This window comes from Amblyomma mixtum, chromosome 9 (assembly GCF_055824585.1).
Source record: "Amblyomma mixtum isolate Tamu chromosome 9, ASM5582458v1, whole genome shotgun sequence".
Taxonomy (NCBI): Eukaryota; Metazoa; Arthropoda; class Arachnida; order Ixodida; family Ixodidae; genus Amblyomma; species Amblyomma mixtum.
In genome coordinates, this window is record NC_143020.1 from 78,034,032 (window position 1) to 78,178,210 (window position 144,179).

The 144,179-nt window shown below is 45.2% G+C and overlaps 3 protein-coding genes and 1 long non-coding RNA gene across 18 annotated transcripts in view; all 4 read left to right on the forward strand.

The window, feature by feature from the left end:
* Positions 1-1,202: 1,202 nt before the first annotated feature.
* On the forward strand, positions 1,203-11,710 carry LOC149329806 (uncharacterized). Its single transcript, XR_016285469.1, has 4 exons — positions 1,203-1,622; positions 4,898-4,957; positions 5,035-5,079; positions 11,549-11,710. It is a non-coding gene; the product is annotated as an uncharacterized LOC149329806 (long non-coding RNA).
* Positions 11,711-19,364: 7,654 nt separating this feature from the next.
* On the forward strand, positions 19,365-78,213 carry LOC149329807 (uncharacterized). Of its 4 annotated transcripts, none has more exons than XM_089559638.1 (16): positions 19,365-19,671; positions 22,856-23,126; positions 25,917-26,021; positions 29,672-29,833; positions 31,788-31,862; positions 33,866-33,943; positions 38,464-38,556; positions 41,012-41,095; positions 41,609-41,704; positions 42,341-42,439; positions 47,188-47,283; positions 54,033-54,128; positions 58,188-58,283; positions 65,791-65,949; positions 69,469-69,505; positions 77,975-78,213. In XM_089559638.1, exons 2-16 carry the CDS (start codon positions 22,887-22,889, stop codon positions 77,992-77,994), a joined length of 1,536 nt encoding a protein of 511 aa, XP_089415764.1. In that variant the 5' UTR covers positions 19,365-19,671; positions 22,856-22,886; the 3' UTR covers positions 77,995-78,213. The 4 variants fall into 4 exon arrangements, with proteins under 4 accessions (XP_089415764.1, XP_089415766.1, XP_089415767.1 ...); XM_089559640.1 differs by having other exon boundaries at positions 42,344-42,439; XM_089559639.1 differs by lacking the exon at positions 19,365-19,671 and adding an exon at positions 19,862-20,073.
* A 7,114-nt stretch (positions 78,214-85,327) lies between these two features.
* Positions 85,328-116,775, forward strand: LOC149329808 (uncharacterized). Of its 9 annotated transcripts, XM_089560476.1 has the most exons (11): positions 85,330-85,633; positions 91,459-91,645; positions 92,579-92,838; positions 95,442-95,543; positions 96,173-96,298; positions 101,419-101,643; positions 103,458-103,619; positions 105,683-105,727; positions 109,547-109,624; positions 115,637-115,684; positions 116,055-116,775. In XM_089560476.1, the coding sequence occupies exons 3-11, from the start codon at positions 92,608-92,610 to the stop codon at positions 116,442-116,444; spliced, it is 1,407 nt and encodes a 468-aa protein (XP_089416602.1). In that variant the 5' UTR covers positions 85,330-85,633; positions 91,459-91,645; positions 92,579-92,607; the 3' UTR covers positions 116,445-116,775. The 9 variants fall into 9 exon arrangements, with proteins under 9 accessions (XP_089416606.1, XP_089416605.1, XP_089416602.1 ...); XM_089560479.1 differs by lacking the exon at positions 91,459-91,645 and having other exon boundaries at positions 85,329-85,633; positions 101,512-101,643; XM_089560475.1 differs by lacking the exon at positions 91,459-91,645.
* A 9,891-nt stretch (positions 116,776-126,666) lies between these two features.
* LOC149329809 (uncharacterized) overlaps positions 126,667-144,179 on the forward strand; it is a 28,749-nt gene continuing 11,236 nt past the window's right edge. Inside the window, exons 1-6 of one of the 4 annotated variants that reach the window (XM_089560486.1) lie at positions 127,021-127,881; positions 130,361-130,571; positions 133,747-134,055; positions 136,142-136,240; positions 139,188-139,376; positions 141,965-142,150. In XM_089560486.1, coding sequence (XP_089416612.1) covers positions 133,822-134,055; positions 136,142-136,240; positions 139,188-139,376; positions 141,965-142,150 — 708 coding nt within the window. In that variant the 5' untranslated portion in view covers positions 127,021-127,881; positions 130,361-130,571; positions 133,747-133,821. Of the gene's footprint in view, positions 130,572-133,746; positions 134,056-136,141; positions 136,241-139,187; positions 139,377-141,964; positions 142,151-144,179 lie in introns of all 4 variants that reach the window. The other 3 variants (XM_089560485.1, XM_089560487.1, XM_089560484.1) reach the window with 3 other exon arrangements.

Consider the following 144,179-nt stretch of genomic DNA (forward strand, 5'->3'; position numbering starts at 1 on the left):
TGCTTTTCACTTGGTGTGGGCATGCGAATTCAATCCTGCCATAGACAGACTTCTCAATTCTGCCCCCGCGGTGGCTCAGCGGTTATGGTGCTCGGCTGCTGACCCGAAAGACGCGGGTTCGATCCCGGCCGCGGTGGCTGGAATTTCTTTGGAGGAGAAATTCTAGAGGCCCGTGTACTGTGCGATGTCAGTGCACGTTAAAGAACCCCAGGTGGTCGAAATTTCCGGAGCCCTCCACTACGGCGTCTCTCATAGCCTTAGTTGCTTTGGGACGTTAAACCCCATAAACCAAGCCAAACTTCTCAATTCTAATTTGGAGCAGTGGGAGGCCATTCTGCACAGCGAGGACCCCGACCAGCAACGAGGACTGGTGCGAAGGGCCCACGCTGCGGCTGCCGTAACAGGCGGACCACCCAAGGCTCCGGTAATTGCCATTCTTTAAATGAATAAAGTTTTAGATCAATCGACTTGAATGGCGATGACTCTCTCCGACTCTTCCGAGAACGGTTGCCAGGTTCAGGAGGCGTGGCATGATAGGCAGCTGAACGCCTGGGGGAAGTTTCGGCTTTCGCGCGTGGACGATTAGGCATCCGGGCTGCGAAGCACCGCGCTTATCTTTGTGGCAGCCTTATCTGATAATAGCGTATTTACTCGTGCAAAACAGGCATCTTTTTCTTCGAATTTTGGCCGGAGTCTGGCTTTACATCAGTCAGGCCCTTAGGCGTCAGGTCTTTGTGCAGTGCCGTCTTTGGCATCTTTATTATTTGGACTGCTCTGCTTTGGAAGCCGGGTATGCGCCTCGGATTGGCTGTGATTCGCCTTTTGTTAAACTGGCGGTTTTGCAAAGCTCACTGACAAAAAAAAAGGAGGCTATGTAACACTGCAGAAAAAAAAATTGCATAAGGCTTAATTTCTCTTCGTCACTGCCTGCAGGACCGGCACAAGAAACGACGGTAGCTAAAGTTGAAACCAACATGCAATAACTAAACTGATCTGCACATGGAAAGTCCACACGATAATGAGTATCCCATCGCTGCAATTTTGAAATAAAATTTATTACTGTATCACGTGCCGCTTGCGAGATTTTTTTTTGTATCGAATATTCTTCAGCGACCTCCATAAAAAGTGTTTCTCATTAAAATATTTCTTAATTTTTTAAATGTAAATAATTCTTTTCTTTGCCAAGAGTGACCTGCAGGCGTAGCTTTTGGTCCTCCAGTGCTGTCTGCGGTCCAGGAAAGAACAATTCCCAATTTTATCTTATCACTGAGGCTCATTCATCGATGCGCATATGTCTACACGGATTGCGCCTCCACTGTTTAGGCATTATTCTGTTTTGGCATTCCTTTCGTTGCACAAACAGTGAAGATAGTGGCAAAGAGCTGGCGGTCATACTGACAGACAATTGTGAATCTGCTTCATCGGAAAGCCAATAATCAAATTACTCGATAATTCCGGAAGTGCGTCAGCAGAACAAAAGAAACTGATTAGTTTGATATATTGATTATACAGAGGCTGACTGAGGCACTACATAGGGTGAAGCCGTGAGCAACTGACGCACCTGTGAGTCGCTTGGAGAAGGTGCCTTGTCACTGGCGTATACCTCCGCTTCGGTTCTAATGGTAAGTCCGACTGCTTCACGGTAAACTCCTGGCTTGAGTGGAGTCCTGAAAAGTAGCAGTTACTGATTACCAACCATCTGAGCACAGCCAGGCTGCTACAAAGAACATCTAACCACTTTTTTTGGAAACTTCGCTTTTGAAGAGCACCATTCTGCCAACTAAGTTAAGCAGGGACCGGTTACACCAAATATTTGGCTTGGGGTTAAGCTTGTTCTAGGCGGTGATATTATGAAAAGGTGACAGAACTTTCAACAGTGGGAGCGGTGTTGGTCCAACGATAAGGGGAATCCCCATAAGTAGAGTTGCATAATTCGCTCTCGCCCGACCATATGCTATCTATAACTGCTATGTGAGTTGTTAGAGAGCGGGTTTGAACACCGGAGCACGACAAAGTTTTGTTTGGCTTGGAGGGATTAACGTCCCAAAGCGGCTCTGGCTATGTGGCACGCGGCAGTGGAGAACATGCATTCGAATCGCACAGCACAAAGGGCCTCTAAGATTTCGCCTCCATCGATAGCCGGGATTCGAACCCGCGTCTTCCGGGTGAGCACCCGAGCTTCCGCGGCGAAAATTTTTCGTTTACCTCGGAGTTTGTGCTGGGAGCCTTCGTTTCTTAACGTATGACTGCGCTTGGGTACATGGCGATGAGTAGGCACTCAGTAAGGAAAAGTCTTACGCTAGCCTAGCAAAATGTTGCCCACGTGCTCTAAAGTCTGTTTTTCGCTACGCAGAACGAGGCAACGCGCGTTGAAGATGGCGGCTGGCGCTTTACCGGTTGCTCTATTCGCGTTCCATGCGTGGGATAGGAGCAAAATAACAGATGATGCCTAACGCCTCTCCGTATCTGATACTGTTCATGGCGCGAAGTTTTTTCGGCCAAATGTTTTCATTTGAATATTGGATACGGGGAAGCCTTATTGTTGTCGGTAGATAGACGCCAGGTGCAGTCGCCAATGAAACGCCATATAAAAACAAGCGTAAAATGCTATACATTTTATGCAGTGCTTGATACAAACGGCAACTACACACTTGTTTTACATTCCTTTCTTGTAAACCGAATTTGCCAGTAAGAGTCAAGAATTTTAAAGGAGTGATGCATGGATGTTCTGATAAACTTACGCAGATGATCCGAAATTTTTTTTCAATGCATTCCTCTAATGTATCAATTATCATCCCTTGAAAGAGTTAACTGGCGTGGTATGGTGTGATATAATATGGTTGCATTGTCGGGAAGATACATGCGGGCAACGAGAGAAGGCGTTGAATAGGTACGCAAAATTTTTGATACTGCAGAATTCTTAAAATTGAAGTGAAATCACACAACCCTCGAAATTATGATATTTAATCTCTATCAAAGTGCGGCCAGCATGCACAGGATCACCCAGCAGACCAACCTGTTTATACCGGGTGTTTCACGTAACTTGAAACCAAAGATTAAAAACATATGGGGCACTGGAGCTTTGTGAAACCGAAGACATATTGTTTCTTGTCAGAGTATTCTTAAAATTTTCTCTTAATTACTTATTTACTTAGAATATTTATGCAGAACCACATATAAGAAGTCACACTAAAGGCAGTCCATGTAAGTACAAGATGACTTCAACGATTCCGAAATGATGTGTTTTGCCCACTAAAGATTTATCAATGCCTTCGATCGCGGGTTCACGGCGGATTCGATCTCGGCCGCGGCGGTCGAATTTCGATGCAGGCGAAATTCTAGAGGCCCGTGTGCTGTGCGATGTCAGTGCACGTTAAGGAACCCCAGGTGGTGGAAATTTCCAGAACGCTTCACTGCGGCGTCCCTCATAGCCTGAGTTGCTTTGAGACGTTACATCCCAATAACAGAACCACACTAAACCAAGCCTTCTTTTCCATGAAGAGAAAACGGTCCGCCTCCTGTTTACTGCCATATCATCAAAATATTTTAGCTCATGGTTCTTGTCTTTTGTTATTCGGTAGCTAGGCGCCTCGTTGCAGTGAAAACACGGCGACCAGGCCAGAGCTGTCACCTAATACGCCTGATAGCCATCCTCCTCTTCCGCCGCAACTTCTTCCCCCTAGCTCCCTCAAAAGGGGCACAGAATTGGATTTGAAATATTTTGGAACGGATTGGCGAGTGAAAAAGTGCAGTCACATTTCCCCTGCAAGAATCCATTTGATCGCTCCTGAAATTCGTTTCTGTTTGACCGACAAAGTTAGATGTAATTTTATTGGCTGTGCCAAGAAAGTGCTGAACACCTCGTAAGTGCAATTTCTGCTTGTACAGTCGGGGACAAAAGTCTCCGGACCACTTGTTCCTCAAACGAGGCTTATAGCTCTACTATCAGACAGCGGATGGAGACCGCACTAGTGGAGATGAAAGAAAAAATATTAACTTTTACTTCCACAAGTTTGGTCTCCAGCCGCCGACTAATACCAGAGCTATCGGCTTCGCTAGAGGAACACGTGTTCCGGGGACCTTTGTCCCTGACTGTACGCTAAGACAAACGGTATGGACACAGCCGATAATATACATTTGTCTGAAGTCACTATACTACAAATTGTATACGGTGTTTGAAACAATGACATCATTGTTTTTCTGCAGTACTATACTGCATACACACAGCCTCATCAGAAAGCTTAGTTATGCGAATTCAAATTAGGAAAATTAAGTATGTGTCCCTTATGGGCCACCGCGGTGGTTCATTGGATATGGCGTTCGGCTGTTGGCCCATAAGACATAAGATGCCGTTTCGAACCCAGCCGAGGGGGTGCAATTTCGATGGAGGCGAAATTCTTTAGGCCCGTGTACTGCGCGATGCCAGCGCACGTTAAATAACCCAAATTGGTCCAAATTCGGGGAGCCCGTCACTACAATGTCCCTCATAGCCTGAGTCACTTTGGGAGTTTAAACCCCATAAAAATTTAAAAATAAAACTTTTAAAAGTGCCGCTTATATGTTCTCGTTCTTAACCGCCGAATTTCAGGTAGCCGTACTTATGCTCAGCAGAACGATTTCGGCATTCTGCTTTCCGCTAGATGTCTTCTGTCTGGAACCCTTCAGTTATTTACGAGTGCTGTGGCAGTAGAAGAAAAGTGTTTTGAGCTCAAATTGTTTACTGTTTAACAGCACGACATGCCACGAATTCATTTTTCCATATATATTTGAGATGATTAAGCCCTTGTAAATGTAAAGTGTTTAACACAGTTCGATATATGGGCATTTCTTTTTCCTGCCTTCATTTTTCTACGCCACTTATTCTTGCTGCGGCGCATTCTCATTGTTTTCTGCGCAGGCTGATAAGAAGGATCTGGAAGAAATGGAGAGGCGGATTGAAGACTTGGAATATGAGATGGTAACGTTTTTCCATAACCAATGCGTGTGCTTCTGTTTTCAATGGAAAGTATGGTGAGCATTCCTTTGTTTTTGCAGGATGCGCTGAAAAAAAGAATCCAAGCACTGGAAAGTCGCCTGGCGGTGAGTCATAATATGCACCAACCGTTCGTTGTTGATGACACAAGGATTAAAACAATGCAATGCCTTCCATCTGGTTCAGTGCAACCACTTTTTTTGCAACATATCAGGCTGTGTCGCACTGCCTCCATAATTTCGGTTCGATTTGAATTGCGGTGATGTATCTTCGTATTTTATGAAATACTTGTGCAGCAATAATCCATTACAAGAAGTCACAAGGGCCTTGTCAAAATCCTATCACGCATAAAATGAATCTGCAGAAATGCTGAGCCATTAGAAAAAACAAAGGCACTTTATACCAAAGCCTAAATGAAAACCTCCAATACTTGCAGCGCTAAGGCAGAGCATGGTTTAAAGATCACTATGATGCAAAGGCCTTTGCCCTACAGAGGCGCAGTCAGGCAGATGGTTATGGTGGTCACTGCAGAAACTGCGTGTATAATGCAAAACATTTGGCACCTAGCGAAACACCGGACCTGTTGAACTAAGCACAGTCAAGGCACGGACCCAGCATTGCCTCGATGCTTTCATTTACGTTGAGAGTTTTCATTGCACAAAATTCCTCAGTTTTCATTGTGAAAGTATTTTGCTGGCTTGAATCACTTGCGGGGTAACCGAGCGCACTTTTCAGCAAAGCCGACAGGAGAAATTGGCTGCGTTTCAGACATCACATATCGCAAGGAACATGTTAAAGAATGCAATGAAACATCTGACCGACCAGCTGCGGAAACATGTACAACATTCTAGGGCAGAAATTTTGAAAATTAGAAGAGTGTCAGAGAATTTTATGGGAATATTGAAAGTAGTGATTCATTCTTCTGATATGTAGAAAAAAACCTTTATTCTAAAGTGTTTCCAGCGATTTTATCTAACACTTAAGACAGCCATAGAAAACCAAAGAACGCTTCTGACGTCAACAAAAACGTTAATAAAAAGAATATGAGACTACGTCGCTTGATCTGTGAATATATTGATTGTTATAGCGAAATATGGAGACAGAAGAAGGTGCGTCATCAGAAAAGCAAACTGATTAAATTGATATATCGGTAACATAGACGCTAATTGAATCGATATATAGGGCGAAGCCGTGAGCAACTGCTGCAGATTCGAGTCGCTTGCAGAAGGTTTATTGTCACTGGCCTCTACCTCCGCTTCCTTTATCCGGCTGTTTCAGGACAACCTCCAAGCTGGAGTGTACTGCAGAAAAGTAGCAGTTACTGATTACAAATCATCTGAGCATAGCCAGACGGCTGTCAAAAAAATCTAACCACTCTTTTCAGAAAATTTTTTTTTGAAGAACACTTTGCCGTGTCTAAAGCAGTCGCCATGACAACTAAGTTAAGCAGGGATAAGGTACACCAAAAGGTTTGGTTTCGGGTATGTTTATTCTGGCAGTAATATCATGAAAAAGTGACAGAGCTTTCACCAGTGGGAACGGTGTTGGTCCAACTTTTAGGCGAATGCCCTTAAGTGAAGTTACATAATTCGCTATCGCCACACAATATACTACCTGTACCGCTTAGCTGAGCTTATAGAGCACTACTGTACGGAGGCAGTAGTCTCGGTTGTAAACACCAGATCATGGCTAATTCATCTTTGGTTTGGTTTGTGAGGTTTAAGGTCCCGTTGCGGCTCGAGCTATGTGGGACGCCGTGGTGGATAGCTCGGGAGAATTTGAGCGCCTGGGCTTCTTTAACATGCACTGGCATCGCACAGTACATGGGCGTCTAGCATTTCGCCCCCGTCGAAATACGACCGGTGCAGCCGCGACTCGAACCCGTGTCTTCCGTGTCAGCAGCCGGGCTTTATATCAATTGAGCCACTCCAGCGAAGAATTTGTTTTTAACTATGAAGTTCGTGTGGAGGCTTTCCTTATTAAACATATGACTGCGCTTTGGTACAAGCCTGTGAGTAATAACTGCCTAATGAAAAGCCTTACGCTAGCCTAGCTAAATTTTGCCCAAGTGCTCATATTTATATGAATGAGATGTCTGCATGGATGTAAAAGTTCACACCCGAAAAAATACTGCAATGAAATGAATGCAAGCTATGATGGGGTAACATTTGCCCGAGAACTAAAGCACCTGGGTGCCTACAAACAGCAAACATGCTCGGCGACCCGGTGGACCCCGGCATAGTTCAATTGAAATAAAGCAGCTATCTTTAGAAATAAGTAGCAGTAAACATTCGCCGTGTTTTCAAATGGCGTAGAAATAATTTCGCATCAGTACACTAATTTGAAAGCAGTCTGTTCGCTCTTGACAAAGTTAGAAGGCCGCGTCTCGCTAGCGATAAAGATTGAGCATAACGTGCAAACAAAGGGAATGGGCAACAGATTCAGGCAATACGCTTGAGAAGGCTGTTCCAATCCTTAGGTACACGTGAAAGGGAGGACGCTGAAAAGTAACAGTTCGAGAACGTAGGCGAGGAACTTGAAGCGCGTGGTTGGAGCTGTGAGAGCTCTGCGATGCTGGAATATTATTATGTTCAGCATTACGAGAAGGGTGTCCGAATTAGCGTAACAGCGAACGTGCGGCGATGCTGCGACGATTAAAAGGACGTATAAACAACGCATCGTTTAAAACTCAAGCGCTGCCATGATATGAACATCTGAAATTTCTAAATATGACAGCATGAGTTTGAACGAGAACGTTATTTGCCTTAACCATGGTGGAAGATATATCTTGCACCGTGGCCTTAACTTTGTACGGATTCGTTGGTGAGGAACGTATTCTAGTTTCCGTGGAATACATCACTTGAAAGCAAGCAGTTTTCGGTAACGAGAGGGGATGCGAACAAGTAGTTTAAATAGTCACTCTACTGCCGAAGGACCATAAATATCGGCATATTCTTGAATATCTTTCCCTATGATCAGAATATCACGGGCAGAACTCCACGGCGATGTTTTGGCAGAAATTTTTATTTTAAATTTCCAAATAAATCAGGACACAGCCGATGGTTGAAGAACGCTGTGTTTAAACTTCGCGGCTCTCCATTTTTCTCTTGTGTATTACCGTTTCTGTCGGGGCTTCAACGTGATCTGTGTTTACAGAAAGGCAGACTGCCGCTATGTTGACAGTGGCGTTGCCATCGCCAGCATTCCTGGTGACAAAAAGCTACAGCTGGTACCTGGACATTACTAGTTGATATCATTTTTGTACTCGCCAGAGTGTTCTGAACTGTAGTTTGAGTAAATAATATGCGCATCGCAGGACTGGCGCGGAAGTCCTCTAGTGTTCATACACTTGCATAGAGGAACTATACTAACTTTGCACAGTTTTCCCGATGTCAGTGTTTGTAGACGCCGTCTACCATTGAGAAAAAAAAAGAATACCAAACGAAAAAAAACAGGTTTTCATTTTTTCACCTGTGTTGTAAAGCGCCAGTGCCGGATACTCGCTTATTTTAGGCTATGAGCGTTTGATTGACGTAAAAATATAGTCGATAAAATTCAGCTGACTGTGCCTTTATAAAATATCAGTATTTCGCTACCTGATATGATATAACTTCAGCAACGAAAGTATTTATTTTAGGTCATTAGATAATGGTACGCCTGGGAATTCAAGTGATGACACGTTTTATATGGAGTCATCATCGTTTTTTGATTGGGACCACGAGTAATGTGAATACGTCCGCCCTCACTTTGGTTAAGGGCCATGAGGCAGTTTTCGCGCCCCTGTTCGATATTGTTAAGGCCTTATAGCACGGTGTCTCGCCTAGTAGCTGCAGTCACTGGCCGATCGATTACACTGTCAGTAGCAAACCTGCGAATTCCACAATATACTTGCAGCGGTAGGTCCTATATGTACAGTCCGGAGCACTTATACCAGGTGCAGTTATAACGAACGCTCGCTTATTGCGAAAGAGGAGAGAGCTACCATAGCAATATGCGCAGCGGAATGAGACTGCAACTCTGATTCAACGCGAAAATGTGGCCTTACAGGTGATCAGAGAGGAAGTTTCAGCTAGTTTATTTTTTATTAATAAAAGAATAGCGCTTTACACGAAGAAAAAGAAACAACGAGACAGGACATGTAGTACCTGGGACAGACCGAACTTGGGCCCCAGTGTCGAAAACCCCCCTTTTTTGCAGGAGCGAATAGCCACGAATATCTCAAAGCCTCTGTTGATGCACCTTCCGCATTTTTGGGGCACTGTACGCAACGAAAGCGCCAACCCCCTCCGTCCTCCCTTCCCCCCTCTCCCGGTTAAAAAAAACAACTAAGGAAATGAAAATGATACGAGATGTCTGCAAGGCTAACGAAACTTTTTATCAGATGTGACCGCCAAAAAAAAGCATATTTTGAAGGGTGACGCTGAGGGCAGGTGGACTGTACAGCAAGCTACGCATTGCCCTTCTACTGTGTTTGAACATGAATGACAGGTAGAATTGTCTGCCGTTTGTCATCGGGAAGACTAGCAGGTTGGAGTGATCTGTAACCTATCTTCTCGAGCGCTACAGGCACAACTCAAAGAACTGGATGGTGCTCGAATCTTGCTTGGCGAGGGTGCAACTAGGCTGATGTAAAGACGAGATGCAGCAATGACAGGCGACTTGTTCAAGTGGCTTGTTGAGCTTGGATACAACATAGCGCAAATACGAATATTATGCTGGAGCTCAACAAAAACTGCGCTGCACAATGTGCTGCCTTGTGTGAGTGCGGTGGCCACGATGTTCTACCACCGAATGGTCCCACCGACTTGAGAGGGCATAGTTCACAAGATCGAGGTGTCATTTTGGGAGCGCGTCACCAGTGCGTGCTACTAGCAATCTGCAAAGAAGCTGCCGACGTAGAAGCTTGGATATCAATGTTTCCCGCCGTGTGAGGACGAATTCCCCATCTTAGTTTAGCACGTCATTAGCCTACCTTCGCGATCGCCATCAGTTTGTGGTATTCAATAATTACCACTCTAAAGCCCTTTCTGTTCACTCTGGCGTTCCCCAAGGCTCCATACTTGGACCCTTTTTGTTTCTATTAGATATTAATGATATCGTGCAAGACACCCCTGTTAACATTAAATTGTATGCTGATGACTGCGTCCTTTATGCTGAAGTTAAAAGTGTAGTGACGAAACAGTTCTAAATGATACATTCATTACAGTTATCACTTCGTATGACACTTGGCAAATGCCTGTGAGTTTCGAGAAAACGGCCCATATGAAAATAACTCGAAAAAAACTGCCCATAGAGTTCCACCATTCCTTCAACCAATATGCATTAGATGAGGTCACCCAAAATAAGTACTTAGGACTTTGGATTACAAATAATCTTAACCTGTATAAACATTTATATTATGTGAAATCTAATACCAACACAAAATTATTCTTTCTTCGAAGGGCTCTTAAGCTTTCCACTCCTGGCGTTCGTTTACTTGCATATATGTCCATCGTACTGCCAATACTAGATTATGCTGCCGTCATTTTGGAGGCGTAACAAAAACTAATATCACTAAAACTTAAAGTGTGCAAAAAATGTCTGTTTGATTCATATGCAACACTTTCCGGAGAACATCTGTAAGCGCATTATTAACCAAAGCAAATTTAGTTTCATTAGCTCAAAGAAATCAAGTCTTAAATTCTTGTATCACATAGTGACCGGTTATTAGAAGATTGATTCTGCTATCATTTTTTTCATCTGGGTATGCAACAATACAGCGTCGTATTCGAACAAAAACCCCTTTTCGTAGAAATAATAACCGATGTAAATACTCATTTTTTCTAACAACTGTAAGTGTTTGGAGTGCACTCACAAATGATGAAGCCGTACAGCCCTCCATGAAATTATTTGAATGCCGTTTGTAGTTTTCTCTCTTTAATTATGTCATAATATGCTTAGTGTGATTGTTGCTTCTGCTGACTGGTTGCCATGCTGCTGGTTGCATTGTTCAAACATGTCGCTCTTTCCATTTAGTACTCCCTTCGCGTTCTTCTCTTCTTATCTTTTTCTATGTGCTCCCACCCTGCTAAAATCCCTCAATGGGATTGCAGAATGTATAAATAATTATATAAAAGTAAATAAATAAATAAATAAATAAATAATCAAGAATAGCTCCCGTAAGAAAGGGGTTGTGAGCTCAGGCAAGTGGTACACACTATCCAACCCCCCGTTATCCGACAAACAGGGATTTTAGGCAACGCGTCACTAATGCGCCGCTGGCCTCACATGACGTCAGGTAGCTTGATCTACTTGGTACAGATGATATCGCCGTCAACGAAAAGACATAAAGTGAAATGAGTTATAGTACGCGAATTGCGGCCATTCTGCCACTAGCTGAAGCCATCGTAGGACAACTAGCTGTCCCTCCCGTTTCCGGGCAACCAGCGTCTGCTGGTATGTCGTGTGCGGGCGACTTCACCCAGCCGTTGTGGGTGGGCCTGTTAATAAAAATAAGAGAGCCACCCAATTAGCTGGAAATATTTTTCTTTTTTTTCGGAATTGACTAAATTTTCAACTCCATCACGCCCAATGCAGGGACCTGATGAACGCGATTACAAGGACAAACACGGCCAACCACGTGATGAAGACGACGACAAGGACAAGGGCAGCAAATTGAAGCAGACGCTCATCACTAACTATTTTAAGCCAGAACAAAAATAAACACCCTGCCGACCGACATGGCAGTTCTGGCTGTAACAAGTGTAGTCTACTCAATACTAACCTTGGACGGAATGAAAGCAATGCGTGCAACCGTCATGTTCATGATATAAAACATGGCTTCAGTAAAACATGGTACTGTTTAAATCAAACATACCATTTGAGTGAAACAGTATATTAAGCAGGACTTGAGCCTTAATTTTACATAAAAACAGTATAACATTTCATTTCATTTCACACTGCTCGTGATCCCTCACAGAATCTAATATAGTGCTTAATAATAAGGTGGAATACATGGTGAGGGAGTGATATAATACGTCGGCGAATTCAGGAATAATACGTCGGCAAATTCAAGCAGAAAACTTCAACTTTGTGCGCATGTACGCTACGCGGCATCTTGTTTTCGTTATCTGCATCATTCCAAAATTAGACAACACGCAACATGAATACACTCTTGACTAGAACATCGCAGAGGCACTACCATAGCTTAGTCGGTCGAGCACCGCACGCAACATACAGAGCTTGTCTGTTTGAATCCCAATGATGACAAGTGATTGTATAGTGTGAAAGCTCTAATCAGCAGGTGTAGAGCCTCTAAGAGCCGTTCCTTGTCGAATGTGTGTCCTAGAAGCGCGAGCGCTACGTCCGGCAGCACTGCCCGCTCATCGATGTCATTTACGCAGAAAAAATGCACACGAAAACAGCGCAAACTACACAAACGACGCAGAAAGGGGAGACGAGACACAGGCGCTGCGTTCCTTCTCACTGGTTTGAATGTAGTAAACATTCTACGTCCTTTTTTTTATTGCGAGAACAATACTAGTTGCACTTTCAGCCCGTCGCGTAGTGAGGCCGGTAGCTACCAAGCGCGGCCTAACTCCTGCTCCTGCCACGCGCCGTGCGCTTAGCGGTCTGACGTCACAGCTGCAAGAGCGGGGCTCCAACATGCGCCGTCGCGTAGCGAGGCCGCAGCTACCAAGCGCGGCCTAACTCCCGCTCCTGCCGCGCGCGGCGCGCTGAGCGGTGTGACGTCATGCCATTTGCCGCAAAGCCGGGCGCGCCGGCGGCCAGACGCTGCAATGCCGCCTACCGCGAAAGCTGCTCGGCAGAATGCAAAGAGGAAGCAACAGCGAGCTACGGAGACAGAGGTAACACCTTTAATTAAAACACCATGCCGTATCCAGATTGAATCACTGTATAACCGATGCATCACCACAAGTCTAACCACAAGCACCGCCACCAGCTACACTATCAGCTGAACCATGGCGTAGCTACGAATATTGCTTTCGCAATTACCGGGCTTAACCAAGCCTAGCCACAGCCAATTTTTCTACTTATTTAGAAATCAATTTTCCTTACACCAAAAAATAATTACACTATTATTCCACCATTAATGATCACCAGAAATAAAAAAAAATCTCCTTTGTGTTTGTTTCTTCGTTTCTCTCACTATTGGCTTCCATCATATTCAAGGAAGCATGCACAATGCTTAAAGAAGGAATTACCCTTTAAAATACCTTTAAAGTTGTTCGAGCTATGAAAACATGAATAAAGTCTCTTGGAAACAGCACGAAATAAATCTGGATATAAATTTAATATCATCAAGCAGTGCAACAGAGTGCATTGTAAAATCTGACATGAGCGACAGCTGCATCTTACGGGTTGGAATTTTGCCTGGCTTTTTCGATATATCTGTAACGTCAGAAAAGTAAAAAAATGACGATATAAATTGCTGGCATATATTGTTAGCACATCAATCTTAAAAACAAAAAGAAAGTATTCACTTTGTATAGAGGGAAGTCTGAAATAAAAAGAAGCAGGTAAAACTTTCGAAGAAGCAATGTCGGCCTACAAGAATTGCCAAAAGTTTAACTTGAGCTTTCTGTAGGGCGGCATATGCAACGCTGATGAATGCGCTACTTCCAAACCACTATATGCGTTTACTGGCTCATGAAAATTTTCTGGCCAGCTTCTCTTCGCAGATTTTCAGTACTTCAGCATTGCTCAGCATGCACGTCGACCATAGGCTTGCAGTGCATTCACGCCTGCGTCAGCGCTGGAATTCGGCAGCGCAGCGTGCGCGACTCACACATCATTGTCGCAATAACCACATTGTTTTCCGTAAGTATGTAAACCGAGAGTAATGCTGTAAACATCAGGCACTCCCCACTCAATGAACGTACGAATATCCTTTGTAGTGCAAAAACTCTTCATCTGTATATGTAACCAGGAGAAGGCACTCAGGATGAAGAACTTGCAGGAGGGCCTGCATATGGCGCCCACAAAAATTTTTTTCCCCAATTGTCAGAACGTAAGGTGAAATAATTACCAAGTCTGTCATTTTTCATTCTATTCTTCCAAGAACAGCACCACTATGTTTGTAAGGCCAGTTTTAGAATACGCGAACATTGTTTCAATCCCTCAGTCAGTAACTAACATCACAAAGTTAAAGGCCATTCAGTGCAAAACGTCACAAACAATACATAGCAAAAAATGGCTGAGGCTTAGCTTAGGTTAAGCCTAGTCAGATCCGAAGCATATTGTCGTCGAGTTGCATATCGAGCACGCCGCTTGGCTAGACGTTCTTCACGCTCTTCATCACTCTCTGCAGCACGCCGCAACTTTTGCTTCTCATTCCAACGAGCAGCCCTGTCTCCAGGAGGCATCTCTATCCCGTGTACGCTTAGCAGAGGCAGGCGCACCCCCTTGTATACCGCTGCTCCAGCATCACGTGTTCACTACAGCGCACCTAGCGGCAGAAGCAGGAAACACATTGGTCGCGACGCCTCGGGCGACGGCGCGAGCTGGGGCCCCGTTTCTCCTATGTCGTTACGGCACGCATCACGTGGTCCTCCTTGGTCGCGACGCCTCACGCGACGGCGCGAGCTGGGCCCCCGTTTCTCATCTGCTGTGACGTCACGCACCACGTGGTCATCCTTGGTCACGACGCCTCGCGCGACGGCGCGAGTTGGGCCCCCGTTTTTCATCTGCTGTGACGTCATGCATCACGTGGTATGACATGGAGGTCACGAAAGGTCAATGGTAACGACACCGCCGCGCTCGAGGAGCTGGGTTGGGCTATTTTAGTATGCTTCGCATAATACAAGCGCACCGATTCCGAGATTTTGCTTGTAGCTTCACCCGGTCTTGTAACGTTATCATCAAGAACAAAACAAGCGCGCCTAGTTTTTGTTTCAATACTTGCACCACTACTACCAAAAAATATATGTGCAAAAATTCAGGGGGCACTTTGACTGTCTAAAGTGGGTAGAGGCGGAAGCGTTTTCCGCACCACCTTCGCTGTTTCTGTGGCACTGGTGGCGTCACATGTAATTGAGTACTAATTACTAAGTAATGACAAACCACTAATTAATGGTTAATTACTGATTAATGCCTGAATACTAATTAACTGCTAATTAATAACGATTAAGCTTCGCCTTTAGGAGTGGAACGCGACAGCGCGTTGTAGCGCTGCCAGGGAGCCCACGGAACGCCACCATCCGTTCAGCGCGATGCCTTGCCCTTTGAACGCAACGCTTTTCGAGGAAAGGAAATGGCGCTGTAATTCTCTGTCATCCCGGCGGACACCTGAGCCGCACCGTACAGGAATGGAGGAAGTGTGAGTGAAAGAAGAAAGAGGGGCCGTAGTGAAGAAAATGAAAATTGTATTTGAGGAAAGGAAATTACGCATTCACTGACTCACATACCTCAGTAGACACTAGACGAAAATTGTATTTGAGGAAAGGAAGTTGCGCAGTAACTGTTTCACATATTTCGGTGGACACCCGTCAAAATTCGCGCATTGGACGTCACGACAATTTGGACCAATCAGAAACGCGGACAAATACGACTTGCTCGTCGGTAAATTGGTTTTTGAGGAAATAAAATGTGTCTCGCATATCTCGGTGGACACCTAAACCTCGCCGTAACGGGAAGGGAGGAAAATGGGAGTGAACGAAGATGCCGTATTCACTAGACGCACCTTTGTTCAATACAAACCATCGAGTTGGCATGGCGGAGTCGATGGTTTGTATTGAACAAACCATCGACTCCGCCATGCCAACTAGATCACCAGGACCAGATGGATTCAGTGCGGCATTTTATAAAGAATTTAAGCACGAAATTGCCCCAGTGCTGTGTACAATTTTCAATGAAGCCTATAAAATAAACGTATTGCCTCCGTCTTTTGGGATCTCCCATACAGTGCTCATACCTAAAACGGATGATATAGAGAAATTACAATTGGTTACAGCGTATCGACCCATAGCACTCACTAATGTGGACTACAAAATTTTTATGAAGGTATTGGCGCGTAGACTGCAGACAGTGATATCGGATATTGTTGGACCCCACCAGACATGTGGAATCAAAGGGCGCTCAATTTTTTCCAACATTCACAAAGCGCGCAGTGTGCTTGAAAGCTGTGACGACATCAATGGGCGAGTAGCGATGCTTCAGATTGACCTTGAAAAGGCATTTGATTGTGTTTCTCATGAAATTTTGTTTACCGTTTTAGACCATGTGAACGTCGGTTCAATTATCCGTAAGGGTGTAGCCCTGGCGTATCGAAACTGCACGACGAGACTGATTGTTAACAAGAGTTTGGGGGCCCCCATTAGCGTGCAGCGTTCGGTGCGTCAGGGCTGCCCCCTCAGCCCTCTCTTGTTTTGTATTTACATCGAAACGCTGTGCATGAAAATCATAGAAAACAATAGTATTAATGGCTTTAGGTTACAAGCAGCTGAAGTTAAGCTGCTGGCCTATGCAGATGACGTTGCAGTATTTACGGTTGATCAGGGGAGCATAAGTGAAGCTGTCGGGTGTGTACGCGCGTTCAGCGAAGTCACAGGTAGTGGGGTTAACTGGTCCAAGTGCCTTGGCCTCTGGCATAGATGGTGGCCATCCCACCCGGACCATTTCGCCAACGTACCGTGGGCGACGACCCCGGGCAAGTATTTGGGCGTTCCGCTCGATGCTTATCGCGATAGCGAGGACTATTGGAAAGAGCAAACTAAAGACGCACGTGACCGAGCTGGGAAATGGAAAGGCACCAGCCTTTCAATTTTCGCCAGAGCTACAGTCTGCAATCTTTTTTTTATTAGCAAACTCTGGTATGTGATGCAGGTTTTGCATTGCTCGCGTGTGAACGTTCAGAAGCTACACAGGATTTTCGCAGTTTTCATATGGGCGTCCGAATGGGAACGTTGTAGCAGAACGAACCTGTTCCGGAGGGTAAAAGATGGGGGGCTAGGGCTAGGGCACCTCTTTTTAAGGCAGCTGGTGAACCGTTTTTTGTTTTTTCGCGACGTCACAGACCCGTTCTTGCGCACCGTGTGCCAAGTGAAGCTGCGGCGATTGCTGCCGGAGTTTGTGGTATCCACAGAAGAGTTCTCTGGTGGAACTTTTGGTTACTACAAAGAGATTGTAGCAAGCGTTCGGTTTCTTTCGGCACGTTTTTCCACCGATTATTTGTGGAAAAGCAAAAGGAAAAAGTTGTACAATGATCTTTGTGATATTGTTTTCCCAGAGCCCATGTACAGGGCCTTGTACAGTGGAGGCCCGGGAGGGGATGTTTTAAAAAGGGTGAAGAAAATGCAGGTGCCACCAGGAGTAAAGACTTTCTTTTTTAAGTTACATACCGGGACGTTGCCAGTTAAAAAGTTTCTAGAGGGAAAGGATTTCTTTTTACCGTGGGGATCGAACTGCTTAATTTGTAAACAGCCTGAAACAATAGACCATGTTTTTTTGCACTGCTGGGAAGGGGTTTATTTTTGGGACGTGTTACAAAGGACCATAAAGAAAGAGCTACCACTTGACGCGCACGGAATTCGCTATTTAAGCACTGATAATGAGGATGGGGTACCTTTTGATCTCATAATGCTCTTGGGCCTCCACTGTATATGGCGCTCCAGAATGGCAGGCTACCATTGTGACAAAGACGCACGACCGGCCCGAATTTATTTTCGGGAAAGCATGGACTGGTTTCTTGCAATCCAAAAAGCAGCTGCGGAGCCTCCCGAGTGGCTCTCAAGACTAGAGCCGTTGTGTATGTTGCGGGAATTTTAAGCTGACGAAGCCAGTCTCGTGCTGGCTGACCACGACAGTGTCGTATGTATATAGCGTTATGTGTATTTTTGTTGTGCAATGTCATGAACCAAAGACAGGCAATAAAGAAAAAAAAAAAAAGTTGGCATGGCGGAGTGGGAGCGTGCTCGACTCGCACTGCGGAGACCGGGGTTCGATTCCCAAGCTCGGCCAATTTCTTACTCAGTTTTATTTATTTATCTGGTCTGACTAGAAAGGTTAATTGGACTAATTGGTTAAGTAAGCAATTAACTAAACTCAGTCAAACTTACTTGGAGCATCAGTATACGATCCCTTTAATTGGTTGCATGGTTAGTAGCCGAAGTACAATTGGCCGCGTTTGAAATTCGCGCACTGTGTCGTCACGACCGTTTCGACCAACTGAAAAGCGTGACATTTTCTGTCGACAGCTCCTGCTTACAACGATGAGGCATTAAAGGCTTCCGCCTTAAAATACGTAAGCTACTCACAATCGCGATGATCGTGGCACAAACACCCATGCACTCTGAGCGTGTATATGTGTCATAATGACGTTCAAGCATTCTTTCTTTCCACTCTCCATTAGCGAATTGAATCGTTTGGATCATAACTACATAAGCACTGAGTATCTTCTTTCGCGTCCTATGTGGCGCGTTTGATGGACGCACAGTTTGATAGAAGCAGTGCTAACTTCAGATGTGATTTTCACTTTATCATGTACGCGATGTTGAGAGGACTTTGAAGTTGTCATTGCGATTCTCGATGTCGTGTTGCGATATAGTTAAAACCTGATTTCCGAAGTGAAGAGTGGACGCGAATTATTTCGTTAAATAAGGAAATTCGTAAAATCGAGGACGGCATTTTTTGGCACTGCAAATATGAAAACGTAACGTAGCAAGGAGCAAAAGCTATACCACGGCATCGTATTTGGAGCAGCTCACGCCTGCGCGTGTGAGAATTCCACGAATGCTGCTCGATTCGTTTGTGCGTGAAAGCGCCATCTGGGGAAATGTATTCCAAGTCAAGGTGGGAAGCGCTGCCGATTGCCGAGTCCTTTGTTCCGCTGCGCGGCGCAAAACCAGGGCCTTGTCATAGCCGCCTAGATGTTACTATTGGCACGCTGCGAACAAGCTGCTAAACATCGTGGCAAAATAAGTGAGAAATCATCTGTTTTTTGTTCAGTATTTCCCTGGAAACTTCGTTAAATCAGGTTCGGTGGTCATTTGTTTCGTTGTTTTGGATTACTGAGAACATCGAACCCTATGACAACTTGCCGCAGGATCAAAATTTCATCGCTAGATCGGGAACTTCATAAAATCCGGTTTCGATAGAATGTATTTTAACTGTATCTTCTTTCCACGGCCAATTTGTCTCTTTTTGCCCACCTGTACTTTAAGATTTGAAAAAGATTTATACGTTTTTTTTTTGTTTTTTCTTTGTAATGTATTATTTGCCGCAGCTATAACCTTGTGAAAAGATCGGCAGTATTGTCAATACATATAAACGAAGGGAAACAGTGTGTTATGCGCTTCACTATCACTGAATGTAAGTAATGTAGGATCATTTCGAGGGCCATTAGCCAGTCCTGCAGTCTCTCAGTATTTTGGTTCCCTTTTTCAGGATCTTTTACGTGTACGTCGGGAGAGCGTTTTTGCGAGGGCGTTTTTGCTGCCCTCAGCCCGCGCGACACAAATCGCTTTTATCAGAAAGGCTCGTTTGGTTGGCAGCTATCTGCTCGCAGATTAGAAGTGGTCTGCAGTCGCTGGCGTTCAGTTCCGTGCAGCTGTTTTTGTTATCACGGCTGAAGCCGAATAGGGAGAACGTGGCGTGGCGAGAAAGACTGCAGTTTCTTCGCGGGCACTGGACCTGATACGGTATTGTCATCGGAGCCGGCTGGTTACTGCCAGCGAACATCTCTGCTAAGCACCACCTAAGTGGTGAGTAAGCAGCGTGCTCGGTAATCGCCGGGACGGCGCTCTATGCCGTTGTTGTAATACCCGCCCTTCTATTAGGTGGTATTCGCCATTACTACGTAGTGCGCCGGTTTAGTCCCATAGGCTTCGCTGGAGCAGGGACGGTGACGTGCCTGATAATGCGTTCAAGTGAAGAAAGTCGGACGTAACCGCCTTTCCGGAATGTAGTGATGAGTTTTATTAGCGTGATCCCCGAGGCGCATGCCCGATAGCATCGAGCCGTACTTGTGGCGATACGCGGCGGCTGCTTTCAGAAGACAAAGTGGAAAGGAAGGTGTATTCCTCCACTGGGCAGAAGCAGGCAAGCCAGCGCAACCCATTCCACCATGTTGCGAAAAGGGCCCGCCCCGCATCGCCATATGTAAGGTTAGAGGCAATCTGGCACGGACTACCGTGTTCACGCTTATAATTCTCATTACTGTACTAAGCAAGAAAAGGTTTACAAGGTTCCATTATATCTGCGCAAAAAGCTCAAGATTCATTCGCTCCTTTGCAATTTTTTCTTGAGTACATTTAGCCTTCTCTTAAATGTAGCGATGACTGCAGTGTGCCATAAGCCACGTTTTCTTGCAACAATGACAGTGGCTGGCGCCCATTATTTTTCGACAGTTATTGAAAACTCGGCAGTCTATACGAGGCAGCACCAAAACATAACAAAACTGTTGCTCCTTTGAATCGGCCGAGCATATTGTATTGTGAAGATTTTTAAAATGTTTCCTAACGTTCCAAGCCAGAGGTGGAATGACCGTGCCGTAACCTTTATTAATCATTTGGACTTGCATGCAACTCTCTTCAAAATGACGCAGCATCCTGCTTGCCCGTGTTTGGTGGAAGTACTGAACTTCAAATTACAATGACAACGAACTGCTCTTAACCTGCAAGGATAATACAACGTTGTGTAATTGCATCCTAACTACTCACATCGAAAACGGAGCTTTCGTAGGCCAGAAAAGAACAAAAATTGGAACATATCGGTCGCCATCAACATAGATTACATAACCAAAATGCTTGCGTTGACAACGACTTAGACGCGGATCCTAGAACCTAGGCTGCACCGCCATTGGCTATGAAACGTTGCCAACCTGTCCTTTTTGCTGAGGACATCAAAAGTTAGATTTGACAGGTGGCAAGAATTTTAAATTCCTTTCTTTTTCGGGCATAACTGAGCTTTCCGGTTCCAGAGAAACGTCAACACACGCACACACGCGCGCGCGCGCACCCCCACTCCCCCCTCACACACACACACGCACGCACGCGCACGCGCACCCACACGCACACTGTATAAGTTCCTCTTTTGCACAAAATCAAGGATTTTTCCTGACTGTGTCTGAAACAACTGCTTTGGAAGGACCAACAACGAGGACTGCGCTCTATTTGTAGAAGACAACACCAAACAAATGCCATTAAGAAAAGCTTACCTTGCATAGCAAGGGTTATAAGAGAAGTTTTCTTACAAAATATATGGGTTGTGCATGCGATCTATGGCAGGCACAGTAAAATAGATTGATTGGAATGTACCGCAAGTCGAAGGGCATCTTTACTGAGGGAAATTTGAAAATGTACTTGTACACAATGGTAGTACGTAATTGGGTACTAGTTCACAATTTGTAACATTGTTGCGTAATTATAGTTTATACATGATAAGGAAACTTAGACTATAGTATCAGACAAAGGTTTGCTCTGAACGTTAAACTAACGTTTGCGTTACAATGCATTAACAGTTCGTTGATAAAATTTAGAGCACAGCATTACCAGAATGCTCACTTTCAATGCGCGGAATTCCCTCCATCTGACGTCGTGAGGGGTAACGCACGATATTTCAAGATGATCCCCAACCTCTCACCCTCTTCGTCTTTATGACAATATATTTTTGATACTCCCACCATCCTAAACGAATTTATCTATGCAAATATAACGGTATTTGACAATTTAAGCAATAAAGCAGTTACTGCAATGTAGTGTTACTCCAGCTTAGACAAAAATTTTATAACATTATTTTTGTGTTCGTTGTTAGCTTGCTAGCCTAAAGCTTTTAAACTAAGAAATCCTCTGGCAGCTGCAGAGATGTGGTCGTTGTTACATGGTCACAAACGTACCTCACTCATGAAGTATTTCCGAATCGGCGGATGACTCGTAAAATAGTTACAGCGCGATATAACCATGCGGCGACAACAGAAGTGATCAGGCTCATATGCCTGGTCTCAGAAGCCCCGTTTTGCTTGGAGATAAGGAGGTAAGCAAGGGAAAAATGTCCTCGTTTTCATGGTGTTATCACCTTTCGTCTGTTGCTAGGGGTGAGGTGCCTGAATCCGCCATGGTGTGTTGAGTTGGCCAACAGGTAACGATAGCTTCGGTGGTAAGTTGTCTAAAATGTTTTACGGTGTAAGAATGCGTACCTTCCACTCATATTTTCTTCATAGCTCTCATATTTTCTTTCCTTGTAGGACTTTCGTTCGGTGCAATGTACCTCCCGCGTTTAGCCATTGGTGCCAGTTGTTGAGGAGACCATAAACAACGCTTTGCATTCATTTTTAAATACTGCAGGCCCATTTACGATGCCCTACAGGGTGGCATACACACTCTATACACTCAGTCTAAAGCTACAGCGAGGCACCAAGCGTAAAACACAGTTCACATGGCCGCATGAACATTTGCGTGCGCATAGCTGAGTTATAAATAAAAAAACGGATCATGACGAAGAGGGGTGAATACGTAATCATTAAGAAGACGTAAAATTCACGCAAAAAAATATAGGGAAGGTAATAGTATTAACAATACAAAGGAATATAAATTTGTGTACACACGTAATCAATGAGAATGAAGAAACAAAATAAGAACTACGCAAACACGCGTGTGCTCTTTGTACCAGAAAACGATACCGCAAAACAATACAGTAGTATTCAAGACACAATGTATATGACTAAAAGCATTATTCGGCTTCTGGTATACCAGAAGCCGAATAATGCTTTTAGTCATATAGTCGTATACGGCCTCTGCCTTTGCAGTAAATGTTTTCAAAGTCGGCCCATCGACAATTCAGGCGTCCAGTCGATTTTATTCTCGGACTGGAAATGAAATTTTGTGTTTTTAAATGCGTCTGTATATTAAGAATAATCAGTTAATGTGTAACGCCTTTTTTCCCGAATAGCGTCCAGGAAACACCTTGCCTAGCGTGGAGGATGAGCCTCGCGGAGACATACAAGCTCAAGGACTTCGATGATTTCCCGGATGGCGTCGTGGTGACGTTCTGCGATAAGCTCCCGCCTGATGTGCTTTGCTCATCGTGTCAAGCCGTCACAGCAGTGGGTCGCAAAGATGGCAACGGTCACACCTACTGCCGACAATGCGCGAAATCACACACGGCCTCAGAGAACGAGTTCACCTGCCCAAAGTGCCAGTGGTGCGGTTCCCTGAACGAAGTCAGTGTAATTTCACTGCTCATTTATAATTCTTTATCTTTTGCTCTGCATACCCTGGGTTCATGAAGATAAAGTTAGTGGACTATAGACACCTAATTTTGTTGCCCGTGTTCTTCTGTGAGACGATGCGGTAGAAATTACAATATATTGAATACCGGGTGGTATTTCCCTACAACTGCTAAATAAGTTATAATTGAATTTCTTCTCTCCTGCTGTTTCGGTTTCATTGGGCGAATTATAACTGTGACGTCTGACGCATTTGTCACGTGATCCATGAGATAAAGTATAATATAATCGCTGATATGTAGTTTCAATTCACTACGACGTTTAATCCAGCCTCTTCGAAGAGCTGGAATGACAAAACAGCAATTATATAGCCAATTTTTATGCATCATGGTATCCGAAATGTGCGTCACAGTTAACGTTAGACTGATGAAACCGAAACCGAAACAGTGTCAGGAAGAAATTCAATTATAAATTATTTAGCAGCCGTTCACGAATACCACCGGGTGCTCCGTGTTATACGAAAGTCTAACGCATCGTTTGAAAGAAGAAAACACGCAAGCAAAAATTTGGCGTCGATAGCCCTTCGAGACCGACGATTTGGTACTGCTCACTTGTGCTTGCACCTACTGTTAGCTCCTTCTTATTGCCACCGGTGGCAATTTTCTGTAATTATAAGCCGTTTACTCCAGATTATTTACGCGCAGGAGCTGCAAATGCCTTGCTTTTAGTAGTAGCGTAAAAGATAACTCACTGTGGATAGTCCCCAGCGAACGTTTCCTAGCGATGTCTTATATTACGAAGATGGATTAGAAAGACCCCGCAAAGAAAAACCGAGGACAGTTCCTAGCGACTTTTGTTCTCTCTAAAATGGATGATTCTAGACGACTTTTGTTTTATCTAAATACCGATTTTATGGCGCTCGGATAGCGTCTTTCCGGAAAAACTGTTCATATCACCTTATTCAAGCATGTTACGTCCGCATCGAAAAAATCCACGATATCTGTTTGCAAATGAATGACGGCGAAGCGTATATTCTAGGATCCGGCTGTTTCTCTGAACTGCCTCTCTCTCGACGGAAACAGGCTCGGATGAAATGGCCCCGCTGTTGATACTTGAAGTTTGCTGCCGAACGGAACCGGCAATCCTCTGATTCGTGCCATTTCGCTCTGGAGGTGTTCTAGCGATTCGATGCTTTCGCAGTTCGCGCACAATGCACTGGGAGCACCACGATAACGGTGGAGGCGTTCGGCCGTCCACGCACTGCCTGTGCGGTGGCGGAGACGGTAATCGGCGCGGTTAAAACTGCCCGCGGGAATGCGGAGAGCAGGGTTGCCGGCTGCGACGCGGGTAACACGCGGCTGCAACGAAAGGTAAAATGGTGGGCGAGGAGAAGAAGCGCGCAGATTAGCGACAGCGAGGAGGCGACACACATGGGCAGTAGCGCGCGGCTGCGCCGAAACTGTCAGACGAAGGAGTTGGCGACGGCTGCGACAGCAGCGGGGAGCGACCGCCTGCGCGGCGCGTGACGTCACTCGGTTTCGCGCATGAGCATAACTCACCAGTTGGGCTCACGCGAAGCTCGGCTGTGACCCGCGTAGTGAAGCTTTTCACTTCAATAATCCGTGGCTGGTTTCTTGGGTGATATGACTGTCCTCCCATCGCATGTTACGTTTCCTTCTTCGGCATGACTCCTTATCTCCTGCGCGCTCGCTTCTGCCATTTCGGCTGATAGCACGATTTCTCCTGCTTCACTCCTTGTCAGCTGCGGCTTCACAAGCAACTGTCGACGCACTCCTGCGCTTTGCAGCCCACAAAAGACGCGACCTCGAAGCATTCGATCCAACGTTCCGCCAAAATTGCGTGTGCCCGCTATTTGACGAATGGCTACTAAGAAATCTTTGAGAGGTTCGCCTGGCAGCTGGTCGTGTGTAAAGAACCTGTAAGACTGTGCTATTTCGTTTAGTTTCGGAGAAAGTGCTTCTGCTACAAAGCTACCACTTGTGCGTAAGAAAGTGCGTTAACCTTGTCTGGCGCGCATCGACCACTATGTAAATCCACGGTCTGCGTCATCAGCGCTGCAACCAAGAGGGTCAGCTTCTTCTTGTCGCCCGTGACGTCATTGCCTTGAAAGAACGGCCTCCAGTCGAAGTTGGTAGGGTGGCTACTTTTCGCTCGTCTCGTTAAACTGCGGCGGGCTGGCACATCCCCCCATGGTGGCCAAGGCTGCGGCGTATTAAGAGGGCGGCCCGTTGTCATCCCATCCTCGTCGCCACAGAAGAATGCGCACTATAACCAGTGGTGGCTGGGTCAAGACAAGGTTTATTGCTTTGAGGATTGTTAATGTAGGCGTTGCGCGAAACAGTTAAAGAATGTGTGTGAGGAGGCGGACAGCAGCGATAACTTTCCGTAAGCTGGCGTGACGTCATTCCGATGTAGCAGAAGGGGTCCCACAGACACGAAGGGTACTCCAAACATGGTCTGACTAACGCTTTTTGTGCTCCTAACTTACCATGGACAGGGGCTTTTGAAAGCTTTCGCCGGATAAACCAGAGAGTGAACTTAAAGGCTTTGGTGCACATGTTATTCATATGGGTACCTCATCGTAGATCAATAAATAAATAAATGTTATTAAGTACATCAATATAATTATGATAATAAATGAAAATAATATAATAACAAGAAAATAAATGCAAATATGAATAAATAAGCGTAACTATTATTCCGTCAACGCTGTAGCAGTCTTTCGTTCACCGTTGCATGCAATTTTTTGTTTTCTTTTTGCAGATGGAAATAAATAAAGAAGAATGGGAATCGCTGCTTACGGCATCATCTCTCTGCCCCAATCAACATTCGAAATGTGCCTTCAATGGGACATTCAACGATGTCTTGGTAACATTCCTGCAGCTCTTGCAATCAATGCTCAGTGAACTTACCCACATTAAATCTTCTAGATAATTCGATGCTTCTCGTTACCTGAAATACTAGCGCGAAGCCTGGAACACGGTTGCGAAGACTAGGCAATCAGTGGCACTGAAATTTATGACCTTAGCACCTCTTTGTTTGCAATATTATGAATGGATTCTAACTATTCCGTGAACAAATAGCAGTGTGGAAGTCTCTAAGCGCATTAAGCTGGCTATATGTTGCTAAGATATGAAAACCAATACTTGATTAAAAAAAAAACTTTAGTCAACTGAACCTGGCTTCGAACAATCTGGCCGCGGTGGCCCCGTTTCGATAGAGGCGAAACGCAGAAGACGCCCGTATGGTGTGCGATGTCAGTGAACTTCAATGATCCCCAGCTGGGCAAAATTAATCCAGTCTTCCACTACAGCACCTCTTTCTCTACTTCTTTCACTCGTACCTTCCTCCCTTTGGTTACGGTGCGGTTCCGGGGGCCACTGTGGTGTCATGCAATTACGGCGCCTTTCCCTTTCCTCAAAAACCAATAAAAAAAAAAACCGCACTTTTCAGTGAACCACATCTTTTGTGGAACGAGCGCGCTTAATGCAAACATTGGGCACCCAAGCACTTTAGTAACCAGGCTAAGATATGGTAGAGAACAAGGCAGCCCCCTAACTGCAATTTTGTTGAAAAACTTTGGAGGGGAATTGCAAGTAAAAAAATGGCCCACTCTCTCATGCACCACCTCTACGCGTTCTTGATGCGATGGCATTTAGTTTCTCGTCCCGAAAAAAATTTGCACCTTCTCTTTGACCAAAATCTCCTATTCGTCCAGAGATGTAACTTGACCTTTTGACTTCATCACAACCCACCAACCGTGACTCGTGTCAGCCTGGCCGCCGGACTGTGGAAAAACCGCCCACTATTGCAGGTGCCAGTTAAATTGATCATTAGTCAATCAGGTCACGTGACCTTGCAATGTCATCGCAACATGACCATCATGGCACGTGGCACCTACCCACCGCGTGCGAGCTATGGAGTTCTGGCAATGTGTGCAATGAAAACAAATTCAATGGTGCTGCAACCTAGGTACACACCGTGGTGGTGACCATGAGCCTTATGGGAACTCTCCAAGACCAGCCTGTTCGTGTAACGCCGCCGCGCTGGCTCAGTGCTTATGGCACTCGGCTGCTGACCTGAAAAACGCGGGTTCGATACCGGCTGCGGCGGCCGAATTTCGATGAGGGCGAAATTCCAGAGGCCAGTGTACTGAGCGATGTCAGTGCACGTTAAAGAACCCCAGGTGGTCAAAATTTCCGCCGCCCTTCCCTACAGCGTCCCTCAGAGCCTTAGTCGATGGGGGCCGTTAAATCCCAATAAACCCTTATAGATAAACAAAGACCAACCTGCAACGCACAAGCCTCACCAGTGGCTGTGTTTGAAATTGCCACGTTACGGGAAGTGCGCATCTTTTAACCATTGCACTACTGCGCTAGTATTCATATGAGGACTTCCCGATATTTATGAATGCGATCGAGAGACTCATGATGTCATAAGCACCACGTGGCCTGTTGTGAATCAATTGCAGGGCACCATGAAATTTAAAAATCTGAGGAACCCCCAAAATTTTACGGTAACACCAGATTTTGAAAGTAGACCCTCCCGAGAAAATTAAGGTTCATTAGTGGTGAGCAGTGGGTCGATTGAACTGATTTAGTAGGTCGGATTAGTAAAACCCGACATGATAATCTACTGAAATGCACCCGAACACTCCAGAATGTGATGATTTGTGCATACCAAATAATGTTAATAGAACCGGTTCCAGTCGGAGGTTTGTCGGGGAAATCGCAGTAAGTACTCATTGTAGACATCATAGCAGGCAACCTAAATGTTATGGCATTTTCTTCTTTAAAAATGTGGTTAGGAAGGCTCCGTAGTTTTTCGCTAAAATGGCGCAGGAAATATTCTATTTGTGCTTGACTTTGCTTCAATTAATGTAGAAAATTTAGGAGCGCTTCATCTTTTACAGATATCCTTAACAGCTTCATCCTTGTTGTCTTATACAAGCAAATAGCTATTTCCGGATGAAAACGTCCTCTCTAAATCTTATATAGGCTGGCAGGCGGACAAAATGGGAGTGATTTGCGGCGGGCAAGAAATCACTAGAAGTCGCTAATACAATAGTAGAAACAACCCGATCAAGGCTTTTATACGTGCAGAATTCATTCTTTGTTGCCTAAGTGGCTTTCTTTACGCTTTAATTACGCTTTAATTGATCGAAATTCGCAGAATGCGATGATGAACAAAACTGTGCTAAAAATGCGGCTTGTTAAGCGACGGCCTGAAGAGGTTTTTTAGTGCGAACGAGCCTTGGGGCTCTCTATCGGTTTCTGCTGTTCTTAGGTTCATTTCTTGCGTTGTACGACCAAAGTGTATACTGATGTAAACGCAAATGGTTTCTCGCCTTCCATCGATTCTTCTCCCCTTCTCCCCTTTTCTTTGCTCGTGGATGGATTACAGAGATGGTTCTCCGGTATAATGTCCCTAAAGCAGCTCCCCGCTCGATAGCTCTCGATGTGCTTTAAGCACGAAGCGCATGTAAGAAACATGTGAGAGGTGCTGCAACATACCTGTCAAGCGGTTCTGGCCAGTCTAGTTTATTTACGATAATAGTTTTCTCTGGGGAAAGGAAGGTCGCTATAATCATCACACTTTCGTTGGATACGTGAACCGCATATTGAAGGAAAGTAAGAAGGAGAGAGTGAAAAAAGGAAAAAATAAGGCCCGCTGTTGGGGAGGGCTGCAGGTTTATGCCTCCAGGTTTGGTTGTTTCACATGCAATGGCATGGCGCAGCGTACGAAGCGCCCTACACATTTCGCCTCTATTGAAACGTATTTGGCGCAGCTACGTGACAAAGATAATCTCCACAGACCTGGAGCTCAACATTCGAAAGCCTTAAACATCGAGCTACCATGTAAAGTCGAGGTTTTCTAGACAAGGCCAGTGTAGGTAAAAAGTAAATACGGCAGAAAAGTGACAGCTCCACCACCCACACTTTTAACAATCACTCAGAAGTAAAAGAAGGAAAGTTCCTGCTCCTCAACGATGCCACGAGGCACAGTAGAGACGATGAAAACTGCCTTGCAGTCAGAATGTCAGAGCCGTTGAAATGAAAGCAGATTTCAGTTTTATTTGTATGCCAGCAGAATAAAACATTATTAGATATTTCCGCTCCCTAAGGCCGTCAAACATTTAAACAATAGGAAGAAAACAATGGTGAGTGTATATTTTGGCCATACATTGTGAGACTTGCGTTATTAGGATAGAGACAACCCATGTTCTCGTGGGCCAGATCTCCCCTATGGGCTACAGGACGGTTTTGTTGTCGATCTCATAACTGTGGCCCACCTCAACACCATACAACAAGCGGTACTTCATGGGCTTAGTTCTTGGTTGATGACGCGCCATTCAGGAAGCAGGTGATGAAAAAGTAAACTCTAGGCAGTTTTTTTGGTGCTAATATCAATAAGAATCTCCTAGTCTTTTCACCTTGGCCCAGGCAAAATGACGAGCTTCTCTTTTTGCCATCATAAAAATTTTTCATCTAATATTCTGTCTCGCCTTCATGTTCCAGGAGCATTACAAGTCTTGCAGGCTAAACCTGAAAGTGGAATGCCCTCTTTGTGGCATACTGCAAGAAAGAAGGAGCTTCGGACACCACATGCGAGACCAGTGTCCTATGAGACTTTTGGAATGCCAGTCATGCGGATGTGACGTTACGGCTGCTGAAAAGCCGGTGAGCTTCTCTTTTTTGTCAAGGCCATGCGACGTGATGAAAAATAGAGGTAGCGTCTTCGGTCGGGCGAATAATTGCACTATACGCCTTGCTTAACTTCGTAGTAAAAGGCATATATTTCTCAACATTGTAAATGTACCACCACTCCACCATCGCCGAGCTTTTGTCCTCACCTGTCGTCCTTGTAACGAAAAAAGACGGGGATAATCGCTTTAGAGTCCACTACTATCAACACCATATCGGACTGAGCCGCAGATCAAATGCCTGACAGTAAATTCTTGCCAGGACATTTGGAGGCGACATGTTAGTGTACATGACATAGGACAAGCCCAACTTTGGACGTAGCGCTACGATTCGTCCCGTGCTATAAGAACATGATCACACACAGCACTACTGGTTTTTCCCCTTCTTTTTCCCTGCTGCCTGCGCGGGCGTGAGCCTTCATCTCCTCTTGACATCATCATTTCTTACCAACACAATTCATCGCAATCCACATGATTCTTGAGGCTCCAAATACGCTCAAGAGCCATAACGTAAGAGTAGCGCAAAACCAGGACGACGGACACAAGGGGAGAGAACACACACCAACAACACAAAGATTGCCAGTGCGTGCCTTTTTTGGACAAATGCTCAGTCGTTGCTAAGAGTAGAGATAAGCTAACTCGCGAAATTGTGGAAGCTGCACAGATTGCTGCCTTACAAGATAACTGCGTTAGTACTCCGTCCATTTCCTTGTCTAAACGAGAGCTGGCCTTCTTGGGTTCAAAACATCCGTGATCTCACATTTTTTATCGTATTTTTCGCACCTTTTTTCGATTTTTTATCTTAGGTCAGCCCATGCGCTACTTCTGCTCAGGTTCCGTTCACTTAGTTGGGTTTGGTTCTCTTCGTCAGTCGGAAGTTAGCGCCTGTGTTGTTGGTGTGTGTTCTCTCCCCTTGTGTCCGTCGTCCTGGTTTTGCGCTACTCTTACGTTATGGATCAATACCGACTTGCCCAAATTTCCACCCTGGTGAAACGCTCAAGAGTACCGGAAGCTCAATAAGTCATTCACGTCCAACGAATATGGGAGCCAAAAAGACCGCTTCAACAGCATGCATGGAAATGAGTTTTCCTCCGTCATTACTTGTTTTGGCTCAATGTGACCTCTGCATCACCTGTCTTCTTCGAAGATATATTCGAAGTACCCTAGACCCGCGAACACTTCGAATGCACCTATTCAGTACGTGCATATTGAGCCCGTAGCGCCCTTCCGAGACCTGGGTGACGCGGGCGTGAAAATTTACATGTGTCTCCGCACTTCGACCATGATGCTTGTTGCCTTCATAAATCGCCAGGGTGGTTGGCTTTTTTCGCGCAGGTGGTTCTAAAGATTCTCATCAACAGCTGCAGCGCAAGTTGAGATGAAAAACTGTTTGAGCCAGCACCTACGATTTCCTTCGCTAGCCAACCTTGTCAGCAGTGCTTGTTCGGCTAATAAAGCTCGTATGTCGTATGTCGGCAGCAATATATTTTCAAAACAGTGATGCTTCGATCTTGGTTTGTTCTATTTCTTTTACCCATTTTAGTAGGACTCCAACTGAATATCGTTTTCTAAGATGTGAACTCGCCTTCGGGAAATTAAAAATGTTTTAAATACTTTATTACACAGTCGAGCTTGTAGGCTTATCCGCGGCAGCGTGGAATCGTGCAACGACGTGATCGAGATTCCCTTCTTTCCCCATCGGTACGTAATTATTGTATCATAAGTAGTAAATCAGCTCTTCCTTTGTGCGCACATTTAGATTAGCTGGAGCAAATAAAATAGAGCAGCATAGTTTTGTTTGTCATGTGCTCTGTGCTATTGAGAAAGATGCGGAACAATAAATTTTTGCACCAAAAAATAAATCAGGAACAGGGTATTAACCTCAGCCTTTTGGGAACGTTTTGCTTGATGTTAGACATTTTCCTATGCAGGCGCATGAAGAAGAATGCGACCGAGGTCCTGCGTCATGCCCCCATTGTGACCAAGAAGTCAGCAGCATTTTCGTGGTAACTACTCGTCTCTGGGGTATTTTAATACTGCGCGGATACCGCATTCACTCTTATTTCTGAAAACAGGAAAAAGTAGCCGCTAAGTGACGTGAACTCTTAGTCTTTAATACGTTCTTTCTAATCCTTTTCCCTAATATGTGAAGCAGAAAGTAGAATTATACGTTTTAGTAATTAGATACACCGAATAGAAGGGTGCAGTTTTGTGCGGGTAGCAAAACGTCAATCAATGGCTGCGATCGCTGAGACGAATTTACAAATCACTAAGTTCAATGGGCTCTACTCACCACCTTTTCATAAATAGCCGTAAATATATGGCCTTCAAAAGAAAAGTATTGATAAAAAGCAAAACGTTTTAAACTCGCGAGAAAGTGGAGACTGCGGGTGTTTCAATATTAGAGTCTATGCGAATCGAAATGGGGTAGGGTAATTGTTTCCTCTCTTGATACCAAAATTTAATTACACAGCTCAAATAAAGCTACAAGAGTTGCTTTCGTCAAGAAAAATCACCAGTATCATCCAATACAAAAGGCATGGTATCGGTCAATAGGACCGGGGGTTCAAAGATAATGCTTGTTGCCTTGAATTGCTTCGATACATTTTACTTTCGAAAAAGGCACTGATGCATTGAAATAAAGCATTCTTGGATGGTTGGTTGGTTGGTTTATGGGGTTTAACGTCCCAAAGCGACTAAGGCTATGAGAGACGCCGTAGTGGAGGGCTCCGGAAATTTCGACCACCTGGGGTTCTTTAACGTGCACTGACATCGCACAGTACACGGGCCTCTAGAATTTCTCCTCCAAAGAAATTCGACCGCCGCGGCCGGGATCGAACCCGCGTCTTTCGGGTCAGCAGCCGAGCACCATAACCACTGAGCCACCGCGTAATGTAATGGAACTGTAATGTTATTTAAAGGCACGCAAAATCCCAGCTTTTCTTAAAACGTGGTGTAAGTGTTACCCAGTCACATGGGATAATACACTGCAGTGAGTGAATATACTGCGTAAGAAATAATGCCTACAGAAAACACGTGTCTTTCATTTCGGTGTGTCTGAAGCTCGCCTGGGCAAGCACTCTTTGAAGAAAAGAATACGCTTCGGAATGAAGTTCCGGATATTTGATTTTTCACAATAAATAATTCATTCCGTTCTTTAAATATAGTCTGGAGGCTATATTTTGAACACGAAACTTCGGGCACAGCATCTGTAGAAGGGTGTGCCACATGTCTTTACGAAAATTCACTCTTTGACCCTCTCCCAAATTTTATACTTACATATTCTTATACATATTCTCACCACATCGTTACCGATCAATGCCATAGTTCTTGTCCTGTTCCCATTCCCCAGTACAGAGCAGCAAGCCAGATAACTATCTTTCCGGCCGACCTCTTTGTCCTCCCTTTCATTTAAAAATTATCTCTTTGTCTCTCTGTGCTTCACAGTAGATTTGGTTTTCATTTAACTTAATACATGTCCAGGTATCATTACTTGAATATTTGTGTTTTATATTTGCAAAAAGGGAGCACCTTTTGCCACAAGATATTCACACATTTTAGTCCAAATGAAATAATAATTAACAGTACACGAACTGCGCACATTGTACCTGCTTAGAAAATCGTACTGAACGGATTTAATATATTCGGAAGGAAAAATATGAGGTACTTTTCTCCGGAAATAAGTGCTGTCTGTTTATCTCGATTATCGAGAAGTAATTCATTCCTAGGTGAATAACTTTCATCGTTCATGCATTGTATGTGCCTCTTTTATTTCTCGCTGAAATGTTCAAACAGTTATAGGGTTTGTTCACTGTGCACTCTTTCTTACCGACGATTTTTAACAACCACCAAAGGATTTTTACTTCGTTCCGGAGGAGAGCTACTCCGCTTGATTATCTCTTACGCTAGCTCCCTGTAATCGCGTTAGTCTCGAAGGGGTTTATTCAGTGCAAAATTTCGTTATTCGCAGTGGCGTATATTTCATCCGACTGCGTATTTGTTCTTTCAGCTCCAAAATGAGCATTATCCGGTTTGCCCATTGATACCTGTCAATTGTTCATTTCAAGAACTTGGCTGCACCTTTAAGGTAAGTTATATTTACCTCCTGCAGGTTTCGTTATCTTCTCGATTGCTGTATTAGTACAGCAAAAAATAGAAATGGCAGCCTGTCTTCTCTTAAAAAGACACTAATGGCTACAAGCAAACCCTTATGATATTCGAAGCGCGGTTTCGACCGTTGTACAATTTCACAAACCACTGGAACATTCCTTTCTGGCCCTGCTCGACAAGAGGAAACTTTATTTCTCTCTTTATTGCGGCCATCATTTTTGCCTTTTTTAAGGCAACGTAACTGGCAATAAGTGTTAGGTTCGAATGTCCTGCCCTTGTTCTTGTCGTGTTTTGTATTAATAAAAATAATTATTAACGCTCATCATCGTATTGAAACAGCATGCAGATCATCAAAGCTAGCCCGAAAAGTTATCAACATGATTTAATGAGAAGGGCATACTTAAAAGCAGTGGCAGCGACCTCATCTTGCCAATCATTCCTAAAAGTGAATGCTAAGAATCATGAACTGCAATCGAGTTTCGTACCATTGTGTTATATTTAACCACTGAAACTAAGTGAGGCTTACAAAATTCTGCACGAATTTGCATTAATACGATCGTGGTTAGCAGACTACCCCCAGGTACGCAATGGGCTAACATTTATTTCCGTAGCCGTCGCGACAGCTCATTTGCTATGGTGCTCAGATTCTGGCCCAAAGAAGGCTGGCTCGATCCCTGCCTCGGCGGTCGTCTTTCGATGGACGCGAAATGCTAGTGCCCCATGTGCTGTGCGATGTAACTGCACGTTAAAGAACCCGAGGTGGTCACCAAAATTATCCGGAGCCTTCCGCTACGGTGACTCACATCCTGAGTTGCTGTGAGACTGAACCGGTAAACCAAGACAAAGCGTTTATTTCTATTAGATATTACCTATTTATTCAAACCTAACTTTAAAACTAAAATTCCCGACATCAGGTTTGCCTTCGACACGTAGCTTTTTTTTTTTTTGGGGGGGGGGGAGGAGAATTATCTGAACTGCACAGAAAAATGAGTGTATCGAATTTAACAGCTGTGAATGTTATACCAGCAATGTCCTGTTGCCTAAGCTGATGTCTCTTAAAAATTTACATCAAATTTCTCATAAGAGCATGGCACCAATAGGGTATTTTTTTCCATGTGCTTTTCTGCACAGTCCGCTTCTGGAAGCAATTCTCTTGTCAGTCACTCTGTTAACAAACAGTGCAGCGACCTGCGTGCTGTGGTTAGACATTGTAGATGTTCATGAAGGGGAAGCATAAACGGTACTTTAAATCTTAACTAAAAAATTTGTAAATGGTAACACAGTGTGAAGAAAACTTGAGCTCTACAAAGCGATGAGGCATCACAAAATTTTATTTGGTGGCTGAGGCAGCAGATGAGCTTTGTGGGAATTCAGGTCAATGCCATAGCATCCTGTCTAAGGTCCCAAAATAAACTGCCACCACAAAATCAGTCTCCTGGTTGTACTTAAAAAAAAAGGATTTATGCTAAAGGAGCCGGAAAACGCCACGTGTTGCAGGCGGAGTTTGTGCCAGGTGATCCGGTGAAGCCTGGTGATGATTTTCTGCTTACAAGAATGCAATTTTTACGCAAAGAACGTGCCACTTTCCGATTATAAGGGTCGTAGTGATATGAGTTTGAGCAATGTACAGTAAATCTGATTCGAGCACGAATTTTTCGTTCCAGTATTGCAAGAATTCTTGGTGTAACAGTAAGAACTAAGAGCTTCACAGAGCAGTGCAGTGCAGTTGTATCTATCTGAAGAAGTTAGAGCAAAAAACGGACAAGAGACAGAAGAAGGGACACACAAGGCATTCACGAGCGCTGCTACCGACGGTTCATTCATGCGGTTGTACAAGGCGTATGAAAAGGAAAAACGGCGAGCATGCCCGTAGAGAGGGCAGGACAGGCACAGCACTCTAGCAACAAGTTACTAAAAGAACGAGTCTAAAAAATCACTTTCAGCAGAATACACGTGAACAGATGTTACTCACACAACGCTCGGACAACTTTTTGATGTAATAAGCCTCTAGAAGGAGCCTAGCCTTATCATTCCCGCTCTTGCCAAGAATCGTGGTCTTCTCAAATCTTGCCCTACACGAGCTGACACACGTAGAAAGGTGCCGCATGAGGTTCGCATTTGTGTCCTTATTTTCTACGGTATTAGCATGCACCCGTAGCCGGTCATTAATGCAGCTGCCAGTTTCCCCAACGCATGAAGCTCCACAAGGGAGGGGGATGCGCTAAACCACACCTGTGGCACATTTAACACAGGCGTTCCCATGCTTCTTGTTGCAGCCCCACCGGCACAACGATTGATGCGAGGGCAAAGCTTTGACAGCTTGTTGGGTGTAGAGAACACCGTTTTTTGCGCTAACTTCTTCGGAAAATACATCACCAACTAGCCGGGCAACTTAATCTCGTGAGTTGTAACTAAGTTAGCTGAACATATTGAAAAAATCAAGTATTTGAAAGGGCGTTGTGCTAAGTGTGAGATTTCTTCTTTTAAATATCTGCTGTGTTTCTTCAGAGGTGCATGCTTGTGACGGGGAGCAAGACTGCAGAAGTATGCAATAAATGCACCGGGTGGCCAAGCACGCAGAGCGGAAGTGGCCTGCTGGAGTGTCGTAGAAGATTACGAAGAGATGAGAGTGAATTTAGCAGACTGTACAAAGTAATAAAGGCCAGCATGCTGAGCCGCACCTGAAATTAATAATACAGAGATAGCATTGTGCCAGTACTAATGCATGGGCGAAAAAATCGAAGGCAACCGAAAACCCTGAAGTTAATTTCTAGGCTATATATTTGTGGAAGAAAGGAGAGAGGGGAGATAAATGGCAGATATTTTCTTAAAAGCCGGTATACTAAAGAAAGCCACAGCATTAGAAATCACGGCTGGATCTTTATACAGTTATGGAGATAAACAAATAACGCGGCTATAGTTAAGTGGAGAAGAGATGAATAACCTCCTAGACGAAGGGTGTTGATAATAATATGTCCATATTTACATATTTCTTAATTTGCTACCCCGACTTCTGAAGATAGTTAGTCCACAAGAGCCAATGATCACCTCTCTTAACCCCCCCCCCTCCTCCCGTTTCATCACATCAAGAAAACTTTATTTTTTACAATATTATTAGAACGTTCACGGCTTCCGTGGGAAAAAGCTATGAGCAGAGCTAGACTAGGCAAGGAAGATATTTTGAAGCATCGACTTTATGTGCACAGTGCTGTGGTTCAGATGCAAGAAAAAAATTACAATATAATGCGTGCGTGGCGTTCATCAAATTATTTAAGCTACAAAAGCAGAAAAAAATTACATAACAGTTCTACTTTTCTACAAACAAATGGCATTCTGTAAAGTGTGGTACACTGAGGCCCAGATGAATAGGAAGAGAATATAACAAATGCACTCCAGAAAAGTGATACTAACCTTGTGCCTTGTCCATAGCAGCAACGAAAATAATTAGTGCTTGTTGTTTTAAATGGGACGGATAGAGGTAGTCGAAGTTGGCTCAGTTTAGAGGAAGGAGTGGTGTTGGAGGAACCTTCGTACTGCAGTGAGCGCCTTTTTCTGATGAACACTCACCGCCACGTCAGACTCGGAGCTCTCCCCACAGAAAAAATTTCGGCGGTTGCCCTCGCTTGTTCTATGTGTTTAAAATATGCACAGTTTTAGTGGAACTCGCTGTCAAATCAGCCGTCTTTGATCTGGAAGCTGAACTTGTGTGCTTGGCCGTCAGTACGAGAGTGCGCGGTGTTTAGTGCGTGTGGGATTGCGTGCGTCCGTGTGTCTGTTGAGTATTTTCAAGAATGCGCTTTCAGTAAGAGTGGCTATCAGTTGAGAACCGATTTAATTTTTGCTTGCCATGCTGTTTTTTTGCGCTCTCAAATCTGTACAGCTAGGCAAACAAGTGCTTTTAATTCATGTTGGTATTGCTTATGTCTATGCTGGTATTTCTTATTCAAGTAAGCAGAAAACTTTACACAACTGCGCACCTTTTCATACAAAACAAACACTTTTGAGTTTGAGGACTTCTAAAGTGTGCCTTACTCTCGTGAAACAGACGCCAAGTTAGACTTCTACGTGACATCAATGTCTGCTAACGTGCAAGACGTTCCTTTATGTGCCATATAAGCAAATACGGTAGTCAGATATCTGCATCCTCTTATCCCTCGTGTGTCGCACCAGCTGTTCCATAACATTCGGTTCTTTTTGCGTCTGTTATATAAACGGGTGTTGTCAAGAAATGAGAAGCCGACTAAACTAGTTTATGCATGAAACACGCGTTAAATACTTTGCGTAGTAAGGCCAAAAATCTCGAACAGCTAAAATTTGCTTCTTTGGGTAACAAGTGATGATTTAACGGCTAGTAATTGTGTAGAAATTATGGTAAATGGTGACATAAAATACATGCTTCGAATTCGCTGCACAGCTGTGCGAAGTGCCGAAAAGGGCAGCATGTAGTGTTTTTACGCTGCAATAAGCTTCTGTAAGCTTAGACATTCACTCTTGCAGGCTCCACGGAACATGATGGGAGACCACGAGTCCAGCAGCGCCCATAATGTTCTCCTCATTGCAGAAATCTGTGCACTCAAAAGAGAAAAAGAGGTAAGCGGCATACAGACGTTATCAAAGACACCAAGCTGTCATGTAGCTGGTGACGACCGGCATGGAAGGGCGAAACTAAGCGCACCGCGCCACATGCACGATGCGTGCCGACATCTAAAGCGGCGCGATTGCACGCAAGTGTCATAAGACCATTGGCGTGCATAAGACCATTGGCTGCTTCTTCCGGCAGGTTATTTGGTGAACTCTCGAGTTCCGAAATACTACGAAAATATTCGAGGTTTTCGAATATTTGCAATTCGCTTCGAAGCCTGAATCGAGTTCCGCAATATTGGCAACGATATTCAAAAGGTTCGAATATTCGCGCAACCCTAGCAAAAAAAAAAGCATTCAATAGCGGAGGGGCGCAGACAATCCGCGCTTTCTTGTCTTCCGAATGAGCACGTTGTGTACGAACAAGATTAAAGATACAGTTATCAAGCAGCCAACACAGTGCACAAAAAGGCTTCAGTTGGGCTCAGTTACAAGAAATCGAACATTCCAGCCAATGAGAAAATCAAAGCGCGGACTTGAGAACACATCCAGAGCAGTAACTCAAGGTAAGGAAAAGTTAAAATTTCTGAAGCTGAAATTTTTGAGACACAATGACAGAAGCACTATAAAAGGGGTGAGGACAAGGTCCAATGACTATGGAAAAAAAGAAACAACGGGGGCTAACCCGGTGTTGAGGGCACAGCTAAATACGGGAGCGAAGCTGTATGTTTGCGGTAAAGTATTTTGAATTTATTACATTGTGTCCGTCACGTATGTTAATATTGCCTTATGGAGCACTTGCACGCCTCTGAGAGACCTGCCTGCGTTTGTTCGCATGCTGCAAAAAATTTGAGCATTGGAACGATCATTAAAGTGCTGGTCTCTCCGAGCAAAATGTTTTTAGAGAGAGTAGCACACGGCACAGTGATGACAATTGAATTACCGTATGTCATCTATTTCTTGCCGACGGTTTACGTTTTCTGAACTTACACTTTAAACCAAGCGTTCTAGATGCTTAAAATTGTAAACATTTAACTGAGAAAAAATTAATGAATGTGAGCATTACACCTGCCTGTCTCCGCGCTGTGCAACCGAAAACAGCTTTAATGAATGAGTATAACACACTCCCGAATTTTGCGCTAAGCATTCAGCGTTATCTACTGGAAAACACTGTTCTTGGCGGTGCGTTTTATGGGTGACATGTGGTTTAGCCTGATGTTTGGGGAAATAATATCAGTCTTTCAAAATAGGACGAAAACAAGTTTTGCGGTAAAACTAAAGTCTCTATGCTAAAATACTAACAGTCTTTGCCAAGTTTTGTGTACTCCTAGGCATTGTAACTGCATCAGAAATTGGTTATCCGATTTCTGCTCATCCTGTCGACTGAGCCAAGTGGTAAATTTGGAGAGCTGCTTGCTTTAGCTTACCTCATCACCTTCTCACCAAAATGCATTTTTTGTGCAGTCAGATCTCAATGCTCTCACGAGGATTTTTTTTTCTGTTAGCGTTGCACTCTTTGCTTAGTGTTGCCCAAGATATCTGAGCAGTTTAATTATGAGGTCGCTGAAAAAAAGAAACACCACCAGCGCCAGCGTTTCGCTGTGTGGAAGTCTTAGCTCGACCCACCATAGTTTCGCGAAGTAGTTACTGCTGTTTTGAGGGAGAATCCCTTTACAAAAGGAACATGAAGCACCTTGACAATATGCACAATTCTGTCACTAATGCGGTAAAGCAGCACACACAAAATAGGGCCTAATTCCTGCCAAACCTGACCAGCAAGCAATACGTTTCGCTTATACACCAGGTCGTCATTTTCCACATGATTTTTAACACCTTCACTGCATCGTGGGTGACCGGTGGGTCGCATCCTGTATTCATACTGTGTTGCAATGAATACTGAATCGTGCCCTCCAATGAAACCGTGTTACAACTCAGATTTTCAAGAAATAATGCGAAAAGCACACATGTCAGGTTACTATTGCCATATGTTGGCGGTTTTAAGATATTGGTTTCAGTGGTGGCTCGCTTATAGGTCACTCCGCATCCAAGAAGATGAAAAGGTTGAATACCGGTGGGCCGCGACACACAAGGATAATAAAAGTCCTTGCCGCAATGTGCGTGGTAAATCAAGAATTCCTTAAAATTATTTTTCTTTGCGGTGTTCAAACACACACTGGAACGAATTTACGCTCATCAAAATTTTGAAATAAAAGATTTCTCATTATGTTTGAGTCGTTATATGCATTTTGGTTTCCCCGTGAGTCAAGCACCAATTAGCTTTTAGTAGATAGCAAGAACCCACAAAAAAATGGGAAAATCTGTTTCTGCATTTGAGAGACAGGCACAGTGAGACCAAGGCTATAGAAACTTACGCTTTCAGTGGTACATACTCGTATTTCTTTTCATTCTTTCCTAGCTGGCAGCTGATCTCGACTGAGATTAATGTTGTTTTTTTTCTACGCAGAGCTTAAGAAGCGAGTTTCGCGAGCATCTCTGTGGAGATGAGAAAAGATACGAGAAGAAGATCGGCGACATGGAAAAAAGCATGGTAATGTTGAACTGTGCTCGGTGGCAGCTTCTCTAGGCAATGAAGAGGCGGCTGCAGAGGCGGAGCGTCCGTAACTGTCATTCCACCAAACATTTCTGCCGCACGACGATGAGGCTGGTCGCTTGACGCGTTGTTCTCGGCGTGGTAACTTCGCTTTGTAGCTGGTTTAGCTGAAGCGATCTATGGACACTTCCTTAAACAAGGCGTGCCTAGGAAATGTGTTCTAATGAAGGTACAGTACCATGTTTATACACTCGCCTGCGACAGCTATACTCATGATAGCTTTTCTAGTCAGTGAACAAGTCAGATGAGTCCTGCAAACAATAGGCCAGTGTGATGTTTCAAATTTATATTTCGATTGCTGACTGAATTTTCCGCCTGCCTTTCAATTCTCGCTTCATCCAAGGTTTGAAATCCATCGAAAGTAGGCTACGCCCACAGTTTCTGACATTTCTTTTGAATTACCATTTTATTAAAGAAACCTGCTTTTCTTCTGCCCGCTCTTTGGTATAGGACGAGATGCGCAGAGAAATAAGCACTCTGCGTAAAGAGAACAAGAAAACAGAAGAACGTCTTTTCAAACGCCTGGAGACAATGAAACGCAATCAGGTAAGAATTTTGACTAAATCAAATGGTTCGAACCCCGGGTTCGAACCCCGGACCAGGACGAATTTTTCTTTAACTACGAAGTTTCTGTGAAAGCTGTATAGCTTTCCTTTGTGGCCGTATGGCTGCGCTCGGGTGGACGTCAATGAGTAATTACTCCCTTATTACAAATCTACTCCACCTTGGGGGATTCCCCTAAATATTTGGTCAACACTGTTCCCACTTCGAGTTATAGATCAATTCGCTCTCGCCCTACCATAAGCTTGCCGTCCCGGTTAGCTCAATTGGTAGAGCGACTGCTCCGGTGTAGCGGTGGTCCCGGGTTCGAACCCCGGACCAGGACGAATTTTTCTTTAACTACGAAGTTTCTGTGAAAGCTGTATAGCTTTCCTTTGTGGCCGTATGGCTGCGCTCGGGTGGACGTCAATGAGTAATTACTCCCTTATTACAAATCTACTCCACCTTGGGGGATTCCCCTAAATATTTGGTCAATCAAATGGTGCTGTAACACTTTTAAAACACTGACGCGAACGATCATGTTCTAAACAGCTTTTATGTAAGAATATGAACATTTTCTCACTGCTTTTCGTTACTCCTAATTCAGATCATGAATTCATGTTTTATTATTGTATTGTTCAGCAGAAGGACACCCAAAAAGGAGTTGGGTCACTGAACGATGAGAGCAAGGAAACGTTGGAACGTTTCTCTAAACGTCTGCAGACTCTCAGCAACGACCAGGTGGGAAGTCAAACCTGTACACTACGTATAGAAACAGCGAGTTCACTGAGAGAGACAATTTTTTTAGCTTCACTAATTGTGCTTCTGCTATCCGTGCTTGAGCACTCTCCCAAAAACCCGACGTGAAGTAAGAAATTCCACTAGCTCTTCTCGTTAGCAGCTGCAACGTCATGTCTTAGCCACTTATCTTTCCTCAGGCCTCGGAACATAAATCTAGGCCTATATGTTGCTCGTATACCAAAACCATAAGCTTAGTAGAAAAAAAAATAAAAACTGAATAAGACGGGCTGCAATTTCAGACGAGTGCGTTAATAGCCTCAAGGGAACCTCGTCTGCATGGACATTACTAGAGGCCTAGTATTTGGGAAAGCAGCAAGCCATACAAAATGCGTTAAAAAGTACAGGAATTTTTCAATAAGGTCAGTGCTCAGAAATAATGGCGTATAAAGAAAACGCAATGCCCTGTGTGGTACGAATTCGAGGGCTGCCTGACTTTAATCGGGCTATTAATGGCGACATGTTCCTGCCTGCAAAGATAGAAGGGCGACTTACTTCGCAAAAACATGCGACAAACCACGAAGCAGCAAAAACGTGGATAAAGCATCATGTTTTGAATGGTTTTAGAGTTGTTCGTTTTGCATTCTTTTCAATTACCGAATCGGTGTTGTAATAGGGATTGTAGCACACCTGGGCAGCTTTTGTACTCTCTACTTGGTTGCGAGCACTGAAGAGTGATCACTGAATTATTTGTTGTGTCCTCATTCAGCGAAGTTTACAGTGAACGTTTTCGCGCTGGGCTGTGGCTTACAGCGCTCACGGGCCCGGGCGGCCAAGAACTAGCTAACTGATGTATAAGAAGAAGTCTATTTTGGAACAGTTTTGAGCTCGCAGGAGTTCTTTCTGCTTGGTGAAGGAATTCATGAGCGGGAGCTTTGTAGGTCGGAACACTGGAAATAATTATGCATTACTGCATCCTTTATGTCAAGCGCCCTATGATGGTGAAAAGCTCAAACTTAAAGTAATGTATAATCGGAACTCCCACCACGTTAGGCTGAATCTTAAATTCGTTAACTGCACTCATTCCTTAAAAGAAGTCACAGTACTCGAAATAAAGGCGGCGTAAGTTGTACACATATGGTACAGAAGGAAACACGCACTTTGAGAAAGCAAAGCAAAAAGAACTGCATGACCATACAAATAAAATGGAATAAATCAGAGAACAGTAACAGGGCATCTTGACATTTACTATTTTTTCCTTTGTTAACTGCAGCTTCTTTCACACTTTCGGTAGCATGGACACTTGTTGCAGTCTAGATTTCAATTCATTACTTTTTCTAGTTCTTAACCGCTGCTCTAAATCAGCGTGATTGATGGGTTAATAAATATCTGAAAATTGGCCTTCCTGTCTTCATGTAACGAATTTAAAAATATGTATGAAAAATAACTTAATGCAAACCTTTCGAATCCACAAACGCAACAACCCGGCGCCCACATAATCAAGATTTTATTCCTGCCATCAGAACTGAGACCTCAAGAAAAAATAACGAAGGGTATATTGCTACACAACTCCATGTCTTAAAGGAGAGGCTGTGAGGCAAAAGTAAAGTTGAGAATCGCGATGTTTACGTAATGCCTTCCAAAGCAGCCTTGCAGGAGAAATTAGTGGGAGGGTGTATTTGGGGGCTTTCGGCGGGGAAGGGCATGCTCGTTTCTCAGTTTTTCGCTTGTCTCAACGCCGGGTACCCAAAACACTGTACAAGAACAGGCCGACTTATGGGTTAGCATTTAAATGCATTAACCATGGCTCTCCTGTTCGCGCTCAGAAGTGGGTTAAAAACCGACTCCAGTGTACACTTCATGAAGCCTAATTACCACTGCAGCAAAAATACAAATTCTTATGCGTTACTTTTGTTGAGAAAATGCATTTCTGCCTGCACAAAATGACTTCAGTGAACCTCCTCGAACAATGACCGTCCTCAAATTGATTTCAAAACAAAGCTCGGAATCCAGTACTTGATTTTAAATCATTTCTAGACTCTACTACGCTCAACCTTAAATAATGGGAGCATAGTATACAGTTTAGTGAGACCACATTATTTTAGAGCATTGAACCTTGCACACAATGTAGTTCTATCATCTCGCGTATAGAGTTCATCTGCAACAGTCAAATAATCTTGAGTGAACATATATGCTTTCATCGTCAATCGACACCTGCACTGAGCATATCTCACTGACTGAAACATTGCTGCCGTGGCAAATTTGCGATAATGAAATCTTCCACCACGCACACCGCTTGGTAATATACTGCTGTGACTGAACTAACCGGCCCGTAGGCGGCGTTCTCGCTATCTCGAAGCAGATTAAATCGTCATACGTACACGCTATCAGCCTTTCGGCAACTGTCTGGCTCTCACTTACTCTCGTTCCATTAGAGTATAGTATCCGTCGTATGCTATCGCCCGCTTCCTTTTCGACTTTGTTTATTTACCAACCTTCCCGACGAAATTAACTTCATGTATACTATCGCTAGCATATTTCCATCTCTTCTTTTTTTACTGTACGAGTTTACACTTCCTAATATGGCTTGTAAACCACGTCTCGCTGCCTGTCTCCATTTCCGCACCCAGCTTCATGCTCTATTTTCTCACTGGGGCAGTTAGTCACCAAGTCCACCATAATTGAGAAAATGTTAGCAAACTGTGATCGGCTTCTGATGTTTCGTATCAATCTCTGTGTATGAATGGGAAATAATTATCGTTGACTTACAGAGGCAAAGCAGAACGGTGGCATGAAAAATTAATGTGCAGAAAAGGAATTTCATAATCAACAGTAGTGGAAAGCAACAGCAGTTTACTATAGGTAACGGAGGGCTCAAAATCGGGCCATATATCTTGTTATGGCAAGTAATAGCCGCCGATCATGACCATGAGAATGGAATAACTAGGAGAAAGAGAATGGGATGGAGTGCATTTGGTACGTACTATCAGATCATGATTGGTAGTTTACCGTTTTACGTGAAGGGTGATGTATATATTAGCTGTTTCTTACTGGTACTCCCATGAAAGACTTTAAGGAGGAGCCTAACGATTTTGGCTGAATTTAAATTGAGGAAAATGTCGGAAGCTATGGAAAAGAAAGGATAGGTTTTACGTCAAGAGGCAGGGTCATAGGAGAGGGGGTCACGGAACAAACACGAGTTAATGAACTTTTTAGTGGAAACCAAGAAATGTTTTTGGCAGGGCATAAATGCGAAGATTAGATAACTGCTGGTCGTTAAGGGCAACGGAGTGGATACCAAGAGCTCGTAGCCGTAATAGCGAGTGGGAAAAAGTCCGGTGGGGATAGAAATTTCGTAGTTTGCAGGCATAAGGTGCATAAGGCAGCACGGCGTATGATTATGCGGAGATATAGAGAGATATGGCGGACGTCTTTGCCCTTGAGTTGATGTAGCCACATCGATGATGACGATCGTTACCCCTGATGCTAAATATTATTGCTGTCGCTTGTAAAAAAAACTACAAATATGTACCGTCGGGTACGAAACTCTACAGGACGCGGAAAAGGCAATCAAGGTGCATGGGTGTCATGCCTGCTAATGGACATATGCTTGCACAGCGCCACTATCACTTGCGCAAGTCTGACTTTAATAAACTGCCTAATAACGGGGCTATCGACTTTTGTTCCTCTGTATGCACTCTGGAGAGTTTTCTCTATAATAGTACGTAACATTCGGAACATTACAAAAGGACAGGATTTGTGCTACGTAGAACACTCTGATGAGTGGGCAGTGCCATGGGACGGAGCGCTCTCACTAGGCCAGCTGGGAAGAAACAACGGAACAGACAAAATGCTATTTTGCTAGGGGTGGTGCCCATTGGATTAGTACTTAAGCAATAAAGCTGCTCACATGTTACTTCGTATAGCTATAGGTTAGAGCTCTAGCGTATAGGTTAGAGCTATAGACAGGCCGTAAGAGATGACCACATTTTAGAGCTAACAGCAGCACTGCTTTCAGATCTGATATTTCTGAGTTTAGAGTTTAAACTCAAATGTCCAGCTTTAAACTACAGGGCTTAAATTTACAAATGAAAATGCAATTAGAGGAGTTCGTATCCTACTTGCCATTCAACTTTCACCGGGCAGCACCCCTGCTGAACCTATGGTATTGCACTGAAGCCAGTAATTAATTTGCGAATTCAATTGCACACTAAATATTTCTGAAATGTTTTCCAGGTATATTTCCTTTATCATCGATCAGTATGAGTAGGTCAGCGTCATTGGTGGATCCATCCAGCTCTATATCTGTCGCGCCATGATTCTGGTAGCCCTATATATAAGGTACCTTGTTAAGTCCCACTTTGATCTGTAAACTGGTGCCACTGGGCAGAGATCTGAAAGGCTGCACATAGACATGGTAAACTATAGCTTCAAGCTAATTTCTATGCAAAACTAACTCCTGTCTTAACTGTACCTTCATTTGTGGCTTCTTGATTCTTTCCGTGGAGCCTCTCACGATTGCGCTTGTTTTGCTTGCATGGGATACTGTTTCTTGAAAACTAGCCTTGAAAAAAAAGGACGCATACTTTTTTGCTATTTTTGTGTGAATCATCTTATGTTTGACACATATAATAAAAAGTAACATCTAAACTACGATATACGCATATAGGTTGTTCGCATTCAGTGTCAATCAGAATACGTCAAGCCCTCATGATGTTAGCATTTTATTTGATGCCTTCATTCCTGAACAGGCTGGAATGCAGAAACAACTGAGTGGCGTGATAGCAGAAAGCAAAAAAACGAAAGAAGATTTTTCCAGCCAGCTACGGAGGCTGCATACAAATCAGGTGAGAGCTCACTCAAGATAGAAGCAATCCTTGTAAACAATTGACCAGTCTCAAATTTTATGCGTCTTTCTAGTGTAACTATTTTCAAGAGTTCTGTAGACATCATATGCATCAAAATTCTAAGTTAGTCGTTTCAGTTGCTTTTGTTTCCTCGACTGGTGTGACGTCAGGAGCCATCAAGAGATCTTCGGAATCGAAAACCTACATACGCATGGTCAAGACAGTAGTGAAAGCTTCTTTCTAGCATTCGTTGTTCTCATTGTGAGAGGTTGTGACTCCGAAAAATTATTACATTCGAGTTCCACCCAAACCTGCCCCGCCGCTTCAAGCCTGGTAATTGGCCCTTCGACGAGCATTCGTTATTCTTGTTATGAAATGTTATGACTCAGGCAGTTTAGTACATTCTATTTCCATTCAAATCGGCCCCGCCGCTTCAAGCCTGGCAGTTGGCCCTTCAGTCAGTCATTTTGCATAAAGACAGGAATAATAATATCCAAGAAAGTATGAGCTCTATGTTTTACAGTTTTCTTCTTAATGCTGATTAAATTAAGATAAGAGCACTACAAGTTATCCTGGGTACAAAGAAATTTAACAACGACGAAGAAAACGAAACCGCAATCCCCTTTTGCAAATCTTGCCCGTGAAGTATAAACATGGAACTTGTGGAGCAACGCGACGTTCAACGCAAGCCATTATGGTTGGTGGTTGCACTGGTGAACGTCTCGGCTTGAGGCTGCACGCATTAGAAATGTAGTCGAAAGTAGAAGTCTAAAGAGCCACTATCGCAGCTCCGTTGGTAGAGCCCCATACGCGCGAATTGCTGATCTCAGATTGCTGATCGCAGAAAAATGTGGGAAGCTGAAATGAATCAAAATACCGCTGCCGGGTCACCAGTGGCGTAAAAGCAATATCTTGTCATGTTGTTTCGGAGCTGGAGTACTCCTTTATGTGGTCACATTTTGGGAAAACCTATGCCGACAAGGGGATACAAGCGGCAGAATTTTATTTTCTCTTTAGCCTTGTTATCTGTTAGTGTCTCCATGAACCGTGCTTTTGCATGCTTATCACGAATATTTCATCTACTTTTTCGAATCCATCATTGCTTTCTCTTTATAGAACGTCCGTTTAGTTCTTTAACTTTTTCCCGTGTGATATTCGGTTATGGCTTTGCAGCTTTTCCTCTCTTTTGGCTACGCACCGTGTTGTTCCTCTGGTAGAGGTTTTTGCGTGTGAGATAATTACTTAAGGTCCACACTTCAGGCCCTCCCAACTCAATCCAATTGAATCCAATTTTCACTGATCGTCGACTTCAGCCCCTTGCCTCTGGACAAGCGGTCGAAATACCTGCATCGCATTATCTTCCCATTGGTCTAAAATGTACAAATAACGTACAGAACTCGCAAGATTTCACAGAAGAGGTTCGCGACACGGTTCTCGAAGACGGTGAAATCTTATTTTCTTCTATGTGGCGTGGCTTTTCAAGAGCGTGGCAATTGACCTCGGCTTTGCATAGATTCACTCGAAACCTACCCAACTCTACCGGAAAGAACACCAGTCGACATTTTGTACCTGTGCTGACTTTTGTAGTTCTTTGTGGCAATATCTATTTCACGTTCCAGAGCAACATATTTAAGCAGCTCTATGGAACGGCTACGGGAATTTCTATTGAGGGAACTTGACGATGGAATCGCTAGAGTCTCGCTCCCTCTCCAGCTTCACACCACGCCCAACGATCTTCCTTCGGTACGTGGGTGATTGCTTCTGCATCATAAAGAAAACGGCTTCGAGTGCATTTCTTTTCCATCTGAGCACTATAGAACCCAACATACAGTTCATGACGGTGAAGAAGTCGACGGCTGTCTGGAATTCCTCGACGCCCCGGTAGAATGTGACGGTGATAGATTTATTCATTATAGTATTTAGGAAGGACCCTCACACCAGCTTACACATTGACTTCAGCTCCCTACACCCGGCCTGTCAAAAGAACTTGGTGGTTGCCTCGATTGCACGCCATGCAGAAAAACTCCACTGAACTCCACAAGACCGAGCTGATTATTTGGCTACCATTGGCGTGTTGTTTCAGGCCTATTACATTTCGTTTATCCAGACCGTCAAAATTCTCCTAGCTCATCCGACGCCACAAGAAATCCAGCGACAGGAAAAAAGAGAAAGGATTCCGATACCGTAAGTTCCCACCGTAAGCGGAAGCTTGACCAGCTTTTTTCCGTCACATGACGTCCACGTCACGCCTGTCCCTACGCGCAAGCACAGACACGATAGAGAAGAATTTCCCGGGCATCATCTACAGCATTCCTTGCGCTAGTTGTGAACACGGGTACATCGGTGAAACGGGCGATTTCAATTAAAGATCGCGACAGCGCAACAATGACGTCTACAAGAAGCACGCACCAACAAACGCGCTGGCTAGTCATGTGGTCTCCTCGGGCCACTACATTGACTCGGTTGCCGCGTAGGTAATCGGAAATGAAAGGAACAAGACAACAAGCAGTTCGAATTAATTCATATTCACAAAACAGCACACAGGCTCAGTCGCAACGAGGGCAATCTACCGCTACGGTGAGGTAAAATCTACCGAAAGCCACCCCCGAAGTGCTCATCACGGACATAGGAACAGCGTTCAAAGCAGCAGTGACGAAAGCCATCCTGCGCTAGAGTCAAACAAGCCATCGGAGGGTGACTGAGTATCATCCGCAGACCAACAGCCATACTGAGCGCCTTAACAGTGCCTTATGCAAAAAAACAGCGCGAACAAACGGGGACGAAAGGAAAGGAATACTGACATTTAGTACAAACACCCCGACCAGTTGACCAGGGAAATCATCGAGCCGTCGAACCCCAGGTGGTCGAAATTTCCGGAGCCCTCCACTACGGCGTCTCTCATAGCCTTAGTCGCTTTGGGACGTTAAACCCCATAAACCAAACCAAACCAATATGGCAAATAAAGCAAGCTTGTGTGTCAGCAAGCCATCCCTGCTCCTGCGTGACTGTGAGGTTGCATATCTGGATATCACTTAGCAGCACGTGCGTACTGTTTTTTTTTTGTTTTCTGTTTCCTTTTATAAGCGTGTTTCCTGTGAATAAACTTTAGTTGAGTGTCAGCGCTTGTTCCTGTGTATTCTTCCTTTCGTCCCCGTTTGTTCGCGCTGTTTTTTGCACAATGTATCACCAACTCGCCCGCTTAGCTATCCTGTTAACAGTGCCATAAGAAACATAGTTGCCGTATATGTCGACACAGAACACAGGACTTGAGGCGTCATTCTACCCTATGTTGTCTTGCCCTGCCACACAGCCGTGCAAGAGACCACCCAGATACACGCATTTTAGGCTCCGCCATGGCAGGGAGGCCATGACCAGGCTAGACGCCATGCTGCCAAACGTTACCGAAAAAGGTAGTCACTACGTCACCGCGTGCATACAGCGCCTGGAAGAAGCACGACACCTCGACTCTCTGAGCATTAAAGACCAACAGCACACCTACACCCGACGCTACAAAGTGCGCCGAATACATGCGGAATACAAGCCTGGTGACCGTGTGTGGGTGTGAACCACCATTCGCAGCAGCGGACACAGTGAAAAGCTCTTGAGCTGCAACTTAAGTCGCACAAAAGCATAGCTGGGCTTCGAGAGCTTCACTACAAAGTAGTCGCCGACGGACTGACAACGTCTCAGCGGCACCGTGCATGGCTAGAAGTTTACATGTTGCGCGCCGAAATCCTCATTATGCGCCCTAGTGGACATTTTGCTTGCATTTTCAATGATTACACAATCAGTGTTCGTTATTGCCCGCATTTGCTTTCGTTTTAAAGCATCGGGTCGGTGCTTCTTTAAGAGGAGGTAATGACCGAAGGTTTTAATGATTCTTTGTTCATTCTTTAAAGCTGCCAGCACGCGAATTTATAGCTGTGTTTGTGGTGCAAGACTCGACCTTATTTATCTCGATTGATCGCACACACTAAGAACCGACTCCAAGTTTTCCAGACTGTTGTAATTCGCTCGCCGTGTCTCGAAAGTTTTTTGCCAACGTTACATTTAGCGCGGCCAGGAGCGGCTGGCATTCCATTCGACGACCGCCAAGCACGCTTGCTGCTTTCGCCGCCGCACAGGCATACACTTCATTGTGGGCGTAGGCCAGCTCATAAACAGCTTCTTTTAGAAGCCTTCTTCCCCCTCTTCCTGACTGCGGGGAATACCATCAACTTTACGTGGCAATATAACGAATAATGTGCATGACTGCAAAAAATGTAAAATCGTTTGCTGATGACTGCGTCAGTTACTTGATTATGAATATTGTGTCTTATTATTTATTGTTCTGCTACCTTTGTAAACCCGGGGACTGGTGCAGCAGCAAAAAAAATACAAATTAACTGCACGAAAACTGGTTCAATGACCGCCGCCGCGGTGGCTCAGTGGTTATGGTGCTCGGCTGCTGACCCGAAAGACGCGGGTTCGATCCCGGCCGCGGCGGTTGAATTTCTTTGGAGGAGAAATTCTGGAGGCTCGTGTAGTGTGCGATGTCAGTGCACGTTAAAGAACCCCAGGTGGTCGAAATTTCCGGAGCCCTCCACTACGGCGTCTCTCATAGCCTTAGTTGCTTCGGGACGTTAAACCCCATAAACTGAACTGAACTGAACTGGTTCAATGACCATAAAAGAAACATTGCCATAATTTTAATTATTGCACCAATGGTCGCATCATTAGGAGATCTACGTGAGTTGAATACTTGGGCTTTACCACTAGCAGTAAAACTGAGTGGAATTTTACATTCAGGCGATATGCATACGGGCTTTGGAGAAGTTATGGCGCCTGCGTACAGCCCTAAACCTGCTCCTCCAGCGTTAAGCTTCAACGCTATCGCACCTTGGTTCGTCCGGTCCTCGAGTTTGCGGAAATCGTGCGGATCTCTGTTATGTCGAAGATGTTAGCAAGCTGCAGCAGATCCACTGGCTTGTTGCCAAGGTTGCATTATCACTTTGCATGCATATGTCTTCAGTTGCGAAAATCCTGATGCAGTTAGATTGAAGCCACTCCAAGCGCGACGGGGAGTAAAAAATGAAATCACAATATTTAATTTACCATGAGCACACGTGTACGCAAGGTGCTAAGTATTTTCTTCCCGCGACAACGAGATCGTCACGTCTAATCTGTTCAAGAACAGTCCAGTATCCTGCAAGGACCAACCGAATTCCAAAAGCGTTCTTTCCACACGCCATCAAGAATTGAAACTGTCCACCTTCATCTGTTGTCGAATGCGCTCATGTCTCAGTATTCAACATTCTGTGAACACAGTCCCCTTAAAACTTCACCTGCTTGGGCAGCGCCTCTGCCTTGAGTATTGCGAAATAATGAAAAATATGTTAGCAACCTGCTATTTGCTTGTAATATTGCTTTGCTAAGTGGCTCAGCGCACGGATGATAACCTATCATCCATGATCTAGACACGCAAAGCAGGACGGCGGGTCTATACCTAATATGTAGAAAATCGGTCTAATAATCAACATGGTGGAAGGAAACAACAATTTAGTATAGTTAGCAAAGAACCGGAAGTAGTAGGGATATAAATCTACTTATTGTAAGTAGGACTGCAGAAGCGGTGCATGAGACTGCAATGACTAGGAGAAAAAGAATGGGCTGCAGTAGATTTTCACGTACTCTCAGGGAAACGGAAAACATAGGTGTGACATTAAGAGACAGTATGGTAGCAGCGTAGGTCACAGGAAAAAAGACCAGTTTTTGATTTTTTTGCGAGAGTATGATGGCCGCAGCTGGCACAGGAAAGGGTTGCAGGGAGAGATGGGAAGACGTCTTTGCCCTTGACTGGATGTAGTTAGGTCGACGATGACTAGTGTTATCCTTGATACTGCATCTTTTCTCTGCCGCTTCTAAAAAACTTTGCTCGCAGGTACGTTTGTATAGCTCAACCTAGCTGGTTGGAACCACAGTCATACCCTGACTTATGACCGGTTTTTTAGAGCTTACAACGGCAGTGATACTGGTTCTCATATTTCTCAGTTTGGACATTAAGCAGAAGTGTTCACCTTTGAACTGAAGTAATTGCCTTTCCAAATGCAAATGCTATAAAGGAGTTTGCGCCCTGCATAGCACCCACCTTTCGCCGGGTGGCACCCCCGCTGCATATAGGTTACTACACTGAATCCAGTCGTCTATTTGCATGTTGATTTCCGCAAAAAATATTTACAGTATCTTTTTTCAGGTAAATTTCTCTTCTTTTCTACCACTCTGAGAAGGTGAGCGTCATTGGTACATCCGATCAGCTTGAAATGTGTCGCATCATCAGTCTGGAAGTGTGGACGTATCCTGTTAGGTCCCACAGTAATCTGTAAACTGGAACGACTGGAAAAAGATGTCAAAGTTAGTGAAGAAACAGGCTTAACTATAGATTCAAACTAATTTTTATACGCAACTGACTCCTATCTTGCCTTTACCTTCATTTGTGCCTTCTTGATGGTTTCCGCTACGCCTATCGCGAATGCGTTTCTTTTGCTTGCATGGAGTACTGTTTCTTGGCAACCAGTTTCCGCAGAATAAAGGCATTGCACCATTTTTTGGCTATATTTACAGATGATAACTTTATATTTGAAGCATAAAGTAAAAACGAACTTCTGAACGTGCATATATGTACTATATAGGAAGTTCGCCTTCAAAGTTGATAAGAATACCTCAGCTCGTCTCTTGTTAACCTTTTATTTAACGCCTTCTTTCCTGTACAGGCTGGAATGCAGAACCAAGTGACTAACATGCTGGAAGAAAACAAAGGGACGTGGGAACACTTCTCTAAACAGCTCCAGAAACACAGTGAAAGCCAGGTGAGAGTTCAGTTAGGATAGAAAAAACACCTTCTAACCATTTCACTGTTCCCAATGTTGATGTGCCTTTCTTGTGGCACTGTTTTACACAATACTCGAGGCGTCGACTATTTCAAAACTCTAACCTTAAATGAGCCGTCAGAAATTCCTTTACTTTACTGGCATGACGTCTGCAACTGTCAAAGGAAGTGCTATTCGTAAGCTTATACATACACATTTTGCTAGACAGTAGCGAAAGGTTCTTTTGAGCACCTTTTATTTTCAATAAAAGTGGCTGTGAGCTAAAAAAAAAATTATTGGATCGCCCTTCCACTCAGAGTTTCCCCACAACTTCCAGTCACGTGATTGGCATTGGAAATAATCATTTGAGTAAAGACCGGAGTCATTATAGCCATGAAAATCATAGGGCGGTATTTTTGCAGCTCTCATGCTGAGGCTGATTAAAATGAGAAATTAGTGCCGCAAGTTATTTTGTGCGGGAGGAAATTGAAGCGAACGTCGAAAAAAAGAAAACCGCATCCTCTGTGGCCAACCTTGGGCGTAATACATCAACATAGGACTTGGAGAATGATGGGAGGTTCTACGTCCTCCGCTATCCAGAAATATGAATCGGAAGGCATAGCACCTATTTGGTGTTTGTCGACTTCTGGCGCTGGTGGTTTCTGTGGTGCATCATTGCGTTTTGCAGTCTAGAAACAGCTTCAGACTCGTGCTCCTCTTTTAGGTCTGTAGAAGGAATTGACCACGTTCCGCACAGCTTGCTGATCGAAAGAATAAAAAATAGCGCGCTTCTTGCCTCCCTTGTTACTCGATAACCTCATACGTTCACAAGTGCAGGGCTTGAAGAAATTAAATTAAAAATTACAAGTCTTTCTTGGAGTACTGCAAGTTTCTGTGCTTGAATTTCATTTTTCTTGATTTATGTTGATGATATTGCGAAAAACGTGGATGACTTTCAAAATTCGAAGTTGCTGATAACTGTGTTGTTCACTCGTTTATTAACATTGTGTTCTGCCAATTAGTGGTCAATGACAAACTTTGTAAACTCTGTCACTGGTGTAAGCGTTAAACAATGCGAATTCATCTGAGGCTAAAAACAGCGCTAACGGGGACGAAGCAGTGAGAGGGACACGACGCTGACTATCAACCAAGTTTTATTGCACGTTCACCGGTGAAATACCTCTCGTTCGTGCAAAAAGGAAGGAAAAAGAAGAAAAAAAAGAGAGAAAGAGGGAAGGCGTGATAGACGAAAAACCACGTGGCATGAGATTATGCATTCATACATAGATAGTTAATTTCGCTGTCGCGAAGTGAAATGGAAGGGATGCTGACGCACTCTTCACCATTTTGCCGAATGTTGATGGCTTCTTCAATTTCTCTCGTCCGTTGGTCTGGGTAGGTACATATGAGTGTGGTGTTGCCAAGTTGGGGAGCACATTAATGCTCTCGGGAGAAATTGAGAAGCCATCAACATTCGGCAAAATGGTGAAGAGTGCGTCAGCATCCCTTCCATTTCACTTCGCGACAGCGAAATTAATTATCTGTGTATGAATGCATAATCTCATGCCACGTGGTTTCCTGTCTATCCCGCCTTCCCTCTTTCTCTTTTTCTTCTTTTTTTGCACGAACGAGAGGTATTTAACCGGTGAACGTGCAATAAAACTTGGTTGATAGCGTCGTGTCTCTCTCTCTGCTTCGTCCCCGTTAGCGCTGTTTTTAGCCTCAGATCATGCACCAACCAGCCCAAATTTCCACCCTTTTGAAATGCAAATTCACTTCACTAAAACTGCTTCAGTGACCACGACAACAAAACAAATTGCCTTAATTTTAATATCTAAGGCACTGGTCATTAACAGATCTACGTTAGCTAAATACTTGGACTGGACGATTATGAGTAAAACTAAGTGTCAACTCCACATCTAGAGCGTATGCATGCCGGCTTACGACAAGTTATGTTTCCTGCTGAGAAAAGCTGCTTTAAGCTCGAGGCTGATCACACTTTGGTTGGTCCGTGTCTCGAGCTTGCGGCATTCTTGTTAGATCTCTGCTGTGCCCAAGATGTTGCCAGCCTGGACGGGATCCAATGGCATGCTGCCAAGTTTACCTTGTCACATTACATGTCTATGTAATCAGTCTCTAACACGCTGAGCAGCTTGTAGTGGAGCCACTGGAAGTTCGACAAGATATAGGAAAATGGAATTAGTATCCTCTACCGTCAGCAATCATGCATACAAAGAGGTTACATACTTTTGTCCCCAATGAAAAAGATCGTCATGTCTCAACCACTCGAACACATTCCTCCCGTATCTTGCAAAGACTATTTGAAACACCTTTTTTTTTCTACTTGCCATCGAGAAGTGAAACTGTCTGCCTTCATCTGTAGTCGATTGCGCTAGTGCCGCTATATTTGAGCGCGCATTAAAGACACTCCTCTTGTAACCTCTCCTGCCTAGGCAACGGCGCTGCTTGCAGTATTTCAAAATAAATACTGAATAATATATTACCCAACTTCGATTCGTTTGTAAGATGGCCTTACTAAGTGGCTAAGTGAGCGAACTGCAAATTATCAGCTATTTCCTAGACATGCAAATGAGAACGGCGATTCTAAAAATTCATAATGAGAGCCTTTCCTCAAAAACCAATTTACCAACTACTCTACGCGTAATAATCAACAGTCGTTGAATGAAGCAAGAGTTAACAATAGGTAGCAAAGGGCTGGAAGTAGTAAGCGTCTAATCCTTGGAACCGGTTGTGGGCGCAGATCTGGAACACGCGACTGGAATAACGAGGAAAATGCGAAAGGGTTGGAATGAATTTTGCACATGCTGTCAGTTCATGAATGGTAGTTTACCATTATAATTGAACTGCAGTGTACGTAATATTTTTACCGGTACTCCCGTAGCGAACAGAAATGCGGTTCCTAATGAAAATGATTGAATTTAAATTTAGGACAATGCAGCAAGCTATGAAACGGAAAGGATAAATGTATCGTTAAGAGACAGGATTATAGCAGTGTTGCTCAGGCAACAAACACGAGTTAGTGATAATTATGCACAAACCAAGAAACGGGCTTGGGCAACGCATTTTATTCGAAGGCAAGGTAACTGGTGGCCGTTCAAGGAACAGAAGAATTACAAGAGCTCGCAATCAAGCAGCGGGCGGCAGAAAGGTAGATGAGCGGATAAGGCAGCTTGCTGGAATAAGGTGGTAGCAGGTTGCACAGTAAAGGATTACGAGCAACGTTATGAGAGATGCCTTTATCCTTCACTGGGCGTAGTTAGGCCGACGATGGCGAATATTACCTTTTACAAAGAATCTGTATGCGAGCTCTCGTCCAAAAACTTTGCTGGCAGATGCCGTCGCATAGCCCAGCCTACCAGGTTAGAACCATAGACACCCCGTGAGACATGTTCCGTTTTCTGAATTCACTGCAGCAGTAGTATCTAATCGATATTTCTGAGTTTAGATTTTAAACAAAACTATTCACCTCATAACGGAAATAATTACATTTCCTATTCAAACTATCGCCGGGTAGCATCACAGCTGCACATAATGTACTGTTTTGAACCCAGTCGTCCATTTGCAGTTTGTTCAAGCGCGACAATGGCCTCGCCACAAGTCTGGTAACCCTTAACTTATAATAATCTTTTTAATTTCTTATAGTCTCTAAACTCGAGAAATTGGGTGAAGCTGGAAAGGTTGTGCAGTGAGTTGCTCAACTTTTTTTTCAATCTAATTTTCATCCACGACTGCTCCTATCTTGCGTAACCTTCATTTCTTGGTTTGTAGTAGTTTCCGCGACACCTTTGAACATTGCTTTTTGTTTTGCTGGCATCAAGTGCTCTTTCGTGAGAGTTTGCTCTTACAAAGGAAGAAAAAAAACGTTTAATATTGTTTGGACGAATTTTATGGAGCCATAGCTCATGTTTGATGCATATAGTAAAGAGGAAAATATTAATCACAATGCATGTACTATATAGGTAGTTCTTCAAAGTCATTGAAAATAACTGTTATCTGTTCGTTGGTAACCTTTTATATTATTCCTTCATTCCTGTACAGGCTAGAACGCAGAAACAAGTGACTGGCATACAGGCAGACAACAAAAGAACTTCGGAACATTTTTCAAAACAGCTGAAGAAACTGAGTGATAAACAGGTGAGAGCTCAGTTAAGAATAAAAACAATCGTTGTAGACATATACTTCATCGTTTTCAATGCTGATACATCTTTCTAGTGGCACTGTAATGAATACTACTATAGTCCTCTACGCTCTTAACTTTAAAAATTGTCGTTGGAAATACTTCTATTATCTCAAATGGCGTGACTCTGAAACCTCCAAGAGGTGTGCTAAATCGGAGGCCTAAATTTGCACATTGCCAGACAGTCCCGAAGACTTGTTTTCTTCACCATTTATAATAATTAAAGGTGGTTTTGAGCTTACGCAAGTTATTACTATCGACGTCCACTTATGCTTGCAGCCGCTTAAAGCGAAGTGATCAGCCATGCGACAAGTATGAATGAAGGCCGAGATTATCGTATCCATGAAAAGCTTTGGAGGTATTTTTTTCACTTTCCTTGTTCAGGCTGATTAAATGAGGAAATCAGTAGCACAGCTTATTTTGGGTCGAAGATCACTTAAGAGAATGCCGAAAAAAAAGGAAGCCACATTCTACAGTTGCGAAGCTTTACACTTGAGTGTAAATGCGGAATTTTGTCATAATGGGAGGTTGGCAACGTTTTTCGCGAGCGAAAAACGCGACGCGCACCAAACGCCCGCGTTGCCGCCGACGCGCGAGCACCCGCACGAGTAAAATGAAGCGGTGCTGTCGCGCCGCGTTTTTTTCGGGTTGCCAGACCACACAACTACCAACGAGGTGAATTATCTTTTACCGCATATATAATATGCCCTTTAAATTACAGGACACTACAATAAAAACAATCTTCATATAATTATACCTCGTTAAAGGTTGTATTGTGCATGCTGGCCGAACACTACGCGCGAACGAACACGATGCGTGAATGCACGTTGGCTCTTTGGGCGTGCTCAACAGTAAAGCCAACTCCTCCGAGGAATGAGCAAAGTTCCCCATAGTTCCCCCGAAAAGATACCGCCGAGATGCGCGGAGAGCAGAGCCATCTGTTGGCAAACCGAAAAACCAAAATGACACGTGCCTGCACGCTGGTTGGTGGACGCCGGCCGTGACGTCAGTGGACGCGCAGCGCGAGGCGTTTTTTTCTATATGCGTAGAATCACGCCGCGGCGCGATTTCGTGTTGGATTATGCTGGGCACGCGTCAGAATGACGCGCGCGTCCCACCATCCGCGCGGCAATCGCGCCTAAAAACGCGCCATGCGGTTCTAGCTTGGACTACTCGCGATACAAATACAATGGAAAGCAGAATATTGCAAATCCGCCGCTGTATCTAAGTTGGCACAGATCCATAAGCGCATCGAGGATTCTCGGGTTCACATTGCATTAATTGCCTGTGCTTGTCCTTTGTGATGTGGAAAAAGCCCACGACACTACATGGAGAAAAGAAAAACGGTCAAAACACGGAACACAGCGAAGAGACGAGGCACCAGTCGTCGTGTGTGTGCCCCGTCTCTTAGCTGTGTTCCGTCTTTGGGCTGTTTTTTTTTCATGAATATGCACCCGGTGACCCAGATTCAACTCTACAACACGGAGGTTCGAAATCCTACTCAGCCTTGGTGATGTCGCCATCCACTACCCGGTCAAAAAACTTTATTCGAAAGAGTGTGCACTTCAGTGATACATTTTAAGCACTACACTCTTCATAGTAAAAACGATATCTATTGCTAAATAATGCAAAACATACGTATTTTGTATTCAGTCTATTAATGGCCCCCTAAATGAATGAAGCTATTACACAGTATCAAGATGTGAAAGACGAAAACAGTGGACATATAATATACCGGCTTCATCGGAAGATGACAATGGATTAAGTTTCCCGCATAGAAATCGGTGGCTGTTCTTATCTCCCTTAGACGAGGACTGCACGCCAATCCTTCCCTTTATACGCGTATGTATGGTATCAGTGTACTACCAACACACTAACACTAAATTTTTGGGCATTACTTTTGCTAAATATGCTCACATTCTTCTCTCACCTTAACCCCGTCAAAAAAAAAAGCCTCCCGATCTCTAACACAAATGGTTTGCACGGAAACACTGGTGATATGAAAGGACATATCTCTTGCACATTTATCGCTCCATTGTACGCTCTCGCCTAGACTATGGGTGCACAGTGTATGAGTCTGCAAGTCCGTCCTACTAGACACGGCTTGACCCAGTTGATAACAAGGATTTGAGTCTCTCAAATGGTGCATACAAAACCTCTGCCACAAATAGCTTTTTTTATGTAAAGAGAATGTGGCCATCCCTAGCAGATAGTATAACATTGCTCGTAACTTCATACATATTGAAAATAAGGTCCGAAAAAACATGTTACACTATACTCGTGCGCTTCCAAAACACTGCTCAGCAATAAACTCCAATCGGTGAGACATTTGCTGCACCGCTTTGAGTAGAAATGCCAAGAACTTAAAATGGAATACCAACTGTCTAGTATCGCTTAGGGCCTTGATCCTCTGAGGCCTTTGTACAGCCTCCCCTTTGAATGTGGCTTTACGCGAACCCGCTTTCCCAAAATCTAAAACCACATTTACATGTATTAAGAAGGTCTTGCGCTAGAGGAAAATTGTCAAGATTACATATATTGTTACAAAGAGGGTCTCAAACAGTGCGCTCCACTGGCAGTGCTCTAATACAAAAGAATTGGGAGAAAACAGTCAGGTTGCCCCAGTGCACATCAGTTTTCACTGCTAAATGTTGTGCTATTTGTGTGACTGTTGATAATATACCATTCAAAACATCACAATTTACACCGACTCTCTCACGGTAATCACCACACCACATTCGTCAAATGCAATAGAACCCTTGATGAGAAATATCGCACATAATATAGTGACAACTGAAAAAAGGACATGTCATGAAGTTTTTTTTTTTTGTACCCAGCCACCTAGGAAAGAAAGGCAACGAAAGAGCTGATATGTGTGTCACTGCAGGCCGTGGGCAAGTATACCACCTAAAGATTGTAGAAAATTTGCAGGGACAAATATGAGAGCAAGATAACAGGCTTTGTGCGAAAACAAAGAATAAAAGATGCATCACATGAAGATGATCAATGAGAATAGAAATCCATGCAGTCATCAAGAACGCTTCTTCGAAGTAATTTTGTGTTTCCTTCGAACCAGACACACACATCTGACGCACATCATTCTCATGATACAAGATGAAGCAGTATGTGAAGCATGTAGAGTTGAGCTCACAATAAACCACATCTTACTCCCGAGTGCAAAACTAAAGAAGTTACGCTGAAAATATTTTACGCGTTTTTGACAGATTTCTCCTAGCAGATATTGCACACGTCGAAACCTTTTAGATTTTTATTTTCCTAAACCAATCAATGTTCCGATAGCAGTTATATTATATAAAAACTTTTTAACTCCATCCTACAGCTGACATATCCAACCTTGTGTTTGGCGCATGGTGGCCTTAAGTGAATATGCGTTATAAAACCCAACACAGCACAACGAAATCCTCAGTTCACTTCACACGCATTCAAGGTCATGTTGACCGCGGTAAAATACTTCATCAGGCCCCTAAGTTGCGCACTTATGTGTGCGCAACATGCAATCATTCCTGAAACTCAGCTATAAATTTGTAATCCGCGGATGTGGTTCGCTAAAACAAAATGAGACGTTGTTTACATTTAGGCTGAAAGCTTTCACGCCTAACTGTACATGGTATACTGCACTTCCAGCATAACCCAACCATTATAATGAACTTTCGCCCATTACCATTCTCCTTTTCGAGTTCCCTTCACACGCTTTAGTTCATAGTAGATCGCAACATTTCTTAGCATATTTCGTTGCCCGAATTGACTGTGCCGGTCTAGCATGTAAAAAGAAGTCTACGTAGTTGCAAGCACGAGCACCATGACCGTTTAGGCTACCTAAACCACACATCTGATGGCATTGACACGGATAAGCCCGCTCCCACTGCTCATTCCATATGTGACATGGTGTGCTTACCGACAGGGCTCTTATTTGAATCGAGATGTGTAATCTGCAACTCTACTTTTTGTTTAAGGACTGAAATATTTTCTAAGGCAATGGAACTTTATACCGGCTTATAACTGGAGATATGGCAAAAATTGTTGTCCCATTTAACAACAAAAATGAGCATTTCAACGTAGCTCAATCTAAGATCCTTTTACACAGCTTTAAAAATAGTCAATGGAGATTGATTATCAGGCATTGCGAACCTACATGAAAGTGATCACTTTCTATGAACCGAGGCCTGTGAAACTCTCCACATGATTTCGTAAACCTCAGCAACAAGAGAAAAAGTTCAACAACCATGGTAAGGTGAATAGAAGCCTAGACATTTGTTCACTGGCACAGCTTCTCTATCAAAAATATCCGTGATGAGCTCGAACATTACATTTGTACCCTCCTTTGGTCTAATACAACTCAAGAACGAAAGGTGGACTGCCTCTCAAGAGAGGTCCTCCGCTCAGTCCTAGCTATCGGTTCTAATGAAGCCGCAAAGTATCACCTCAGGTTTAACCGGTGATCAATGACGCATGCCTCCATGAATGGACTAACCGAACCAGCATAACAATCGGTTAATCGAATTGGCTGGAGGGCCATTGTGAAGGGTATTTGCCACTGCATTCTTGAGTTGTGCTTGACTACAGACTATGTGGCCGTGGCCAATATTTCGTGCCAAGAGAAAGCACTTGTATTTATTCATGACAGCGCGGGAAGGTTTACAAAACAAAATTATGAACAAAACTGTTAAGGGAGAAAAAAGGACTTCTGCTACGGGAAGAGCTGCAGTTGATTATGCACCGGCTTAATCAAGACGAACAAATAGATACGGGCTAGGAGTCTATGTGGATAGCCGATAACCAATGAATCCGAGCGCACATCCGAGGAAGATACGTTGATGACCAATGAGTAATTGCTCCCTTATTACAAGATACATTATAAATTTAATTTTTGAGACGTGAGTGCCGTTTTAGGACGCCACGAATACCACTGGAGGTCAATGCAGGATGCCTTTTCATGCATAGACGCCAACTTTGTTGACGAGGGCGATAATAGCTGCGGTGAATGCTAATTGGGTGTATTTTGCCCCAAAGCATTTGATTAGTTATATATAATAAGATGATTCTTTTATCCCCAAACACCTCAGTTCTTTTCCTCGACGTTCCGTAAGGAGCGCTCGGCAAAAAAGCCAAATTTTTGAAAGAAATATATTTAGTGCAGCGGTTCTGTAGCAAGAGATCAGCAGTAGGCTGTTTACCTGATCATTCTCCACGCATATCGCAGCGCCGCAAGAACAGATTGATTTTCAGCCAGTTATGAGGTGCACTGTGGGTTAAGCCGGCAAAAGTTATCCAAGGTGCAAGCCCATTAGAAACCAATCATTCAGAAAGCAATCAAACTGGACGAGTTGGCACGGATCCACGTTAGCGATGCACCTGAAGCACGAGGACGGAGATGGAGAAAGACAGGACTGGTGCTCAATATGAACTGACAAAAATTTATAGGGGCACCTTTTGATCCTTGTGATACGGTTTGAATCTCGATGTTGCTTCACGTGCTCTTTTTCTGGCTGAATCCTGTAATCATGAATTGGGCGGCGCCTGTCATGTACTTTTTGCTATTTTGTTTCGTTTTCTGTTTTGCATCCATTGAGTGCCCCAATAAATGTTTGGCAGTTGATAGTGAGCACCTGTTCTGTCTTTCTACGTCTCCATCCGCGTTCTTTTGATGCCTCGTTAACATGGGTGTACACTTTATCACGGTATCCCATTAACAATGTTGTGTTGTCATTCGCAGATAATAAGAAGCTCTATGCAAGTTCCATAAAAACCGCTAGGCCCTGCCACAGCAAAACCGATCAGTCACCGCTCTTGTAAACGAGGGCATTTCTAATCAATCCCTTCTTTGTCTGTCAAACCGGCATAACCTTGGAGAACTCAAGGAAGATACTAGAAAGCAAGATAGAAAGCTCCCGAAGCAGCACAGGTAATCCGCCCAATATTGGAAAGAGGTGGTATATATATATATATCAGATATACCAGTGCTTGTGCAAACTAATTGAAACTTGAAATCACGGTTACCGCTTTGCCACATCTTTAGACGCATCCGTAACTTGAATTAGATCTTGGTAAAATTCATGTAATTTCAAAATAACGAAATGCTCGTTTTCTTTATTCGAGCGTTAATGTGAACATCACAATTATTGGGGTATAATGGCAGCCTCTCTTGGTGATTGGCTTGCTTGGTGATTGCCATGCCAGCCACCTGACAGCAGGAGAATATCGCAGCCCTCTAGACGTCAAGATAGTCATACTTCCGAGTGAGATGCGTGCAGGCGGGTCTGCCAGGTGCTACTCTGGTCGTCACCGCAAACAAGCTTTCGAATATTTCTCTGGCTTTCGATTGACATTATTTTTGTTCATGCTTCCACTGCAAGAACCGGTTGAAGTTTTCTTGTTCTGCTTTACTACCTTTACTCAAAGAAGAGCAGAGAAACTATGGCCGACTTCTCACCGTCATCATTTGCCTTTTGCAGGACTGTGAAAACAGTAAATGATGTCCTAAAAGCGGCTTTAACGCAACTGCGTTGTCCTTGTTCGGTTAATCGCGTGGAACTAGATTGTCAAGCGCTCGGCCTGAAGAAGCCCCACGTGGCTTTAACCAAAGCTCCTAACTATATGGAGGCTTGCTTCGGGTTAAAATTATTACATTTCCGCAAGAAGCTGCAGGAACGCTGACTGTCATTCCGGGCTTTCCATTTTCTTTAATTTTCAAAATAAAGATGTTCTGGTATATTCAAAACCTCATAATCCGATTCTCGTTATCTATATTTGTAACACAGAATAATTGCAGACAATAGAGAATAAAAGAATAATTAATTACCGTACAGTGATTACATATCAGTAATTCATTAAAGTTTCTGCAGTGAATAAAATTAAACCCCTTGCATTTTTTCGTATGAAAGAGATTACGTTTGGAATTCCCGTTTTGTTGACACCGTTCCCACGACTTGTGTCTGGCGTACAGTGGTGAGCAGCCTTGTCTAGAGCGCTCGGGCGGTGCACTTCCTTGCAAACAAATCCAGATTTTGTAGCAGCCTCTAGGGTCCAGCTGCAACGCTTGCACGGAAGTAGCGCCAGATAGCCTCGTAAACAAAGCAGGCACGAAAACTTTGCCCTGTAATGAGGGGCTGCTCTCTAATTTCGGATTTTGTAGCAGTCTCTAGGGTCCAGCTGCAACGCTTGCACGGAAGTAGCGCCAGATAGCCTCGTAAACAAAGCAGGCACGAAATCTTTGCCCTGTAATGAGGGGCTGCTCTCTAATTTCGGTTTTTGTTACCAAGTGCGCACTGCTCAAGCGCTCTAGACAAGGCTGCTCACCACTGTACTTAAGTATGCCTGTTGCAAGGAATGATACGTGCACTGTCCCAGTGTGCCGTTCAGCTTCGCCTCTGGAAGGACATGTGAAATTCTAATAGCAAGTTGTATTAGACACATAGTTACTAATTATGTGGTTGCGTTTTGCAGGTAAAGGCGCGTACACCAAGGGATGATCCAGTTATCAGCTGTCCATACTGCGACGACAGGATGCACAGTTGCAACATAGAGCTTCACAAGAGGAATTGTTCGGAATATCCAGTATTATGTAAATACTGTTATACAGAGGTGCCAAAATCCGAGAAAGAGGTGAGAACACCCTTAATAAATCTTCATGGTTTTTTTTATACACTGCTGATTCCAAACGAATATCAGTGACTAGGCTGTTTTGAATGATATATTGACAAAAAATCACAGCGATATATAGTTACCTGACGTGTTGGCAGTGCGGTAGCGTTCGAACTGTTAATGTTTTCGGTGAAAGTAACGTCCCATCCGGTCTGTTGATGTCACTTGCGTCCAGCCAGTGGACGAATTTTATGACCGGCTAAATTTTTCCTAAGTAGGGCTTTTAATGGTCTCCCAGTGAAATCGGTTTTCTTACTCGTGATGGCTCCTTTGCCAACTAACTTCGCGGAAACATCATTCAAGCTTTAGACACGAAACCTTCTAGCCATACGGGGAGTAATGCACTGATGCAGCATCTCTCAAGTGCTCGACATCTGGTTAGCACGAAATGCGATTGACTTTGCCAGATTCGAATTGAAGGAATACTTGTGGACTTCCTGATGACACGCGCATTGGATCGCGGCCATGGGTTATGGGTCATACAAGTAAAAAAATTGTTTTGCTTTGTTGGGGTTTAACGTCCCAAAGCAAATCAGGCTATGAGGGACGCCGTAGTGAAGGGCTCCGAAAATTTCGACCGCCTGAGGTTCTTTAACGTGCACTGACATCGCACAGCAAACGTAAAAAAGTAACAGGAGTGGAAAATTAAATTAAGAAGCTCTTCAAGATATTTGGCTGAACTAAGTGAGGAAATTTTTGATAGGTTTCCCAGAGCCACCTCTCTGATTGGAGATCTTGGGGGAGAAAGGCTGTACACAGTGTAACGGACGTTAGACTGTGCAACCGGTACAAAACAGACTATTTAATAGAACTAAAGTGCAGATTGCGTTTTATGTCATGTAAGCAAGAACAACTTCCTCGTCCTCATCAGCGCACTCCTGGGAAGATTTCAGGCTCACGCCGTAAATGTTCAGCTTCGCACTATCCCCTGCAAAGACGCACTTAGCGAGTTCACGTGCTAGTTTCTAAAAAAAAACAACACGAAAAATGCGAGCAGCAGAAATGAAAACCTACAACTACAGAGCGGAAGCTATACCGAAGACCGAAGCAGCCGCGTGGCGCGGTTGTGGGCGGGGCGAAGGGACGAAAAACGGCTATTAGTCGGCGCAGGCTACGTTCGCATTTCGAAAGCATCCCAAAATCTCAAACGTATTCACGGAGCTTCATCGAGTGGAATGTCATCTGAGCCGAATGCCGTTGAAAAACTTCACGCAGCAGCGCAACTTCTTCAGTCGAGCAGAATGATATTTCGTTAGAAGTCATTCGAAACACCCGTGTAGCATGGGTATTAGCCATCCATTGAATGCGAAGTTTGAACACTTGTGCGCCTAGTGAATGGCCGGGGACAGCCACGAAATGAGACCGACTCGGTGACTAGATCTAAGTATGAAACGCTAAGCATCATCTAAACATGAAAGATGGAAATGTGAAGTGGATTGCGGTAAAGGCGCAGCGCAGTTAAGGTTGGTACAAAGATGGTGGCAGCCGCATACCGGGGCTGACTAGTGCCTTTGCCCGATGAACATGCCTTCACCTTCACCCGCATCTCTCCTTCGAGCCAGGAAGCGTATATAGCTTCCTTGACTGCTCCGGCTGCTGAGGAGCTACCGTCAGCTTATTCTCCTGTATAGACCGCGCCCTAATCTTCCTTAGCCGCTTTCGGTGCTTTGCGAGCATTCGCATTCAGCCGCATTTTCTCTTCAGGTAAGAGCAGCCCACTCAGCGAATGTCGCTGCTTTCTCTGCCAGACGCATCATAGCTCTTTGTCGCCCTTGGCTGGCTTGAGTGACGTATTTGGCCACTTAGGCCGCCATCAAACCTTTTTGTCAGTGGATATACGAGGGGGAATCCAAAAGAAACCGGACTTATTTTTGTTTGAACTTATTTGTTCACATTTTAAGCACAAACCTTCAATCTCCTTCAAAGTATTCCCCACTTGCAATGATACGCTTGTCGAATCTATCATTCCATTTTTCAAAACATTGTTTAAATTCATCTTTTGTGATGCTTGACAGTGCCTCCGTCGTTTTTTTCATCACCTCAGCAACATCAGCGAAACGTTTTCCATTCACCTATTTTTTCATTCTAGGAAACACAGAAAGTAGCACGGGGCAAGGTCGGGAGAGTATGAGGGTTGAGGAATAGGGGTCATGCCATTTTTGGTCCAAAATTGTCGTAGAGACAGGGCTGTGTGAGCAGGGGCATTGCCATGATGCAAAAACCAGTCACCCGACCGCCACAAATCTGCCCGCTTCCAACGCACACTGTTGCCCAATCTTTTCAAAACATCCAAGTAGAAAGCCTGGCTAACTGTCTGACCCTGCGGAACAAATTCTCAATGGACGACTCCTCTCACGTCGAAAAAACAAATCAGCATTCTTTTGAGGTTTGGTTTCACCTGACGATCTTTCTTGAGGAGAGGTGAATTTGAAGTTTTCCATTGGCATGATTGTTGCTTTGATTCAGGATTCGATTCAGCAACACTTGAGTTGTCCCCATAGCATCGACCTTGTACGTCTTTCTTAATATTTCAAGAGTTTCCATTCAACTTTTTCCGAGCAAAAATCAGAATTTCACCGGCGCACGCTGTTCACGAAAATCAGCCATTGCAAAAACGACATTCACACATAACAGTCGTCACTCTAAAACTCTGCCTAAACTAGTCTGACCTCCTTCAACGACGGCACTCGGCTTACTGACTCTGGAATGTTCGTTCTATGCGCTCCTAGTGGCAAAACGCGGTACCACAGCAGCTTTGCCGACCAAAAAATTTAGTCCGGTTTCTTTTGGGTACCCCCTCGTATGATGCGGTCTTGTACAAATATGGGCGAGCCTTTCTGTCTCTTCACTCATTCCGATCTACTGAACAGCCATGGCGGCGGTTTACGTCCACATCGCCAAGAAGGGGAGAGGCACTTCGGGAATGCATATTGCAGCTCTGCTCTGTTATGTTTGCGCACCGACATTAATGTTATTCTTGTACGAAATGCTCCATGTCAAGACAAAAAGTGAACTTTCTGAAGTATGTAAGAAATGTACATTAAGGTAAATAAGACCACTTCTCATATTAACGCCTGCTTTTTTAAAAGCTTATAAATGGACAATTAAAGGTTCGTTCAAGGCAGAAAAATTGCTAGAGCCCAAAATCTCGAGGTTTGCAAATCTGAAAACAAATTCGTAGCTAGCGGGGATTATAAGCATTTGCGGAAATCATATATTGTCGCCGTTTTCTTTTCTTCAATCGACTTGCTGCGTTGTTGCCTGAGATTCGGTTTTTACATCATATTTTTCGGCCATCGCGTATGTTTGTCCTTTTCATCTTAATTATTAGCGCTGCTTCAACTCTTCGTAATGTTTTTCCATGGTGTGCTCATTTCTTGAAGTGGCAAGCGCAGAAATTATGTTCATTTAAATCCGCTGATTGATTTCAAGAAGCCCGACAAGAAATAATCTTTTTACAGTTAAATTTTTACCTTTCAGGTTCACGAGCATTACTGTGAGGAGAATCCCGATCGCTGTGAGTATCTTCCATTTTCTAGCGGCAAGTTTGCATTAGTTGTAAACTCGAAAAATAGTTATAAAGTTGTAGACCAGTGATCTTATTTCTGCTATTCTTCTCGTCGTTTCGCACTTTTCTCATTTCTATAAAATGCCTTGAATAAAGCGCCCCCTAAACTGCACTTGCTTCAGGGGTTCTCTTCACATATATCAGAACTGAGCTTTAAAAAGACATACGCTTGTTTCAGCAGTTAGTGTAAAATTCAGTCCAAGATAAATGCTTATTTCACACCAGCACTCTTGTGTATCTGAAACATTGAAGTGTTTCAAATGTTGGAGCTCACTAGAAGTAGCATGTCTGCTATTGCTTTCAAGGCCAGGATTTGGTGCCAGTTATATTAAACGAATATATTTCAATTCCAGTGTACCGTAAGACTGTCCAGCAAATGGCTTAACAGCTGTCGCTCATTAGAAAATTTAACATGTAGCTGGTGCCCTAACTGATGGGACTGTAAAACAAATTTTCTCTTATAATTCTCTAGGGGGTGATTAGAATACAATAGTTTAATTACAGACTTAAAGCGAATCAGGCTCTCAGAATAAATAGTTTTGTCGGTTTTCGTGGTATACTATTTGCACTTCGTCACATTAATCCGATATCAAAAAATTAAGGGGGCACTTTCACTGTCTAAAGTGCGTAGAGGAGAAAGCTTTTTCCAGATTACTTTGACTACCTCTGTGGCACTAGGGACGTCGCACACAATAAATGACTAATTATTAAGTTTGACAAATTACTAATTAATGGCTAAATACTGATTAATGACTGAGTACTAACTAACTGCTGATTAATGACGCTTAAGCTTCGACTTAAGGAGTGGAACGCGACAGCGTGTTGTACCGCTGCCAAGGAGTCCACGGAACACAACCACCCGTTCGGCGCGATGCCTTGTCCTTTGAACAACGCTTTTTGAGGAAAGGAAATGGCGCAGTAATTGTCTGTCATCTCGGTGTACACCTGAACCGCACCGTACAGGAAGAGAGGAAATGGGAGTGCAAGAAGAACGAGGCTGCGTCCGTCCGTGTGGGCAGCCGTGTCGACAGATGTGTCTGCGTTTTGACGGGTGTCCACCGAGATATGTGAGACAGTTACTGCGCAATTTCCTTTCTTCAAATACAATTTTCACTTTCTTCATTAAGGCCCTTCTTCCTTCTTTCTCTGCCACTTCCTCACTTCCTGTACGGCGCGGTTAAGGTGTCCACCGAGATGGCTGAAAATTACAGCGCCATTTCCTTTCCTCAAAAAGCGTTGCGTTCAAAGGGCATCGCGCCGAACGGATGGTGGCGTTCCGTGGACTCCTTGGCAGCGCTAAAACACGCTGTCGCGTTCCACTCCTAAAGGCGAAGCTTAAGCGCCATTAATTTGCAGTCAATTAGGGCAGAGTGATCAATCAGTAATTAGGGATTAAATAGTAATTTGTCTTTACTTCGTCATCAATTATGTGTGACGTTATCCAGTGGTGACGTCACCATTGTCACGTAGGCAAAGTGGTGCGGAAAACGCTTTCGCCTCTACGCACTTTAGACAGTCAAAGTGCCCCTTGAATTTTGCTGACAACCTTCTGTCGACTACAATGAGGCATCAAAGGCTTTCGCCTTAAAAAGCTCTTCAGGGGCTCTCAGTTGCTGTAAAGAGCAAATGTGTCCCACACACTTATTGCAGCCGCCGCGGTGGCTCAGCGGTTACGGTCCTCGGCTGCTGACCCGAAAGACGCGGGTTCGATACCGGCCGCGGCGGTCGTATTTCGATGGAGGCGAAATTGTTGAGGCCCGTGTACTGTCGATGTCAGTGCACGTTAAAGAACCACCGGTGGTCGAATTTTCCAGAGACCTTCACTACGGTGTCTCTCATAGCCTGAGTCGCTTTGGGACGTTAAACCCCATAAACTAACTACGGTGATTGCGAACTCCTAAAAATTTCTTTATGAAGCGAAAAGCTTCACTGCGAGGGTCGGAGCCGAGCTTCGCGTATGCCGTGAAACCGAATGGCGAGTTCTGCACATGCGCGAAACCGAGTGACGTCACGCGCGGCGCCGCCGCCGCCGGCTACTCCGCCGCCTGACCTTTCGGCGCAGCCGCACGCTACTGCGGATGTGCGCCGCCTCCTCGCCACCGTTGACCTTTCGTTGCAGCTGCGTCTTTACCACAGTTACTACGCATGCGGAAGGAGGGCTATATAACGCGCTTGCCTACACCGTTATCGTGGTGCCATGACGCCAAACAAAGCATAACTGCAGCTTTTCGCTTGTATATCCAGGCTTAGCCAGAGCTAAGCCACTGCCAATTTTTTTTCCCTTCCTCTTCTATACCCGATGTCACAAGTAGCTTTCCATTTCCCGGTCTCTGCAATTCAGACCTGTTTGTTGTTTTTTGTGTGATTATCTGTAATTATTCAGCATTAATTTCGGCGTCCGTTCCGCTCGGGTGTTGCGTATAGGGGGTGTGAATAGGAAGGGTGACCGAAGGGAAGCTGCCACCTATTCGGCTTTTTTTTTTTTGTGCGCTGTTCAACTAAGAAGGGAAACATGTTTTTAACTGCGCAATATTCATGGAATTGTACACTGTTGGACAGGAGCGTTGTAATAAAAAGGGCGTGCGTGAGCGGGCGCTGTGCAATACGCGTGAAAACAAGTTTTATGGTGTTAGATTTCTTTGGACGGCCCAGAGCGACACACGGGCGGTGAGCGACACCGCAGAGGAGGGCTATGGATTTATTTCGATCATCTGTGGTCCTTTAACCTGCAGTAATAACGCGCGCTGCAAGCGTGTATTTGATTTGGCCTCCATCGAAATACGGCCGCTATGGAACTCGCCTTCTCAGGCTCAGCAGCCGAACGTGGAAACTGTCGTTGGTTACATTCTGAGGAAATGTGTCATAATTAGGTAGTTATTTGCTTTTATTCATCAGAGTGGCACAAACCGTTTGTGGGTTCTCTAAAACTCACTCCTTATCCAACAATGACTTTGTCGACTGCGTCATGTGCTTACTGTGCTCTTTACCAAAATAATTTTATAAGGGGTAAGTGTTTCTCGAGGAATGTGCTTGCGCTTTAAAATTGCAGACAAATTTAGACAAAATTAAGAAATGCCGGCAGTTTGGAACAAGCTGACCGGCAAAGTTGGCTTCTAGAGGTGTCTGAGTCATGGTGGTAAGATATAGCTATCATTTTAAGAGAACGTTTCTACTTTAGTAGCTGTTCTGCAGCCTCCTGCGCTAATGCACTGCTCAGCACAAAAAAATTTGGCTTCGAATAATTTGCTTTTGAATCTCCTTAACATTCTCCCTGGAGGACTCCGTGCAGATCTATTTCTGTAAGAGTTCAATCTTACGGCTTCAATTCTTTCATGCTTGGAGTGCCAACTCCGAAGGCCCTTCCTGGGCGTATGCGCCCTGCGTCGGTGCTCTTGGCATACGCGGGAACGGGCGTCCAAAAGGGGCATGCATCTGCATTTCCTGGGTGCTGGCTGGCTCTTCAAGCCGTAAAGAAACATGTTTGGGGGGGGGGGGGGGGGGGGGAGGCGCTGAAAGGATAGCCGAAACTGCAAAGAAAAGTTTTCGGAACCTGAAAGAGCTTCAATCCATGAAAAAAAAAATCCCCGAGAGCACTGCTGTCCTCCAATTATCGTTATCCGGACCCCGGTTACGACGCGTGCGCCAGCGCCCGAGGTACTGTGGCGTCTCCTGCAGAGCGCATGCGCAGATCGGTTCTGGAGTACGCCAAGAGCGATGACGCTGCGCGCGTACTCCCAGGAAGGGCCCATGGAGTTTTCACTTGAGAGTTGTTCAACGCCGCTATAGCGAGCGCGAGGCGTTTCTAGCGTGCACGGCGACAAATTTAGCAGTGGCTTAGCTCTGCTATGCCAGGATATACGCAGCGTAAGCGGCTAACTGCCAAGCGACAACCTCGGAGTCTGAGGAATTTAGGTTTTCCAGTCTTCTCCGCCGACTAGCAGTGCCCCGACTCTCTCTAACATCCATGTAGAGCGCACTACATCAACCTTATGTTCCGGGCATTATATACGCACGGTGCGCCCTCCTCGCGCATGCGCAGTGTCGCGCGTAAAGACCCATCTCCATGGACACATCCGAGGCGCACCAGCGCAGCGCTTACGCGCCCAGCGCCACACCGCGACAAGCGTCGGAAAACGTATGCAGCTCGATGACCCGTCGCTGCTACCGCGTTCAGCTCGGCTCGGCGAAGCAAACGGCGCGAAGGGCCATACCGGACGCCGAGAGAACTACGTTCTCTGATTGGTTACACCGACCGCAAACCAGCGAGTCACTTCCGGCGCCGGCGCGAGCGAGGTGCGAGAGAGGCGCGAATATCTGACATGGACAGATATTTGCCAAGCGCCAGCGCCGGCTCGCGTCGGCGCGTCGCGCATGCGCAGACCGGCTCCGGCGTACGCTGGTACGCGTAGGCGCTGCGCTCGTGCGCCTCGGATGCGCCCATGGAGATGGGCCTTAAGTCATAAACAGCGGCGGACGAGCGCGGCTCCGGCGCGTCTGCCGATACTGTGACGTCACGCCTCGGCGGAGCGTCGGCGGCGGCGGCGAGGGCGACGCACGTGCGCCTCTCGTGACGTCACGCGGGTGCCGCGCATGCGAGGTATGGTCGGCGCACAGGGCACGCGAAGCTCCTTCCAACCCGCGTAGTGTAGCTTACGCTGCAAAAGAAAAGAAAACTAATACCCCTGTCACACGGGCATTTCGAAGGCCCTCGAATCGATAGTCTATCGACTCGAAGGCGATCGAGCGCTGCTACACGGTGTTAAGATCGGGGGACGCGGTCCTGGGAGCCAGATGTGACTCATCGCGAAGCAAGGGATACGACGAGGCCTGGCGCCGGCGGAGAAGCATAGACGACGACGGACCGGGGTGGTTCCACTCCGAACCACCGAACCTCCGAACCGATCAAAGGACGCTGTGTCCCACGGGCCTGGGCGAAATTACTACCAGACGTGGGTCCTCGTTAAGCAAAGATGCGGCGAGAGCTTGCGACAGCAGCAGCAATGGTGGAAGCAGAGATGCACAGGAAGCACGGCGGAAGCGGCGGTATACGTTGGCCGAGTCGGTCTTCGGGTCACCGGACGGGGTGATGCTACGCAAGGTCACGCTGAGCGCGGCTGCTAATTGAAAGACGCTGTGTACTCGAAGAGATCTCGTGCTTCGGCCATCCGGCGGGGGAGTTCGAGGGGGTTCATTCACCTGCGGGGAGACTGCGGGATACTCCTTTCCCGCGGCGGCAACGCACAGAAGACTAGCCGTAGTGGACAAGGCGACAACTCAGTGTTTGTTGATCTACCCCTTAGAGAGCATCAGCACCGCCCCTGCCGTGGGTGGTACCGCCAGCGTCATCAACTGCCCATCCGATTGGACAGAATACTTCGAACTGAATTCCCCAGTCAGGGATCTGGGGAATCATCATCATCAGCATCATCATCATCATCATCAGCCTGACTACACCCACTGCAGGGCAAAGGCCTCTCCCATGTCTCTCCAATTAACCCTGTCCTTTGTCAGTTGCCGCCACTGTATCCCCGCAAACTTCTTAATCTCATCCGCCCACCTAACTTCTGGGGAATACGAACCGTAATTAACGGGATGTTGTTTTGTGATCAGAGCATTCCCTTCTCATCTGTAAATATGTAGAATAAACCCTTCTCTACAGTTTCCTCGATAACGCAGTCCGACAACGTCATCCGGAGCCGGGACCTGCGGGGCTAAACGAGTTAGTCATCTCCAGGAACCCTCCGTCTTCAACTCTGGTTCCAGCGGTGGGATTGAAGTCCCCCATCTTTAACAACGGCCAGTTTGAATGGCCATCGAGTCAATAGTCTATCGAGTCGACGGAGCAGCCCGGAACTCTATCGAGATTTCGAAGGCTGGATGGATGGATGGATGATAATGGCTTTACCCTTTGTACCGGGCGGTAGCTTTCGCCACCTAGCCTATACTTCCCCCATTGTTAATTTATTTTTATTTTCCCTTTCTTTCCCTTTCGCTCTTACAATGTCTAATCTGTCTATCCTCTTCCCCTAGAAGTTCACCCCTCCCTTGATTTCCGCCACCAATCCTCCAACCTCCCCTTCGTCAATGTCACACTTTTCCCATCCACTCGCCCGTCCTCCCCAGTAAATCCCAGCGCTATCTCTATGGCCGTTGCTGCCCCCTCTGGGAGGGTTGGGCGGAGTTCTGCGCACCTCAGAACCAAGTGTTCTATGGTCTCCGTTTGCGTTTTACAAGCAGAGCACAAAATATCCACTTCTTCAAATTTGGACCTATACGTTTTTGTTCTCAGAGTCCCTGTCCTACCTGTCCTAGCCTCAAAAAGCAGTGAACTGCCCCGCGAATTATCGAATAATCGCTCTTTTTTGATGTCCTGTTTTCGTGTCCTATATATGCCTAGCGCCGATTTTTCCTGCGTTCTTTCTTTCCACATCTTTCTTTCCGTCTCCTTTACCTCCGCTTTCACGTTAGTATTTTGTTGTGTCCCATCCCTCACCCGTAAATACTTCATTCTTAGGTTTCGTGTTCTATTAGTCCATTTTGTGTTAATACTTTTCACGTACAGATACTTGTACACCTTTTTTGCCCACCTTGTTTCCTCCATTTCAGTGAGTCTCTGATCATATTTCAGTTTGCTGATGGCCTCCCGAACCTCGAACGACGCCCAACCCATATCTCCCTGGACTCCCTCATTCGGAGTGTTCCCATGGGCTCCCAAGGCTAGCCTTCCTACACTTCTTTGTCTGACCTCTAGGCCTTTGAGCATTGCCCAAGGTTGCTAGCATTGCTTCGAACGACAACAAACATGGCGGCGCCCTTCAAAGCCGGACCCCTCGCTTTGGACTAAATTCTAGTTGTTGCTGCCTTTTTCTGTCCGTTCACTGGTCATAAATGGGGCACCGGTCTTTCGTTTCGTCTCATCTTGCCTACGAGAAAACTTATAAGTGATAAATTTACTTTATTTTTTATTTAGAGTGACGATTCTGCCGCTGTTAGGCCTAAGAGAGTCGGTTTGTTGACAGTAATGGTTCCCGTTTTGACAACCAGATGGCGCCACTAGAGGCTGAGTTTATTTTTGCGTCTCTGCTAGCATACGCTGAACTAAATGTGGGAATGCGCCTGCGTTTAGCGTACGTAAGCGTGCATACGCTCGTGGTACGTAGAGAGCATAAATTTATGCGCTTTTCTCACTGTATCTGTGTACGTCGCGAGCTGCGACGTGGTGCGCACAGCGAGAAGCAGCAGCGGCGCGGCCGTTCCAACTCGCCCGGGCGTCAACAGATGATAACAGGTCCTAGTTTTTGCGGCGAGCGAATCCGCTTCGCTTGCCGGGTTTTTTAACAAGTGTGAACGCGCCTTATGACTGCAAAAAAGTGTATATCAACATTTAGTTAAGTTTCGTCAATATATTTTTGTTATTTGTGCGAAACCGAACGTAGCGATTGTGGCGCCACACGAGCTTGGCGTAAGACGCGAGAACGATTTCAATGGCCATTGAGATTTGCCGTGTAGCAGCAACACAACTCCCTCGAGTTGGATGGCGATCGAAAATCTCGAAGGCCCTCGACTCGATGGCCATTGAAACTGGCCGTGTGACAGGGGTGTAACTCCCGCAAACATTCCCGAAGCGCGCGTGGATGTTCAGAGGCCAAGACCTCCTCCCCCGCAACCTTGGCGAAGCGGGGCGAGCCAACGCCAACGCCACCTAGAGGATTGGGCGAGCGCGTACAGATTTTCGAGAAAATTCTTGCGCTCTCGAGAAGACAGGGCGAGGGAGATGTGGCTTAGCGTGTGCTGCGACTCCTCCTCCTCCTTCTCCTCCTCTCTCTCTCTCTCCCTCGGGGCCCTCGGTTGGTTGTAGGAAGTTCGAAGAAGGTTATTTAGAGCGATTTGCATATTCTACGCGATTATAGGCCAGGCTTCACGCAGCAATGAAGGGAGGCATCGGCTTTCGCAAGCCGTGTAGAGAAAGGTTGGAGCTCGAGTGTGCTTTTGTGTCAGCTTTGGTAGCTGGGGTGTTTTTGGTCAGGCTGCGCTAAGCGATGTAGGCTGGCCCGGGCTTTCGGCAAGCCGTGTAGAATGAGCTTGGAGCTCGAGTGTTACTCTTGTGAAAGCTTTGGTGGCTGAGTGCGTAGCCCCTGTTTTTTCTGTGTGTATTTGTTTCTGTACAGTTTTTTAAGCGCTATAAAACTCCAGTTCCACTGTTTGTCCGTGTATCATAGTCCGTCGATCTTCTCGTTGTCTGGTCCAACGCCAAATAAACGAGCACCTCGAAGAAAGCGAGGTGTGAAGAAGGAAGAACTTGACATCTTTACTAGTTATACTTTTGCAGTCAGGTTGCGACTGCGTTTTTTCGTTCATTCTATGTAGGGTAGCTCATGTGATTAAGTACACACGCGGTATGCAAATCTTCTTTTCCAGATTATGATGGCTACTTATGATCACCGAGAAAGAAAGAACAGCATGTCACTGGATACTCTTGTTAGGAGAAAGGAAGATCTTGCAAGAAGACCCCCGGTACCGAGACCAAGAAGCGTTCTCAGATACTTTTCGATGCTAGAGCGAAGATTATGAGATTGATCTTATCAGCCATATTGACAACTTCAGCAATCTTGGAAGTGTTGTGCATAATAAATAAACAAATGCTTTGGTTTGGTTTACTTAACGTCCCAAAGCTACTCAGACTATGAGAGACGCCGCAGTGGATGGCTCCGTAAATTTCGACCACCTGGGGTTCTTTAACGTGCACTGACATCGCACAGTACACGGGCCTATAGAATTTCTCCTCCAAAGAAATTCGACCGCCGCGGCCGGGATCTAACCCGTGTCCTCCAAATTGACTATAGCAACCTTGGAAGCACTGTGCATAATAAATAAACAAATGAGTTACATTACTTTTCTGGCTGATTGAAAACAATTGTTTGAAACCCCATTTGAAACATGTTCCAGCGAAAGTATTGTTATGTCAAAACCATGAGGTGAAAGGAAGTAATGAAATTTTTTTTCTAATTAACAAAAGTACTTACTGAGATATCCGCTGTGGGTCCAGATACTTGACCTGTGGTTGCCGAGAAATGATTGGCTGATGCCGCGGTATACATAGAGGGCTATACGTCGAGGTAACGAAGTGTATATCCCTATCGGGGCGATGGCTCTCCCGCGTCGAACGACTGGACTAGCAAGTTTCGATGATTAGCGCTGATTAACTTGAAATGCTAAAGAAAAGTTCGAAACGCTAGTTGAACTGAACAAACCGGTACACAGTAACTAAGAATAAATACCAAAACAGTAAGTTCTACCCAAGTGTGTGCAAAAGCTTCCGAGAAAAGGTGCCGAGCAGTAGTCGAAAATTGGCATTTCCCCTCTTTCCACCGTTGGCCCCCGAAAAACGCTCTCAAATACGTTTTCCCAGAATCATGGAGGGTATCGGAAATGCGCTCCTCAGAGCCAATAAGCATTCTTTTAAATTGAAGGAGCCAATTGCACGGCAGTCCCCACGAGACTGTTGACTCACGAGCACCGCTTGTCCACGAAGACGTACGCATTACCATTTGTAGTCAGGCACACAGGAAAAAAAACACAAAAACTGCAACCGAAATTCAACGAACGCGAACCTACAGTCGCCACAGCACACAACGCTCAGTCCACGCTTTCAGCATTCTCTACCCATTGCTATGCTATGCCTGATTGCTATGTTTTAAGGCCCTGTTTCTTTCGATGTCGGTTTCCTGTCTTTCTAGCGGTTTACAGCGTTTTTTTTAAACAAAACATTCGAATGGTCCCAGGAATCGGGCCACACATCACGTCCATACAAAAAGGCAAAGAAAAAAGGGTTCTGCTAATTGTATCGGCGTGCGAGTCGCCTTTATGACTACCTGCAAAACGGCGCTCAACCGTATTTGTGTCAGAAAGTAAGTCACGCCGCGGTGAGAATAAAACATGCGGATTCTTGGCTTTTGGTTCGATAAATTCGGGCGCGCAATTGGCGAAGTTCACTATGCGTCAATATTGTGCATGGAAGCTAAGGTCAACAGGAGAGACTACAGGACAACAATTAAGAAGCATCATTGATGAGCACGCCTGCATCTTTATTCCGTTCTCTAGCCTTTCCTGTTTACTTGTATGCGCACTATCTACAGCCCACCTATTAACGGAGCCCCGAGTTCATTGGGATTCCCCCTGCACACTGCGCCAGTTTTTACCACAAGGCAACTTTTTTCATTTTAGCACTTTTGTGCTTTTTATATGATCAATCACATAGCATATAATTACTGCGTCCTGGCCCTGCTTTCAAGACGCGGGATTTTTTTTTTTTTTGCATATGAATGCCACGTTATCCGGCGTTAGGTGCTCTTTACACGGGATCTCTGCAGTAGGTTGAGAACTGTAAAACGAAAAATTGAACTTGTGGGTACATGATATCGCCGGAACCGGCGTGAAAGACACTGGCAAGCCAATAGTCAACACGGGGCTATCAATAGACATATTTATTCCACGAGGACTCATAAATATGGTACACATTTTCCCAGGTAAGAAACCAAACATCCAATCTCATTCAGGCTCATCAAAATAAAAAAAATTCAGGATTATGAAAAACAACAGACGGGGCGCTCACGCACGTGTCTCGATTGTTGTGGATAAGGTGTGTTTTTTTTCAATTCTCTTTTCATTTGATCGTCTTGCCTCTACAACACGGAAATCTCGTTAAGCAGGGAGTTAAACATGGTGCTATTTATGTGCAAGAAGAACTACGTCAGACAAACAGCACGACTCATTAACATGCGCCTGCGTGAACATAAAAAGCATTTGGGTGCAGCCCTTACTCAAACTTGGCACTGCGTCATAAAAATCCCGCCTCAAGCCCCCTAACACCCGGCCCTTTTGGGAGGGTTTCGGTGTTGTGCAATCACAAATGCCACTTAACAAGAGAGCTGAAAGAAGCCTTACCTTACCAACAGAAATCGTGATATGCGTGTAAGCAGAGCGTCTGTTGCTGTTCATGAACGTAGAATTTTGCTGCCGCAAAATGAACTTCATCGTTTGGTTTCTCATCTGCTAGCATGCACACTTTACAGCGGAAACGTTTTGAATTCATGTAATCTGCTCGAATAAATCCTTCATTTGACAATCAGCTCTCGTACTGTCTATTTGCATGCCCGAGTCTTTCGCCTGTTTTCTAAAAATAAGTTCAGAGTAGCTTCAGGGTTGGGCGACCTGCGCTCCCGCGCTGAATATCGAGACACAGCGGTAGGTTTTTGGTCAGTTGGACCGACATACTTGTAGGGAAAAAAACAGCGACGTAAAGAAAGACGAAGACGAGAACTGCACAGGAGCGCTCGTCCTCTGCGGTTCTCATCTTCGTCCTTTCTCAAGTCGCGATTTTTCCCCACAAGTACATCGGAGACACCGTTCATTCTGGGCTTGTAGTGGTGAAGTGCACGCCAACCTCGACGTCTACTGAGGGGCTTGACTCTCAAGAACACAGAAATTCTTATGCTGTCCCTTCTCGAGAGACCTGCTTTTCAACTGCAATCGTAATTTCTTATCCACAACGCATGTTGTCGAGTTCACATAGATTCCTCACCCATATGTCCTGTTTATTCGCTTAGAGCGGCAGATTATGCTTTGATTTCTGGAATCAGTTGTCCCGAGTTTTGTTTTTTCTGTATTACCACTCACTGTTTTGTGTTTTATGCTCCTATGAAGAAGTGTTTTTGGTTCGCACTCTACCGAGCTTGGAACCAGCTAAGCTGAATTCTCAGTTTTTTGTTTTCAAACGTCCTCCCTTTATAATTCAAATGAAGGTTCTTATTATTATTTCTTTCTATTAAGCTATAATCTCAGGGGCACAAATTGTTATGGGGCTGGCCGATTGGTTACAAAATGAAGCATGTGCTCCCCTGTGGGCATTGTTGTCACCTTGCTTGGTTCATTTTTTTACGCTAAATAAGTAGTTAAGAATGAACTTTAAATAGATATCACAATATCGCGTCCCAGTTCTAAATTGTATATTCTGTTGAAATCATAATACAAAAATACTGTTCGTGGTTAGCCTTTGAACGTAAACAGTAATTATAGAACTGAAGTTCAGCTGTATTCGTCGTAAATACGTTTATTTTAAATTGCAGGCAAGATCTATTTCTCATTTGACACCATTTACGGATAGCGTCCAAGTCGCCAACGGTGGTGACGTCACGCTTAACCGCCTATCACAGTGAACTAACTGCCAGCTCTCGATTTCAGCGTAGTGGTTTGGGCTAACGTGTATTCAATATCAGAAATGTTTGCATTGGTGTCATTTATAATTGTCTGTTTCTTATTTGTGGCGGTTTCTGCCCGTCGCGAGGCAGTGAGCTTCTCGTCATTGAACCGAAAATCGTGATCATCGACAAGGACACTGAGAACGTTAACACAGGTTTTCGGCTTGAGTTCTTTGTGCCCTGAAAAAAAAAACTAAATGCAATAAGAAAAAAGCGAATAGGAAAAAAAGTGATTGGGTTTTAGTGTAGTTAAACCAAGTAGACGTGCGAAAGCATGTGTTTAGCCCGTTGGCTCATAGTTTTGCTTTGCTGCGTCGTCCGCACTTCTGGCGGCGATATTATACTTAGATTAAGCTGTGACCGAGATAATAGCTGCTCTGATATGTTCGCGCCGCAGATGGAAGCTGATGAAACGGACGATGTGCAATGCACAGTGGGAGAGTGTGTTGCAGTTTAAGGTGAGGCGTGATTGGCTGCGGAGATTCCACAGTGCTCTCGTGCAGTGGCCAGAAAAGCTGATCTGTTCGTGCTGCCGCGTGTTTGGTACCCAGTGGCAACAATATTTATTAACAATTATTTTATTTTTGGACGGAACAATAGCATCCTCCCAGTCAAGCTTCAGACAAACTCTGTGATGGGTTCAGCTTAAGTTAAAGGTGCAGTGAAGAGGAATCTGAACTCAACTCAATCTACACGTTCCGAGCATTCTTAGAAACTTCGATTTTTTTGCCCTGTGTGGCCGATTTCCCTAATTAAATCGAATTAACGTTCGGCTCCCGCCTTTTTTGTTTTAATTCTCCCCGTGCGGTGGGCGGAGTCCACCAACGAGTGGAGTGCCTTTCACGCAGTCCCGTGGCGGCTTGCCGCTCTGCCATCCGCGGAGTAATACGCAGTAGTCCGTAGAAGCAAATAGTCCGCGCGTATTTTTATTTCTGCGGGCTTATTTTGCGGCTATATTATCTACGAATGAAACTATTTATTCACGGAAACCTAAAAAACAAAATAAAGCGAGAGCAAAGCCTCCACGGAGCTGGCTGAACGGCAATTCCATGCGTTGGTCGACTCTGCCCATCATACGCGGGAGAATTCGAAAAAAAAGGTGGGAGCCGGACATTAATTCGATTTAATGAGGGAATTCGGCCAACAGGGCCATAAATCGAAGTTTTTAAGAATGCTCAGAACGTGTAGATTGAGTTCCCGCGGCAAAAAGACGAGTTCAGATTCCACTTCAGTGCAACTTTTAAGGACAGCGCAGCGAGCAATGGAAAGAAAAACGATAGGTGTAAAGTAAAGAGGCCGGAAGCGGGCAGAATGGTGCGCAAAATTCCGCTTAATTAGTGGAAATCAAGAGGAATAAATAGACTTGGGCAGCGCATGTAATGCTAAGGCAAGATTACCACTGGTCCTTAAGGGTAACGGAGCAGATTCCAAGACAAGGCAAGCGTAGCAGCGGGCGGCAGAAAGTTAGGTGGGTGTATGAGGTTAAGAAGCTTGCGGGGATACATTGGCCGCAGCTGGCAAAGGGCAGGGTTAATTGGAGAGACATGGGAGAGGCCTTCGCCCTACAGTAGGCGTTGTCAGGGTGATGAAGATTATGATCAAGATGATGAGGATGATGATAAAGTTTCGCTTATTGAGAGCTGTTTAATTAGCGGATTGTTCCAGAATACGGCCCTTGATTCCCCCCCCCCCCCCCCCCACTTGCAGCTAGGCCGCATAACAGTTCGAATATTGTAGCAGTGACGTCCACCAAACAGTTATTGCCGGAGGTGAGTGTGAACGGCCTTTCTTCTTGTGACTCAGCTGGGGTGAGGTCCAAAATTAATAACAGCTGAATCATTGCCACAAGCCATTGCGAATAGAAGATAGGAACATAACATATGCAGTCTGCATTTCGGAGTAGGTCCTACAGTGAGACATATGACTTAATATTTCTGCTAATACTTCTAGAGAATACCTCCGCCGCTTTGGAGGAATTATTGCACGGGAGATAGTTTCGCAACGATGCGGTTATTCCTCACAATAACAAGCAACAAAGTACATAAGATATAGTTAATATCAAGTTAAAACATAACAATAAGGTCACATTGCAAAGATGAAAGGAAGTTGAATAATGAATAAAAGAAAATAATGCACTCCCACCAATAGAGCAGAGACCCGAGTCTGAAATACATTCTTTGGCGACCAGTTCAACTTCTTTACGGTTTTTGGACAAAAAGGATTTGGAAAGCTGTTCGCTTTGCAGCCGTATTCACGCACCACGTGGGAGTGGATACATAAGTTGCTCCGGCAGGTAGCCACGCCTATCACTACCTCTTTTTAATACAAAATTTATTTTATTTTGATTAAAAAGTACTACTTCATACCAAGAAGCTTAGAGACGGGAAGTGCAACAAAACTCCAAATCTGATAAGCATACACGAGTTTGGTGAGGAGAACAATAAAAATGATATTGCAACAAAACCAAAGCAATAGCAAAACTGGACTTTAGGATGCCCAATTTATTGTTTACGGTATTCATAACCGTGACGCAGGTGAAACGCACTTTTAGAACTCAAATAAATATAAATAGGGTACAAAAATGTGTGAAGGAATAAATTATACGAGGGCATAAACAATCCTGCAGAAAGGATACAGATTCTGCGTTTAGTTCAATTCAATTCACCTTTATTCTCAACATTTTTACAATGTTGACGGTCTCCCAGGCAAAAAGCTGTAGTAACAGCTTGACGAGGCCTGGAAGCCGGCGGCAGACAGCAGTGACAGCGGTACAAAAAAAATTACACAAGATATCAATTGCTATTACACACGGTCACACACATTTTATCACCGTCACATTTTATCACAGATTTGCAAAAAGAAGTGAAGTAAGTTAATCAAAAAAGATATTGAGATGTTATACAAAAGCCAGGGTTAACATGCACATAAAACTGCAAAAAAAAAGCGATAATTGCACATATGAGAGGTTAAACTACCACGTGTATGTTTTGTTGTTGAGCAGTTAAACTTCCAAACGCAAATTCAGCACCACGCATGAAAATATATAAGGTTCATTTTGCCAAAGGACGCTCTGTTTACTCTGATTCGACTTACTATGGCAAGCTCCGAGGTCTCTGCAACAGTTTCGTAACTTTAAATTTAAGCATCTTCCACGCCAGCTGAATATTTTATTACCACCTAAGGCACTGGTGATAGGTGCGGCTTTTGTTCTTATTTATTTATGAACACTATGATTTCGACACACGATCATAGCAGCTGGCAACATAATTTTTTTTTTCAGAATACATACATACAAACTAACTTTTGCAAAACAAAGCGAAAGCTTTAGGCCACCCCAACATGGATTCCTTTTAACGATGGTGGTTTTGGCCGCTTGGCACGTCCGTATTCGCATACGAGCGTCGCCATCTACAGTTAATGCGATGCATCCGGTGTCGCCATCTACAGTTTATGCGATGCACCCGGCTCGAATGACGTGACGTCATGAACTGATTCCCGTCTGCTGCGTTGTCGCCCTTCCTGTCTACGTGTTTTTCTTTTCCTCCCCGGCAGCCAAGAACAAGTAGACTAGAACGGAGCTTGCCGACACGCGACGGCGGCGAGTGACGGGCTCGCTTTATTCCACCCTTATCGTTATCCAACGTTTCCATGGAGTGTGTCGCTGTGCCGTCGTGAGCTGTCGGCCAGTTTCGAGGTTTCGTGAGGTAGTGGTGCTTGCTACGCACAAATGTCTCAAGCGGAGTGGATTCCATCTGCACAAGCCAGACTGTAAGCAGTCTAACCGTGCACTGAGAGAAGCTGGCTTTGTAGCGCATTCCGTGTGAGTACTTTTTTGTGATCGTGAAGACGTGTTGAGTATAGAGCTTAGCATTACATAAGTGCCCGGCTCTTCACTCTGCGGCTTGACTTAGGTTTCGCACTCTGTGATCTTTCGTCACTCAGAGACACACGTAAGGCACAACAGAGTCACGAGTATTGAAGTTTATTCTCTTCGTTTCCAAGTTTTAGATCAATACATCTTGCATCCAGCTTTTGAAGGGTGATGGCTAGAGAGAGCATAGTGGTTCTGTTTACTCTTCTTAATCCAATGGGATTAATTTTTGATGCAGAACATTTCAGTTTGTGAACTTATGTCGTGTATAGAAGTTGTGAACCAGTGCATCAATATTCCCAATTATTCTGAAATTCGCCGTATTTCAATGGAGACGACACGCTGGAGGCCCTTGTACTGTGCGATGTCAGTGCACGTTAAAGAACCTCAGGTGGTCGAAATTTCCGGAGCCCTTCATTACGGCATCCCTCATAGTCTGAGTCGCTTTGGGACGTTAAACCTCATAAAGCTGAAACTAAATCGTTCCCAAATTGGGTCATCTCGCCTGTCACACTGCGTTGTTCTCAGGGATTCAGTTAAAATTTCTCTGTTATTCACTGGTTTTCGCTAGTGCTGATAAATTCTGTTTTGTTTTGGATGCATGACTCAGTTGTTTGCGCAGCGCATCCTCACTCCTTTCAACTCAGTCACTGAAAAAACCACGCAGTTAGTCAGAACCTACCATGCATCAAATGTTTCGTATAAGTTTGAACTGAGAAATTTAAAATCGGATTAATTTATCGCTATTAAGTGTCTGGGTTTCAGTATTTAATCTCTTGGAGTGATAACTGGTTAGAAAACAACCTCCTAGTTGTACTGCGTGGAAAAACATTAATCCTCAGCTTATTTCTATTTGGGCGGTAAAGTAGCGTTTGTTGGAGGAAACCGACGTTGAGGAGAATCAGCTACCCACATACCCTGACACCCTTGCGTCGCCCCCTACCCGCGAATATGGACTCGCCTGCCTTTAGTTATGCAAGCTGGGTGCGGCCGCCGGGAGCCAGTGCATTTGTTCTATGAGTTTTTGGGTACTGGTATAAAGCTAATTTTCATGGAGGGCAGTTGAGCTGACAGTTCGCGGAGATTCTATGTGAAGGAGCCGCTTGTAGGTAGCCCCGCTCACGACTGCATGAATGAACCTTAATTTCCTGTTGTTTTCGCCAAGCGTTGTCATTTTATGCAGGCCTCGCAGCCACAGTGCCTCCGAATTTTGGGAATCAATCACGTCCTGATTTAACCATTGTGAAATTTGGGAAAAGGACCCATCGGAATGAAGCAGTCGAGATCCGTCACAAAAATGTCCCTACGGAATATTTCAAAGCCGTGCGATATATATTAGAAGGACGGCTCGAATGCAGAGAAGTCAGTACCTGCAGAAGTCATGTGCGGTTCCAAGATGGCATAACTGCGTGCACTCTATGCAATGACTCATATAGGAACCGGTATAGAATTTATCTGAGTCCCAAATTCTTGGGAATTTCACATTCTGGGTCTATAATCTAGCGAGAATGTTGTACTCAGTCTTCTCCGTACACAACATTACGAATGCAAGCATCAGTAAGACGTACTGCTAGCTATCGTGTATATACGTGGGGTAAGAGGAAATTGGCGGAGTTGCAATTCTGCGCGTAACCCAAAAGAGCACGCGTGCAAATCAGTTACTGTTTCTTTCAAAGATAACACTGTGAGTGTTAAAAACACAGGATATAACAGAAACGGTGTAAGGCAGAAAAAAAAACAACTAAAAATTCTGCGTAGAAAAGAAGTCCTAGCAATGCAGTAATTGCAGGCTGAGCGGTTTCAAGGACGTAATTCTTGCACTGAATATTAGGATTGTGAAATTCATCTCTGACACACATTTACATCAGACTTTAGCTGTAACAGAGTAGACAAGAGCCTTATTGTGCAGCACACACCCAAATTTTCGCAAGGAAATAATAGTCGTGTTTTTCGCGAATCACGTTCAACTAATGAAAGTCTGTTTTCGTGAATAATATCCTGATGATGTCGGGTTATATTTCTGAAATGAAAAGTCTGAAAAGAGCAAATTGTTCCTATTTTCAATGCCTCTTATAGAGTTCAACAGCCGGAATTCGCACTTAATTAAAAATATTTACTTCATAATACCTAAACAGCGCTCTTCAAGTTCAGTTCAAACATTGAAGCGATGATGCTCAAATGAGCTTCATTACCCTTGTTCTCAACATCACCTTACGCTATCCGCAGCGTAATGTCCCTGCGGCAATACCTGTTGTTCCCTGTTAGCATAAGACAGCACGAAACTGGAAGAGGGGACACCAAGGGATTTGCCGCATCTTCGCGAAATTTAATGCCGCGAAATCTTCTTAAGCCGGGGCTTTAGCTGCATTCATGATATGCTCAGGTTAAGAAATTAAATTCACAGTATTTCATGCCTCATGAAATTCATGACGATGTATCTAGTTTTACGAAGAACGCATAGCGTTTTACAATGCATTTTTATTAGGCTATCGGGACCGACACGTGGAGGACACGTTTTCTTCATTGTGAACAAGACAGGCAGAGTTTTCGGAGCAGTGCTGCCTCTTGCATCGACGCTTTTAGCAATGTCGCTTTTATTTGTGCGCTGACATGCGTGAGCCTCGTTGGTTGTTCTAAAAATATTTCCCATATGCATTGAAAAGCAAAGAATCTATAAAGACTGCTTGCCGATAGGCTTGGGGACTATATTTCAGTTTTATGTTGCTAATGCAAATATTACTACAAGAAATGACTTGCGTCCGTAGACCGCGCCAAAACCGAGATAGCCGGTTTTGCGCTTCACAGCAAAGCAGCAGTACTTGTCGGCGATGATGCGTAAACAGTAGGGGTGTGCGAATATTCGAAATTTTCGAATATATTTCGAATATTATATTTTTAGTATTCGTATTCGATTCGAAATCCAAGTATTCGTGTTGTTTCGAATATTCGACCCGACGCGAATATTCGTATCTAGCCGAATAGTTATTGTGAGCACCTGCGTCCATTTCGGTCCGCAAGCCCTATCGACAGATACATAACAACATGGCGGCGCCCAGAGCAATGCGCATGGATGGGGGAAAATTTTTCCTTCGAATTTTTCCTTCGAGGAAGGAAAATTTTTCCTTCCTCCAAGTGCCATGCCGTAGCTGACGGCACTGGTGAGCTTTTTTGTGGCTATACCGGTGAAGCTGCTATAGTCAGAGCTGTGCACGAAGTACCTCGCAATACGTGCCAGGTCAGTGCCAAGTGAGATGGCATCTTCTGTGGCTGGAGGAGTCGTTTCAGCAAGAAGGGCACTACTTCTGCCTGACCATGTGGAGCAGCTGGTTTTCCTTCACTACAACCTTTTATGTTCATCCCAGCAATCCGTTTTTGCGCCGATGGCAAGCTAGCCTTAATCAATGCTTAGTACTAGCCATCCTCTCTGATATTTCCACTCTTCTAAAAATAATGTCCGAGACTTTGATACTTTTCGTGCAGCCACACACACCTTTTGTGTTCATTTAATCATCGATAGTTGAACTGTGATGTTCTTGGGTGCTCAAATAAATGTTTTGTAGTGGCTAAATGCCTCTTTACTTGATTATTCGATATTCGATTCGATATTCGGAATCAAGTATTCGTATTCGATTCGTATTCGAAAAATTTGATATTCGCACACCCCTAGTAAACAGGTAATCGTCCAAAAATCGAAAGACTCAAAACAGACGCTCTTGATAACTTCACTTATGCAAAAAAAAAGGCGCGATAGGCCCACTGCTTCGAAGCAGCAAGAGCGGTGTGTCCGAGCTGCGGCAGTCACGGTTTCCTCATGAAGAGCATAACGCCGCCCTAGCGGGAGCCTTCGCGTTTGGCTTCGCGCCATAGTTCACGCCCCTAATGCACTCCGGGCGCTGCTGTTTTCATTACCCCAACTTATAGGTCACTGTAAACGCAACTGATAGCGGAGCTAGGCTGATGATTGTGGCGTCGGGCAGTTTTTGTCTTTCTTTTTGATTCTTGGCATCCTCTTGGGAGCACTGCTGGCCAGCCGCCTGGCTTAGCTCAGTTCTCGTCTTCTCCCTAGGCGGTCGTGGTAGAGTTAAAAGACTGCGTTTTGAAGCATACAAGGATCGCTTCCCATGACGTAGCACTGACGACGTTTTTGACGTCTGGCTTGTCTTATTTTTCTTCTGTGAGGAGACTGCGGGCTTAGTGCATACGCCGTTGGGCCACTCATTGAAAGGACGTGGAACAGTGTTTTACAACAGTCGCGATGTCGTGAGGATAGATACAAAATCATGTTGCACTGGCCGGGTGGCCGAGGTTGTAAGACCGCGCCAGGAAAAGAAACGCGTAATCAAAAAGAGCCCGACATCGCGAACATGAGCTTGCTCGCCTTGCATCAGCGTCAGTTGTTAAATCTTTGTCGCGAAGTGTCGCGATTAGGCTCGACGCATATAGGATATTTCTAGTGAAGTGTGCAATCTCTGTGCTCAAAGCATTGCTCGTGCCGCAGAACTGTGTGTTCACTGTTCAAGGGGGTCGGCAAGCTGACGCCAGAGAGAAGGTTTGGAGAAGAGGAGAAGCGCCGGCTTGATGAAAGGACGGAGCCCTCGAAAGGGACCCTTCATTTTCTCGTTAGCCTCACTTGGGCCTATATGACTAAGGAATGGGAGAACTAACAGCCATAGCATTCAGAGAATTGACGGGGGGGGGGGGGGGGGAGGGCATGCCATCTTTTCACTTGTAGGAGGAGGTCGGCGGACCCCGCTTGGACAGGATGCCTTAGGAGGGCGTGGAGAAAAATGAACAAAGATGCGTGATAAACACGACTGATAGGCAACAGGATAACGACATGGGTGTCATGAAGACAAGCCGCACCTTGACGGTGAAGAAGCTCTAACGCAGTGATCGATAGAAGCTAATAAATGCTGTGTTCTGGAAGTAGAGTTTTAGAACCAAGCCCATAGACGCCCGTTCCTGCGTTCCGCGTCGTAGTCGCTGTCATCGTCGCCATCTGCATAACAACCCGCTGGGAGCGGGTTGATCATAATAACCCCTGAGTAGAGCGAATTTTTCTTTGACTACGAAGTTTCTCAGAAAGCTGTATAGCTTTCCATCGTAGCCGTTGGCTGCGCTTGGGTGGATGCCAATGAGTAATTACTCCCTTATTATAAATCTACTCCCCCTTGGGGGATTCCCCTAAACATTTGAGCAACCCGGTAGGAGTGGCACGTTGCGGCGTGTGACAAGTGGCATGTTGGCCGGTAGTATATCAACGAAACGCCACCAACCACGACGAGAGGGGAAGGAATGGAAGTCGGAAACTGGCTGCCACGGGAAGATCCTGGAGGGCGCCAGAAGCGTAACACACCACCTGCCCATGGTGGAAGTTGACTTGTGAAGAGCTGCGCTCAAGGTTTCCATTACTGACTAGCGTAATCGTGTGCCCCTTGTGGAGGGGGGGGGGGGGAGGGTTAACGCTCCAAAGCGACTCAGACTATGAGGGATTCCGTAGTGGAAGGCTCCGGATGATTTTTACCACCTGGGATACTTTAGCGTACAACTTTAACGATTCTTTAACGGCTCCGTCGAAACGCAACCGCAGCGGCTAGGGATTCATGTCCTTCAGATAGCCATCCGAGCACCATGCCAACAATGAGTCACCGTGGTTACAAGTAGAGTGTTTTGTCTGGCTTAATCGAGAGGAGGGCACAAAGAGTTATGAACAGAAGCAAGAAAAGCCTGCAGAACTGTGGTTAATGCTGTTTTCACTATAGAATTTTTTTCAGATTACTGCGCTTTGAAGATGGTGTACTTATTTTTAGAAGCACTCCTGAAATTATTTTATTTCTACTAGTGGTAATGGAAACTATTCGGTGACTACGCGGACTAAGTCTTTTGAATCCAAGAAGCTTTTTCCACGCATGCTGGCCTTCATTTTCGGCGTCAGTGATCAACAGCAAACCGTAATATCAGGTGAGCGAGTTGCAAGCTTCAAAAAAAAAAAATAGACGCTATACAAAAGAAGGCATTAATTAGGCCGGTCCTGATTTTATGACTGCGTTGCGCAATGAAGGAAGCAGTCGCTCATCTTTAACAGCGGCAACGGCTTATTGAAAGTTGCTCCGAAATCTTACTCTTACGTTTCGTACGCCAAACATAGACAGTAACAGTTTTTTCTTTGCAAATAAAATGCCTATCAGAATTCCAGTTGGTGGGGCTGCATTCCTCGACCAAATTATGCATGTATATTTCTTCTCAAAGACGACGTTGAAAAAGATATCTTCAATGGCAGTGACAACGTTTTTGAATTCGGGCGGTCTTTTTTTTCTGTTGAGTTATCCTAAGAAAGTCTTAGGGAAACCGTCCCCACGCGGGCCCCTTCGTCTTCATTGGTGACATGTGGGCCCCACGCCCGCAGATTGCTTTGTTGGTAAATTCCTCACTGTAAGTGCCACATTCACGTGACTCTTCTCCATGAAATATTTGCACTTTTCTTCAGGTTTTTTGGGGCACTTTGAAGCTGCCCTCATCCAGGTTATTTAGGACGTTTGGGGTTTAAGCCGGGGTTAATATCCTTCGCTATTCACCGCGGTGATGTGACAGGTGCTGAAGGGCCGAGTGTTGTCAAGACCCTTTTAGAGTTCTCATAGACGGTGGTTGCTTTTCAAGGTGATTGCTGGCATTTATAATGTATTCCACCATCGATGAAGCTTTGTTAGATCATACGAGGTTCCAAAATATAAACCTTCCATTCAGATATATGAAGTGCCTAGCAATGTAAAACAAACATGCAGAAGGAAAAGGTATAGCATATTAGGGTTTTGTGAAGCAAACGTTGCAAAGCAGTTCATTATTTGAATTCGTACATGAATTATAACGCCGAATTAACTTCTGGTTCACTCGCAGCCCACAACGACTGTAGGAGCCGCTGAAACATGGCCTTCACGGTCATGTATCAAGACCTACCAGGCGGCCCCACACTCATACGGTTTCAACGCTACCTTCCACACCACTGCCTCTGTGGACAATGCCAGATGGTGTCCCTGTCAATGCTCACAGATCACCAGCACCATGCATTCTGCAGAAGCTGCCTGAAAGAGCGACGCGCGAACCATAGCAAAACTGTCTACTGCATTTACGAAAACAAGGGCGTGCTCGTGGAAGAGGTAATATATGAAATTCGTGAACTGAAAATTGCCTTTTAAGAGTGGAAAGGTTCGTTAGAAAAGGAGCATTGCCTTTTTTTTTTTTTATCTGGGTGCCGAGGAAAAGAGATCTCAGCGGTTTCACTATTTAAAAATCTCGCCCTCAAGGATATGGATGCGGTTTGCTCGTCGTTCATTCAGTGCATCACGTTGGCCTTTAAGAATGCATGCTTCTGCAAGCAAGTCGATAGCGATAACATAGCAGGAGGTAGGGTGTAGCATGGAGAACGTAAACTGGGGGTGCGATATGGCACGGACGGAATTGCTGTGAGCTCTAGTGATCCTCATTTGTCCAAAGCAAAAGAGGGTCGTTTGGGCATGTACGCCTACAAACTGTCACGTCAGCACACTACGAGCCTGACAAAAGTAAGCAAGGACAACCATTCATAGGAGTAATTTTGGATTCCAGCTAACAGCCAAGAGCTGGGCGATTATATCCCTCATCATAGTTTGCCATGGGCCTAAATACATGCCGTTCAGCGCTCAGGTCGGTTAGCGACCGACCCATGTCGATTTCACGACGATGGCTGAGTGATGTTCTTACGCCGCCAATTTATGTGCGGGTGTTGAAGCGTCCCGAGAGTTTTCTATTCATCCGCGGGCGCATTAGACTCGGGCAGAGCGTCCTTGCGCTGAGTCGATAATTAAGTATACGGAAAGTATTAGGCACGTAAAACTGTCCAAACAACAACAGAAACTTTCCTTCACATATCACCTGACTAAATTAGTTTCGTTGGTTCGTGAACAAAATTTCGGGACTTTGAGACAACGATGTCTCTCATATACATAACCGTGCGTATTGCGCCCTCTGGGTGTCAAGGTGCAGGCTGGAGTAGCTGCAAGTATATTCCTGTCAACAGCAGGTAGCGAAACCTTCCGGCTTTCTCGCCATTTTCTCCCCTAAAACCTGGCCTCGATCGAAACTTCCTACGCGTACTCGCTGAGTGCGAGCGCCCGACGCCGCGCCGCGACGGGCGTCTCAAAGGGCATTCATCTCCATATTAGTGGTGCTGACTCGCTCATCTTATCAAGACGACTGAAAGAATACCAAGACGTGCCGGAAAGAGGTTGGGGAGCTGAAAGAACAACTTAAACCGTGAACAAATGTTGGGGAAACATCAACCTACGAAGGAAAAAGTCACTGAGAACCTCACCGCGAAAGTCACCGCATATCAGAAACGCTTGAATGGAGGGATCTGGACAATTTTCACTACCTGCTGGTCTCTAACTTACAGTGAAATCGCGCACTACTCAGGCGTCTAGCATTTCGCCTTTAGCGAAATGGGACCGCCACGGTCGGGACCAAACCTGCGTCTTTCGGGTCAGCGGCCGAGCGTGATAACCGCTGAGCCTTTGCGGCGGCGGAAAAATATGCGTAGAGAAGATAGAGAAAGGGTACCCTTTATCTGAGCGGAGAGAAAAGTAGCATATAATCTGGCACTGAATGGTGTTGGGTTTGGGATGCCCCCCCCCCCCCCCCCCTTCCTGGGTAGATTAAGGCAGCTCGCGCTCCCCTTCTGCCTAAGTGGATTAAGGCAGCGAACTTCCAGGACCGAGAGATCACGGTGGCAGCGGCGAAGGTCAAAGACCGCCGAAGGCCGAAGATGCGGCGACGATGGCGGCGTCCCGTGGCCGAGTCGACCCTCGGGTCAACGGACAGAGTGGTGGTGTGCTGAGTGAAAGACAGGAGTGTTTAATTACTGAGCCTCTACCCTCTCCCATCAACCGAGCTGCGAGAGAGCCCCACGGCCCAGCGCCGCCCCTGCCGTGGGCGGTATCAACAGTGTCCACAACTGTCCATCTGATTCGATGTAATTGTTCGAGGTTTATTCCCCAGTCAGGGATCTGGGGAATACGAAGACTATTTGACGGGAAGTTGTTTTGAGACTCGAGTGCAATCCTGTTAACTCCTGAAGAAGTTCTCTTCCACTGAGAGTCATTCTCAGTTACCCTTTTTATAAATAATGTAAATATTCCTGTATAAAGTTCTTCCTTCCTTGCTTCTCTTCGTAACCCTGTCTCCCGTCCTTCCTCGTCCCTTCTCCGGCCCGACCACGCTCACCCGATCCTAATAATAGAGAGGCATCCACAGGCAGTTAAATGCACGCCTGCGCTGTTTTGACCGCCAATATCGCGCCAATGAACGCTAATCTACCCGCGCTGATCGGTGTGTGGTCTTTCATTTCTTACCTAAGTTACGATTCCGTACTTCATAGTTTTATGACTACTACATCTTAATTTCATTTAGCGGCGTGAGTACATCTTAATTTCATTTAGTGGCGTGTTTTAACTGCGTTTAGAAGCAATTCATTGGTTTAATCAATTCTTTCACATAGAAGACAATTCTTTAGTCTCCAATTAACAAGTCATACTGAGAGTCAGTTACATTCAGAGCCTTCTTAGCGCTATACTAAGATTTGCTTTTACTGTACATCCCGCTAAAAACGATCAAACATGAGACGAAATAAATTTGCCTAATTACACTGGCCCCCTTCTGGAAGCCTTAATGTGCGAACTGTTCAGGCTTGTAGAAATTATTTAAGTGAATTTTTCGTTTCTTGCAGATGTTTGAAGCGCCCTATCTGACGGAAAACCTTCGTAACCAATACGTCTACTGTCCGAACGCTGAGCATTGCGCAGCCACAGTACGCCTTCAGGAGCTGAACGTAAATAAACAATTTGAATTTTAAATTTTCTGTTTCAAAGAAACCGTTCAATCTTGCAACACAATTTATAAAGTAACAGGAGACGTGAATGACAGCCTATTTACGATTTATGGACCGCAGTGTCGATATCACTATGTAGTAACCATGAGCCATTCCAATTTCCTGTATAAATTTCGCATCTTGATGAATAGAATTTCGCAAATTTTGTCGTAATTACGTGCCGCACTTTCATAAATTATAGCTAATGTCTTCCTCGCAGTTATTTTCTTTGTAGGTATGTGGAACAAAGTTCCAACCGTCCCCATTATTTTATTGTTTTGACTGTTATCATTTGATGCTTTGCTTGTTTTCAATTCTTCTGTATCAATTGCGTTTCCTTGCTCTCCAGTGAGAGTTTAAAAGTACTCAAAATGAATCATTAGGCTTTGCCTTTATCGCGCATGTAGCACGCGAACCACCTCTTCGTAGAGCGTCGCTTGATCGGCAAAAAAAAATTGTACATGAAATGTCTTCATATATTTTGTTCGATCTTTAGTAACACTTCTAATATATTAGACTCGATGTTGCTTTTTTCGCGAATGGGCGTAGATAGCCTCTATGCGACAATTTAAATGACCGCTTCATTTCAGGATCACTACACGAGATGCAAGCCTGCCGTTAAATGTCTTTGGTGCTCACAAAAAGTACGCACAGAAGAATGGAAGAGACATATCCCTTTCTGTTCGAAGCAAGGTACCACCAACATCATAACCGAGGTGAACCAGTCAGAGTATAATTTCTGATCTCTTCTCATTTCCCCTGATTTTTCTGCCGCTATTTACTCTGCTGTTATACTGCTTCACAGGGTGTTTTACCTAAGACCTTACACAATGTTCAATAACAAGCTTTTTCAGGTAGGAGAGCACTTTTTCCGGCATTGCAATGTTAATGGTGTAGTACATCAGAATACAGCTTAGACGTGGTAACTAACAGGATGGTTAACTAAAATAGAATAGTCAGTTTTTTAACTATTACTGTTAACCTCCTTAAGTATTGAGAGACGTGTTCCCCACCGTAAGTAATATTCACATCAGTTTCTAGAATTTCGAAAACGCTGTTACCTTTGGCCTATATGGGTCAAGAAAGTTTGGCTAGTTCAGCGAGTTAGGCGCACTGGAGGGGCTGCTTTGCCTGCGAACTTCTCGAAAGACCGCGTATTTTGTCGTGCTACAGTGCTAAGGGTAACCGGGTTTTCGTATTTCTAAAAACTGATATGGATATTTTTTACTTTGGGCTACCCTCCTCTCAGTAAGTAAGGAGCCTAATAATATTATTTAAAAAGTTAACGATTCAATAATAGTCTACCAGCCTGCTAGATAGCACGTCTTAGGTACTTAAAACGCCTATCTTTAAAATTGTGTCAAATCTTAAGTGAAACACTTTGCATATTACGACTGGTAATTCGGAGGTCGTGGGTTCGGATCTCACTGGCGGCATGTGGTTGTTTTTTCTTCTGCTTTTCTAATCAATTAGCTTTAAGCGATAGCTTATTCAGTAATATTCTAACTTGATCAACACCACAAAATAAATAAATAAATTAAAAATCCCCTGTGCCCCTTGGTTTCTGTGGCTGTTGGCTTCTGTCTGCCTATTGTACCTTATTTACGTGCCTGACATAGCGTTCCGAGAAATCTTGTTCACAGAAACGTGACTGGTTAAATGTAGCGTTTCGTGCGACTTGCAGGGTAATAACGCGGATTAGTGAATTAGGATGAATAAAACCAGACCGTGGTGGAACCCTGTGCCATTATTATCCCTACCAAGCAACTTATATGCTCTTTCTGCTAACCAGCTTTCGTTCATTTTACAGCGAGCCTCTCTTTAAAAACTGTCGTGTCCGGTCGCTGTGTTGAATGCAGCGAAAGACGCACACGGTACTTTTAGACTTCGTTTATTTAAAGCTGAAGAGGGTGCGACCAGCGTCGACCGAGGCAGGGGCCGAACTGGCCGCCCGAAGAAAGGAGGGAGCTGAGAAGCGTCCACGGGAGGGAGTGGCTTCCCAGAACAGGAGGAGGGTGCGGGGGCGCACCGTGGGGGGGCATCTGGTGACAGCGTGCGACGGGGGGCAAGTGTCGTTAGGAGGAGGATTGAGTGGTCGTTAGGAGGAGGATCGAGTGGTCGTTAGGAGGAGGACGCGAACTGTCGTTAGGAGGGGAATGCGAGTGGTCGTTAGGAGGGGGCGCACACACACAAAAGCAATAAGGGGACACAACACTTCCTTCCCCCTTAGAAAGTTGCCTGGTATCGTGCAGGGGGTCGGCGCTCACGCGTGGAGGCGCGCTGGCTTTGTGCGCTCGGGGGAGAAACACTTGTAGGCTGGCTGTTGTTCGCTGTGTCTCCTAGGTCTGTCCTGGGCGAAGTCTCTTCTTCCGGGAAGAGGTGCCAGGCTATGTGGGAAAATGGTGCACGTGTTCTCTCCGCTGGCGGACAGCTCTCAGACGGCGTCGTAAATCTACGCAGCTGGTTGAGATGTCGGCGTGCTACTGTGCCATGTATGTTGACGAGCCAAGAGCGCAGGCCTATGCGTCTGACAATTGTAGCTTCCTCCCAGCGTGGCTTTTTCAGAAACTGTCGGGCGAGGACGCGCTGCCCCTCATTAAGCGTGCCGCAGCGCGGAATTGCTTTTTCTTCCCGGAACGTCTCTGCCTTTGGCTCGGGGAGGATGGCTGTGAGCTGGGTTCGCATTTCACGCTCGAACATCATTTTCGAGGGGGTCTCGCCTGTTGTGCTCTGAACCGTCGTGTGCTGCTTGAAGAGAAAGCGCGCAAGGCGGCGCTGCAGCGAGCCTGTCTGATCTCTTTCAAGGGCGCGTTTTAGCTCGGCTACGTAGCGCTCGGCTTGTCCGTTTGTCGCTGGGTGGTAGGGGGCCGATGTAACTGATGAGATCCCGTTGTCGCGATAAAACTTGAGGATCTCCGCAGACACAAACGGTGTTCCGTTGTCCGACACTACCTTGCGCGGCAGGCCGAACGTTGCAAATAGTGATCGGAGGTTGTCAATGACTGCTGCTGAAGTCGTCTGTCCCATTTGCCTTATCTCAAGCCACTTTGTGTAGGCGTCTACGACCACAAGGAAAGTGCAGCCCTCAATTGGTCCTGCAAAATCAATGTGCAGTGTGTGCCATGGTGTGTCTGGCTTTTCCCATTCTGGGACAGGAGCTTTCGGCGGGGCGCTCCGGCTGCTCTGGCAAGGCTTGCATTCTCGCACCACTGTTTCGATGTCGTTGTCAATGCCAGGCCACCACATGTAGCTTCTGGCACACTTTTTCATTGCAACGATGCCCCGATGTCCGGCGTGGATGAGAGACATAGCTTGTGCGCGTAGTTCTCTCGGCATCACAACTCGGGACCCAAATATGATGCAGCCGCGATGGGTGCTCAACTCTGTAGCTCGCCTGCGGTAAGCGTCGAAGTTGTCCCCTTTGAGTTTATGCACGTTGCCTTGTTGAACAGCTGTGTAAACTAGCCGGAGAGCTGCGCACTTCTGCGTAGATGCTGCAACTGTGCCTGCTGTAAGCGGAGGTTCTGGCAGTGCTTCGAACATCAGAACGTCTCCTGGTGGAAATGGTTCGTCAACAGTTGCGTCTAGTGGCAGACGGCTTAGCGCATCGGCGTTTTGATGTTTACCAACCATGTTCTGGCTCGGCGTCTGGTGTATGCCGCATATCATCACGCCTAGTGGAGAAAACCAGTTTCTCCCTAGAAGGCTTGATCCTGTGCCCTTCACAACAAGCAGAGGTAGCGTATGGGTCTGGCCGTTGTAGTTAACCTGCACGTTGGCAGAGCCCAATAGTGGCAGATTCTGTCCTGACCACGTTCGCAGGTGCGTGTCGTCTTGTTGCAGGGCGGGTGCGTCAGATGGCCATGAAGTTCGGAACGTGTCCTCACTGATCAGAGTACAGGCTGCGCCGGAGTCCACCTCGAACTTAATCAGCTGGTGATGTACGCTTACTTCTGTAAAAATCTTCGGTCGCGTGCCGAGATTCATGGTGTTCAGGTCGTACAACACAGATGGTGTTGCTGATGTTGCTCCATGGAGATCAGATAGCGGCGTATTCTCTGAGGCGTTGACGCTGTGATTAGGCTGGGAAGGTGACTTTATCTTGGCAAGTCTCCGTTTCGTAATGCATGCTCTTTCGATATGCCCTCGCTTGTGGCAAAAATTACACGTGGCTGACTGGAATCGACATCCCTGGGGGTTGTGTTGGTCGTCACACCGCCAGCAGCGTTGTGCCTTTTTGACCGATTTTACAACAACAGAAGGCTTGCGCACCTGGTTGCTTGTCTGGTGTACCGGCTCGGTGTTCCGGCGAATCCCTCTCTGCTGGTGACCGGCGCTCTCCGCTCGAACGGCGATGTCGTAAGCTTTGCTGAATGTGAGGTCCTTCTCAGCGAACAGGCGCTGCTGCAGTGACTCGTCACTCAGTCCGCACACAAATCTGTCGCGTAACATCACGTCCAAGGGAAGCATGGTGGTGTTAGCAGAAGAAGCTGCGTCTCCCTCCTGCCCGGTAGCTGTTGTCGACAGCGTTCCAAAATTGCAGTCGGCAGCGAGCTTCTTGAGCGCGGCTACGTAGGCGCTCACAGTTTCTCCTCCCAGTTGATCTCGTCGTTGGAAGCGAGCCCGGCTGTAGACCTCGGATGGCCTTGGGTCGTAGTGCTTTTGCAGCGCTTTTACGATGTCGTCGTAAGACACTGCCGCTGGTGTGCTTGGCTGAATAAGGGCGCAGACAGTATCGTAGGTCTGCTCCCCGCACAGCGTCAGCAGGTTGGCCCTCTTCAAGGCTGGGTCTATGATGTTGTTAGCTTCAAAGTAGAACTGAAGGCGTCCAACCCACGATGACCACGATGAGCCGTTGAATTCTGGTATCTGATTGGGAAACCCTCGGGTAGCCATGGCTTGTCAATAGCGTTGCGTAGCGCGGGTCGAATCCACTTTCTCGTCGCCACTGTCGTGTCCGGTCGCTGTGTTGAATGCAGCGAAAGACGCACACGGTACTTTTAGACTTCGTTTATTTAAAGCTGAAGAGGGTGCGACCAGCGTCGACCGAGGCAGGGGCCGAACTGGCCGCCCGAAGAAAGGAGGGAGCTGAGAAGCGTCCACGGGAGGGAGTGGCTTCCCAGAACAGGAGGAGGGTGCGGGGGCGCACCGTGGGGGGGCATCTGGTGACAGCGTGCGACGGGGGGCAAGTGTCGTTAGGAGGAGGATTGAGTGGTCGTTAGGAGGAGGATCGAGTGGTCGTTAGGAGGAGGACGCGAACTGTCGTTAGGAGGGGAATGCGAGTGGTCGTTAGGAGGGGGCGCACACACACAAAAGCAATAAGGGGACACAACAAAAACCCACGACACATCTTCGAGAAACACTTTCACAGCAACGCAGTAATTTCAGTTTTGATGCCTTCATGGTTGCCTCATAACTTATTTTCAGATTCAAAATTGGTCACAGCTTTTCTTCAAGCCGTACAATTTCTAAATTCATGCTCCCAAACTTCAAGCTTGAAGTCTCAACTTCAAAGTTAGAGCTTACATATCACACTTGATACGTAAGCTTCATACTGTAATAAATACATGGTCTCACAACGGCTTGTCAATAATTTGCTTCATTGATGATTAGCTAGGTGATGAGCAATAGACCTGCGAAATGAAAAGAAGTAAAAATTCCCCAAAAATAAATTTTCGTGTGCTGGTTCAAAGCTTTTCTTCAATGCTGAGCTGGTCAATTAAATGGCTTAACCTCACAACAGTACCGAAGTTTTGGGGAAGTTATCAGGCGATTGTAAGCAGTTAGAAAACTGTCGTTGTGTCCCTCAAAATAATCCTAAGGCTTTCACATGCAGAAAAACAATTTTGGGACTCCTGAACCTCCAAAAGAGCAATCTTCATCACTCGCTGATAAACCTCTTGTGAAATCCCTCTCGTCTTCGGAAAAGGTCTACCAGAAAGAATTGTCTAAAGAAGTTCACAAGGACCTTTTTGACCATCGGTCGACACAAAATCCTGTCGCAGAAACCGCTACTGCGTGGCATTCACCGCCGGATGTAAAAATGAGCTCAAACAATGAGGTAAGTGGCCTTCGTTCATGTGTGAGGGTAAAAAAAAGTGCATTTTTCCCGCACGATCGAAATTACGTTCAAGAAGATTGTTGGCAAGACGAACTTCACACTCCTCAACGCACTTCGAGGAAGGCGTAACAACGGGTTGATAAAGCTGGCTTGAGGGCTGACCAGTAGTTAGCCTTAATCGATTGCTAACCAAGTGTCACAGCAGCACTGCACGCCAATAAAGCGACACGACCTGTCCGAATCAAAGTTTGTGTCGCAAGTTGCAGAGGTAGCATCGTTGTCAGCGTCTAAGAGCGTAGTTTACCCCTCAAGCGAGCTGTCTACGCCCAACTAATTTTAAGGCGAAAAACTTTAATGGCTCATACTGTCGTGACCAAGACGTGTCAGCAAATCTGTCCGCATTTCAGATTGGTCGAAATGGTCATGACGTCACTGCGCGCGAATATTGACGGGTGTTCACCGAATTATGTGAGACAGTTAATGCTCAATTTCCTTTCCTCCAATACAATTTTCGACTGGTGCCCACCGAGATATGTGAGACAGTTACTGCGTAATTTTCTTTCATCAAATACAATTTTCACTTCCTTCATTACGGCCTCTCTTTCTTCTTTCACTCCACTTCCTCTCTTCCTGTACGGTGCGGTTCAGGTGTCCACCGAGATGACAGAGAATTACAGCGCCGTTTCCTTCCCTCAAAAAGCGTTGCGTTCAAAGGGCAACGCATCGTGCCGAACGGGTGGTGGCGTTCCGTGGACTCCCTGGCAGCGCTACAACACGCTGTCGCTTTCCACTCCTAAAGGCAAAGATCAAGCGTCGTTAATTCGCAGTTAATTAATGCACCAACAGAATGTGAAGTGAACAGTCGCGTAGCTGAATGCAGCACTCAGGCTTTCGCCTTTCACCACTTTAGCCGTAAAGTTCCTCGTAATTTTTTACTGCATACGAAGAGGCAATCGAAAAAGTGATGCAAGACGGAATCCAACCTGGCCGTGGACTGATGCGAAATCTCTGACTTTGAATCGTAACAACTCTCATCTCAACCTAAAACACGTGCGTCCCTTGGACTGAGTATTCTATGAGTATTCTATAAATGATTACAAAACCAGCCGCTTTTGCGATTCGTCCTTGTGGATGAAGCCTCTGGGCTTCCTGCCATAGCGCCAGCGTTCCTTCTTTCCTAAAGTTATCTGGTCGGCATGACTTTTTTATGCGAAGCATATTGCTAGAGCTACCACTCACGCCGTCGCCGTGGGACCCCTAGCCGTGAAACCACGTGACACCGTGACGTCGCACCACGTGACATCGGATGAGAGAGCCGGCCTCCACCTCGCGCCGTCGCCGTGGGATGCTTCGCATTTCCAAGGCTTAGCCAAGCTGAGCCTAAGCAATTTTTTTATCTACGATTGATTGTATATTCTACGTGTGATATTGCAGTTTTTTGAAGAGGTGTTAATGATTTTATTAAAGTATGAGGAATTTCCTTCAATAACTTCGACATGGTCGCTTAGTTTAAATGGCAGAGTGTTATACGTTTTGTGTATTGCCTCAAAAATCTCTTCTGTTCTTTTTCGGCCGCAGTTTTACGGTAATAAAAATTTTGGAAAGAATTCCAATATGATTACTTTAAGCAACCGCACTTTTAGATGAGAAACTACTATGGTATCGTGGAATGTTATCAATATTTATGTCTCGCGTTGAGATAAAGCTTATTTTAGGAGCTCTATAACTCGATTATCTTGTTACGAAAGATTGCAGCTGCATTCTAAACCTGCTCGTTCTTCACACTTGCAATTTTGTTGCGTTTCTTGTTGCAGCACATAAATTCAGAAAATTCGGCAAAGCTACCAACGGAAATATGTGGTTACTGCAATGGACAGTTCAAGCAAAGCGATGCAGCCTCTCACAGAGAGGTATGCAGGAAGAGACCTATTCCTTGTGCGTACTGCGGTTACCAGGTCCTAAAAGAAGAAATCAAGGTAGGGACAATTGCTCAGGTCATGATGCTTTCTTTCCATACATTTGTGCTGACGCCGGCTTTACGAAAATTCTATGTATTTGCTAAGACAAAGGCATTGAATTATAGGAAATCTGCGGAACATGTATTGCTATAAACCTCTTCGGCGACTAAAGCAGTGCAGGATGCATTTGCCGTGTGGCGTAGAGTTCTGAAGTGAGTGGTCAACTAAGATAGATAGATACAGACATGGGGAAAGGCAGGGTTGTTAAGCAGTAAGGTTTCCGGTTGGCTACCCTGCACTGGCGAAGGGTATGATAGGATTAAAGAGGGAAGAGAAAAAGAACGGCGGGAAACACAGCAGCAATCTATCAATCTTAGCCTCTGTGAAAGGGAGAGGATGAAGGTGGTCCAGAGCACAAGGCATCCAAGCTCGTGCGGGGAAGGTGTTGCTGCGCACGGGTTTGTAATTTATCAGTTACTACCTCAACATCAGAGGCACGCTACACAAGAAGTTCAAATCATTAGAGTCACGTTTAAAGCAGTTTTTCGGTGTCAGAAATAAAAGAAACGGCACCGATAATATCAAATGTATTTAAGACCATGTTCCGCACAGTTAATTTGTTAAAAGCTGATGAGGCGGAGAGGTCAGTTTACAACATTTTCAATAACAATAAGTTCATTTTGCTGCTGTCGAAAGCGCCTTGATCTAATAAACATATACCTAAAATTGCTGCTAGGGGAGAAAGCAGAAGTTTTTCAAACGCACTTCTGCTAGGTGGAAACGGTTTCTGTTTAGATAGCCGCGCCTCGAAACCATGAAACCAGTAATCAAATAGTAACCGCCGTTTGAGAAGACTACGGGGAGGGGCATAAAGTGATAAAAATATACGGCAGCCTTTAAACTTAAGTCTAAAGCACTGTGGTGATTTTCAGAAGTAAAATAAGACTTTCTACAACAGGGGCAGCAGTCCTAAACCGCATTTTATTGGCAGTAAGCAGCGCCATGCCCGCTAGATGGGGCTGCGGATATAAACGGATAGCAGAGCCGCTACTGGAGAGCGAGTTCTTTGTATCCAATTTTACACAATATAATCAAAAGGAGAGTAAGGCCGTGCGACACATAATTTCTAATCGCCAAACAAGAAAAACAATTAAGACCTCCAAATTGCCATGTGAGAGAGATAACACTATTGTGCTCCATATTATTTACACAATACAGTATATTAAATATTCTATGGGCGATCGATCAGCCGAGGGACAGTATTTCAACAGGGAACACTACCAACATTACACTGAGGTTGAACTTTCCATTATGCGAAACATAATAATTGATGAAAAAACGTCCCTTATGTACTCGTTTTGACCACCACACGCCAAAATAAACCTCATAATATATTGATAATTTATACTTCTCTCCCAAATAATGTGGCCTATTCAGCACCAGCACCGTTTTGTGCACAAAGCGCGTAAACAAAGCAGATAAATGCACCAGACGAACTCTGCACCAAGTCTGTAAAGGCATTAGATATCTGCTTTTCAGTGAAAACAAGCAAATAAAACTCGATTTGCATGATGATTGCTGAAGTGACTCGGATACAATCTTAATTCAGAAGAATGCTCCTCTCCGTGCCTTGCCTTGAATATGGGGTGACTGTTGTTATTACCCCTTGCTATTGGACTTCATAAGAGCAACTCACGACACTACACCTCCTTCTTTTTGTGACTCCATGAAAACGCCTATTTAGTGACGCTACTCTCAAAACAGATAACTCCCAATAATAATGCATTTGCCTATTTTAAAACATGCAAGTATATTTAATGCATTCAGATTTTCAAACATGCAAGCATTATGGACGAACTCCTATGTCAACTGCTCAACTAAAGTGCATTTTAAGGACCTGGTGGTGCGAGTGGCTTTTTCTGAGTCATTCCTACGTCAGCAAGATATGGAGAACATTTTTCACTGCGAGCTAAAGTGCCTTTCGCCACCACAATATCATTTCTATAACGGCGACGTCTAGAGGACTTCGGGTGTGTCATGTAACATAGCAATCGCTCACACGTTTCTTGTTTTTTTGGCAGTCGCATATTGCGGAATGCAAACAGAGGATTGAAATACATGATAAGGTAAGCCGTTGATATTTTTCGTTCAATTACTTGTTGCATCCTCGTTCAGCTTTTCTTCTGACATTTGCGGGGTCACTGTTTTCTTTTCTACGTCGTAGCCTGTGTTCACTGACACCTATTTCTCCCAAAACATTCCCTTCACGAGTTCTCTCATGCTGCTTTTTTATCGGCCCGCTGCCCTCTTCCTATTGATCGACATCCCTGATACCCTTCAACTTATTTGTCACCTCTCCTCATCTGATGTCAAAACTATGCTTCAAGCTTGCATGCCTGTACCTGCCCTCCTATCTTTTCAACCTTCTAGGTACCCCTAATATCCTCACCGCGTCTAGGATTCATCCTGGTCACTCTGACACTCCCTGTCAACTTTCTGATGTCATTCGCGCCCATTTTCTTCACATCCTTTTACTAAAAACTACACCCTATATTGCACATAAGCTAAGGTCAAACCCATTCATTCAACAGTTTTCTCAAAAACTGAAGGTTACAGACACATTTTCAGTGTAGGCTATCCTTGTTTGTGCTTTTGCCGATGAGGATGGCATAAACAGGCTTAAGTTTGGCGTTATGATATTCATCAAACCTGAAGCGACGCACCTTCTCAAATGACGAAAACCATTGTGCTTTACGTGCTAACTAATATAGAGTTGGCCAGTTATTTGAAATGTGGAACGAAATGTTACTTCAGTGACTAAACTTTTTGAGCTGGTCTGCAATACAGGGTCCGCATTCTAAGTAGCATTAGATTCGGGGAGAACAGAGTTGCAGAAACGACACAAGCAGAATCGCGAGCTCGGATGCAGTGAAAAGAATCGATAAAACCGGATGAAAAGCGCGCTTAGATCTCGTACTCTCTAGTCGGGAACGGTCAGGGAGCCCGAGGGCATAAATGGTACAAAAAGGGTGCCCTCTGGAGCCGGGCATCGAGCATCGGAGGGTATTACTCAGTGGTAGAGAGTTCTTCACGTGTCATCTGGCTGGAAATGCCGCCCCAGGATTGGCTTCGTTTCCCCTTGCCTATGTCAAATGGATGGGCTACAAATCTGAACCTAAGTTTTATTCCCAATGACGATTCTTCAGACTAGGCCTAAAGAGAAAGATTATTTTGACGAAAAAAATGTTAAATTTTATAAAAACCAGGTGGCGCCACTATCACTATAGAGTTCTAGCGGGAGCGTTTGCGAACGTTGAACTAAAACTGCACGGTGATGCCACATACACAGTGACCTCTAACAAAATGAGTGTCTGTGCGACACTGAAGCTTCCAAACTGTGCTCTAAAATCTTCCATTAGCTCTCGGTGCGTCACATCATTAACGTATGCAGCGTCTGAGCATGAACCAGTACACCATGTCGATCGTAAGTTTTTAGCAATACGGAACTACATCGCATCGCTTGATAAACTGGAGAAAGCTTTTCAGCGTCTCGTACAGCTGTTGTATGCGGCGATGCTGTGGCTTTGCGTTCAGTTCGCGAGTTGGGTGTGGAGTTGGTTTTCCGGCTGCAATGGGTATCAGAGCGCTTCGTGCCACAGTTATCCTGTAAAATATTCACCCGAAAAATGTGTGGGTGCACGCGTAATGCAAAAAAATAAACTCGAAATAAGCTATGCAGATCGTCCCTTATAGTTGTTTGGTGAAGCAAAAATAAATGCTTAACGGCGGCGACCCGCGGTCACAGAAGTGCCTCCAAAAAAAAAAACGAATAAAGACATGATTACCCTCTTCACAGGGGTCTTACTACAGCTGAAACTTCCGTTCAGGATGTTACGCATGGTAATTGTAGCTTTTTGCTGTCTGTAGGTCGTCAATTTTTCTACTTCAGTGCGGTAGCATACGGTCATGAGGCTAATGAGCGCGGCCCACAAATTTTTTTTCTTCGTTTTTCGCCTTCGAGCTAATTCTAAAAAGCCGCGCTTCGCGAATAAGCTGACTGCCTTTGTTTACTATCGGTGACCGGTGGCAGCAGTGGGCACCATTTTACACTGTAAAGCTGGATTGTAGAAGCGTAGCTTGTCGGACCACTTGGTGCATGGTACCGGTATAGAGAAACCAGCAGAACCGGACGCGTGCACAAGAGACGGAATTCACATGGACGACGCCGGGGTCCGTGTCGTCCGATTGTCGTCCGTGGAGTAACTTCTTCTGTGATCGCGTCCTGTTTGTTCAGCTAGTTTTTCTAACAGATCAATGTAATGGTTTACGCTGTTGCTTTATTATTTTTCTTCTTTGAGCACATATCCAGGCAGATAAATGTAATAAGAGTATCATATGCGCTTTGCATTTATTTAGGCCACTGAGCGATCGCAGCTGCTGTGAACTGCCTTGTTACTGTGGGCCTACGATGGACAACGCCTTTTGGTGCTCTTCGCTTGTCGTGTTCCGGGAAAGGGCAAAAGCACCTACTTGTTTCTCGCTGCGGCAAATGCCACGCAATGGCTGCTGCTGACACTAATCGTGGCAGTAGAACTGGCATACGCTTCCAGCATTTCTGCCACTCGGGTGTCGCGGACAGAGGCGCTTTTGAAAACGATGCAACTTATACAATGGGCCCGCAAATACATTCACCACTGATAGCTAAGCTGGATATCTAAGCCAAATCTTGTTTATTCCAATATCAAAACCAATTACTTTTTATGTATTCTGAAATTTTAATCTTTTTTTAATATTCGATGCTATAATTATGCAATACTTTACTTCACCGAGTTGTAGTCTTGTTTTTGCTTCTTTCCCTTCGGCCATATGTAGGCTATCCAGCTGGGGGGAGGGCATCGTTCTTTTCGTACATTTCTCGAAGCATTGCATGATGAGAGTAACTGACGAGCACTTAATATTTCGCATTGCACATTGCTCTCTACGGAGGCCGGAATCTGTTATATAAGAAAAGGCAAGGAACAATGGCAATTACCCAAGTGACAGTTCTTGATTTCTATACTTGATAAGTGAAGCTTCTACATGAGGCACCGAATACAAGAAAAAGGAAAGTCCGAAAACTATCGCATGATTAGCGCGAAAGCTATTATTGTGGTTTTATTTTCTTCTAGACTTTAAGCAGCATTCAATAGTGCAGAATGACATATAACTTGCCAAGTCACTTTATCACAATTTCAAAAGATTTCGGAACTTTAATTAGTTGAAAGTGTATTATATCCACAAAAATAAACACTAATGAAGAAACATATTTCGGCTCGCATGTGCACGTGGCTTCAAAATTTATATGCGCCAAACCTTCAAAATTTTTCAAGTTGGCTTTCTGGATATTAAGTCCTTAAGCGACTCAGGTTCAGAACGACGCAGTAGTGGAGGGCTCGAGGTAGTTTACACCGTTTGGTGTTCTCTAACGTGCACTGACATCCCACAATACACGGTCCTCCAGCCTCTCCACTCCATCGAACTTGGACCTCTGCGGCCGGATTGAAACCCCCTTATTTCGGGCCAGCAGCTGAGCACTATAACCACTGATTCACAGCAATAGCCTCAAAAAGTCTTGGACATCTTTTGCGGACTCTACATTAGCTAACAATGCAAGAGCGGGGGCTAGTTGGTGCTTCATACTGATCAATTCGCGCTAAAAGGCACATACACACGGAAACACAAACGGACGAAGCGCGTACAGACGCGCTTCGTCCGTTTGTGTTTTCGTGTGTATGTGCCTTTTAGCGCGAATTGATCAGTATCTACATTAGAATATAGCAGGATGACTGAATCCATAAACACGCTGGTTTTTCTAATGCGGAAGCCATTATACCCGTACCACTTTCTTATACACGTTCTTTACATACTGCAAAATTCATGCAAAATCCCGCTTGTTTTACTTCCAGACAGAGCCTGCTCATGCAATCTCCACTACAAGACAACGTATAGCCAGAAACGTGAGAAGGTCTCCTCATTTCCAAGAGGTAAATTTTTATGGCACCTTCTCTTGGGTAAAAAAAAAACAGATCCACTTTGATACTCCTTTCATGGAAACACCACTTTAACAAATTTCTTTTCCACCTAGATAGGTTTGGCTAAGTGGCTTGTGAGGGTTTAACGTCCCAAAGAGACTCAGGCTGTTAGGGACGCCGTAGTGAAGGGTTTCGGAAATTTCAACCACCTGGGGTTATTTAACGTGCACTGACATCGCACTGTGCACGGTCCTCTAGCCTTTCGCTTGCATGAAAAAGCGACCTCCGCGGCCGGGATGCAACCCGCAACTTTGTGGTCAGCAGCCGAGCACCATAACCGCCGAGCCACCACGGCGGCCTTAGCCTAGGTAATAAAAGGTGTAAGAGGTTCAGTTGGATGAGATACTCAACGCTGGTTAAACATTTCGAAAATCTTTTGAACTCTCGTTTGGAAATTTCACAAGTGAGCATATTGGTGCCAAGGAGAGAGCTCCTGCCATTTTACGGTGATAAATTTTATTCAACTTTTTGTGAATTAATTGGTCCGTCTTGTAACCAAAAGCCTTTGGAATGCACTGCCTGCTGGCCAGGGCTATGGTTTTCTGTGCGGGTGAAGTAGTGAAATTCTCAATATTGAGTTGTGTTTTCAAAATGGTCCGCTCCGCTTTCAAGGCTCTGCGCCCGCACAGATGAAACTCAAAGGCAGGATGGACGAATACAGCGCCCTGTTCCAGTGTCCTTACTCTTCTTGCCTGTGCGCGTTAATCTTCTAGGTCTGGCACTAATATCACAATCGCCGATCTTATTCGATGTCATTCAGTTGCCCTTGGCTGATGTCAACCGAGGAGTCAGAGTTCTCATAAACTCGGGGGCGATAGGATGCTGCTGCGGTTATTGCCATTTCTTTGGAGACGACACAGAAAAAGATTTTGCCTCTAATTGGGGAAAGCGCGTCACCTCATCTATCTGCAGTGCTAGACTGATTCCGTACCGCAGCGTGTTTTCGGTGCCTTAGCATAGAAACTATAAAGCCCCTCAAAACTTCGTCAGTTACGGTAAAACACATGAGTGCTTACTTACACCACTGATTTTGTCCTCGAGCTTGCCTCCACATCCATTTCACTGCTTGAAATTTACGTGCGCTTGAATCGTTTACTTCAAACAGGGAACTGAGGGAAGTTAGATAAGAAAGCCGAATACGAACACACGTTACATGACATTTTGATGCACATTATCGCATTGGATTCCAATGTAGTCGGATGAGCAGCCACGAGAAAGGGGGGCCAGATTACTAAAGCCGTCAAATCATTCGCGAGCGGCTATATGGCAGTTTCTATAGCAGGCCTAGATGGCGCCTTCTGATGTGTCAAGTTTGATACTTCTGCAAGAGGTCGAGCAAGCGGTTGGATGTTTTCATGGGCTTGTGTATAGATTTGTTGCGGTTTCGTTTGCAGCTTTGGGGGGAACACGCTTAGAGCCGTGGTAGTGTGCATAGGTGGTCCCTTAAAAGCTCATGTATATTTTTTTAGAGGGATTTTCAGGTTAAGGACCGCAGTAGAAGCAACTTTTCAGCGCATCCTTCTCATCGCGAAAGTGACAGAAAAAAATGAGAGCACTGCAGTCTGCTGCATAGGAGAAATGCAAAAGCATTGCATGGTTCCTGCGGTTGCGGTGATTACGGGCTAACTTTCCTAAGTTCGTTCATAGATACCACTATCATCTGACTTTGAATGACATAGCAACTTTTCAAAGTTCCTTGTAACATGGAATATCACATTATTTTGAATAACGTTGCACCTCTTCTAAGTTCCTTCTCAGAAGACGCGTATCATATAACCCTTGAATGACGTTGCGACTTTTTCACGTTCGTTGTCACGTGACACTGACGCATGACCCTTAAGTCAGCGTTGTCAAATGACACTCATCACATGACCATTAGACAACGTCATCAATGTTGGAGCGAAAAGCTCAACTTCTCTCATGCACAGCTAACGATCAAATGGCGCTTTAGTTTGACCTCTAACTGGAGGCTCGCCGCAGGTGTCGCTGTGACGTTATGCCGCGTGACTTGTCGCAGCTCTTGCCATTCGTTCCACCCTTGCGCCGACTGCCGCTCCAACAGTGGTGTCACATGAATAACTACGTGATTCGTGCTTGCTGAATGGTCATCGTAAGGCGCTATTCGACTGAGGTTTGGAAGAGCCGGGCTGCTTCTAACGATCCCTACGACAGAGCGCGTCACGAAGCCGCGTTGGCTAGAGATAAGTTGCGAAAGCTCGCTCATACAGTTGATGAAGCCGATGCAGAACGGTAGGTGCTATCGGGATGGAAAGAAAAGCGAACAGAGCAAAGCTTAGGCGCTCCGCTGTTAGCATTTCTTTTAATCACTCTTTTACTTCGGTTGTAGCAGAAATGTGCTAGAGTCATCCGTGATGCATTCTAGGACGACTTCAAAGTCTTTTTTAGCACCCAGATAAAAGTACGATCAATAGAAAGTCGAACAGCAGAGCGTGTAGGCGCCGCGTTGTTCGCGTTTCTTTCCATCGAGATAGTGCATCAGGAGAAGCAGCGGCACAGGCAACAACAGTGGAATAATAAATAAATAAATAAATAAATAAATAAATAAATAAATAAATAAATAAATAAATAAAAGTATCTCAAGTGGGAAAGGGTAGCAGATGCTGCCAACGTCTCCGCGTCGACATCGGCCGCTGGTTCGGTTGCCTTTCGCTCCGTATACCCTGGCTCAATCGAGTTGAGCTGCAGCCATTTCTTTCATTTCCACAAATCATCGTTAGTCACATGCCACCTGTCACATGACCCTTAGATGATGTCGTCACTTCCTTCTGCTACTCGTCGCTCATCACATGACTTCGTTATAACCAATTAATTCATATGCGATACTATATAGTACACCCTCATCACACAATTAAATCTAACACATGAGAGGTACCACTTCCTGCAAACATATTTTGCGGACAACTTGCAATGACGGCTTTTAGCTCTCATGAGGGATATAATGCTTTCGCATTAATAATAAACAGCAGCCGAAAATCAACCCCTCAATGTTTTAGTCATATAACATTGGAAAATGTCGCGGAGATTGCTTTCAGGATGTAATTAAATACTTCTTGCCGGACTTCAACAATTTTTTTCAGTTGGCGCCTAATTTGAACTCACAAGTAGCCGCGCTACAAGTCGCGTTAAGTTTGCATGAAAGGCACCGCAGTACCGCGCACAAATTGGAACTCAGTAGGCTGCGGAACAGGTGGGGTTTATTAGCTGGAAGCCGTCCACAACAGCGTGCCTGATAGCCCATTCTTCTTCTCGCATGTAAAAATCACTGAATCATTTAGATAACAATACAAGGCATTCCTCATTGATTTGGCGTAAATCAATTCCAGGTGTCGGGGACATGTATTTACGACAGGAAGAGATAGGCAGAGTGAGAGATACAGGTAAAGATAAGCGTTTATTTATAAAGTAAGGCAGAGAAGGCGGCTTAAGTGACAGCTGTCCTGGTTCTGCGCACTCTTGAACATGGAGAGGACAAAGAGAGGCATCGTGTCATGAAACCAACAATTGATATGTTCACCTTCAAATGAAAGCGAGAGATACACGGTGAAAGAATTTTAGTGAAAGGAAAGGTGTAGAGGTCAGCCGGAGGTAAGGTAACCCTGGCCGGTTACTCCACAGTGGGGAAGGGGAATGAAAGAGTAAAAAAAGGGTGTGGGTGCGAATGGAGGGTGATGATATCATAATACAATGAATTGCTAGGGGTCGCCTTGTTTATAGACAAGACCAAGCACACACTAGGTCGCACTTATCTCGCGAGACTACATGCAGAATATGGAGCGCATGTCTTCCTCATGAAGCATATGTCTTGCACATACGCACAAATGCATGCAAGAATTTCGTGTCGGTGATCACCTGAATAGCTCTAGCAGTTTTAGCCAGTTTCTTTGCCGAGAAGCATCAAACGAAAACGAATATTCCAGCATTTTTACCTTAAATTCTGGGGAAAACATTGCTTGCCTTATTAGCAGCATAGTCCTCTTTTGGGGTAAAAATTGTGATCTTTGCGGCCCCAGCGCCCCAAGCCGTCAGTCCGTATCGGGGCAACTACTCGTAAAAGTGCACCTATGCCCCAGATACGAGCCTCGATCCAGCACCAAGCCCTCCACCACAACCCCTGTCCAGAAGGTGCTGCCGCCACCAACCTCTACCCTCCCGAAAGCCTGCACCAAAAAACCCAGTAGTACCAGAAGCCTCTACCTACACAAAACTTGTGCAGTAAGGGAACAATACAGTGACGGCGAAATAAAATTTTTAAGCCCAAAGGAAGGGCGATTAATGTAAAAGGGAAATGAAAAACCAGCACCTTTAACACAGATTGTCGCAGCACATGGAATGATCACCCGGGGTTTTTTCTTTGCTTTGTTTGCTCTTTTCTGCATCCATATTGTCGGTGGTATCATACAGCCACTTTTGATGCTAGACTGCATTACTCTGTTTATTTTGAACAGCGTGAGAAGCGATAAAATGCATTTCGTTGTTCTTACTATTTTAATTCTTGCTCCATCGCTGCTCATACGACTTTTCCTTTCTGTTGTTTATAGTTGCTCTTTCCTTGTATCATTTGTATTGGTCAAGTTGCGAAGTTGCTTGTTTACATACTTTTTACAAATATTTTATGCAGCTTGCTTAGCTTAGGTGCATGCTATTAGACTTGCGGCCAAATTTTTAGCGACTTAAGTTCCGAGCCCAGCGTTTTGGAAAGCGCTTTAAATTACATCTTTCCAAACTCAATGAAACTCATGAGTAAAAAAGAAAGAAAAGATGTATGGGGCCGAGTTATCTGCTTGGGTCATTACTTTTTTCGGAGTTCGGAGGAATGATAAATTTGAAGCTTCAGCCAATTGTCTTTATTATGCACATGGCACTTGAAGTATTTGCGTTGCGGATACTACGGTCTTAGTTCACGCCACATGTAGGTGTGGAATAGAGTTGTATTGGCACGTTGAAAAAGACGAGTTTTACGGGTTTCAGCGAAGAAATGCACGATTTTGACGACAGCGAGACCGCAGGTCACAAGTGACACAGATCTTAAGATAGTCTACTATTCTTTCCGGCATGTATTGCTGAAAGGGGCTCCCAATTTGTAGACCATAATGCTTCATGTGATTACTGATTCTTTTCGCGTTTTAAAATGCCTAGATTCATTCATTTTGGGTGGAAAAAACAGCGCTCGTCCGTGTGGTTTCCTTCTTCTTTGTCTTCCGTCCCTTTCGCGCTGTTTTTTCCACCCAAAATGAACGTATACCAACTCGCCCAACTTTTCATTCTGCCTAGATTCACACTTTTTGAACCTGATTTATACAGGAAAACGTAGCTTAAGTGGAAGGTGGTGAAGAGTCTACATTCTTTGATACGTCGTCTCCGAAGGGTGCATTTTAATGTGGAAACTCGAAACAAAAGGGATGTTAATGTTTACCAAATCACGGTCACTCCTAATGATTCGCGAAAAATTAACAACCCACGAATTTAGATTAGTTAGAAAGTTTTAAAGTGCATGTTGTTTATTTTTTAGCGTTTCATGGCTTCGTTCTCCAAATATCTTATACGCGCGGTAACGCAAGCATGGCTGAAAGGAACTGAAGTTTGAAACCTAGTCTCAAAAGGAGTGCTATTTTGGCATCTGGGTTGGCAAAAATCAGCTGAAAGAAGAAATTCCTTCTGGAAATACGTGCGTACGGAGGTCTTGCGTGGGGAGAACTCATCCTCATCTGAAGATTGTAATCAGTTTACATAAGACGCGTTGTCAACGGCATAAATGTGAGCGAGAATGAACGGTCTCGTGGAGAAGACGAAGAATTTTGTTGTTGTGGAAAAAATGTGGCTACAAATTGAAGTTTAAAGATCAGTGTGCGTATCTTCTCATTATGCGGGAACTTTCTTAAAACAAACATGAAATTCACTTGATAATATATAGCTTTGCTTGCATTTCTTTTACTGTTTTCCTAGGCGACTGCGACCTGGTCACTAACTCACCTCTGGCGTGCCGTAACATCGGTAAGCATCGTTAAAATGAAATGCACTAACCTTTAAAACAATTGCATGGTCGAGGCTCTATTAATTACTTTCTCAGCTGTCACCGCTAGCATATCTAGCTAGAAAGGCGCTTGATCAGAAATGCATTGCGAGTAATAGGTTTTTTGTGCAAATTCAGCACAGCATTCTAATTAAACAATTGTTTAGAAAAAAAGTTCGATGCAAAAAGTCTTCAGGGAAATGTAGCTTGAAGCAGCGCGGTGTTTTCTTGCTGCAAGCCTAGCAATAAAAACTTATTTTGGGGTATCTGTTTTGTTAGTTGTGATCTCCAGTTTTTTGCTCTGCTTGTTTGTCTCCGCGAACCATTGTAGTTCTTTTATCTTTTTTGCAGATTTTCGCTCTGATGCTTGCGCCACTATCAGCTATTGTGCAACCCATCACAAGACTCTTCTCGTCTTCCATGCGGGCATCCTGGCACTATGGTGTCCCTAAATGGCCCAGTGTTCCTACCTATGAAAGCGTGTATGGATGGTTTAAGGATGTGGACGCACATTTAGAATGGAAAAGAACAGAAACCGAAGTTGAAAAGTTTGTCCAGTTAATGGACATTTTGCCATCGAATGTATGGCGCCTGTTTCCCAAAGGTCTCAAAGCCAGTTCAAAACAGCCTCGGCCTTACACCACAGCCAAATCACTCATAATATCCGGGTTCAAAACAGGCCAGTTTGAAAAGGATCCTGATTTCCTTTTGACGGCGGTGAAAGGAAAAAAAATTGACTGAAAAGTGAGCTAGATGACTAAAGCGTGGCCCCTTCAGTAAACAACCTCATCGACACACTCAAAGAATATGTGTGGCTCCTGCAATTCAGAGACGTCGTCCACAGCGTGGCTCATAGTCATAGCTCACAGAGACTACCCGGGCGAACTGTGTACAGAGGCTTAAGGTGCCTGTGCTTGCAACGTGGACCATAGTATTTTGCGTTAAGAAATACAAGCACCGTCAATCTCTTGTTGATTCCTAAATGGAATACCAAAGGAAGTTGACGCGGGTAATGAATGCAACAAATTGTACGAACCAGAAAAGAACAAAAATAAAATATTGTTTTTCCTGATTTTCTTCGGGCTACAGCAATAAATGATGATGATGATGATGTCCTCGGGCTGAATGGCAATAAATATGCATTCTTTCAGCTTTTCTTTTTCTTCAGCAAGAAGGCATTGGACGGAATTGCACTTTGAACGCGCCTTCAAGTCGTTGCAGTCTCAATATCGGAACCGTAGGTCTTCCTGAAAGTTATAAATAATGGCTTCCAATTTTAATCATTGCTTGGAGCCTAATTTTTAGCCAGTCCTGATCACCCATTTCGTGCGTTATAGGTTTTTCGCTTGCATTTCCCGTAAGGGGACAATGATTTATGGCACAGTTGGTGGGGCCACGGTTGCGGGATCGAAGCTCGATCGTGTTTTCAATATCTTGGTGGAGGCAAAAAGAAAGCAGGCAGGTTGATGTGCGGTGAGATATGCATGCTTATAAAAAACCTCAGGTCCTAGAAATTAGTCGATGGCCTTTCACTACGAACTTTATCGCTGGCGCTCAGCTTCTTCTTGTTGAGCCTCACATATCATTCTGCATTTTCAAGAATCCTCCGAAGTCCCCTGGGGTTTCAGTTTTAAAGCCGGCGTTATCTCACCTTAGATGCCGTTCTAATGAAAATGCTTTACAGAAATCTCAAAGGTCCTGATGCTCCAAGTACTTCTGAGAAACGCAAGCAAGCTGGTATGAGAAACGAAGCATAATAAACTCAAAAGCAACGCTGCGCTTTGTCAGTGCATGTTAAAGAACCGCAGGTGATCGAAATTATTCTGGAGCACCCCGTTGCGGTGTTACTTTTAGCCCATAGCGGCGTTTTAACATTAAACCTCGCATACTTCACTAATTGAAACCTCTGCGTCCAATCCGTGACAGAACGCGTACTTCTCTGAATCAATGCCATAAATATAACACACGTTTCCCTGAGATTTTGTTAATGTGAGTCCTGATTTCGGAGCGCCCAGAATGCGCACAGATGGACAGCTGGTCACGTGTGTCGCTGATGACGCACTGATCGGCAGATGTGCGGGCCACCGATGATACTATGCGAAGGAGAGCACCAGGATCCCCGTCATCGGCCGGCTTTCAGCGGGAACGAAGTGACGCATCCGCTATCACAAGCAAACGTTCTATATGGGGTTAGCACTTAAAAAAATTTAGGGGGCACTTTGGCTCTCTAAAGGGCTGCAAAGCGTAAGCGCTTCCTGGCGCACTTTTTTTTTTTTTGTTTTATATTTATACTTATTTTATTTTTGTTTGCTTTTATGTTTATTTTTGTTACTTTTATTTTATTTTTTATTTATTTTCTTTCATTTATGAGACCCATGCATTCCCTAGATGCGCCTTTATTCATGCTCAAACCCTGAGCCTTCTTGGCGGAGCGCTTCAAATGCAAAAGGCCCTGGTTCGATTCCAAGCCCTTTAACAAAGTTTCTTTTTTTTAGGTATTGACGCCGAAACGCGGACACCTTTGCTAACATTCCTTGGTCACGAGAGTATGAGGCATTAAAGGCTTTCGCCGTAAAAAAGCGGTGCGCCGCAAAAGGGTGAGACCAACGATATCATGTTTGAATTCATGGGAGCGCTTCAGTCTCGGGAACCTGAATGTCGTCGAATGAAGACGCAGCAGTTATACAGTAGGCCTTCGTGTGTAATGTCACTTATAGCGAACTTTGAAGTCAACGCCATCGGGCGGCCGTCTTTGGAATCTGGAAGCGAAAAGTTATAACAGAAGCAATTGAAATACATGTTGCGTTAACACGTTTTGGCGGGCTAGTTGGTTAAGCATCTTGAATAAATAGCGCGAACGAAGACGAGCCCAAAAGGCAAGAAAATGACAAGAAAATGACAAGTAAACTGCAGCGCACTGAAACCAACGATACATTGTTTGCCATCATGTGGAGCTCCTCAGAATATTTTTTTCATTGCGCTTAAATAGCTAATTAACTATGAAGAATTATGCAAATTTTCAAATATTCATTTTAGTTCCAAGACCGTCACGTTAGGTTGTAGAGCAGGTTTATAAACAACTGATCTAGTTCATTGTAGCAACGTGTCTCCTACGGGGTCTTTTTTTCCGGCATCAAAAGAAAGCCCGCGAAACATTGTCACGTTGTAGTGACGGTAGTCCAGCGGTCAGGAAGACACCAATAAGACTTGCAAACGAAGCTGTTATTTGGGCTGACTTGCGCCCGCAAAAGAACTGAATCACTCGGCGCCGGCGTAAGCAACAAACGTGCTCGTCAGTCGCCGAACTACGAATGCCCGCCGCTCGCGGCATCGCACAATTTAAAGCCGGCAAGGAAACTTCGAGATAACAGGACAAGATCATCTACAGTAATCTGGAAAAGCGTAGATGCAGCTCTTCATGGCAGATTAGTCCGGTCGCTTCTCGCGTCACGAACAAAAATGACAACACCCCTTTTCTGCGGCCTTGAGCGCGAACGAACGGACACTACAATGATACGTGGCAATATGAAAAAATTACCGACGATTGCGTTACTTCCTAATGCGAAATTTGAGCGCAGCAAATAAGCTGTTTCACCTTTTCGATAGATTGAGGCAAAGAAATCGAGCAACACATGTATGCGCTATCACAGAATTTTTTTTATTTTTCGCAGGGAGAGGGGGGAGGGGGGCGGCGTGTACATCCAGCGGCAAACGATGGGGGCAGAAGCGCGCGCAGCAAGCGGACAACACGATAAAGGGAGGAGGGAAGAGATAGCAGCGACTGACTGATGCCGCCGACGCCGATAGTGAGTCAACCCCAGCTGCGGAGTTGGTTTCAGGGACAACGCCGCCGATGCCGACACAAACAATATGATACCCTCGCTTCCGCAGCGCTAAGAACCAGGTCTAGCCGTGGGAAGGTGGTCACGTATTCGTCGACGTGCCGGGGCCTACGTGAAATAACCGGCGCGTCGGCAACTGAAGAGCACCCTATCCGCCACACAAGAACAGGGGGGGGGGGACCCTTTCCTCCTCTTTCTGCATGGCGGCGACGGTGTTCTATGCAGTCACGTTATCTTGACTCTCTAGCGGCGTCAGCGGCATCCAGCGGTATCAGTCGGTCGCTGCTAGCGCTGGGGGGATGAAAGGGGGGCGGAGCTGGTTACGAGGCCGACGACAACGCCGACGACGACGCGAAACCCAGGAACGGACGCCAAAGAGCTGCGCTCTAAAAATACCACGTGGCTACGCTCGTGGGCTACGAAATTGCAGCGCTCACAACGGCGCTTCGAGCAAAGGGAGCATGCCCGCTGGCCGTGGCGAAGTCTACGGCCGCCGCTCTTAGCAGCGGCTTGACAGGGCGTCAGCACTTTCCACATCGGCGCGGCGGCCGTTCACTTCGCCACGGTCAGCGGGCACGCTCCGTTTGCTCGAAGAGCCTTTGAGAGCGCTGCAATTTGGTTGCGCAAGAGCGTAGACACGTGGTATTTTTTCATATTTTGCAGGCTTTCTTTAGATGCCGGAAAAAGGAACCGTAGGAGATACGATGCCACCATTGGGGACCGCAGCCTCGCAGGGAGGCGCTGCTGACGCCAGTGAAAAGCGCCCTCTCCGGCCGACTCCACACTTTTGACCGGAAAAACCGGTCACCCCTCCCATTGAGTAGCTGCGCGAGCATCGCGCTTTCTCCTGAAATAAAGGCAGTTAATTCTGCACGTAATTTGCACCTATTGGGAGGCCTGCAAATCTCTTTGTGCAGTCGTGAGCTTTCTCCCTCATGCATGAACGCTGACGAGCTTCAGAAAAATGTACAAACGCGTTAGAAAGAAATACGAACAGCACGACGCCCACGCGCTGCGCAGTCGGAATTTATCTTCAATTCGCTTTTACCTCGGTACTAACAAAAAGACGCTAGAGTGGTAGTACATTATTGTAACACGGGTGTCTCTAGCGTATTTGTGTCTCGAGCCAAGTATAAGCGTGACGAAGATAAATTCCAACAGTGGAGCGCCTAGGCACCGCGCTGTTCGCATTTCTTTCTGTTGCGGCAGTACGCTCTGAGATGTAGGTTCAAAGAAACAGTGGACAGTGAATTTTCTTTTCGCTCCGCAAACTTGAAAAAACTGCTGGTGGATCAGGCCCACTCCGTGAAGCAGACTGTTGACGAAAAAGCCGGTACCGTAACGGCGAAATGTGTATCGCAAGTAAATGACGAGATCATTTAAGACGTGGAATTCTAGGTAAATACCATTTCTTTTTTGGCGCGGCCATCTTCGCAAGATACTTAATTTCGTTGGGTGGCTGAACAGTTCGGTGCATGCAGGTTTGTTGGCCAAATAATAAGGATTTTGTTACGCGTTTCGCTGTATAATAATGGAAATAATTTTTATTTTAAATTAAAATAAACTGGCCTTAAGGCGACACGCAAGGCTGAAGAGAAAAACGAAAACACGCACGAAATGCGCCTACCAGCTGCTTGCTATATACGGCTAAGAGAAAAAATGCTCTAGTTTGGTCAATCGCTACAATGGAGGTAAGCGGTTGGTATATTTATTTTAATGCCGATTACAGCGCACGCGCATCCCCAAAACAATTTATTTGCAGAGCCATCGCTCATATGCGAACGCTCATCCATGTGCAAGCAAACATTTTGATTATTTTTATTTTTAGAAATATTTTACATGTAAACCAACTTCGAAAATTGAGCCAGGCGTCACAAGTCGTAACATTGAGGCGGTCATTGACCTTGCCTCCCACGAGTCTGGATAACGCCGCTAGCTGTTGTTGTCAGTTTCCAAAATAAAAATGGCAAAAAAATGAGTTTCGTTAGCGCGAGCTTTAGTAAACACTCCATGCTTAGTCGATTACAGCAAAAACTGCTCAGAAATATTATTACGCGTGCAACATACCAAACGTGTTTAGCAACAGACGAAAGCTTACTTCACCCTGCCCAGAGCAGTTATCGAGGCCTGCCGTTTCTCGTTCTCATCCATTTCATACCCAACAATTCCGGACAAAAACATTTTTGAACAGGAAAGAGAGTATGAACGCATTTTTTTTTCATATACTGGAAGATTTCACTATAGCAATCTCCCATCGGTAGGCTTGGATTTTTTTTTCTGTATTAACGTTTTTCCTATCGTCAACTGCTCGATACGAGCGATGAAAATTTTTTGAGATTTAGCTACATATAGAAAGGGTGGACCATTACCTTCAGTATTTCCATTACCTTACGTTAAAATTTTCCAATATTAATTTTTTTCCCAAGAATGTAGGACATGTCCAGGAAATCTGTACAATTCCACGGGCAGTCCTTGGCCGTTGATGTTCAGAGAACTACTGTGACAGCCCCTGACACGAGTTTCTCCACTCTTAGAACGTCGCGGAATTCCAGCCATGACTCACAGCGAGCGGCAACACCACTTTTGTGAGCCCGCGAGCAGGACTGCACGTGTTCACAATGAAAGAGAGAGCGCCAGCGGCGCCAGCAGTACGCGCGTACTAGTCGACAGACTGCTGGCTCAATGCGCTCCGCCGGCGACGTGCCCGGACAGAAACGCCAAAATGACCGGCAGGGGAGAAGTGGCGCTGGTGCAGTGAGAGCAAACTTCAGTTGCGCTTGGTTGTTTACAAGCCTGTTCTACAACCTAACGTAACGGTCTTGGCACTGAAATGAATATTTGAAAGTTTGCATAATTCATCTGAGTAAATTAAACAATTAAGCGCAATAAAAATATTGGTTTCTGCGCGCTGCGGTTAACCATTTTTTTTAAATCACTGGTTCAAGTTACGTGAAACACCCTTTATAGTTAATGGTTTTGAGAGGGTTTTACGTCCCAAAGCGACTCAGGCTATGGGGGACGCTGTAGTGAAGGGATCCGGAAATTTCGACCAGCTGGGGTTCTTTAACAAGCACTGAAATTGCACAGTACATGGGCCTTTAGCGTTTCGCCTCCATCGAAATGTGATCGCCGCGGCCTGAATCGAGCCCGCGTCTCTCGGGTCTGCAGCCGAGCGGCATAACCACTGAGCCACGGCAGCGGCGCAATTCAAATATAAATTATTTCGCGCTCGTAGGCGAATACCTCCTAGTGCCTTCAATATACTAACGTGTCATGCATGATTACAAAGATAACAAGAAACAGCTGGCGTATTCCTGTAATTCCTATTGGCTATCTTCTAACGCCTTCTTAAAGGGCAACTCCGGCGATTTTTCGATGTGCATCGATTGAAATGAAATTGTAAGTCTGTATTCTTTATGATAGTCTGATGACTCATGTAAAATTTCGCACCTGAAACCGGCGTAGTTTTTCCGCAAGCGAATTTTGAAGACAAGCGCTCCTCGACGCGAGCGGCACCCACTGACCGAGCAACTTCTACAGGCCACCCTGTTCTGTGACGTCACTGGCGGGGCGGCGTGTCAAGCTGGTTGGGCGCGCGCTGGCGCTGGCAGTGCAGGGGAAAACTGAAAATTGGTTTTGATGAAAGTTAATGACGCAGTAATGGACACCCGAACCGCGACGTAAGGGAGGAGTGAAAGAAGAAAGGAAGAAGGAGGTCCGTAGTGGAGCTCTCCGGAATTATTTCGACCACCTGTGCAATTTCGCGCCATCTCAACGTGCCTGATGTGATGTGTACGCCAGAGTGATGGGTCACGGCAACTTCTGTTGTGCTGTGGGGTGCACAAATTCTTGATCTGTGACAACGGCCGTGATCTAGCGTAGGTTTCCTAGCGATAAGAACCTTCGCGACAAGTTGGTGAGAGCTGTCCTCCGTGTAAACTGGTCTCCGAGGCAGCATTCCCGCTTGTGCTCGGAACATTTCGCGCCAGATTGCTATGAAAGCTTTGGACTCGCTAAGGCTTCGTTCAACTGGCGCTTGAAGGCATATTCTGTGCCAACGTTATTCTAGTACAACCGTCTATCGCAGCGGCCAGCTGAACGAAGCGCGGCCGTCAAGAAGAAGCGGTATGTTGGATTGTAGAACTGTAGCTGGCGTGAACTCACTTCCAAAAGCTCGCCGTCGAGATAAAGCTTCGCAGAGAGGACTGTTGGTGATGCATGCCCCTGTAAGGACGTTGTGCACCGCGGCAATGTTCCGGCAGCAGACTCTTTCATCAGGCTGGGTCGGCCGGCACTGGCCACACAAACAGCTGTCGGCGGGAGCATCTCATTAACTTTAGTTCTGACGACTCTGTCACAAATACATGCATGAGAAATGACTCAAGTAATCACTTCTCCGAGTTCAGACCGTCTCCGTGCTGCAGGTGACGCGGCCTGTGGTGTGACTCGGCTGGCTCGCGCGGCGGTGGATCATACCTGAAAGGCGACTCGTCCAGTCCAAAATCGTCGAATGAGTCGTCTTCTAAAGACTCGCTGGTCTCGGAAAAGCTGTCCTGCGCGCTTTCAGTCATGTCGACAGCGCGGCTCAGGGTAGTTGCGATATCTTGGGGGCCTCACAGCGCGGCGAACCCGCTCGTGACGTCACAGTCAATACCGCACGAAGGCACCTCCCCGGTTTCGGTTTTGCGGTTTCGGTTTCGAGTTTTGCGTTTTTTGCTGTTTAAAAATTATTTTACGGTTGCTTTTGAAAACCTCGTATCGTACACAGTACAGGAGGTTCTTAGGAACACAAAACAGCCATTAACTTAAAATGGCTGAAAAATCACCGGAGTTGCCCTTTAAAACAGCATAGCATGGCTCGAGAGAATACAAGCTCGTTTCTTGCGTGGTTTTCTAACAGTGTGACTTTTAGTAAGGAAATATTCTTCAAACAGAGTAAGTTTAATTTTAACAGATGTTGGGTCGCTGGTCTTCTTTGAAGGAAAATGCCAGCCTCAGCACCGTGGGTTTTTGCTCACAGTTGTCTGAGATTATTTTGAGCACCTTCCATTTCCTTCCAGTCATGTCCCAAGGGGGACAATGGCGTCGCAATTTTCGGTTTTGGGAGTGTTGCGGCTCAGGTAGCATGGTCGGGTCGGAGAGGGGACGAGGTTACGGGAAAGACAAGAAGAACTTTATACAGGTAAATTTACATTATATACAAACAGCAACTGAGAGGACGTCTCAGTAAGAGAGTCTCGATAACAAGGAGCTTGATGACGAGAAGCTACATGGCAATGAGCTCGATGGTCAGGAGCTACTCGGCCGTACAAGGCGCGAGTTTTATAGCGTTTCCTTTCCCTGGGATCCCTAGGGTGAGGGGGGGGGGGCAGGCCTGCCGAGGGAAGAGTGTCCTGAAAGTTCACTGTGGCACCCATCACACACTCTATCAATAGGGAACACGCCCCCGTCACGTGTTGGGAGAGAGAGAAGGATGCCATCTACGTCGCGCAGACGCTGGAATGTCCACGAGCAGCGTTCCCGCGCTTTTCATGCGGCCGCACGTGCAGGGTCCAGGCTACGAGCAAGTCCGCGCGGTGTAGAGGAAACGCTCGCTGTATGCTTCTTCCCGGAAGACGGATGCTGCTCTCAAACTTGATGACTGGACTCAGCTGACTCGCGGGCCCCTCGGAATGTGAAGTACTGCGGACCTTGGCAGCTAACTTCTTTCTGTAGAGGAGGGTGCACTGCAGAACTGCGCTGGCTAGTTGCGGGGTGGATTACTGACGCCGCTTCCGTGGCTAATCCAGGCGCGGACCCTGCGAGCCTTTCGGGACTCGTCGGCATTCCGCTGTAACCGCGCCGATTTTTCCTCACGACGAAGGCGAAACGTAACAGACTGCCCCGCCGGGAGAAGGAGATCCCGATGGACAGGGGATTGCATCCGCTGTCCGGTGGGATGTCGCTCGAGGCTGCTTTTACCAGGAGTCGGTCATCTCTCGTTTCTTCTTGAGCCCAGCGCACCCCGAAGGCTTCCTTCGCACGTTCAGGTTCACAAAGGGCACTGCAAAAGTGACTTCACAGTGACTCGTTCCCCGCTAGCGTTAGAACTACGCCGACAACCTAACCGGTTAGTCAGCAAGCACGACAGAATCCCCACTAAGCAATGCCAGGCTCTTTGCCTCTCACGCAGTCATTTAATCCCTGGGAGTAGTCCAGCAGCACTTAGAAAGTGTCCACAAATCTGCACACTGCACTAAAAAACCCGTCTCACTGAGAAACAATAAACAAAACAATATGTTCAAATCCTACATCAGAAAAAAAAAACATCAGTAAGCAGCTACTTTGATGCTGATTCTTGCGCTAGGGACCTCGGCTTAATCTATCGGCATTACCTTTGAGACTCCCCTTTTTGTAACGTAGTTCGATTCGTAATGATCACAACATTTACGAACGCACTTGCTTCCCCTTCATTCTACATGGCAGCATACTGCCGTCACCTTGCATAACCCTGCAAAGATTCGCTCAACATCAGAGCCAAAGTCACATTAATTTCCCTAATGCCAAAAAACAAAGCGGCTCCATTCGCTTATGCTAGTGACCTGCAATGGCCCGTCTGGCAAGCACTTCGCATTTTAGCGGACGCTGCCACACATAGGCACCACTATACTTCGTCTCACAAGATGTTTGCAGCACTACGGAAGGTAGAGCTCTCTCGTCCAATCAGGACTGCAGAAACACAGAAAATAGTCCCCTGAATATTTGAGGAGTGTATGACTATTAATCAAAACAATAAGCATTGCAACTAAAAACATGGTTTGGACAGGTATATTTAAATGGTAGGGAGTGTTTCAATCACTGGTGATATTACCAGACAAAGCCCGTACGGACACAGCTCTGCGGAGGCCCGCTGCGAGGTAGTGATGCGTCGCCACTTTCCAACATGGCGTCGGTCGAGTCTGTTGTCTCTCCTGTGTGCTCTACACGGACAGTGCGCTGTTTCCCCAAGTAGGCGAAGCAGGCGGCTTCGCGACAACAGAGGAACTGATCAGAACAGGTTGCGACAAAAAAAAAAGTGGGGCTAGTCCCTATGAAACGGGCGTCCGCCTGTCCAAAAACAAACAAAAAAAAAGAATAAAAAGACATCAAGCGCCACCTGCTAGAGGTAGAAAGAAGCCACCTGGACATCAGGTGGATCGAGCCACAGGCGCGTAGGAACACACTAATGTAGTGCGCGCCATCCTGATTGGACGAGAGAGCTCTACCTTTCGTAGTGCTGCAAACATCTTGTGAGACGGAGTATAGTGCATGTCGCAAAACAAACTGCATCAAAAGAAACGCTAGACCTCTGCTCCGAACTTCCTTCTGCAGGAAAGCAAAAAAAAAGAAAAAGCAAACAGCAGAGACTCATTCTTAGAATCTGCTGCTAACGACCCACGTCGCGACTCGAAGGGGTTGCCTATTCTTCAGGCGCGCCCTGCGCGGTCATAGACTGACAGTAGCCTCGGCAGACGACACCCTATAAAAACCCCAGAGCTCCACACGCCATGCAACAACGATTTGTTCCGCACCCCGGCCGCGCGTCTCCAAAGTCCGAGCAGCACAAAGAAATTCCTGCGTGTACTCTCTCGATTCCGGAAACTCCCTCGTTTCTTTTTTTGACTGGAGCGCGTTCTGCTGCGTTCCCTCGTGAGGTAGCAGCGGGTGCTTCTCTCCGGCCCGCTGCGAGTTTCACCCGTCTTTCAACAACTTCTGCAGTGTCTCCACAATAGGGCAGGTGGCTTTCGCTTTATCTGAACCCACCTACCCAGCTTGGCCTTCGTACAACGCTTATCGCATCTGGGGTGCCGCGATGACAGTCTCGGGCGTTTACGTTGATGACCGGCATTTACCCGTACGATGTTCTGGGCCCGTCCTTGTGTCCTTTCTCTGCGGACTACCCCTTGGCATGGCTCTCCTTGCGCGCGGCGCTACTGACGCCGCTTCCGTGGCTAATCCAGGCGCTGGCCCCGCGTGCCTTTGAGGACTCGTCGGCATTCCGCTGCAACCGCGCCGATCTGTCCTCACGAGGAAGGCGAAACGTAACAGGAGGCACACTGCTATCAGTCGAAGGGGCAAGGCGTTAAGCGGCGCCTTTATCAGATCGCCAGTGAGTTGGCACAGAGATAAGCGGAGGCGGCTTCGACGGAGCGGCTATTAGCATCTGTCAGTTCGGTTTAGTCCCTGTCACAGGCGGTTGCCGATCGCGTTCGTGTTCTCAGCGAGCGTAAAAAAAATTGCGTAGTGGGCTCAACAGAGTGGATTCAAGTTTGCGTGAGCGTGCTCTTTCCGAAGGATTCCAGAAGTTCATGTAAGAGGTGAGTTCCCAAATTAGAGAAATACGCAGTTAGATGATTGCAGTTTTGAAACTAATGGTAAGCTTCATGCAAGCGTCAAAGCTGTTTGGTGCGTGGCTTTTGAAGGGCGTCAGCTTCTATGTCGGGCGATCTTGTGGCTAACAAATATGTTTTCAGGCACTTAAAAAATTCGTTAGTCTCGCTATTATTATCGCTGTGGGACTTTCAATTTCCGTGTTTACTGCGGAGAGCTACAGTGAATCAGTAAAACTGAAATTTGAGCGAGTTAGTGTCCATCAACTGTAGGAGAACAGGAACGGGCGCTTGTGTTTGTTCTGACGCAGTTGCTTGCGTTTTCCCCCTATAATGCATTTGGTGAATGAGGTATTCTTCGTCTACTTTGTAACAGGGCATCGAAACGGCCGTTAATGCTTTTTTTCTCGTGTGCGTGTAACAAGTAATGCGGCGTACTCAAGGCGCTTTTCAAAAGCTTGTCGTGAACGGTGCATTGGCTGTTGCCATTTTGTGTTCACCTGCGGGCATTTGTGTCCGCCGACAGCATTAAAAAAACCACGGCTTATTCGTGCAGGTTTCATACCTGGTACAATGTTTTCCTTCCCGCTCATTTTGTGACTACGATAGCGATGCAGTGTACAGGTGCACTAAAAGTAAAACAGCACTCGAGCGGTGGCCGAACTTGCCAAAACTGCATGCAAGTGCGCTCTACGAGCAGATGCCCAGCAAAGAGCGAGGGCGCGTCTGCCCAGCCAGCTGACCCACCTCGATGATCTGATGCTCGTCTTACCGTCGGGTCAAGCGAAGCGGCGCCGCTATCGTTACTGCTCGCCGGAAACGCTTTTAGTGCTTCGTAAGTAACTGATGGCACTATTTTCAATCTGCGTGGCCGCCGCGGTTCGCGCTTTACTCGGCGGCGAGTTAGTTGCGATCTGGATCGTTTCTAAACGCTTCTGCATCGTTTTCACAAGTGCGGTAAAAATTTTCATGTCTAAAGGGAGCGCGTGAAAAAAAGAATAGCATGCATATATCGGCTTCGTTGTCTTCATAGTAAAAATAGGTCATCAACGGCATAGCAAATGACGTGATTGAAGACCACTTGATTCACAAATTAGCTTTCTTACGCTGAAGCAAACAAAGTTAAAATTTCATAGAAAATAAGGCTGCCTCTGCTTTAGTCATTCTGGGTTGCTTATAATTTGAACATCTATTTGCATCACAAAGACAACGCAGCCAAGATGTGCATGCTATTCTTTTTTCATGCGTTCTCTTGAGCCAAGCCAGATTTTGGCTGCACTTGTGAAACCGATGCACTAGCTTTTACACTTCATAGCGCAGCAAACTTGTTACCAAGTGAAGCGCAAACCACGCTAGTCACGCAGACTGAAAATGGTGCCACTCCAGACGAAGCAGAAAGCGCATGCCGCTGAAGGCCAGCTTTTCTGCCCGATGCGGGTAAACAAACCCTTGCAAGAAGCATTGAAAGCGCTTCTTGCGAGCATTGATAGTAGCAGCGTGGCTTCTCTGGTGCCGGCGATAAGGCGAGCTTAGATCGAGATGTATCAGCCGGATCTGTCAACTCCCTTTCCATCTCTGCTGTGCATCTGGTGATAGAGCGCGCTGGAATGCAGTTCTGGCAAGTTTAGCCACCGTTCGCGTCCTCCGTTTTACTTTTGGTGCTCTACTATTCTTGAATTTTCAGTTTCCTGAAAAGCTGAATGCCTTGAAGTGTGACACCTAGATAATTCTGATGCTCATAGCAGTATGAAGAACTTTGGGATGCCAATGGACAACTTGCAAAATTGCGGCAAAGCTGACTTAGAGGAAGATGTTTTCCAACCAAAAATCCTCGTCACAGACACGTTTTCGCTTCCTGCCCTGCTGCCTAAAGGGGTTAGCGCGAGGGGGCATGAGTCAGCAGCCCTGCACTGTGTCCTTCTTTGAAAACGTGTGCGGGGATGCCCCCAAATCGGCGTGAACCTGAAGCCCCGCCGGACATTACCAGCTTTCGAGGTAGAGTGTGAAGGAAAGTTGTGCGAAGGTTACAATGATGCATTCCCTTGACGAGTACCTGTCTCGACCCATTCCTCTCGTTCGCGCTTCGGCTCTATTGTGTCCTTTCAACAATGGACAACTTGCAAAATTGGGGGAAGGCTGACTTACAGGAAGATGTTTTCCAAGGAAAAATCCTCGTTCACATACACGTTTTCGCTTCCTGCCCTGCTGCCTAAAGGGGTTAGCGCGAGGGAACATGAGTCAGCAGCCCTGCACTGTGTCCTTCTTTGAAAACGTGTGCGGGGCTGCCCCCAAATATGCGTGAACCTGAAGCTCCGCTGGACATTACCAGCTTTTGAGGTAGAGTTTGAAGGAAAGTTGTGCAAAGGTTACAATGATGCATTCCCTTGACGAGAACCTGTCTCGACACACTCATCTCGTTCGCGCTTCGGCTCTATTGTGTCCTTTCTACAATTTCCCTCCCATACAGATAGGGACGTCTCTCCTCTCCCTTTTCGAGGAAGAATACGAGATTGCCGTCTGCGTACAAGGGTTTTTGGTTGGAAAAATTGTAGAGGGCGCTCGTTATTCTGCAAGTTGACAGTTGACAGCCGTGCTGGGCCGACGTAGGTTTAGGTGCTGTTCGGATCACGCGTGGAGACCGGGACCGGACCGACTGCGAGAGCGACTGCTTAAAATAGGTGAGTACTTTCCTTTAATAGTTTTAAAAGTGTGTTTAGTTTTTTTAGGATATTAGGGGAAGTGCAGGTTAAGGAATAGAATTTAGGTCAGTGACCTATATTCGGCCGGCAGTTTTTTTTTGTGCGTTATCCTTTAGAGAGATGCCTATTTTTTCTAAGTGATCGATCGGCACTTGAGGTAGGCAGAATTTTATTTTATTTGTGCACGTGTTTTCAAGTGTGTTTGTCTTGAGCATGTAGTTATCTTACCATTTGGTGGAAGCAATAATCGAATGTTGCTAAGATGGTTAAGGTACTGAAGGTTAGTTGTACGGAGTGTGAGGCGTCGGTGAATTTAAAAGAAACGCGGTTCGATTCGGTGGAGGAGGCCGAAGGCACTGATTTTGTGCAAATTCTGCGTATTAGGTGCACGCCTGGACAGGACTGAACAGCGAACTAGTGTTAAGTATGGATGCTCTAGAAACAGAGTTACAGATAGAGAGGGCAGAGAAGCGCAAGCTTCAAGAACAGCTTTGTCAGTTGGAGTCAAAAACGGCTGACACCGCCATTAGAATCCACAATGGCGGGCATTCCAGCGCCAGCCACGTGGATGGGGCTTGCAGTGGCATGGACAGCGAGAAGCCAGTAGGTCAGACATGTTCAGGCAGGAACAGCTACGCACAGGTGGCAGCTGGGAAGTCGAGAGGCGATGCTGAGAAGGGGACCGAGCTAATTCCAGGAAATGTGGTCACAGTCACTGATAAGAGGCAGCAAGATCCGGAAGTTAGGAGGGAGGGGCAGAGTACCCTAGTGCTTATCGCTGGTGACTCAAACATGGGGCGCTACAAAAGAGCTATTCTGGACCGGGTGAAGGGTGATAGGCGGGTAACAGTCGGGGTGTTTCCAGCAAAGACAATGGACGATGTTCTGAGAGCGACTAAAAGTGAACTGTCCGAGAAGGCTGCAAGGCGTAACTTGGTAGTGGTAGCGGCGGGGCTAAATGATGTCCTGAAGGGTAACGCCGCACAAGTAGGGAAAAGATAAGCTGAGGGAGTTGACGGTGTAAGGGCGATAGCACAGCAAGCGCAGATCGCGTGATTTTTACTGATCGAGTTAAGGCTGCTATCTCGCTGCAGGTCATGTTGCTTATACTGGGTGTCCACGCTAACTTTAGCCAAGGGTTAAAAAAAAAAATATTTGAGATAGGCCAGGGAATCTACTTACATCATAGGCAATTTTTTGTTTTGAAAATAATTAATTAGCAATTAAGATAATTTTTCTAAATGCGTAAATATTGACTTTAGACGGCAAATGTGAATAGCAAAGTTGGAGTGCACCTTCAGAAACCCCCATTCTATTGATTTGCGATAAAGAAAGCCTCACGTGTATCTTTTTTCCGAGCTCCAAAGGAAGCCCGCGAAATACAAAAAATCACGTGACTAGCGCATTCGCGCGCCACGATTGTGCTGCTCTCAACCGTGGCTTGAGTGAACGAAATCAGCTGCTGGCAAGGTGCGACGACCTCAATGCGCCGGCAGGCCGATATGCCAACGGTGGTTGCGGCGCCCACGCGAGCCAGTCTACAAGCGTGACGATGCAAGTTGCAGCTAGCAACTATGAGCATATCTTCTATGAGCATATCTTCTTTTGCCTCTCAGTGACGAATAAAAATCGTCGCATTAGTGTTTGTCAGCTTCGGCCATTTCATAGCTCACAATGCCCGGCGCGTTCGCTGCAACTTGCACCGTCATGCTTGCAGACTGGCTCGCGCGGGCGCCGCAACCGCCGTAGACATATCGGCCTGCTGAAGTATTGAGGACGTCGCGCCTTGCCAGCAGCAGATTTCGGTCACTCAAGCCACGGTTGAGAGCAGCACAGTCGTGGAGCGCGAATGCGGTAGTCAGGCGATTTTTTTTTTGTATTTCGCGGGCTTTCTTTGGAGCTCGGAAAAAATACACACGTGAGGCTTTCTTTATCGCAAATCAACGGAATGAGGATTCCTGAAGGTGCTCTCCAACTTTGCTATTCACATTTGCTGTCTAAAGTCAATATTTACGCATTTAGGAAAATTATCTTAATTGCCAATTAATTAATTGCAAAGCAAAAAATTGCCTATGATGCGCGACCTGGTTGGTAGATGTAAGTAGATTCCCTGCCCTACCTCAAATATTTTTTTTTTGCCCTTGGCGAAAGTTAGCGTGGACACCCTGTATAGCCTCGCTGCGTTTGTGCGCATAGCACTTTCCTTCCGAGCTGATACTGCGGTCAATATATTTATCAGTTTTACATTGTTTTTCTTCACGATCTTAATCGAGAACTTCATTGTTCCTTGCTTACTGCTTCAATAAAAGTGAAAGCACAATGTACTAAAAGACAAAGGACTCTGGCACTTGGGTCGTAGAGAAAACACTCCAGGGTTAGGAAAACCTCTTGCACCATAGAAACAAACACCTTGGAATGCCCAGCTCAGAGAGATTGCGCATGAGCAGAACAAGATTTTGATTGTCGCTGGTGTTCCGGGAGATTCAGCACTGATGCGTTTTTATTTGTATCCCTATATGTCCCTATATAGCTATATGTCTGATATTTCGAGGAGAATTTAAATGAAATGTTGCTGAAAAAAAGAGGGGGAGGGTGTGCAGATTTAGCTTATTGACTTCTTTTCCAGGTAATGAATGCGTGCATTCCATTCCAATATAAGGCTTTACTGGAATTTATGACATAGCACCTGCAACACGCGGCAGTACTATGTGATGCAGATATATGTAATTTTCATAGTTCACCTTCTCTGTTTACCGCTCTGAACGAAACTCGCAAGCATTTTTTTTTTTTGCGCAAAGATGATTGGTAGGAAGAAACTTCAGACATAGGGGTCAACACACCTGAAACAATATTAAACGAAATGCCCACACAAGTGCATTAATTCCATTCCATAGCGCGAGTTGCTTGTCTGGCATAGTCGATCCATTACCATCGCTTATTTGAATGTTATCTTTTTACCTTTTTTCCTGCTTTTTTTATAGCCTATGTTTAGCAGTAGTACACATTGCTGAATGTGCCGATTAACGAGGGTACATGAAGATACGGGCCCTCTATCTGGTTTTTTAAAAACGTTTGATTACTGCATTCACATTGAAAAATTATTGGAACGTGTCAGTTATTTTTCGTGTCTAACAGTGTTATAAAATTATTACAGGGAAGAAGAGAGACCACAGTGCTAAAAAGCAGCGCCCAGTATACCTTCACGGCAGTGGGAAGAAGTTACGGCAGAATGGGTGCCATTGTCAAGTACCGGGACCTTCCTGGTGGCCCCACCGACGTGCAGCTAGGCGAAGAGCTGTCGCGTCATTGCCTGTGCTCGCATTGTGGCATGCTCTCCATGACTATGTACCAGGACCGCAACGAGCACGTGTTCTGCGGCGCCTGCATCGAAGAGCGAAGCTACAAATATCATAGTTATGACATCTATTGCAAGTCCGAGCAAAGGGATGTTTCGCTGGACGAGGTAACGTACACTGATACTACACTCGTGCGCTAGAAGATGCGTTTTTAGTATGTACAGGCTTTGCCAAAAGTAACCAGGCTGCATTGTTTCCTTCTCATTCGTATAGTAGAGCCCTCGTGTCTTCCCAATAGATCAAAAAGTAGTTTGAAGGTGCGGACAGGGGTTCTTCTTGCCATACAAAGATTTGGAGCTTCAGGGCTGGCATAATACCTTTAATATACGACTAAAAAACAAACCGTGCTGCCTGGTTACTTTTGGCAAATACTGTACTTACATGCTCTTGAGTTTTTGCGCTCTTGTTTGCAGGATTCTGCGTGATTATCGCGCGCTGCTCCGTAGACGTTCTCATAACCACAGCTTATTACATTGCAACGCTGCAGGCATATTAGCATGCTTCACTCAGGCTTCCAATGTATTTAACTTCCAATCAATTTGTGCCCCGCCGCGGTGGCTCAGTGGTTACGGCGCTCGGCTGCTGACCCGAAAGACGCGGGTTCGATCACGGCCGCGGCGGCTGAATTTCGATGGAGGCGACATTCTAGAGGCCCTTGTACTGTGCGATGTCACTGCACGTTAAAGAACCCCAGGTGGTCGAAATTTACGGAGCCCTTCACTACGGCGTCCCTCATAACCTGAGTCGATTTGGGACGTTAAACCCCTATAAACTAAACCAAACCAACTAATCAATTTGTATTCTGTTGCATTGGACGATTTATGTCGGTGGTTTCGTAGCAGTTGTGTACAGACTGATTTTGCCGCTTTCGGCACAAATTTTGCCTCTTCGAAAGAGCGTTCACCTACGAGGCCGTGATGAACGTGGCTGTTGCCTTTCGTTGCTTGTATTAATTTTCTATGATGTTATCGCTTGTCGCTGCGGTCATCTAGATGTGCCCTACGAGATAAACAGAAATTACTAATGGGATGTGCACGAAGCGAAAATAAAAGCGGCATGGGTGGCAAAGAACGAGCGATTTGCGATTGCCCGCAAACGGTTACGTACTAAATTACATGCGGACAAAATTCCTTTGTTGAATAAAAATATGCACTGCATGTAGGTTAAAAGACTCGAATCAACACGAGTAGCGTGAAACCTAAACGTCTAATTCAAGGAACTCTGTTTAAAATAAGGCGATTTTTGTCACACTGAACCAAACTGCTTTTAAAAGTTTACAAACGCAATTTACTTGATAAAGTGCGAGAGTGTTAACACACGCGTTTATGCTCTGAAATAGCTGTATTTATCTGTATTTTTTGGCGGCACAAAATTTTAAAATTCAGGAACATAGGAGAATGCATACAATTCTTAGTACGTTGTTTTTCACCCCCTGTACGGAATCTGTAGTTTTGGCGTTCGGCTGCTTACGCCGAACGCGGAGGTTAAAGTTAATGAAGGCAAAGTACGAAAACACCTCGTCCCACCGTGGCGGCGCAGTGGTTTTGGCGTTCGGCTACTGATGCCACGGTCGCAGAATAGAACTTCGGCTGCGTGGAGATTTTAGATTTGAGAAAAATAATGCTTGTGTGCTGTGTGATGTTACCGCACGTTAAAGTGTCCCAGGTTGTCTAAATTACCGGAGCCGTTCGCTACGTCGTCACTTATAGTCCGTGTGCCATTTCGAGAAGTTGACCCTCACATTTTAAAATGTTTATAAATTCACCCGTATGCTGTGAGATGTCATGCTAAGTTAATGAAACCGTAGATCGTGTAACTAAGACAGATTTGCAGCGCTCGTGTATCTTGTGTTTTGTTTTTCCTGAGTGGCGCAGCGATTCTTAGTCTTCTACCACCAGCTTGATCTCACCCTTACGCTAGGGCCTAAATTAATGCGAAGCTGTCCGCTACGGCGTCCGTCCGAAGTGCCGCTTCCGGTACTAACACCCTCCCACCACATCTCAATATCATTTCTTCTTCTGCACGTACAATTTTGTGGCCTGCAATTAGGAACCAGGCTCTTAAAAGAGACTAGTGCTTGAACTGGCGAAATAAAAAATGACGAAGGGGAAGTTTGAAAACTTACTTTTGTGCCCAGTCTTCTTTTTGTTCATTTGAATTTTCGTGGCTTAATTTTACTTGCCTTCCCTTCAGATGTTCGAAGCAAATGATGTGGTAACGATGATTCGAGACCAGTTCTCGATGTGCCCAAACAAGCAGTGTGAAAAGTTTGTTCCCCTGCAAGCATTGAGCGTAAGTACTACTTCATTATCGTATCTGCAAATATTGAGGCAGATATTAATGTTTTTTTCTAAAATTCGTCTCAAGAGGACATTGTTTAATGCTGGAAGTTTCTGCTACCGATTCCAGTGAAATATTTTTCACTAAAAGCAATAGCAACATCTAACAGAGGTCGGGTTCAATACCGTATAATTGATATTTATTGAAAAGCTGGCTGCCAAAAAATGAACAAGGCACTTTAATACCTAATCGGAACGAAACAAATGCAGTACAACATTTGAGGCCTCTTGTCTACACGCTCATTAAAATTGTAATCATCGTAAACGAGATGCTGTCTGCTGCTGGGAAATGGCCGATGCTACAGTAGTAGTAGTAGTAGAAAACTTTTATTGCGATCTTTTAAGAGATTCGCTATAACAATATTCTATTTTTTTCCCACGCTTTTTCATATTTCGGTATCGCAGCCGAGTTCTGGCAAGATAATGGCTTCATGTACTTTCCTTTAGAGGTGTATTCACAAGCCACTGTAGGCTCGGAAAGAGCGTCCAGAATGCGCTCGAGCTTCAGTTTTACTCTCCGAAATTGTGACGCCTTTTAAAGTCTACGTACGTGGTATGAAATAGGCGTTGCACTTTTTGTGTCCACAAATTAAGCGCAACTATCGTTGGTCCAGCGTTCATTTTCCCGGTGTTAATGCACTCCCCGCAGAGGATTGACACAATCGGCGCTCTTGATGTTTTTTAATTACCAATCCGCGATAAGTAAAACATGAGGTGCAGACTTAACTGAAAGGTACTGCATGCATCGAAGAAAATGGTCCCAAACTTTCTAAACATTTCTAGCAGGAGGCAATTTCCATTGTTTTAGGTTGCTTAAAAGTTTCGGAAAATAAAAATATCCAGCATGCCACTCACTTAGTGCCTACTGCACTGACGCAGTAAGACATACTCGCGGTCAGTGTCTATGCTTGTGAACACCAACGATATGATACGCCACATGCATATTGTGAGGCTTGCTGAGATTAGAATAAAGATTGCAAATAATGTTGCCGTCAGTAGAGCGTGATTCACCAGGGCGGAAATTTGGGCAAGTCGGTAGTGATCCATAACATAAGAGTAGCGCAAACCGGCAGCAATCTAGCCTTGCACTGCAAAGATTGCAAGTGCGTGCCTTTTTTGGATAAATGCACAGTCGTTGCCAAGAGTAGAGATAAGCTAACTCGCGAAATTGTGGAGGCTGCACAGATTGCTGCCTTACAAGATAACTGTGTTGGTACACAGTCCATTTCCTTGTCTAAACGAGAGCTGGCCTTCTTGGGTTCAAAACATTCGTGATCTCCCATTTTTTATCGCATCTTTTTTCGACTTATTTTTTCTCTTAGATCAGCGCAAGCGCTACTTTTGCTCAGGTTCCGTTCACTTGGTTGGTTTTTGCTTTTTTCGTCAGTTGGAAGTTAGCGTCTGTGTTGTGGGTTTGTGTTCTCTCCCATTTTGTCCGTCGTCCTGGTTTGCGCTACTCTTATGCTATGGATCAGTAGAGCGTGTTAATTTGTACCCTTCTATAAGCTTCTCCTTATGCTTAATGTTGAATTTCTAAGTTAAAAATTAATACACATTGGAAAATGGAGCCTGAATGAAAAGCAGCATTGACATCAGAGCTCACTTGACCGCGGTGTGGTTAATTGAGCAGTTCTGGGTTGCGCGCCGCGCGGATATGTTTTTATATCAGCAACAGCCATCTTCAGGCACTGAACTTAACACTTAAATGAAAGCACTCAAATAGACCACTTTAAGCCCAGAGCTAAACAAAGCACGCTTTCTTCTTGGCCTTGAAAATAAGCGAAACTGCGCCGGGTTCACTAAGGATAATAATTTGCGTCCTTGAATTTTTTAGTAATCAAAAACATTGTTTCGGATTCAACAATGCCTTTTTTGCGTTGAAGAAACGCGTAAAACCTCACGCACATAACGAGAAGTCCAAAGGTCCAAAATAAAGGATGCGGTGTACAGTTTTTGTCAAAAGTAACCAGCTGCATGGTTTGCTTCTCAGTCGTATAATAAAACTATTATGACAGCCCTCAAGCTATAAATCTCTGTATGGTAAGGAGAACCCCTGCCCTCACCTTCAGAGAAGTTTTTGATCTTTAGAGAAGACGTGAGGGGTATACTATACGAATGAGAAGCAAAACATGCAGCCTGGTTACTTTTGACAAAGACTGTACGTTTCTGATCCCGTGGCTTCCGGGAAAAGCTTTCTTGAGCTTCTTCCCTCTTGTGAGACCCGTTCTGTATGCTTTCCGTGGTCTCATAAAACACGATTTCGCTCAAGGCAGCGCACGCATTGTCGTACAAATGAGGGTCCCGCTTTAGTCGTTTGACTTTGGCATCCACACCTGTATAGCTTAAAGTTGTGGCACTACTGGATGCAATAAACCTTTTTTGACTTAATGAAAAAAATGATTGATGCTTCTTTTCTTGAAGTGTCGGCTGTAACTACATTTGCTATTCAGAATCAGTCTTTATTTGTTAATACATTTTGAAAGTACAGCATATTATGCAGAAGGAGGTACAATAATCAATAATCGTAATGATTATGTACTTTCGAAAACTGGGGCGTTTAACTAACGCGATTAGAGGCGCTGGCGGTGTCGTTGCCATAGTTTTGGCGAAGTAAACGCCTTCAGTAGAAACTAGGAATATTTTTGCATGTTCATGGGCTGGCCTGTTTCGACCTACGGCCAGGTCGAAGGCGGATTCTCTTCGCTTTGTTTTACGAACATCTCTGCCTTCTTTCCGTTTCACACTGCTTGAGAAAAACTGTGAATGCGGTGTCAGGTTCCTATCCTGGAATTTGAGCTCTGCTTACTTGTGTTTAGCTCCTACGTCTAATTTGTCGTATCAACGAACGGGAAAGGAAATCAGAAGTTAGTGAAATTAATTCATATTATTTTGCCCCACAGGAACACTACTCTCAGTGCACGCCAAAAATTCAGTGCCGTGCGTGCAACAAAGAAGTTCGTAGCCAGGAGTGGAAGGAACACTGGAAGAAACACTCCTATGCCCCGTATGAAAGAAACTCGACCATGGGAGCAAGAGAGGACGTAGCGGACGGAAGAGAGGACAAGTCGTCTACAAAACGTTCTCCAAAGGTAATTAAAAAAAAATGAAAAGACGTTTACTCGTCTGATAGTGCGACTTGATAATGTGATAATGTCTGGGCGGCGTGATATGGCGATGGCAGTGAGGGTGCTGAAAATCTCGGTATGAGTGTGGGCTGTCTGTCACGTTTATGCCCATACACTTGTCTTGACGATGAGAGTAAGCTCCAGCAATGTCCTTTTGCTGACAGTAAAGGAGTAGCCGGGCGCAGTAACCAGTCTTCAGAGCACGGAATATGGGTGGAGGAGGGTAGGCATGCACGTGGGTGGGGTGGAAGAGAGGGTAGTATGGATGAGAACACAATGTAACCGAAAGACCCCTATACAGACTTCGCTGTAAAATTAAAATTTTTGACTTGTTGAAAAGATCCCGATTTCAACCAGAGGCTTCCATACTCTTGTCGAGACAAAGTGCGGGCTAAATTCCTGATAACTGTCGGTAATCACACGGCATATACTTTCGAACGTGGAAATCACGCTAAGTGTGGCATTTTTATCTGTGACTACTCAAATTTAAAAAAAAATCCGCTTGTTTGGAATGTAAATAGATTGCCGTATCTGACATAGCTCTTCTCTCGTTAAAAAAAATAAAAGGCTTATGCATGCCAGTGTTCCCATTCGCATAAATCGTTCGTACTTGGCGAACCCTGGCAACATCATCTGATTCTCGCACGGCATAAATTTAGCATCTACTCACTGGCCGCTGCAAGCTCCAAGGAAAACGGTCGCAATTCATTCTAGTAAAGAGTTTATTGGGAAAAGTTTGACTACTCTTCACCGAAAGGAAGCCATTAATAGCAGCGATAGACGCACACGGAATGAAGGTGACCGAGTCAAAGAACATTACCCAAAGTCGCACTTTATTTATAAAAAAAATCGGAAATTTCCCTGTAGTCAGACAGTATCGACCGTTGTCAAAGTTGCCACTCCAGATATGTGCTTCCTGAGTTAGATGGGCGTGGCTATCGAAGCGTGGCTACCTCGCATGGCAAGCAGAAATTTAGAAGGTAGGGTGTCGGAGGTGATAACCGAAAAGCACTAAAAAGAAAAGCTTAGTTCTACGACCATATAGAGGAGGGTCCTTTTTGCTTCAAACTATTTACCCAGTCGCACCCTAGTGTGCAGTGGCTGAGCAGCAAATTACTCGGCAACGCAGCGTCTTGCCGCCGTTGACCAGCTATAGAAGCAGCGCTTGCGCATTAGATCCACATGGAACAGAACGCCAGGAACTGCACACCAGGTAGGCAGGAGCTGTTACCCAAAGGCAGCCTGCTGTTTAATTAAAATTTCAATTTTGTCATGCGTACTGCGCGATACCTGAACGATATTCCTGATGGACGTTGCAAACAGAAGCGATTTGGTTCAAGGGAGGTCTGGAGTCTTGTTTTGCTGCAGTTGTTTTCGAGAGTGACACTTACCCATCTACAATGCTGCGTATGCTGCCTAAGATTGCATGGCAGACCGAGCTGGTAGACGTCCAGCTGGCTGACCTATGTTCGATTGTGGGCCTAGATATCGTGTTTCTATTGAATCTGTTTCACTTTTTCAAAATGCTATCGCAGACAATAATCTGCCTGGAACTCCTTTCTTCTCTCACTGCCCCCTTTATACCTTCCCTTAGCGCGTGGTTCAGGTGTTAACGGAGATGTGACAGGTACCGCTTCATTTTTTTCACTTAAAAAACAATTTCAATTTCACTTCCCAAGTTGCACTTTAAGTGCACAAAGAGGGCAGGAAGTGAGTGCGTGAAATATTTGAAGAACCAATTTCCAAATTCTCGTCATAATCTATTACCTCAGTGAAAAATAAAGACAACGTTATACAAAGTAGCAACTTTCCAACAAAATACATTCTGAGAATTATGCTTCTTGAGCACTCTATCAATACAGCAGTGACGTGCAGTGAACGCAGATTAACGGCCCCAAAAGTGCCCATTGAAAAGTGAAATCTGGCATTTTGGTAAACAGCAAAGTACGCAACTATAGTGGCCACCAATTTGGACGATTGGAATGGTTCATGTGCCATCCTGGATATTAGCGTCATAAACATTGTGGACAAATCAACAACGATGGGCCGACACAGCCGTGATGAATTTGTCCAGTGTTGATCTTCTCTCCGTCCTGACTCAACAATACGAATCTCGGAAGATGTGGCACACAGAACACAGATGTTTTTTGTTGCTAGGGGGATAAGTGCTGCATGTTTAGCTTAGATCAAAGCTTAGAGCTAACACTTCTAAAAATTTAAAAATAGTTTTTGAGGAAAGGAAATGACGCAGTAACTATCTTACATCTCGGTGGACATCAAAACCACGCCGTAAGGGAGGGGATAAAGGAGAGTGAAAGAAGAAAGGAAGAAAGGGGTGCTGTAGTGGAGGGTTCCGGAAAATTTTCAACTACCGGGGGTTCAACATGCACTGACATTGCACAGGACACGGGCACTATTTTGCGTTTCGCCTCAACCGAAACGTGGCCTCCGCAGCTGGGTTGGCACCTGAGAACTCCTTATCAGTAGCCGAGTGCGCTAACCACTGAGCCATCGCGGTGGGTACACTTTTGGGCAATTTTTTTCTTTTTCAGAATTCCATATATGGACAAGATAACCAGAGATTCCAGCCTGGTTATGCACACGGGTACCCCGGACGAAACGACAGTTCTTCTACGCTGTCCACTAGTCCAGCAGCTACTAGAAGTGCCCTAGATTCCTGTGGCATAGGTATCGGCGCAAGTTCAGGCCAGCCAGAAATGCCTCGCCAGCCTACCCGGGTAGCTAGACACGTTTCAATGCATATGCAAGTGTGAAAGCTAGAGGACATGTTTTTAGTGAAGTTATTTCAGCGACAGAGTTTTTCTCACCTCTCTTGCGTGCTCTTGTTTGCAAAGGCAAGAATATGCTGTGCTTAGTACAGACACTTAAGAGGTTCATGAGACTAATGTATAGAAATTTGTTTAGGCAAACTGGATTGTCTTTTCGTCGGTTATTTGTTCACGCATTAAGCTCTCGAGATTCGAAACTAAACGTGGGACTTCGTATTGGATGAATAGGCAGACATCTGCTTCTACGTGTAAAACATGATTATCGTAACATTGTGAGAACGTTAAGAAGTGTGATGCAAAGTGTGAATGTCAAGGGTGTAAGTAGAATGAAAATATTTAATGCTGCCGTTGACGTATTGCACAAGATTTGCGGTCGGGTGTTGACAGGGCAGAACAAGCGAAATCCCGACGGGAATATACTTCAGTAATACTACATTCAGTGCGTAGCATCAATCCAAGCCATAAGGCGCTAAAAAATCTACATTGTTGAACACTCTGCATGTATCATATGCAATGGTCTGGAACGGGCTCACTGCGTGGCTACTAAAAAAAATTTAATTTCGTGCCTTAATCTCGAGTCATTGCTTAACGGAGAGCTTTTATGTAGAGACGACAAACTTCAACCAGTGCACGCCTGCTGCCTGCACCTTCTTTTTCTCTCCTATTAGGAGCACAGCTAGAGAATCTAAGCGTCGCCTGTTTTTTCTCTTGTGGTCGGTGCTTTAGATCGGTAGCCCTACACAACGCAATACTCAAGTTTCAGTTATAGTTGGAATCTGACATTGAGATTACCTTTGGACTTGGCAATTCATAAGAGCCTTTAATGTGTACTAAAGATGATTCTGTGCTCGTCTTTTTACCATGGGAACTCGATCTACACGCTCCAAGCATTCTTAGGAGCTCCGAATCATTTTCCTGTGAGGCTGATTTCCTCTTTAGATCAAATTAAGCGTCCCTGCGGCCTTTAAGTCACGTGGTAAAGTAGGAGTCAACCAACGCGTGGAGTGTCTTTCAGCCGGTCGCGTGGTGGCTTCGCTTTCGCTTTTAATTTGTTTTTAAGTATCCATGAATAAATAGCTTCAGTCGCAGACAACATAGCAGCAAATTAGTGCCAGCGAAATAAAAATACGCGTGGACTTATTTGACGCACCACTCCGCCGATAACTGAGCGGCAAGCCGCCACGCGACTGGCTGAAAGCCACACCACATGTTGCTTGACTCTGAGATGAGTTCAAAACAAAAAAAAATGGCGGCAGCCGGGATGCTTCATTAAATCTAATAAGGAAATCGACCGCACAAGACAATAATTCTATGCTTCTAAGAATGCTTGGAGCGTGTAGATCGAGTTCCCGCAGTAAAAAGACGTGCTCAGCATACTGTTTAGTACACCTTTAAGTCGAATGCCGAAACATGCTTTGACTATTTCCGATGCGATGGTGTCCACAAATTGGCCTGAGCGTTGCAAACAATGGCCCGCCCCACTCCCAAAATTGGCGCAACCGACACTCAAATATCGACTGCCATCAATTTGGACAAAAATCGACATCCGGGCTAATTTTAGTATCCGGAACACAATGGCGGCCTCTAAAAGTGGCCTTTGCCCCATCCAAAATACGGTCCTGCCAGAAAACTCGCCCTACATCAATTTCGGCCAAAATCTATATCCAGGCCAATTTCATTTGACCTTGAGCAACACAATGGTGACCCCTAAACTTGACCCGGCCCGGCTATTCTCAAAATTTAACCTTCATTGATTAACACCAAAATCGATGTCAAGGCTAAATTGCCCATGGCCAACACAATCGTGACCTTCAAATTTCACTTTGCCACTCACAAAATTTACCCATCTCGAAAATTTGATCTTGAACGATTTGTATCAAAACCGATGTCAATACCAAATCGACCGTGATCAACAAAATGATGGCCTTCGAATTGACCTCGCGTGTGAAGTCATCGCTCATCTTGTTGGGCGACTTCA

Coding starts and splice junctions, on each gene's coding strand:
- LOC149329807 (XM_089559638.1), top strand. CDS start 22,887: ATGAGCCTCGCGGAGACATACAAGCTCAAGGACTTCGATGATTTCCCG. Junction 42,440..47,187: donor AGACTCTCAGCAACGACCAG/GTGGGAAGTCAA, acceptor ATTCCTGAACAG/GCTGGAATGCAGAAACAACT. Junction 54,129..58,187: donor AGAAACACAGTGAAAGCCAG/GTGAGAGTTCAG, acceptor ATTCCTGTACAG/GCTAGAACGCAGAAACAAGT.
- LOC149329808 (XM_089560476.1), top strand. CDS start 92,608: ATGGCCTTCACGGTCATGTATCAAGACCTACCAGGCGGCCCCACACTC. Junction 105,728..109,546: donor GGATTGAAATACATGATAAG/GTAAGCCGTTGA, acceptor TTTTACTTCCAG/ACAGAGCCTGCTCATGCAAT. Junction 109,625..115,636: donor GGTCTCCTCATTTCCAAGAG/GTAAATTTTTAT, acceptor CTGTTTTCCTAG/GCGACTGCGACCTGGTCACT.